The sequence below is a fragment of the Serinus canaria genome, chromosome 1 (genome assembly GCF_022539315.1).
Source record: "Serinus canaria isolate serCan28SL12 chromosome 1, serCan2020, whole genome shotgun sequence".
Classification (NCBI taxonomy): Eukaryota; Metazoa; Chordata; class Aves; order Passeriformes; family Fringillidae; genus Serinus; species Serinus canaria.
This window is the reverse complement of record NC_066313.1, coordinates 20,011,603-20,155,781: the sequence shown is the minus strand read 5'-3', so window position 1 is coordinate 20,155,781 and position 144,179 is coordinate 20,011,603. Positions and strand designations below refer to the sequence as shown.

The 144,179-nt window shown below is 40.0% G+C and overlaps 4 protein-coding genes across 17 annotated transcripts; 2 read left to right on the top strand and 2 right to left on the bottom strand.

Annotated features, from left to right (window-relative positions):
* Positions 1-24,675: 24,675 nt before the first annotated feature.
* On the bottom strand, positions 24,676-53,479 carry USP16 (ubiquitin specific peptidase 16). Of its 10 annotated transcripts, none has more exons than XM_050981618.1 (19): positions 53,396-53,479; positions 51,151-51,249; positions 49,391-49,572; positions 48,656-48,759; positions 46,256-46,359; positions 44,370-44,548; positions 43,286-43,378; positions 42,315-42,445; positions 41,863-41,950; positions 41,243-41,321; positions 40,290-40,381; positions 39,507-39,563; positions 38,496-38,663; positions 37,273-37,942; positions 36,945-37,039; positions 35,682-35,768; positions 35,272-35,425; positions 34,618-34,641; positions 24,676-25,621 (listed from the first exon to the last, which is right to left on the bottom strand). In XM_050981618.1, exons 2-19 carry the CDS (start codon positions 51,209-51,211, stop codon positions 25,617-25,619), a joined length of 2,373 nt encoding a protein of 790 aa, XP_050837575.1. In that variant the 5' UTR covers positions 51,212-51,249; positions 53,396-53,479; the 3' UTR covers positions 24,676-25,616. The 10 variants fall into 10 exon arrangements, with proteins under 10 accessions (XP_050837575.1, XP_018775783.1, XP_009093733.1 ...); XM_018920238.3 differs by lacking the exons at positions 24,676-25,621; positions 53,396-53,479 and adding exons at positions 52,568-52,705; positions 52,975-53,090 and having other exon boundaries at positions 34,317-34,641; XM_009095485.4 differs by lacking the exon at positions 24,676-25,621 and having other exon boundaries at positions 34,317-34,641; positions 53,324-53,479.
* RWDD2B (RWD domain containing 2B) lies at positions 53,113-57,884 on the top strand. Of its 4 annotated transcripts, none has more exons than XM_030234008.1 (6): positions 53,113-53,376; positions 53,558-53,653; positions 54,165-54,380; positions 54,469-54,536; positions 55,687-56,052; positions 56,758-57,884. In XM_030234008.1, the coding sequence occupies exons 1-6, from the start codon at positions 53,128-53,130 to the stop codon at positions 57,002-57,004; spliced, it is 1,242 nt and encodes a 413-aa protein (XP_030089868.1). In that variant the 5' UTR covers positions 53,113-53,127; the 3' UTR covers positions 57,005-57,884. The 4 variants fall into 4 exon arrangements, with proteins under 4 accessions (XP_030089868.1, XP_030089870.1, XP_009093732.2 ...); XM_009095484.3 differs by having other exon boundaries at positions 53,156-53,281; XM_030234010.2 differs by lacking the exon at positions 54,165-54,380.
* A 294-nt stretch (positions 57,885-58,178) lies between these two features.
* LTN1 (listerin E3 ubiquitin protein ligase 1) lies at positions 58,179-89,994 on the top strand. Of its 2 annotated transcripts, none has more exons than XM_050973532.1 (30): positions 58,179-58,282; positions 59,919-60,122; positions 60,414-60,512; positions 61,492-61,551; positions 62,699-62,751; positions 63,704-63,884; positions 64,642-64,815; positions 65,882-66,072; positions 67,246-67,387; positions 68,120-68,905; positions 69,393-69,434; positions 70,624-70,816; positions 73,225-73,464; positions 74,457-74,610; positions 74,863-75,013; positions 75,691-75,892; positions 76,804-76,963; positions 77,132-77,236; positions 77,499-77,641; positions 79,443-79,578; positions 80,673-80,817; positions 81,890-82,103; positions 82,375-82,612; positions 83,422-83,496; positions 84,324-84,510; positions 84,977-85,148; positions 86,423-86,643; positions 87,142-87,336; positions 87,982-88,149; positions 88,933-89,994. In XM_050973532.1, the coding sequence occupies exons 1-30, from the start codon at positions 58,241-58,243 to the stop codon at positions 88,993-88,995; spliced, it is 5,136 nt and encodes a 1,711-aa protein (XP_050829489.1). In that variant the 5' UTR covers positions 58,179-58,240; the 3' UTR covers positions 88,996-89,994. The 2 variants fall into 2 exon arrangements, with proteins under 2 accessions (XP_050829489.1, XP_009093731.2); XM_009095483.4 differs by having other exon boundaries at positions 61,492-61,722.
* A 38,236-nt stretch (positions 89,995-128,230) lies between these two features.
* Positions 128,231-137,678, bottom strand: CD200 (CD200 molecule). The gene is given in 8 exon segments (XM_050975838.1): positions 128,231-128,959; positions 132,404-132,519; positions 134,337-134,603; positions 135,242-135,568; positions 136,342-136,423; positions 136,648-136,680; positions 136,683-136,774; positions 137,360-137,678. Coding segments are annotated over 6 exon segments (852 nt in total). The 5' UTR covers positions 136,713-136,774; positions 137,360-137,678; the 3' UTR covers positions 128,231-128,959; positions 132,404-132,406.
* Positions 137,679-144,179: the final 6,501 nt, after the last annotated feature.

The window sequence follows — 144,179 nt, the reverse complement described above, 5'->3', positions numbered from 1 at the left end:
GGGGGGAGGAGCTAAGCATCCCCACCTGCATATCATCTGGGTTTTGGGGCACAACAAGCAGTATTTCCACTGCTTTCCCAGAGGAATGGCCACCCTTACGCTCTGGTTTTCCAGAGGACAAGAGCTACCAGATGATTTCCACAGAATCACCTTTTCAACAGGACTAAACTGCTACCACCACCCTAACTGGCAGGACGTCAGCTTGTATTTTGACTCTGTCAGTGGTTTTTCTTTTGTATTCTTGCATGTATTTGGTTTTTCCCCCTTTTCCTAATTAATTGTATTTCTGACTTGGAGTCTTGCTGCCATGCCGGATTTCTTCAGCCCGACTAGCTCCCGACACCGACAGCGAGAGTGGGCCGCCCCAAGAAAGCTGTCGAATCCGGGCTGCAGCTGTAGGGCACAGCTGCTCTACGGCACAGGTGGACTGCCTTGGGGATAGAACTGCATTGAGGGCAGGGACAAAGAACAGGGAGAGGTCTTCTGTATGTCTTTCAGTTTACTTCCTGGAGGGTCAAGAACACTGAAAGACACTGACTCAAAGGCATACATCAACTGCTAAATGGGGGGAGGTCCCAGGGGAGGACACAATCTTTAAGGAACTGGGAGAAAGTGGGGGTGGAACACAAGGCGGGGAATACAATGTTTAAACCAGTAGGGGGACTACAGGGGAGGAGAATAACTTGAACAAACCAATGGGGTTTAGAAGGGCACAAAATTGATAGGGAAGTTTCTAGAGAAAGGGGCAGGCTTGGGGAGGGGTTGATGTTCAATGGGAGAAGGAACAGGGAACAAAAGGGCAGGTCTTTGGGGAGATGGACAGCTAGGGCAAAAACCAACACTACAGGGGGGAAAGGAACAATCCATTAATAATAACATATGCTAGAACAGCACAAAATAGGAAGGATTATAAAACGGACTACTAGAACTGCATTACAATAATAAACACCCACTGCAACAGAGTGTCTCACTGGTTTTGCTTTCAAACCAGGAGAGGTGCCAACCCAAAAATTTCCCAACTTCAAAGTCAACTGGCTGCAGTTTTGATTTCCTTCTTAAATATATCACCGAGGCGCTACCAGCTTCTGTAATTGGCTTAGCAGCATGTCTGTTCTTAGTGCCAAGCAGGGATTCACTTTGCCAGGCATGGAGGAAGTTTCTAGGAGCTTTCCACAAAAAATCACTTCTGTGGCTGGCTTCTTCCCTCCCCACCAAAAACCAAGCCATGCCAAACCAACACCTTAACTAATCCGTAGTACTCAGTACGCATCCAATAATTCCTTTTAAACGATACTTTACGTTTTTTACCAAACACACTGAAAAGAAGTGGATCCATAATATTGATAAAAATTGTTCCAGTTCAATAGAAATATTGGGTCATGCAACTCTAGATTACATAGCTATTTTTTTGTACAATACACAGAAGAGTTTTTCACCTCCATGTAAGAGCCTAAATGAGGGATGCGGGACTCCAGGCGGCTCTCCAAAATGCAGTTTATTCCATCCAAGACGTTGCAGCAGCCCAGGGTGGTGGGTGACAGAGCCTGTGCCTACAGCTGTCAGCTCTAGCTGCAGGCAGGCCTGGAGAGCCTTTGGTTTTGGTTACAATGCATTATATACTTTGCTGAGCATCTTCATACAGTAGAACCAATCTATCCCTTAACTCTTATCTATAGCCTATCATAACTACTCTAATTACCATAGTCATGTTACTATTCTCCACTCACTAAAAGTCAGTACATTACAGTGGAAGCTGAAAGTTGTTTTTCAGTTTTCTTGGCAGTGGAAAATTCGGAGACCTTTTTTCTGCTTGCCACATTTGCTGACTTGTTTGCCTGTGCTATCTTCCTGCTTGGTAAAAACATCTTCTTTTTTGGGGTGGGTTTATCCTTTGCTCTAAGTCATAAAAGCCCCTTCTAACTAACATACCCTTTGCCTCCTTGGTTATCCAGTAAGACTGGCTCAGCAATTCTTTCCTTCTAGATGAAAACTTGCTTCCAACTCTATTCTTTCTTCAGACTCCACATTCAAAAATCTTTCTGCCAAGCATACATATCTGTGAGACTTTCTTGTCAAACTTTCATCTTTCCCAACACCTCTAAAGAAAGGTTTCCTGATGGTTTGGATCAGAAGATCCAGTATTGCCATCCTGAGATTTTTCTTTCAAAGCCCATAAGCTGTGCTCAAGGTTTTGGCTATGTTCTTTGTTGTGCCTTGCATATATTTTGGCTAGAAAGCCAGTGGAGATGATGTCCTTGCTGCAGAAGCCATGGGAAATAAGGCGGAGTGTCTGGCTGATGTACCGGGGCTGTAGACTATCCACCACTCCCCCAGGGAGGCGAGGATCCCTAAAGGAAGAGAATATTGGCTATACTCTGGGAGTTTGACAGAGAGAAAAATCCTCATAGCTCAAATGATTTGTCTCCTGGAGTTCTGAGGAATATGTTGGGAAGAAGAAGGCTGCTGTCTTTTCCAACAATCTTCCGTGCATTCGAGAGGATCATTGAACTTCTTGTTGGAGAATGGAAGAAATATTAGTAGCAATTAGTTCTTTGTCTGTGCATCATTGATTGAATTTGGGTAGGTTATATTTAATTTCTTTATTTATTTGAATAATTCATTACAAGGTCTTCCAAATTCCCAAATTCTGCTTCACTTCTTTCTTTTGTAGGCCAGTCTGGTTCATCTTCTCTCTGCTGTATTATTGCAGACCATATCTGAATGGATTTTTTTTCATTTTGAACATTAGGTTTAAACTGTATGAACAGAACACTTTATTTATCATTATTTTACCAGTTTGCAAGGAAATCCAGAATTTTGAAGAGAAGTGACGCGACTCCACTTGAGGTTTTCAATGGAAGAGAAGAATGACGATGTCCTACATTCACAGCACTGCTTACAGTAATATTGCAGCTAGTTTCCAGCAACTTAGGTCAGGTTCTGGAAGCAAGCAGCCATGATCGTATAGAAGTCTAAAAAGTTTCCGTTTGGCCGCTTTTCCTGAAAAATAGCTAATATGTCTCAACGTTGTGCTGAATCTTGTTGTACAGACACTTCTTTTGAGGTCTGAACTCCTTGCTGGACTTCTGTATCTAAGAATCAGATACAGCAAACCTATGTTTCCTTATATGCTGTAAGAATTTGGTTCTAATCTAGAAGAGCAAGAAAAGGTTGCCATATTAATAGAAGCTAAAGAATCTGCTAAGAAAGCAGGTAATGGACTGCTTTTTTTATACAGATTGGAGCAGAGATTTAGTTGTTTGATGGGGTTCTTTTTTGCTTCTCAATAGAATTTTAGAAGTGGTGGGGTAAGAAAGTGTGGATTTTATTGGTTTGCCTTGAAAGAAGAATTACAGGGGAAACTGTTGAAAAGAATTGATGCAGAGCCCTATGCATTAATGCACTCTTTTGTACAGAGTTTCTGAAGTGAAAACCAAGAGGAGAGAGTGCCGACAAGATGATTTAATAGAAGGAATTCAAAATAGCATTCTTTTCTCTTTGAATTACAGCTCTAAACCTCAGGGGATTAATAGGAAGTACATAACAATCTCAAAGATTTAAAAATGGATGATGAAGTTTTATGTCCAGTAAATTGTAAGGCTTCACATTTTAATCTCGTTTGCATTTTGGCGAAAGCCTGGAATCTTTCACAATTTGCCAGATAACAAGGGATTTAGAACAGGAAGTATGTAAGTAGAAGTTGTGGACCCTTCATCTCCCTTCTCAGAACAAGGACTACATTTATTATGTTCCTGTTTTTATTCCATCAGGGCATTTGATCATGGAAATGTCTAGTTGTCACCGACATGTTTTATGAAAAATCCTTTCCTTAGGATTTTTCCCCTCCTGAGAAGATGAGAGGCCTCAGGAACAAACTGTAAACAATTCTTATCTGCTGCTGTGGAATGCAAAAGGGGGAATCTGTGATTGATCTCATCTGGCTGTTTCCTATTAAGGGCCAATCACAGATCACTTCCCAGACTGTCTCGGTCAGAGACAAGACTTTGTTATTCATTCCTTTTCTATTCTTAGCTTAGCCTTCTGATGAAATCCTTTCCTCTATTCTTTTAGTATAGTTTTAATATATTATCTCTCACAAAATAATAAATCAAGCCTTTTGATACATGGAGTCAACTTTCTCATCTCTTCCTTCATCCTGGGACCCTTGTGGACAATACTATATCTAGTCATTCTTTTCTTGTATTCAACCCCTCAAAGAGCATGAATCAAGACTATTTATAAGTTCTTGATCTACAACAGTGACAAGCACTATACTGGTAAGAGTCAGTGGACATTAGCAGATCGCCTATGACAGCCCCCCTATGGCGAGCTGTTCTGGCAGGACTGATGTTTGAGGGGCAGGAATTCTGTGAAACTGAACATTCTGTGAATGGGAAAAATGGAAACATATTCTGAATGTTCAACCCAACACATGAACAAGTAATAGGGCAGGTAATCTTCTATGGAAATTTCTTCAGCCCCAGAGCTGAGGATGATGATTACTCTTCCTACCTCCTTTGGCCAGCTGCCAGCGCAGCCATGTTACTCGGCTTATGGACAAAAAACCAGAAGAAGTGATTTTTGAACAAACCACCTCTCAGGACCTTAGAGTGTTTTTTGCTGCAAAATGTTTCAAAGCAGATGGGGAAACAATTCCATTTTAGAGAGTGCGTTGAGAAGACCAGGTTGGAAGTTAAAAACCATGGGTTCTAATTCTAGAAATGTTACTCATTTTGCTTATTATCTATTTGGTGGGGGTTTGGGATTCTTTTGGTTTGTCTTTTTTTTTTTTTTTTTTTTGTTTGGTTGGGGTTTTTTTTGCCTGCATCCTTGAGATTAAAGCATAAGACAGAAAAGTACTGTAAGGTTAACATGCTTTTGAGATGCCTTGTGCTGAAAAACTTGTAGCTACTGCTAAGGCCCATGGGCCAGTTCCTGCTTCATTTCTGAGAAGCAATACAATTGCCATCTGTATTTTAGTTCTAACCATCTGTTGTTATGGTGCGGATGCAAATTAAGAAGAACAAATTTTGAATCTTGAGGGATGTATTTACCATTTTGTAGCTGCCTTTTCAGTCTCTGAGCCATCAATGAAAAAAAGGAGAAGAATCTACACTGTTTTCAACCTGTGGACCATCCACTACTGTCCACGTGCTCAGATTCAAAGCCAAACAATCCTGTTTGGCCTCATTGGGAGGAATTATTTGGATTCAAAATACTAGACTAGTATTTGATTTCCACCAGCACAGTCCATTGGGCACCAATTTGATATCTATAGAACCTTTCACAGGGCTCCATCTTGGTCACGTGCATCACATTTTAGAAGAGAAGAGGCATTGTTGAATGGCTTCAATGAAAAAAAACTCTTAAATGCACTCTGAATGGAATTGAGATCCAAAGGAGCCAGTATTGACTCCAAGAAAGCCTGAGATATTGTATGTGATGAGATCCCTTCTAAGAGGTTCATTTAAGGTACCAAATTCTACATCTAAATACTGGCAGATTGGTCAGAGGAGAAAAACAATCTTTTTGAATGGTCCTTTTGGAAGACAGGGCTTGCAGCAAATTTTGTACTTGCTGCTAGGTTGCCTACATTCCAGGAAAGAGTATTAAATACTGAAATTTGACATATGGTAGATGAAGTCTTTGTGACTATGAAAGTCCGGTGCATGGCAATCTCAGAAAGGAACCCATCAAAGCCCTCAAATGCCAACACACAAGTTGTGAGTTGGCAGTGCATGCCAGTTTTCAGCAAACCACAGCAAAATGCTGATTGCAAAACGAGGCCATTAAGTCACATCCGGTATGAAGCAGTAGGAAAGAGAAAAGCAGCTGAGAGCATCAACCCCACTAGGTAGTCTCAGTAGTCTTACTGACATTAGCAGAAATGTGAAATGAGTCTATCAAAATTAAACAGGAGGCAAAAGAAAAGGGAGCAATGACTCCTCTGGCATAGTTTTTCCTAACAGATATCTTCCAAATGTAAAGATTGTATCATCCTTTAAACTGAAGGAAGGTATTAAAACGGCAGTAAGGAAGTGGCATCAAATGCTAGAAAGACTCTGGGCAGTGTACTTCTAGACAGAAATGCCACTGATGGAAAACCGACTAAACTGGCACCAATGCAGCAGCATTGTACTAAAGCCCAGAAATGTCCACCGCTTCACTCTCGGCTGTTCCTTTCATATGCACTCAGCAGCTCTGCAACATTCCTACTCATCATCTCCTTGGCAAACTGGGTGTGAGGGTCCGTAGTGACGCAGAGTCCCCAGGCAGGTGCAAAGGAGAGACGCTTTCTTGCAAAAGCCAGGCTTTTGAAGCAGTCAGGCCTTTATCAGTTGCATGGCTTTAAGCCACAACAAACATAATTCAACCAAGCGCCATACACCATGCTGTGAACACGCAATGGTTCTAGAACTTGTTGACCTACTTCTAATTCAGCTGTCTCACTTTCCCATAGTCCTTTTCTACTTAGCCAAAGTAAAGGGCCTTAGCCATGGTTTTACAAGGCCTTCCTTTTGGAAGGTTCTACCTATATGCAACAGCAAACCACTAGTTTCTTCAGCACCAAGAGTTTAGGCAGACTATTTGCATCTGACCTTCCAGTGAAAAATAATGGGGAGAGAAAATCCTGTTGGAGATGTTCAGTCATTCCATTTTCTAGACAGGCCAAATCCAAAGAAAAGCAAGCTATAGGATTGTGAACTTGCTCTTACAGAACATCTGCTGCCATCTGACGATGATTTAGCAGAAAATCAGCAAAAATGAGACTTGAGGGAAACAACATTTGAAGGGAATAATGAGGTGAGAACTAAAGACAACACGTTTCCAGGCTATCGAGATACTTTAAATGACAGCAAAGGATTGGAGAGCAGAGGCTGAACTCATGGGAAAGGATTTAAAGAATCCTAAGAAAAACATGTCCAAAGACTAAAAGAATCCCCCCCCAAAAAAGGGGCAACTGACCTATTTAAGCCTTCAGGAAATCAGTGGCCGCTGATTTAGATAGGCCATTCAAGTTCATTTACTGGTGCACCTTCCACTCCTTTTTCACCTGTCAGCATCCCAGGGTGAATTGTGACCTTGGAATCAAGATTATTTGGGGTTCTGTTCTTAGCTTTAGGAGAGAAGTACAGCAGCTGAAGTACTTATTACTGATGCGATACCCAGGAACACAGAGTTGACACATTTCATTGAAGTCCAATCACAACTAGCAATACTAAGAGGAGAGGATTGGCCTCTTTTCATGACGCTCTTCTTGTTGCACAGCCTGCCCTGATTCTGGTGAAACCTTTTCATTAGCTTCTCTCTGAAAAGGAGAAAAACCATTTAAATGTCCCTCCCTGCTGATGCAGGTTTACCATTGGGTTTGTCGAGCCTAAAAGTGGAATTGGAATGAGCAGGAATAACTGTGTCTTAAGCCTCCGGTCCATTAAGACCATTTCAGGTTGATAAAATCCTACATGCTATTGGCTAAATACTCTGTTTCCCCAAGAGCGGATGCATGCAATTTAATCCAACTTTCTGTAACAAACCCCAGTAATACAAAAGCGCCACAAATAGCAGGAAGAATGATTTGACCATTTAAGGAAACAACCTTCTCACCTCCTTTTGGCGTGAGCATAATCTGCTAGCTGAAGTAACAAACTTGAGGACAGAAATCTCCCTGCTCCTGAGAAATTGCTGACAAGGGAACCACCGAAGCTCTGTGACTTTCCCCTTTCCATTCATTGGTCAAGCCTAGTAGCCTAAAATTTACAGGGTCAATCAAAGACAAATGCTAATCTAGTCAGAGGTCTATGAAAGGACCAAAAATAATTGGAGTTCTTCTTAGACAATGGAAAGGGAAGCAGAGCTACCAATCTCTTTCCTTGCAACATATCCCTAAAACTCATTCCCTTCTATTCATAACTAATGTATAGCCACCAGTACAATCAGGAAAAGACAAAACTGACTGATGTCAGCAAGGGAAGGATTTGAAAGAACTATTCCCATGAATCATCCTATAGACAGTAACTCTAGCATTAAGATCGGAGCCCTTTTAGTAAGTATCATTTATGGGAAATTCAGGTCTCCTGCACAATGGACAAGGAGGATTAAGCAGAAGCCGTTTATGGTTTACACATTCTGACTCTCTGCACACGCTAGTCACACATTTCTTATTGGTGCCTTTGTCTCAGAAGATGTGTTTCCTTACAGTCCAGGTACTTTGCCCTCCCCCCCCCCCCCCCACACCCCCGTTTTGGAGTTCTTGTGGTCTTGGAATTTGGTTTCTCAGCTCCTCCTCTCTTTTTTTGTGCGGCTTATGTCTTGATGTCATGGTTTTAGACTGGGCACAATGCCAGTGCGTCCATGAAAACACATCCACCTGATGTCTACTGTGAGATGTGACCAGAAACAGAGCAAGCAAACACCAACTTAGGAATAAAGGGAAAAAAACTTCATTAACACACACACACACACACACACAAAGAACAGAATGGAAATCTTTCAAACACATTTCTTCTCCCCCTCTCAACCCACAATACAGCATACAGTACAAACTCAAATCTCCCTTCAGTCCCCATCTCCCAGGTTTTAATTCTCAGTCCATTATCCTTCTTCAAACAATCAATACATTCTATTAAAGAGGAAGGAGTCTTCTCCTTGTGCCATTTCTTGACTAACCCCTTTCCATATTCCATGCTCTCACCATGGAAATGGACCAGAAGATTGCTTTTGGGGTTTCTCTTTTTAAGGATACTTTGGTCAGTTCCACAAAATGACAGTCTCTCCATTTTGGGATAACAAAATCCCCCCATTTCCGCCGGGGCTAGGGCTTCACGACAGAAATCCTCTTCATTTCTGATTTCTGCCCACCACTACTCTTCACTGCCTTTCTTGGATCTGAGCCATTGCTTTCCCCCCAGAACCGCAGTCTCTGTGTTACAATAGAAATTTAGTCCATCCACAGCCAAAAAAAAAAACCTGCTCCTCCGTTTATCTCTTCCCAAGTACATTCTTCTCATTATCTCCACTACTCCCTACTCACACAAACCTCTCATTTCACTTGTCCATTTCTTCTTGTTCTTATCTCTTTCCTCCGGGAGGATCAATGTTTGGAAGGTTTCCATCATGAAGAAAAAAGTTAAAATCATCTTTATAGATGCCGGACCCTCTTCTCACTCTTGGCCGACTTCCCAGGAGCTGTACGGCGCATCTTATCTCTTTTCTCTCCTCTCTCTCTAGGAAGCGGAGTGGCGGGGGGGGGGAATTGCTCGGTGCTCCTCACTACTTCCACCCCTCCATCCTTTCACTTCCCCCGCCCCCGGTCTCTCTCTCTCCAAGACCCAAGGCCTCCGGCCTAGCTCACGCCGCCTCGTGGCCTTTTCCCCTCCCCCACCCGGCCTACAGCCGGAGGGGGAGAGAGAACTGACCTGATCCCTTTGCTGACCAAAAAGCCAAGAGAGTCGCTTCCTGCCAGTTCTGCTTTTTATACCCTGTGTTCTCAGAGGCGGAACCATCTCCTCATTGGCCCAAACAGGTGCCAATATTCACACCTGAGCCCCCACTGGGCTAACCACTGTCTCCAAAAAAAACCACTTCCTTTCAAACCAGGACACTTGATGAATTCCAGAGGGCCCTGAGAAAATTCTGAGAAGAACTGTTCCAAGCTGGATGGCTGGTGCACCCTGTAGTCTAAGCAGTTCAGATAGATTGCCACAAATGCCCCTTCTTCTTGCACCAGCCAGACCCTTTCCACCATATTTTCTACCAAGAGGCACATCAGTTTCACCATGCATGGAATAACACAAAGCATTGAAATAATGACAACTGGTAAAAACAAAGCTCCATTTATGAGATCTTTCAACCATCCAGTTCTTTCCCATCCCTCAAACCATTCATGCAAACCCCACTCTTTCCCAGGCAATTTCTTCATGTTATCTCATAGTTGTGTTAGTTTTGTATGAATGGCTGCAGAATGGTCAAAAAGATTCATGCAACACATTCCTTCAAATTCCTTACACTCATGCCCATGTGCTAATAACAATAAATCTATTACAGCTCTTATTTGCAGTGCGCTATGTCTAATAGTATCTACGTCAGTGAGCATCTGATTTAAAATAGAAGATGTTACGTTTAGTTGTTGAACATCCAGCATCTCAAATGATTAAAAGCAGCCAAACCGTGATAAGCAGCGACACCTGGCATAAAGAATTATGCAGTTATTCCTGCTGGAATGAGCAAAACTCTAAACAATGGGGGCAATCGCATCTTAAGCTCATGCTTGTACTTTCGGTATTCCCGGAAGCCACGAAGCACTTTCCTCATGCAAAAACCATTGTGGATGGCACAGAGCGTTCCGGAGCGCAGCTTCTGCGGAAAGACGCCGGGGACCGGCACTTAACTTTGGAGAGCTGCGTATGCCTGTCTTCTGCATCTCTTGTGGCCTACATCTTAGCGAAAAGCTTTTCCACACTTTCTTTCAAGAAGAAACTGTGCCAGCACAGCAAGCGTCCCTTGACATTTTTCATGAAGTTAATCGAGTTCTTCCCAGCTCCAAGGCCAAGAGAAAAAGTAACATTGGCCACTTAGTGCTGCATAAAGTTTAGAAGGATGCAAGAGAAAGTTGTCCAAGAACTCTTTCCCTATGTTATTTTCTATTAGTTTAAACTACTGGAAAGTGCTTAGTTCCTGTCCTCTCTAAGTTTGAGAGGTGCGCACTCAATCCCTGTGCTGTGCTTCTTCGTTCTTTGCATCTCAGCATCTGCCGAGCTCTCTGTCTCCCGGAGGCGAAGAAGCGGCTTTTTTGCGCACAAAGCACTGTGCCCATCGCGGTGCGCTCCGAACCGCGGCTTCTGCCAAAAGACGCCGGGACCGGCACCTTCCTTCGGAGAGCTGCGGATACCTGTCTTCAGCGGCTCTTGCCGCCTACATCCTAGTGAAAAAGCTTTTCCAGGCTTTCTCTCAAGAAGAAACTGTGCCAGCACAGCAAGCATCCCTCGAAGTTTTTCATGAAGTTAGCCAAGTTCTTACCAGCTTGGAGGCAAAAACAAAGAGTAAGATGAGCCACGGAGTGCTGCAAATTTCTTAGAAGGGTGCAAAAGAAAGTTGTCCAAGAACTCTATTTCTACGTTATTTTCTATAGGTTTTAACTGCTGGAAAGTGGTTAGTTCTTGTCCTCTCTCAGTTTGAGAGGTGCACACTGAATCCCGGTGCTGTGTGTCTTCGTTCTTCGCGTCTCAGCATCTGCCGAGCTCTCCGTCTCCTGGAGGCGAAGAAGCGGCTTTTTCGCGCACAGAGCATTGTGCCGGTCGCAGTGTGCTCTGGACTGCAGCTTCTGCCGAAAGACGCCGGGGAACGGCACCTCCCTTTGGAGAGCTGCATTTGCCTGTCTTCTGCGTCTCTTGCCACCTACGTCTTAGCAATAAGCTTTTCCATGCTTTCTCTCAAGAAGGAACTGTGCCAGCACAGCAAGCGTCCCTCGGCGTTTTTCATGAAGTTAGCCGAGTTCTTACCATCTCCGAGGTGTAAAGAAAAGTAATATTGGCCACGAAGGGCTTCATAAAGTTTAGAAGGATGCAAGGGAAACTTTTCCAAGAGCCCTTTCCCTATATATTCTAATGTAAGTTTAAACCCTTGAAAATTGGTTATTTCTTTTTCTCTCTCATTTTGAGAGCTGCACACACAACCCTGGTGCAGTGAGGCTTTCCTCTTGGTGTTTCAGCATCTGCCCAAATATCGGCCTCAGAGGCGAACTAGCAGCTTTTTCGCGCACAGAGCTTTGTGCCTGTCGCAGTGCCCCCAGAAGCGCGGCTGCTGCCGAAAGACACCCGGGACCGCCTCTTGCCGCCTACATCTCAGTGAAAGGATTTTCCAAGATATCTCTCAAGAAGAAACTGTGCCAGCACAGCAAACTGCCACAGATTATGGCCTCATATTTTGCCTTTACACTGGATTCAAGAAGTACTCCTGTTTCTTAGTTAAGCTACTAGTTATTTTCAAATTGCCGCTCTCCATTTCCCCTCCTACCCCGTGCAAATAGACACAGGCACGTTACCTTGTAAGTTATAAATCCAGGCAATGGGAGAATCCAAGAACAATATGTCTTGACTTTGAGAAGCAATGCCTATTGAATAGAAGAAAGATAATCTCTTCTTTGAGAACCAATATCACACATCTGTGTGCAGTGGGTGGAGGTGTATGTGTGTGTGTGAGTGAGAAGTGTACTCACCCACAAACCAGAGGCAATATTTAGTAACCTACAGATTGTAAGGGGGGATGCATATAATTTCCAGCTCTTTATTGATCTTTCTTTTCAAAGGTTCATTTCTTTTTACAGATTTTCTAGTCAGTTGAAAAATTCTTCTGTGTTTGTGTGAGAATAGAAATCTCCATAAAGCTTACGGTGTGAGGAGAATCCTTTGGACTAGATGATGACTACTTAGAAGATGATATTTTCATCTGCATCAATCCATCTCCTTGTTTTGGAAATATGTCTGGTTTTCAAAATAGCAATTTTCAAGATGTATTTTTCAAAGGTGAAAATATTGAGATCATAATTGGTATCACAGAAATAAAAAAAAAAAAATCCCTTAATATCATCCATTGCATCATTTCAATGTTGTCTTTATGAATTTTCAATAGCTAACTCTAAATCTCATCTTAATAGCCTTTTTAAATGCTCTGTCTTCATATAACTTTCTTCTTGTTCCATTTCTAAGCTTCAAAATGATATTCAGGTAAGAGTAAATGACTGAAACTACTTCAAATTTTACAAATATAAATAACAGTGCAGGGAGGGAGGGAGAAAGGGAGGAAGTGAAGGGAGGAAGAAAAGAAAGAGAGAGAAAGAGAGAGAGAATCGCAGAGGAGAAGAAAGAAAGAAAGAAAGCAGAAAGAAAGAAAGAAAGACAGAAAGAAAGCAAAGAAGAAATGAAAGACCCATACCCTGACCGCCCTCAAGCACCTAAATCACGATAACATACCCTCCACGCCCTACAGCCACCCGACACCTAACGCACGACCTACCACATCCCGACATCCCGCCACACCACCCCGCCCTCCCTCCATCCCGTCCGCACGCCCGTCGTCCCTCCCCATGCCCCGCCTACCCACGCCCTCCACTCAAGAAAGACAGAAGAAAGAAAGAAGAAGAAAGAAAAACGAAAGAAAGGAAATTCCCAAATGTCAGAAACTTTAAAAATTATAAAATATTTGTGTGGATGATATTTAAGTGCCGACACTGTTCCTACAAATGATAATGTTAAAAGGAACTTCTACGTGAGATCAAACCAGTTAAATTGGATGGCAGTTTCTCAGAATCAATAGTCTGTTATTTTATCTTCAGCTAGTTACTGCTCCTGCACAGAATGAATATTACCACAGAATAATAGAATGGTTTAAATTGGAAGGGACCTTAAAGTTCACCTAAATTTACCACCTATGTCACTGGCAGGGACACCTTCCACTAGACGGCCTTAAGCTCAAAGACCCATTCAAGCTGGCCTTGAACACTTCCAGGAATGGGTCACCCACAACATGTTCCAGTGTCTCACCACCCTCCTGGCAAGGAATTTTTTCCCAATACCCAAAAGAAACATATACTCTTCAGGTTTTAAAGCCATCAACACTTTTCCTATCGCTCCATGCCCTTGTGTAACGCATCTGCCTCCTTCTGCTAGGCTGCCTTCAGATACTGGAGGACTGCTCTAACATTTGCTCAGAGTCTGCTCTTCTCCAGGCTGAGAAGATGCCTGGAGGACTCTGGCTTGATGACAGACTCCGTGAGCTACACTAGGGGCTCGGACCATTCTTCTTCTTGGAATTGTTGAAGGATGCACAAGCACTGCTGATTGTGCTTAATTGTGGTACAGGTAATAAATAGTTGATTGTTTGAACAAAGACACACTTGAAATGAAAAGAGCCAAATTTTAAAGCAAAATTAATTGGAGGAAGATTCCTAACCTTGTGGCCTGTTACCCCAACCCATCTATTGGTTGTAAATGACCTTCCCTGCTGATGTTATGATGCATGAACAAAAGCCAAGTGATGTCTACTACTTAAGGCAGATGTTCTACCTGCTTACTAGAACATGTTCTTACAGTTTTAAAGTAATCCCCGGAACATTAAGAACCAGAGATTACATCATGAAGTAATGAAGTGCTTTAGTTGAAAGTAAATGCATTTGAAGGACATGGGTTTGGGGGCGAGCACAGCAAGAGCTCAGAAATAGAGTGCCAGCTTAGTTCTCTGCTTACTTAGAGAGAAGTGAAGCAATTCAGGAATGTCTTTCCTTGAAAATAGTTTACAGATCTTTCTGCACAACGGTTAACAAGCAGCATCAGAAATGTGTGCAAATAATAGACTAGTCATGACAAGGTTGTCATCCATGAGTGGTAAGGCAACTCAGACTCATAGCAGTGGTTTTGCTGTTGTGATTCTTAGAATAGACAGAAAAGAATGAGGAAACCTAATTTTTCCATCTAGTTTGTTTCAGTATTAGTTCCAAGACTATTTTCCGGCCTTCAGGAGAGAGCAAAAACTGTCAACAACTGAAATGCTTCAGAAATGGAAATGATCTGAATCACAAATATTTCTTTTCAAATATAATTTAAAACATAAGTAATAACTTTAAAACAGATTGAGCTATTTAAAGATGAATGTTCTACACATAACTAAAACATTCCCATAGATAACTGTTGTGTCCCAAGTCTGTTTAAAAGTCTAGAGTTCCTGGTAAAAAACTTATATGCAGCTGAGATAGCTACATGATATTCTCTTTCCAGCTTCATTATACTCTTCACTCTCACCACTGCTACCAATTGATTTCTGTAAGTTCTTAGAAAACAGTAATTTAACTTTTGTTACTTCTATGAAAAAAAATGACAGTGACAAGAGTTCTTTGCACTCCCTGTCTTCTGAGAAGCCTGACCATCAAGCCTTAGGAACTTTATCATGAGTTTTATTTCATATCAAACTGAATTTTAAGGGAGTGGCAGAGACAATGGGAGCCTCAGGCAAAACAATTTAGGCTTCTAGTTCTTGTATTGTCCTACTTAGCTATGACATGAAGTGGAAAGAGGATAGATTAGAGTTAGCAGCTGTTTAACATTTGCACATCCTCTTCCTCTTCCGCTAGAGAAGAGGTCAAGGATGGTTTTCTGGCCTCCCTCCACGAGCTGCGGCTTCCTTCAAGGCACTTTAACCTGCGGTGGCATGGAGGTCTCCAGCAGCTGCAGTGTAGGTACATGCTCCTCCTTGCTTCTCTAGGGACTGCTGGGAGAAAACCTGCTTCACTAGGATGGCTCCAGGGACTGCAGGGAATTCTTTGCTCTGTCACCTGGAGCACCTCCTCTTCCTCCTTCTTGTCTCACTTTAGTATCACGGAGCTGCTTCCCATACTCTTTTTTTCCCCTCACTTGCCACTGCCTATTCATATGTTTTGTGCTTTTGACAATATATTCTCACAGAGACTGATGGGCTCAGTTGCAAAAACGCGTCTTGCTAGAAAATGACATGCCATACAAAACCATGATTTTATAGAAAAGAATAGTGGAAGTACAAATATCCTGCTAAAGGTCCGGAAAATTGACAGTGCTTCATTGTAGTACATCCCTTCATTTTGCCTTCTTTCTCCTTAAGATCTGGAAAGAACACTGGGCAGGAGACAGTGTTGTTTCAAGGAAAAGACTTTGTTAGGATTCTAGGCTGCATGTTCAACTTTCTGGAGAAAATTGAGGAAAGGCACTTTGTCTTTTGGGGTAAATCTCATTAGGCAGTAGTGACAAATTCCGACCAACAAGAGCAGGTCAAAATCTGGTGAGACCAAGCAATATACCTGGAGTGGCCAGGACGGAACCATAGAGTCATAGAATCAGTTGAATTGGAAGGGGCCCGTCAGGAGCATCATATCCAACTTCTGGCCTGGCATGGCACCTTCCTCGAGAATCACACCAGATGCAATGTCCAAAAGCTTCTTGAACTCAAGATAGGTGGGATGCTGTGACCACTCCCTGGAGAGACTCTTCCAGTGCCTAGTCATCCTCTGGTTAAAAAGCTTTCTCCTGATACCCGACCTAACCCTCCCCTGATTCAACTGCATGCCATTTCCTCCAGCTCTGTCCTTGCAAACCTCATTTGAGAGCTTTCTGATACCTTCATGTCTTTTTTCATTGTGGCACCCAAAACTGCCCCCAAGCACTCAAGGTGAGGCCGCCCCAGAGCAGAGCAGGACAATGCCCTCCCTTGCCCACCTGGTGATACTGTGCCTGATACAGCCCAGGACAAGTTTGGCCCTCCTGGCTGCCAGGGCACTGCTGATGCACATTCAGCTTGCCATTGGCCAAGAGCCTGGCTTCCTTTCTGCAGTGCTTCTCTCCAGCCTCTGGCTCCCTAGTCTATACACACACACACACACAGCACCAGGATTGCCCTGTCCCAGGTGCTGAATCCAGCACTCGCTCTCATACAACTCCATATGGTTGGGGATTGCCTGTGGGAATCCTTGAAAACAGAGGATTTTGGGAAAGCTGCAAAAGGCAGGCCTCAGAGACAGCAGAACTGTGGTTGGAGCTAAGCAGTAGTCATAATATTTGTCAGCAGAAAAATGATAGAAGAAGTAGAGAAGTAAGGACAAATAGAACAATGGCCTGTGTATTAATGCTTGACCAGAACAACTCCCTAAGCTACAGCAAAATATATCCAGCCAGATGTTAGGAAGTTCTAAGCTTAAAAATGGAGCTCTGTGCATTGTATCTTAAGGCTTACAAGCAGGTCTTTTATTCAAAAGAAGCAAGCATTCTTTGAACCAAAGGTATGTGTGCTTCTAGGGATTGGAGAGAACTACTGTCAATATGCTTTTGCTTTGTGGGATTGGTCAAAAAACTTTTCAAGTAAGTTGTAACATGAAGTTCTTAGTCTGCTGCTGGGGACGTGAGCTGCCGGCATCTTCCCGCTGTCATAACCATGTCATGAGACTGATGCTGGAAAATACAACAGCTTGGGACGCCTTCCCCAGCAGTCCCGCCCCTTTCGTGATTTGTGCATCGACTCCTGGCAGGCCATAATTGCCCATCTCTCTTATTTGTCAAGATCTCTCTGCAGGGTCTCAGTGCCCTCAAGGGAGTTAGTTCACAGCTCCTCCCATTGTAGTGTCTCTGGCAAACTTGCTTAATATTCCTTCAAGTGCCGAGTCCAGGTTGTTCAAAAGATGTTGAAGAGAACTGGCCCAAGGATGATACTGTCTTAGCCACTGAAATTAGCGCTTCCTGCTTCTTCTTGCTCCTCAGTGCAGAAATCACAACAAATGTCTTCTTTGTTTCTTTTCTATCCATGCAGATATCTTTGCTTATGCTCATGCTTTTTATCCCAACAGCAGCTGACACGACATTTACCTACACAGCAAGAGCATGCTTTTCTTGGTCTTCCACGACTTAACAATTTTGAAATCTGTCAATCAGTGACCTTTCCAACTGAATTTAGACCTTCAGCAATTCTCATCAAAAGCGTAGAATGTCCTCAGAAGAAGAGAAAACTTTGCTGCATACTCAGTTTATACCAACCGGGTGACATTAGTAGGGCTCACATGATGCTGCAAACAGAAGCCCTCAGTGTGCAGCTCTAGCAGACAGTAATTCCATGCAGTGGGACAATCCAAGTGCTGACTTTGGATCACCAGAACAGTAGAACGAGACAGATTTAATGGAGAGGTGTCTGCAGGAAGTGGCCTGAAGAAGACAGCACAAATCCCAGCTGTGTGTTTGTAGAAATCATTTGAATGCCATTTCCAGAAAAAGATCTTTAAATTTAGCTAGCTATTTCTGCAGATTATTTGTGAACTATATGCTTTACATGGTTTCAACCAAAGCATTTCATTACTTCGTGATGTAATCTATGTTCTTAATGTTCGGGGGATTGCTTTAAAACTGTAAGAACATGTTCTAGTAAGCAGGTAGAACATCTGCCTTAAGTAGTAGACATCACTTGGCTTTTGTTCATGCATCATACCATCGGCAAGGAAGGTCATTTACAATCAATAGATGGGTTGGGGTAACAGGCCAGAGGTTTAGGAATTTTTCTTCACTTAGTTTTGCTTTAAAATTTAGCTCTTATCATTTCAAGTGTGTCTTTATTAAAACAATCAGCTTTTTAGTACCTGTACCACAATGAAGAACAATCAACAGTGGCTGAGCATGCTGCAACAATTCCAAGAAGAAGAATGGTCTGAGCTCCCAGTGTAGCTCAGGGAGTCTGTCATCAAGCCAGAGTCCTGCAGGCATCTTCTCAGCCTGGAGAAGAGCAGACTCTGAGCAAATGTTAGAGCCGTCCTCCAGTACCTGAAGGCAGCCTAGCAGAAGGAGGCAGATGCGTTACACAAGGGCATGGAGCGATAGGAAAAGTGTTGATGGCTTTAAAACCTGAAGAGTATATTTTTCCTTTGGGTATTGGGAAAAAATTCCTTGCCAGGAGGGTGGTGAGACACTGGAACATGTTGTGGGTGACCCATTCCTGGAAGTGTTCAAGGCCAGCTTGAATGGGTCTTTGAGCTTAAGGCCGTCTAGTGGAAGGTGTCCCTGCCAGTGACATGGGAGGTGAATATAGGTGAACTTTAAGGTCCCTTCCAATCCAAACCATTCTATTATTCTGTGGTAATATTCATTCTGTGCAGTAGCAGTAGCTAGCTGAAGATAGAAAACCAGACTATTGATTCTGAGAAACTGTCATCCAGTTCAACTGTTTTGGTCTGACATATAAGTTCCTTTTAGCCTTATTATATGTAGGAAAAGTTTCGGCACTTAAAAGTCATCCACATAAAGATGTGTAAAATAGATGTAGACTTTGGGGTGAGGAGGGGAGGACAGGGAGAGAGGGCATGGCGCTGGGTCGGGAGGGCGGGAGGGGGGAGGGAGGGAGGGAGGGGGGGGAGGGAGGGAGGGCGGGAGGGAGGGAGGGAGGGAGGGAGGGGAGGAGGGAGGGGGGGAGGGAGGGAGGGAGGGATGGAGGATGGAGGGAAGGCAGTGACGGAAGCCGTAAGGAACTTGGAAGGAAGGCAAGGAAGGACAGGAAGGAAGAACGGACTCTCTTAGCTCTTGCGTTACTTTCTTAGTCTTTCATTTTATTGTATGTCTGCGATTCTCTTCTTCTCTTCTCTCTCTCTTCTCTCTCTCTCTTTCTCTTTCTTTTCTTCTTTCCTTCACTTCCTCCCTTTCTCCCTCCCTCCCTGCACTGTTATTTATATTCGTAAAATGTGAAGTAGTTTCAGTCATTTACTCTTACCTGAATATCATTTTGAAGCTTAGAAATTGAACAAGAAGAAAGTTATATGAAGACAGAGCATTTAAAAGGCTGTTAAGATGAGATTTAGAGTTAGCTATTGAAAATTCATAAAGACAACATTGAAATGATGCAATGGATGATATTAAGGGATTTTTTTTTTATTTCTGTGATACCAATTATGATCTCAATATTTTCACCTTTGAAAAATACATCTTGAAAATTGCTACTTTGAAAACCAGACATATTTCCAAAACAAGGAGATGGATTGATGCAGATGAAAATATCATCTTCTAAATAGTCATCATCTAGTCCAAAGGATTCTCCTCACACCATAAGCTTTATGGAGATTTCTATTCTCACACAAACACAGAAGAATTTTTCAACTGACTAGAAAATCTGTAAAAAGAAATGAACCTTTGAAAAGAAAGATCAATAAAGAGCTGGAAAATATATGCATCCACCCTTACAATCTATAAGCTACTAAATATTGCCTCTGGTTTGTGGGTGAGTACACTTCCCATTCACACACACCCATACACCTCTCTCCCTGCACACAGATGTGTGATATTGGTTCTCAAAGAAGGGATTATCTTTTTTCTATTCAATAGGCATTGCTTCTCAAAGTCAAGGCATATTGTTCTTGGATTCTCCTATTGCCTGGATTTATAACTTACAAGGTAACGTGCCTGTGTCTATTTGCACGGGGTAGGAGGGGAAATGGAGAGCGGCAATTTGAAAATAATTAGCAGCTTAACTAAGAAACAGGACTACTTCTTGAATCCAGTGTAAAGGCAAAATATGAGGCCATAATCTGTGGCAGTTTGCTGTGCTGGCACAGTTTCTTCTTGAGAGATATCATGGAAAAGCTTTTCCCTAATATGTAGGAGACAAGAGTAGCAGAAGACTGGCATATGCAGCTCTCCGAAGGTAAGCGCCGGTCCCAGGCGTCTTTCGGCAGAAGCCACGCTCCAGAGAGCACAGTGTCCGGTACAATGCTCTATGAGCGAAAAAGCCGCTTCTTCGTCTCCGAGAGATGGAGAGCACCGCAGATGCTGAGACGTGAAGAAGCACAGCACACAGAAGATTGAGTGCGCAATTTTCAAACTGAGCTAGGAAAGAAACAAACCACTTTCCTACAGTTTAAACTTTCATTAACATTCGAAGGGAAAGAGTTCTTGGACAACTTTCTTTTGCATCCTTCTAAATCTGATGCAGCACTCCATGGCCAATCTTACTTTTCCTTTTGGACTCAGAGCTGGTAAGAACTCGGTGAACTTCTCTGAAAAACATCGAGGGACACTTGCTGTGCTGGCACAGTTTCCCTTTGAGAGGCATACTAAAGAAGCTTTTCGCTAAGATATAAGCGACAAGAGACGCAGAAAAAGGGGATACGCAGCTTTCCGTAAGTAGGTGCCGGTCCCGGGCGTCTTTCGGCAGCAGCCGCGCTCAGGAGAGCGCTGCGACCGGCACAATGGTCTTTGCATGTGGAAGCTGCTTCGTCGTTTCCGGGAATACCAAAAGAACAAGCACAAGCTTTAGATGCGATTGCCACCTTTGTGTAGAATTTTGCTCATTCCAGCAGGAATAACTGCATCATTCCCTACGCCAGGTGTCACTGCTTATCAAGGTCTGGCTGCTTTTAATCATTTGGGATGATGGATGTTCAAACAACTAAACGTGACATCTTCTATTTTAAATCAGGTGCTCACTGACATAGATACTATTAGACATAGAACACTGCAAAAAAGAGCTGTAATAGGTTTATTGTTATTAGCACATGGGCATGAGTATAAGGAATTTGAAGGAATGTGTTGTATGAATCTTTTTGACCATTCTGTAGCCATTCATACAAAACTAACACAACTACAAGATAACATGAAGAAATTGACTGGGAAAGAGTGGGGTTTGCATGAATGGTTTGAGGGATGGGAAAGAACTGGATGGTTTAAAGATCTCGTAAATAGAGCTTTTTTTTTACCAGTTGTCATTATTTCATTGCTTTGTGTTATTCCATGAATGGTGAAACTGATGTGCCTCTTGGTAGAAAATATGGTGGAAAGGGTCTAGCTGGTGCAAGAAGAAGGGGGAATTGTGGCAATGTATCTGAACTGCTTAGACTACAGGGTGCACCAGCCATCCAGCTTGGAACAGGTCTTCTCAGAATTTTCTCAGGGCCTTCTGGAATTCATCAAGACATAAGCCAAGCTAAAACAAGAGAGGACAAGCTGAGAAACCAAATTCCAAGATCACAAGAACTCCAAAACGGGGCGGGGGGCAAAGTACCTGGACTGTAAGGAAACACATCTTCCGAGAGGTGCATGCAGAATGCGTGGACAAGACAAAGGCACCAATAAGAAATGCGTGACTAGCGTGTGCAGAGAGTCGGAATGTGTAAGTGCATCATGTAAACCATAAAGGGCTTCTGCTTAATCCTCTTGGTCCATTGTGCAGGAGTCCTGAATTTCCCATAAGTGATACTTACTAAAAGGGCTCCGATCTTAATGTTAGAGTTACTGTCTATAGGATGATTCATGGGAATAGCTCTTTCAAATCCTTCCCTTGCTGACGTCAGTCGCTTTTGTCTTCTCCTGATTGTACTGGTGGCTCTGCATTAGTTATGAAAAGAAGGCAATGAGTTTTAGGGATATGTTGCAAGGAAATAGATTGGTAGCTCTGCTTCCATTTCCATTGTCTAAGAAGAACTCCGCTAATTTTTGGCCCTTTCATACACCTCTGACTAGATAAGCATTTGTCTTTGATTGAGCCCGTAAATTTTAGGCTTCTCGGCTTGACCAATGAATGGAAAGGGGAAAGTTACAGAGCTTCGGTGTTTCCCTTGTCAGCAATTTCTCAGGAGCAGGGAGAGTTCTGTCCTCAGGTTTGTTACTTCAGCTAGCAGATTATGCTCATGCCAAAAGGAGGTGAGAAAGTTGCTTCTTTAAATGGTCAAATAATTCTTCCTGCTATTTGTGACACTTTTGTATTACTGGGGTTTGTTACAGAAAGTTGGATTAAATTGCATGCATCCGCTCTTGGGGAAACAGAGTCTTTAGTAGGTAGTCTTTTATCAGCCTGAGATTGTCTTAACAGACCGGAGGCTTAAGACACAGTAATTCCTGCTAGTTCCAACTCCACTTTTAAGCTCGACAAACCCAATGGTAAACCTGCACCAGCAGGGAGGGACATGTAATTGGTTTTTCTCCTTTTTAGAGAGAAGATAATGAAAACGTTTCACCAGAATCCGAGCAGGCTGTGTAACAAGAAGATCACATGGAAAGAGGCCAATCCTATCCTCTTAGTACTGCTAGTTGTGATTGGACTTCAATGAAAAGTGTCAACTCTGAGTTCCTGGGTATCGCATCAGTATTAGGTACTTCAGCTGCTGTACTTCTCTCCTAAAGCTAAGAACAGAATCCCAAGTAATCTTGACTCCAAGGTTACAATTCACCCTGGGATGCTGACAGATGAAAAAGGAGTGGAAGGTGCACCAGTAAATGAACTTGAATTGCCTGATTTCCTGAAGGCTTGAACAAGTTAGTTACCCCTATTTTTCTTGGGATTCTTTTAGTCTTTGGTCATGTTTTTCTTGGGATTATTTAAATCCTTCCCCATGAGTTCAGCCTCTGCTCTCCAATTCTTTGCCGTCCTTTAAAGTATCTCGATAGCCTGGAAACGTGTTGTCTTTATTTCTCACCTCTTCATTATACCCTTCAAAAGGTTGTTTGCCTCAAGTCTCATTTTTGCTGATTTTCTGCTAGTTAATTGTCAGATGGCAAAAGGTGTTTTGTAAGAGCAAGTACACAGTCCTATAGCTTGCTTTTCTTTGGATTTGGCCTGCCTAGAAAATGGAAGGACTGAACATCTCCAACAGAATTTTCTCTCCCCATTATGTTTCACAGGAAAGGCAGATGCAAATCATCTGCCTAAACTCTTGGCGCTGAAGAAACTAGTGGTTTGCTGTTGCATATAGGTAGAACCTTCCAAAAGGAAGGCCTTGTAAAACCATGGCTGAGGCCCGTTACTTTGGCTAAGTAGAAAAGAGAGGCAGTTGAATCAGAGGTAGATGAACAAGTTCTAGAACCATCGCATGTTCACAGCGTGGTGTATGGCGCTTGGTTGAATTATGTTTGTTGTGGCTTAAAGCTATGCAGCCGATAAAGACCTGACTGTTTCAAGAGCCTGACTTTTGTAAGACAGCAGCTCTCCTTTGCACCTGCCTGGGGACTCTGCGTCACTAAGGACCCTCACGCCCAGTTTGCCAAGGAGATGATGAGTAGGAATGTTTCAGAGCTGCTGTGTGCATATTATAGGAACGGCAGAGTGAAGCGGTGGACATTTCTGGGCTTTAGTACAATGCTGCTGCATTGGTGCCAGTTTAGTTGGTTTTCCATCAGTGGCATTTCTGTCTAGAAGTACACTGCCCAGAGTCTTTCTAGCATTTGATGCCACTTCCTTACTGCCATTTTAATACCTTCCTTCAGTTTAAAGGATGATACAATCTTTACATTTGGAAGATTCCTCTTAGGACACACTATGCCAGGGGAGCATTGCTCCCTTTTCTTTTGCCTCCTTTGTAATTTTGATAGACTCATTTCACATTTCTGCTAATGTCAGTAAGACTACTGAGACTACTTAGCAGGGTTGACGCTCTCAGCTTCTTTCCTCATTCGTACTGCTTCATACTTAATGTGACTTAATGGCCTCGTTTTGCAATCAGCATTTTGCTGTGGTTTGCTAAAAACGGCTATACACTGCCAACTCACAACTTGTGTGTTGGCATTTGAGGGGCTTTGATGGGTTCCTTTCTGAGATTGCCATGCACCGGACTTTCACAGTCACAAAGATCATCAGTCGAATTTCAGTATTTAATACTCTTTTCTGGAATGTAGGCAATCTAGCAGCAAGTACTAAATTTGCTGCAAGCCCTGTCTTCCCAAAGGACCGTTTAAAAAGATTGTTTTTCTCCTCTGACCAATCTGCCAGTATTTAGATGTAGAATTTGGTACCTTAAATGAACCTCTTAGAAGGGATCTTGTCACAGGAGAAGACAAGAAATTGTCTTCTTGAAATATTCTCTCCTTTGGATCCTAATTTCATTCAGAGTGTATTTAAGATTGTTTTTCACTGAAGCCATTCAACGCCTCTTCTCTTATGAAATGTGATGTGTGCGACAAAGATGGATCCCCATGAAAGGTTATACACATATCAAAGTTAATCATAAGAATGGTGACTCCCTCCTGCAGTTCCATTTGTAACTGAGTTGATATTCCAAAGCTAAATGTTCCAGGCCTGTGAACACAAAGGGAAGTCTTTGTCTTATGCAAGAATCACCCCTAGGAGGATTTGTGTTAATTTTGATTTCTACGGTTGTCACTATATGACACGAAAGAACATAAGTGCACACTGCTGTTCTCAATGTGAAGAGAAAAGGGAAGTTTATTTTCTGACTCCAACATTAATATAGATTTTCAGAAGTGACAGTGGATTGGAGGTTGACAGTGCCGCCTCTCCAATGACACTGGACAAACCAACAGTCCATCAAATTTCTCCTCCTCCATAAAAGAATGCAAAACAATGAGTTATTTACAGAAGGTGTTTGAGAAAGTTCCCTACAAGAATGTCAACATCAGAAGGCTTAGAAAATCTTAAAAAAATCAGGGCGACATATGGTGTTGCAGAAATAGCCCTGTTGCAGGAAAAAAGAAGATTGTACTCTCTTCTTGTGTACTCTTTTCTTGCACTCTTATTCCCCCCTCTCTGCTTTCCATGCCCTAGTTGATCTACCGGCCTGACTCATTTGGCACCATCTCATAGTGCAAATTCTGCATAGTTTCATGTACTTACAAATGCCAGTTGTGAAGGAGCACAACCAATCAAAGGGCAAAGAATTGTAGGGCTGGGCAACTTCAGGTGCTGAAACTGTAAGTGGTTAAGTCATGCCATATTAAAGTGACAGAACAAATCAATTGATACAGGACTTTCAGCTGGACACCTCTGAGAATAGCAGCTTGTCCACAATGACACAGCGCTCTTTCTAGCTGTATTCCAGAAAGAGAAAAGGGAGACCTTCAATGGTTAAGATGTTTGGCAGGAGAAAACAGCAAGAAATATACCACAAAATACTTGAGCTGGATAAACTGCATTCTTCTAGTGAGAATTTTGCAGTTGTTCTTTCTTGCCTGTGCCTTTTCTCAGAAAACAGTGGGGGTTTTAATTACTAATTTTCTTTTTTTGTTTGTTTTGTTTTGTTGGCCTCCCTCTTTCCACCTGCAATTAAAAAATTTGCCTTTCTTTTATGACTTCTCTTTCTTTACTTATAGAAGGTCACATGGGGTCATCCAGTCTTGTCATAAACATTCTCATACTGTGGAAAGAAGTAGAAATTACATCAAAAGGGAGAAAACAAACACACAAAAATAGAGGTTTTTTACAGTCTTCAGTGAGTACATTAGGACACAAGATATCTTTGAACTGTGTTATGCTGTACTGATTTAACTTTTAGTCCACTCATTACTATTATTACAAGTGTTGGGCCTTTAAAACATAGCCTTTGAACTAATCCAGCCCAATATTTTGGCTAATTTTGTTTTATTCCTAGTAAGGACTTTGTTTCTTAAGGAATTTTCCAGAGCAAGACCGTCCATGGTAGAGTTATGCTGTAATAATCAAAAGCATCATAATTTCTGGTACAGTTTGTGCTGGTAATACGTTTAGAAATAAAAGATTTTAATCTTGTTTTACTTTCAAATGTAACCATTATTTGAAATAGTTAAGAGCTGGGGGTTTCTCCCTGCAAAATACTTCTCTCTGAAATGTTACTCGGGGATTACACATAAAAGCCCACCCTGTAAAATATGTTGCAGATACTCTGCAGTAAGTGCAGCTTAGCAACTAGTGATGATAACGTGTGTTAAATGACATTCCTTCTGCAGTGATGGTAACTCTGAGACTGTCCACACAGAAACACTCAACAAAGGTTACAATGGCTTAGCTCCTGTCCTAAAGTTAACGTGCATTTTAAAACTTCCCAAGAAGGTGAATTCAAGCTTCTTCATTGCTCTGTGGAGAAGTCCAAAGAGAATTTCAGCATGCTTTTTGTCATTTACTGCTGTCATTACTTAGCTCTTGAACATGAGACTCCCTCATGACTGATGAAAGTTGTCTAGTTAAGAGTGGGTCAAAGCCATGGTCCTGCTCTAGAAAGAGATGAGAAGGTTTCTGCAGTCTTCATCATCTCTACTGCTTGTGATTTCTCTACAAAACCAGTGGGAAGTTTTCTGAAGGCAGTCCAGAAGCTGGCAATACGGACAGCTTCTAACTGAACACTTGCTGCAGTGCTACCATGGTGATAGCAGAAATGACTTCCAATATTTAAAAGGACAAACAAAGCAGTTGGAAGGAAAAGAACATTAACCATTATTCCATTCTTCCAATATATCCTTCTTTAAATTATCATTTTCATGAAGTTTCACAGATGCATTGGTATCCCTGAAAAGGAATCTGAGATAGAGTAAGCTTTTTCATGGAGTAGGTGTGACAAACACAGGCCAAGTTGCCTCTTTTTGCATCAAATACAAGTCATGCTTGAGCTACCCTTTGCTTAAGGTACTTAGCTCACACTAAGAATTTTACTAATGATTGAGCAAATTTTACTGTCATGATTGAGTATATTTAACTGTCACGACTGAGCAAATTTTAATGTCAGAATTCTACTGTCATGATTGTCATTGAAACTTTTCAAGGAAAGCTCTGAATAGCAATGTTTATGAAAAAATAGTATTTTATCTCCTGTATTTAGTGACACAGGTAAGCCTTTTTCTGTCACCAGTGTTGCTTAACCTTTCATGTCATATCCCTCTTCATATCCATATTGTGCTTAAGGGTTATTAATCTACTTTAGAATTGGCACATGGAATAAGACTACTTTTTCTTTTTGAAAGCCAATGTCATTTGACCTACTTACAGCAAATAATTAATGAATTGTAAGTGTCCAACTAGCATCTTTTATGCATATTCTAACCTTCTAAACAAGTAACAAAAGCACTCTCCAATACTTTATTTTTTTAAGCACACAAAATGCTTCCCTCCTTTGTGGTTGCCAACTCAGACGTGTCTGCAGTATTTTAATGTGCGCCATATTTAGCCAAGTAATTCAAAACAAATAAAAGGTAGTCCCTTCAATTTGGAAATATTTTAAAATTGGTTTTGAATATACAAAGCACACCCTTACCTTACGCATTGCAGGCAGATTTAATTGTCATGAAAACAAACCAAATGTTTGTTTGGATAGCACAGTTTTCCACAATTGTTCTTGGCACAGTTTTCTATTTACGTGCCTGTTAGAACACTCAAAGGTACTTCTAAGGTACTATAGTAAGCAGAATAGGAGAAGAAGTTGTGCCTTATTTCTGGCTTCCTTTGGTTTTCTTTTTGGTTTTCTTCCTCTTGCTCTTTTTCACGTCACCTTTCTAGATAGACAGTGATTTAGATTTGCAGTTTACTAAGCTATGTTTTTTTCTCTGGAATTCTTGCAATTCTTCCTTTTGAAAGGAACCCAACCTGTAGATATGCATCTTTTTATTATTTGCTAGCTATATATAAAATCTTCCTGCTGCTCTAAAATGCTTTAATTTGATATGCATTTTTATAATTTTTGTTTATTACCATTCAAATTAAGAGAACTATTCCTATATTCACTGCTTGTGTACTGGATTCAGTTCAATGTGTGCTAACGGTGCAAAAAAGGCCAGCTGGAAGAAAGGATCTGCAAACAAATTGACCAAGACACGTGCTACAAGGGTCTTGGAAAGGTTTGAAGCTTCTCCATTTTTCTGGCAATCTGTCTTCACAGCAAGACTTGATGAGGTATTTTGCTAGTATTTCTTTGACAGAAAGAGACAGCAGAGCAAGCAAAATGGAGCAGCAAAAGAAGATAGCAGCAAAAGGTACATTATGCCCTCTGTTATTTATCATTGTCTAAACAATTTTTTTCTTGCCATGTTACATAAAATACGTTATTAGAGCTAAAGACTAGAAAAATGCAACTTTGTTCTGGATTCATTAAAACCAAAGCTATCTGTGGACAGAACTGCCCAGCTGGGAACTCCTAGCTGGTTTCAGTGAGCTGTCTGAAGAACTGCATTTTCAGTGGGCTTTACCTGCGAATCTGTAAGCTGGGGAGTTTCTGTGGGGCCTTGAGCCCTGAGAGTGCCATGGGCACAGAGACCCATCGTGTAGCTCTCTGACCGCAGCACACTGAGGAATGATGGACTACCCCCAGAGCTCATGTGATAGAAAGGTTTTCTGCCCCTGTGAAGAAGGACACTTTCATTTTCCTGCACAGAACCATTCTGTATGTTACAATGGTACCTTGAATTAATCAAGTGCTATCTGCACAATGGCCAGTGAGTTTGGATACTTATGCTTTTCGTGTTTGATCTGTTTCCTGTTTCAGTAAATAGCAACGACAAGAAGATGAAGCTGCTACCGAATTTCAAATGTTTGCGTTATAAAATGGTGATTGTTGCAAATATTCGTAATGGTAATTTCAGGTACTGTAACACCAGCTCTGCTCAGGGCAATTCTGAAATTGACTTGAGCTGTTTTCCATGTTTCTCTAGCGGGTGAACTGAGACACTTCTAGCTTTCAAGGCAAGCTGTTTGACAGTATTCTCAAAAAGGCTCAGGCTGCTGGATGAAAAGGTGAATAAACTGGGGTGAATGGGGGGAAATTTCACTTCTGGTTTATGTCATAGATTCAGCCAGATGATCAACAATCATTAGTTTAATGAGGTACCAGCGTAGTCTTTCACTCTCGCAGATCCCCAAAAGCTTAAAACATCCAGCAGCTTGTTCCTTGCAACAAGTGCCACAGCCAAAAGCCAGGCCTGGCCGTCACCTTCTCCTTGCAGCCTACAAACTGCAAAACGCACCGGTGATTCTCACTTTCCTTCTCAGCTACATGGAAAAGCACATCCTCTCAGTGTTGCCGAGTCCTTAGTGAAACCGAATAGTGGTTCATCTTCAAACAGCTCAGTGTACCAAGACAGAAAGCTTCCACTGACATGTCCCCTTGCCTTTTCCTTGCAGCCTTTTATTTACAGAGCATGCACTTTGCTTCTCAGCTGAGTTCACTGTCCTATTTTGGAGTCCTACGCATCCATCTTCTCGCACAAACTGCTTCTGTTGAAACGTGCTGATGTGATGTGCATTCCTGCCCAGCTATTTGCACCATCACATTCTGCGTCCTGCTTGCAGTCTGAATCGAAACGGAGAAGTTTCTGGCTATGGCTCACGCACACAGATGTGCCCGGATGAAAAGGTTGATTGGACCTTGCCACTTAGGTTTGAAAACATCTGTTCACTCCACAATCAAGAGACACCTTTCTTTGCTTTACATCCTGCAAACTTCACACACAGAGACACAAACACAAGAGAGCTATGCACTTTCTTTCTTTCTCAGCTGCACTCACCTATTCCCTACCTTGACCTCTCCTCCACTTTTCTCTTGGCTTTGCTGTGCGTGGACACTTCCTCTCAAGACATCCATTGTGTAGCCTACCGCTCCCCTATGTTGCCTTGCCTCTCCTACCCAACTGGCATTTCCTTGTCATTCCTGACCATTCCTTTGCCTTCCTGACCCATGCACGTCCTACCTTGCTCCTCATATCAACCTGATGCCTTGCTCACCTATCCTCTTTTTCCTTTCCATCTGTCCAGCTCCAATCTTTCATTTTCTTTTCCTACTAGGACTCTTATTGCCTTGCCTCCCTCTCTTTTGTGTTGCCCGGCAAAGAAACCACTTGTCTTGCCTTGACCTTGACCCCCCTCCTTTCCTGACATGACCTTGCTCACCTGTCCCCCACCTGGAATTCAACACCTCTCTTTTTGTGGAATTTCTTCAACTTGCATTGCCCTGCCTGCTTTGCCTAGGACTCTCCAGGCTTTCACTGGCTTTTTTTTCTCAAGGCCCCAGTGTTTCAGGAGCATGTGAGAGGAACCCTGGAGGAAGTCATGTGCAAGCACACTGATCTGTCCTGGCAGCTTTCTTCTGACATCTATCCTTCCATGTCTTGAATTTTGGACACAAAATTCTTCTTTCACCCTTGGGCTTCAGGACCAGAATAACAGTTTTTTTGTGTACAAAGGAAAGCAGGCAACGCAAGTGTCTTAGGTGCAGATTAGAGATGGCCCATGCAAGACCAAGGCTGGACAGAGCGGTCTGTTCTGGCTGCTTTTGTGTACCAGCAACCTTTGAATGTACCCTCCACTTGCCTTGCTTTGGCAACCCAACAGTTTCCTTGCCTTGCCCTGCTGATCCTTCATTGCTTTGCATTCCCTTGCATGCCCATGCCCCACATTTGACCTGTCTACCATTTTCCTACAAGGCTTTGTCTTGCCTAGTCCTTCCTGTTATCATTACTTCCTATGCCCAGCCTTGCCTTTAATTTCCGAGACTTCTCTCACCTACCACTCCATTTGCTTTCCTCTAATGGCTTCAGCCTTGCCAACCTCTCCCTTGACTTGCCTACAATTGCCTACACTTGCTTTGCATTGCCTTACCTGCATGGAAGGCAAGGCAAAGAGCAGTAGGCAAGGCAAAGCAAAGCCAGAAAGTTATTTGTAGGGCAAGGCAAGGCAGACATAGGCGAGCAAGTAAAGCAAGGGTAGGCTAGGAAAACTAGGTATGGTACTGGAGGCAAGGCAGAGCCAAGCGACTTGGAGTGCCTTTCTTTAGGAAGTAAAAAATATGGTGACAATGTTGGTAGGGCAGCTGATAAGGTATCATGGGGAGCTAGGGTCCAGCAAGACATTTCTGTCCTGGCCTCTTATGTTTAAGAGCCACTGTTGGACAGAGTCAGTACCGGACGCGGTATGCAACATTTGCTTGGTAAGTTCCTGAAGGAGAACAGCAATGCTTTCTCATGGGAAGGAAAGAACTTAGCCCGAGTGTTGGAGGTGCAGGTAAGAAGCTGTGTCATGTAGCTTAAGGACGGCAGCAACTTTCTATCCTGGCATATTTGCTTTGGAAGCACTGACTCCATTTGTACAATCATGGAGTCGGTATCTGTGGGAATCCACAAAATCAGACGGTTTTGGGGAAGCTGCAAAAGGCAGGCCTCAGAGACAGCAGAACTGTGATTAGAGCTAAGCAGTAGCCATGAGATAGGTCAGCAGAAAAATTATTTAAAAAGTAGAAAAGCAAGGACGAATAGAGCAATGGTCTGTGTATTAACGCTTGTTTAGGATAACTTCCTAAGCTGCAGAAAAGTTTGTCTAGCAAGACATTACGAAGTTTGAAGCTTAATAATGGAGCTCTGTGCATTGTGTTTTAAGCCTTACAAGCAAGCATTGTATTGGAAATAATCAAGCATTGTTTTAACCAAACATACATGTGCTTATAGTGGTTTGATGGAACCACTGTCAATATGCTTTTGCTTTGTGTGATTGGTCAAAAAAGTTATAAAGTAAGTTGTAACATTAAGTTCTTGGTCTGCTGCTTGGGATGTGAGCTGCTGGCATCTTCCCATTGTCATAACCATGTAATGAGACTGATGCTGAAAAATAAAACAGCTCAAGGCATGTTCCACAGCAGTCCCGTCCTGTTTGTGATTTGTACATAGTGCCCGGCTGGCGATAGGTATCCATCTTTGAAAGGCAGTCTCTCTCCTGAAAGAATACATTTGGCATGTGTTTTCCACTTCCCTGAGGCAGCCTTCTTGAAATTCTGCCAGCACACTTCTTTTGGACAAGGTAAACAGCTGCACTGGGTCTTGGTGTGCAGTGTACCTAGTGCCCCGTGCAGGTAATGCCCAATAGCAATGTTCTGACACCTTTGTACAGGATCAGGCCCTGGATGTTTTGGATTTTGGAGGAGGGGATGCCATTTCTTTTAAGATGGGCTTCTAGTTCCTCTCTTAGGCAAAGTTTGGATGGGCACTTTGGGTGGTCTCAGTGAATTGAAAGGCTTTTCCAAATAGGCAGTTGTCTGGGTTAGAGTTGTTGAACTGTCAGTGGGAATGCAGAGGCCAAGTCTCTGCAGGACAAGTTTTTGTCCCTTGTAGCTTTAGTGTGTGAGCGGTCCCCAGTGCCATCCCATTTGGATCCTGACTCTGACACTGAAGGCTTATGATGGTACCTAGAGCTGAGAAGGAAAGTGGCGATAGCAGGGTGTGTGTTTGCAGATTGATGGGTGCAACTGAAATCGTAGGCAGCAAAGAGCTTTCTCCACTGACAGTTTCGCGAGCTCTGTTTTTGGCAGATGTTTTCAAGTTTGTTACCAGACTCAACGAGAGTGAAAAAGTCTGTTAGGGCAGGAGTTGGTGTTGGCCTTTGAATGTGGTGCAAAGAAGAGTATCCACTTGGAACGTAGGAGGCCATGAGTTGGGCACTGAAGTGGGAATGCCCTGGGAAGAAACTCTCTTCCAGTTCAGGGTGAGAAAAGGAAACATTTTCTCAAGATTCTCTGTTCCTTTATATAAATCTATCCTTGGCATGCAAATAGAACTCCCACCCCTGTTCTAGAAGACTCTGTACCTTCCGTTCACCCATTGGCCTCTGTTCAGAACCACTCCCCACTGGCTGTGGTTGTGTCACCCCATCCCAGCTCCTCCCTTCTCCCTTAACCCTGTTGGTTTATTTGTGTCCCAACCCCTCCCACTTTTCCCCGGTTATATACCTTGTCCCCTCCCCTGCTCAGAGCTCTCAGTGCCTTGTGCCTGAGTGCCTTGTGGTCTGGCTTCTTGATCTGGCTTCTGGAGACCCTTCAGCTGTGGTTGTGAGCCTTCCAGCCCACCTCACCCGGACCCTACCTTCCCGAGACCCTCCACTGTTCCTGTAGTAAAACCCAGTTGGATTCCTTGAGTCAAGCGCCCTCCTTTGTAGGAAAGACATTCTGTGCTGTTCTTGTGAGCTAGCAAAGGCTTCCTGAAGATAAGGGGAAGCCCCATATCTCTCCTGAGGAAGATACCAAGGTTGTCACCATGGAGACATGATGAAGGAGAGAAAGTTAAGAGACACGGAGACATGATGAAAGAGAGAAAGTTAAGAGACACGGACTCTGGCTGGCTCACAGAGTGACATGGCTCCCTGATCACCTACTGGGAACTTTGATTCTTTCTTATAACCAATGGGCAGAGAACGTATATGTTGGATGAATGTAAAAATCTTGAAAAATTATAAAAGCAACATGTTGCTGAAATAAATCTCTCTTGCACCTTTCTGATAGAGTTGTGGTACTTTGTGCTGTGTCGTGCTCTATAACGACACTCCTTCATTTTCTGGTCGAGGGCGCATTTATTTCATCTGGGCCTGAGTGTAAGGTGGGCTGGGGGAGCTGGTTGTCTGGACTGGGAGGGGATTGCTCTTGGGAAGGCGGTCACCCTGACAGCACCTACCCAGGGGTTTCTGCATTGGAAGGGGAAGATTGGCTATATCTTTTTGTCTTGACACAGTTGATTGGAGAGCAGGGATGTTTCTGACTTGGCTGTGCCCTGGGGGGTGGTTTCAAGCTGGGCTTGGTGCGTGTCCTTGTTTTGTGAGTCGACAACGCCAAGTTATGGTTATTTTCATGAGGGCTGACAGTGCCCAGGAAAAAGACAAGTGCTTTTCTAGCCCAGCCCCGTTCCTGTGGGAGCAGTGTCGGGGCAAGAGCTCCGCTGTGGATTCTGGCTCTTGGGCACTGACAGAATGTGATCCTGCATGCAGCAGAGAAGGAAGAGGAATCATTTCATTGTTGGCTGTACAGCCTATAAAAGGCAAAATAAAAGGCAATTGCAGCACAGCCTCTTCCTTTTAAAATGTTTTCTGTGCCATCAGCTGCTCAACATGTAACTCGCACCCACTGAACTACATCCAGCTCCCTGGAGATATGCACTTTTCCTCAAGATCTATGTACCTTCTTGCACTCTAAGTCTGGAAGATCCTAAACCACTTCAAAATGTCCAGCAGCTGTTCTCAAAGAAAAAGTCCTACAACAAAAAGGCAGTGCTGGACATATTAGTCTCTTTGTAGTCTGTAAACTAAATGAAACCAAATTACTCAACAAAAACCCAAACCTGTAATTTTGAAAAAACTTCTATTGCAAAGTAGTGGAAATGCTGGAAAAAGTATAAGTTAACTGCTTGTCAGTGTGCCTAAAATGCATAAAGTGAATTCCTGCTATACAGTAGCTCCAACATGTTAACAACATGATTTGCAAATCTGCTTCTCAGACCTCCAAAAAAGGTGCCTGCACACACAAGGAGGTTCTTCTGATGAGCTACAGCAGCCTCTCATAGAATAGAAGATAGGCTTGGGAGCTCAGCACTTTGGACACAGAGACAGGTTGTACGTGGGTATCGCTGATGTGGAACCACTGACCTTTGACTGGCTCAGTTTCTGAAGCTGTGAAAGGAAAAATTTAGGAGTAAAGGTTATTACAAAGAATTGAAGCAATTAGTTCTATTACTATTCTTCAGTAAGAATCATAGAGTACAATCATAGAATCATTGAGTTGGAAAAGACCTCCAAGATGGAATCCGACCTGTGACTGATCATTGCCTTGTCAATTGGATCAGAGCACTGAGTGCTACATCTGGTTGTTCCCTGAACCGCTCCAGGGGTGGGGATGTTGCCACATCCTTGGGCAGCCCCTTCCAATGCTTAACCACCATTTTATCTTCTTTTCTTCCTAATGTCCAACCTGAACCTCCCCTGGCGCAGCTTGAGGCCATTTCCTCTCATCCTGTCACTGGTTGCCTGGGAGCAGAGCTGGACGTCCACCTTGCTACACACTCCTTTCAGGCAGTTCTGGAGAGTGATAAGATCTCCCCTGAGCCTCCTTTTCTCCAGGCTAAGCCCTCCCAGCTCCCTCAGCCACTCCTTATATAAATTTCACTAGCTTCATTGCTTTTCTCAGAGAACTTATCAGCCATGGCAGGAGGTTGGAACTAAATGATCTTTAAGGTGCCTTCCAACCCAAACCATTTTGTAATTCTGTAAGAAATAATTTGTAAAATATTTCTAATGATTTACCTTGAGATTGTCCTCGAAGGACAAGATCAGAGAGGTGGTTATTCATAGCTCTCATTTTAACATAAGCAGTGTAGTGCCCAGACCTCATTGTTCCGCTGTGTTCAACAACTCCATAGAGAGAGTACAAGACCTTTGTATTCCCATCAGCCACATTCTAGAAAACCACAAGTTTAGCTATGTCAGCCAAGTGCTGGGTTTTGAAGAATGTAAATTCTTTTATTTTTTTACTGATGAAATGGAAACTGATCATTAGAGATTCATGCAAGCAATACAGTTATGAGTAGTGAAGTACAAGTTATCACACAAAGTAAGAGGCTTGACAAGCATTGTACAAAGATTTTGCTATGCAGCTTTGTTGTGAAAGCACAATAGAACATGGGAAAGGAGAATCTGATTGTTTTCCCACTTACTTTACATTTAGCTGTACAGAAAGGAGCCAAGTCTATCACTTCTGGGAACTTGATATGCCTGTTAACCTTCTGCAGATTAAATCCAGCCTTAAACAACCAAAGTAGAGGGAAAACCCCTTAATGTTAAAATGGAGCATATTAAAACCATACTTAGTTACTAAATGTTTCAGGTTAAGGTTTCAACAGTACAAATTAGTTTTACATTACACAAAACTGAGAAAAAGCAATTTTTTTTTCTTTGATATCCAGTATTCCAGCATTATTTCCTTGCCCCCACATGCTGCACTGGAGCACAAGTTAAGATGGCTCTTCAGCTCACTCATACATTAATGTAATAGTAGCAGAAGTGGAAAAAGAATCAGCTCTAAGGAACTTCAGTAACTATGAGGACAACTCTGGCTTCTCAGATACTATAACATGCCTGAGAATCTGATCTCAGAACACCCGAACTGACGCAAACTGCTCCCACCTTAAACAATCGTCCAGTATCAAACTGGAAAAACCAAAGGAGATGATAAATGCTTTTTCTTCATATTACAGTCTCTTGGATCAGGCTACACATTTCCATTTTCTATATGAAATTGGTTTTCATCTAATTGAAGTTGCCTTCCTTATTTTTCAAGTATATTGACCAAAAACAACAAACAGGTTCAAATTTAAAAGTACTGTCTCCCTTTCCTTTCCTCCTCCTCTCTTGAAAAGCTAAAGCCCTGAGTCAAAATTTTTTCTGCAACTTGGGAATAAGCAGGTAACTGACTTCAGTGTCTGTAAATAAAACTTAAGTTACTGTGCTTTCCTTTCATCCTTCCTTCTGCTCCACAAGGCTCAGAATCCTCTCTTTTCCACTTCTGCCAACTTTTACTTATTTGTTACTAGTAAGGGATCCTATTTACCTATACCTACTGAAATATATGAGCCCATGAGCAGATGTAATAGTAGGAAACCATTAATGCTAAGATTCTGCTTAATACAGTAAGCACTAAGAATAATGAGGGAATATGTTGTGAATACACTCACAAAACAGTATTCTCCAGTTAATTAAGGGAATATTCTTTCAGGGAAACACACCTTAGTGCCTCAAAGACCACAAAACACAATGCCACATACTAATGCCTTCCGAACTTTGGGAAAAAACCCAAACTAGTTTTACACAAAATAAAAGTAATGTTAGTGTGTTTTCAAGTTAAGCTAACACTACATGCATATGTACATGTATATACATATTTACTTGAGGCTATATATATGTATCAGGCTACTACTTACCTGCTGAAACCTCTTTAAGTGAAGGGTTAAAATTGGAGGAGCTAGAGAGATGAGCATCTGCTTTTTGGCATTAGTATAAACGTACTTCTTTTCATCTGCAGAAAACAAAAATCACCAAAGATTAAAGCAAGTGTTTTATATCAAAACAAATATTACAGCAGGAATTTATTTTTACTATTTAAACTGTTACAATGTCATCTATTACAAGACCTGAGAAGCTGAGCATTCCCCTTTAATACAATGAATGAAAGTAGACAAAGGGATAATCCCCCCAAACTTTACCCACTCAAGAAGCAGACAGGGATATATTTAAAGAAGTCTGTCATACTTATGTGTTTCTTTGGTCCACAATGCCTTTGTGTACACACATCACACAGTAGTTTATTGGCCTCGGTAAGTGTTTCATTACGGGTAAATTGATACAAACAATGATGGACTGAATCTTCCTCAGGGTTTAGCTCTTCCCTGTTTGCCAGAGTACAAAATGCCATTTCGGGGTCATCTGTAGATACTTCACACATCTTGTTAGGAACAGGTTGAAGGCCATCCAAGGTATTTGAGTCACTTGTGTCACTGACACCCAGGTGGAGTTTTGAAAGGTCCGTAGCAAGCTCTTCCTCATCTTCATTGTCATCATCTTCCTCTTTCAAAGACCGGTTGTCAAGGCCATTGACAAACTTCATAGGAGAATCTAAGCCCTCTATAGAGAGATCCATGAGTGACTCATTTTCTTCCCACTCTTGTTCTGGCTTTCCTCCATTTTCAAGCTTGCTCTGAATTTCTGTACTATTTCCCTGTATACTCAAGTCTTTCTGAGTCAAGCAGTGATCTTTGAAATCATGTGATGATTCCTCTCCTTGCTTCTTATCAAGAGTTTCAGAGGTCATTTCAGTATCTGATTCTTGGTTGTACTTGACATCTATCTCTAGCTGTTCAGTTGCGCAGATATCTGTCAAGTGAAGCACCTTCCCCTGAAGTTTTTCCTGCCGGCGTTGGCTCTGCTCATTTGAATACATAATAAACAGCAGTACAAAAAACAAAGTAAGTATAAATTATATTTAGCATTTCTTACCACTTCTTGATAATCTTTGTTGCATGCCATAGATGCACAAGGCAGGAGGGGGAAGAATAATCTATGATTTAATGATCAGAGGTAATCAGTTCCACTAATACTGAATTTATCCTCACTTAGCCATAGTTCCCACTGCTCCCTGTTATATAGTATCATCAAAAGACAGCTAATGATGTCCTTGCCATCTTCCTGATCTTTCTTGTGTCTGTATTCTAAAGTTTTGTGAATATTCTTGCAGTCAATGACTGGAAAACAGTATGATACAAATTAACGCTTCTTCAGACAGGCAACAAATTCTGGTGGATATTATTCCTACCCAGCAACGCTCAACAGAACATCTTAACCCCAAAGACATGTTGTGTATTTTGAAAATAGGAGAAGTTCTAAGCTATCTCTTCCTTCATGTAAACTAAGGAAACAAAAAAGAATTTCTTGAACAAAAACAGCAAGTGCAAAGCGAAATACCTATCCAAACCAACCTTGGCTTTTTTTTTTGCCTGCTTCTTCATTTTTTTCTGAAGGTGCTTACTTGTACCATGGGGCTCATATTTCTGCTTAAGGTAATGGTCATTGATTTTATCCTCTTCATCTTCAGATTCCGTTTCTTTGTTTTTTTTAATGTTTTCTCTCTTTGAAATTTTCCCTTTCTACAAAACCCAAAAAGCCACAGAACAACCACAGAAACAGAGATGTCATCTGAGTTTTCAAATTAAGGTAACATTTTAATGATGTAAGGTACAATTAACTCACACCCTGATGTTAATGGAAGGAGCGTCTCACTTCAGAGAGTCCATATGAAACAGAATGAAACAGTATGAAAAGTAAGGCTATTGAGGGCCAAAATCTAAACCTGTAAAGGGGCAACATCACCTTGGCCTCTAAGAGATCTCATTAAATGCACTGAAGAGTAATGTTTTACACAAGCAGAGACATTTTCTGTTGAACTGCTTGCCACAGAATTTCTTTGCTTCTGCTAAAAGGAAACTTGTTTGTGGCAGAAGTCATGACCCCTTTGTCTCTGGGGGTTCCATTCCAATGTTTATGAGTAAACAGTGCTACAGAAAAATTGGAAATATTACATATAGAGATTATCAATACAAAACATAAAGTAAATCAAGTACTTTGAGTATCTGAAGATTAATCAAATAAGTAACCACATACTATCCTATCAACATTTCTTAACTTTATTCCATAACCTGAATATTAGGAGAGGTGTTCTTGGACTTGGTGCAGGAAAAAGGACGAAAATGTGAAAACAAATCCTCAGAGAACTCAAACAATCTGTGTGATTTTTCCAGAGACCATTATGAGCCACAACTTACAGGAATTACTCTCATTAAAAATCTTATTCTCTATGTTTCTGTGCAATTTTGACTTGCAAAAGAGATTTCTAGAAAGAAGCTTAAATACTGTTCCTAATGACTGCATAATAAGTGTTTTCATATGAATTTAAAAAAAAAGCAGAAAAGTACCTATATACTATTTCTTACCTGAACATCTAGTACGGGAAGAGACAAATCAAGGAAAGACTCATGGACCAAGGACACCTTTAAATGAATAATCAAGAATCCAATTTAATTTTGTTTGGAAACAGCTGGCTTTCTGTCATCAGGTGTATTTGCATGTGTGCATTCAAGGCCCGCTTTTACTTGTGCACTCAACTGTAAAACACAGTTCATTTACCTCCACAAATAGCTTCTAATGACCAAAAATCCAGTCACATTACCACAGATATGAGCAGGAAATACTTTTATGAATTTCAGTTATCTAGTGAGACTGCACCTTAGGTCCTAAGAGACTTATAGCTCCAATCCATCATGATATTCAACTAGCCCATTTGCTAATACATTCAATTACTTTATTCTCAGGATATATTATCCCAGTAGCATCTTCTTAACTGTCCTCCTGGCACTGCCACAGAATTTTCATTGTGGTAAAGGGGAACCCGTAATCCCCTGAATGAAAAAGGAATGGGCCCCATAACAATTAATTTGCTCTATGAGCTGTACCACTGGAAGGTGCTCACTGGGAATCTAGGAGAGAATTCTAGCAGAGGCAGCTTGCTGTTGCTGACCTCTTTTTCTGGAAGGCTTTTGAAAGGCACTGAAAGATTAACTTTAAAACACAACAGAAGAAAGATTCCAGCCAAATCATTCTCCTTTTTGAAAAGCATGCAGCTAGTCAAGTCTTATTTCTACAGACAGTCACTTTGGGGTTCTCCTGCAGATTACAGGACATGACACTAGGTTATTCAGAGCAGGCAGTTTACTTACAGTTCTGCATTCCTCACACATAATTGTGCTGGTTAATTCTCCACCAAAGATTCGATCTACAAAACTTTGTATTCCCTTTTTCTTTTCATATTCTGAGAATTCAAAAAGTATATAGTAAAGTTAAGACTATTACACACAATATACTGGCAACCAATCTCATTACGACATACCAAATAAAAAAGGAGAATATATCATGCAAGATGTATGATGGAACATGTTGGTCTGTTCTGGTTTCCTCAGGATAGGAAGTGCAGCAAGATTCTTAAATTAAGAATCTTTTGTGGATCAAAAGAATGGGGATGAAAATACATTCCGAGAACACAGCTTGGTTAAACCATACCTCTACCACTTTCTCTGCTCAAATGCATTTCCCTATTTTCTCAGGAGTACTGCATCTCAGTAAGAATTCCTGTTTTCTCTCAAAACTGAAACAACTATCTGAACTTAAAAAATGAGCACCAACTTTTGTCAGACAAAAAACCCCATTTTCCCCAAGTTGTAATTTCAGAGTAACATCGTCTGAATTTAAATTGTCAGAGAATCTCCTAAGTCATGTTGAAAAGTTTAAAAATTCTTCTGTTCACTGTTTGGAGTTTTTCTATACTACTGTTAGGTAACAATGGATTCTAAGCAGCTGCATAAATTATATTCACATACTAGTATTTTAATTTCTTACTTGTTTGAATTATTAATCATTGCCCAAACATATTTTAATGTATGATGTCTACAGAATCAACTCTCTCTTATCTGTTAAGAAGGAAATGCCAACAAAGTTCAGCAAGACATTTAAATATAGATTAAAATTATTGAGCCTTTTATTCTAGATACTCGCATACTCAAGAGGTCATAAAATTGTACAAATAAACATGTATGTTCTAGTTGATACTATTATTGTTACTTTATATACTTCAACAAAGGAGATTTTACAAGTTACTGATGCTGTGATAATTTACCTTTAATTTTCTTTTTAAGTTCTTCTTCATTTTGTTTGTTAGAGTCACTCAGCGCCTTTAGCATTCCCAGGCTTATTTGCTGAAATTTTCAAAACAAATATACCATGTAAAATTTCCTAAAATAATTCAGTTAGCTACTTCATTTTATGATATGTTTCAGATGGAGGAAAAAGTATGATCTTCACCAACTAAGAGAATCAATACAAATAAAACAAATACCTGTAGAACCACACAATAGTTCCTGTAGATACCAAAAAAAAAAAAAAGAATCAACAGAGAAGTTGCAACCATAATGTTCTAATTAGTATGTACGAAAATCAGTCTAAGGATTAAATACTTGCCCAAATTAAAACTGGCAAAAAACCCAGAAATTTCTACAAGTGTATTTCAGAAATTAAAATATAAGGATATTCTTTAGGGTGCCTACACATACTCCAAACCCAATTTTTCTGTGGATTCTCTTTGCTAATATGGTTCAAGTGAGTGCTATGGACAGCGCAACCACACTACAGAAGCTGACATATCTCAGGAAGTATGTTCTTTCTCCCTTCAGCAGAAGAAAGAGTCTGAGTCCAAAGAACAAAGAGAAAGATATGCACAACTATGACTCCAGCACTCACCTGGATTTCTTCTGCTCTCATTCCATCAAGTAAGTAACGAAGCAGTTCATGACTGTCTTGCTGCTGATAACCTTTGAATCGTATTGCTCTGTTAGATGAAATTTTAAAGTATAATTGAACTCAGAGATAAGGCAAAAATTATTCACAGCAAACATACATGGACAAAGTCTTCAGAATGTAAGTATATAATACCAACAAGAGTCTATATATACTATTTTCTAAAAATATGATGCCAGCTACTCAGTATGTCACTGAGTAGCTTTCATTTTACTGCTATTCATTTTTAATTTGCTCTTCTTTCAAAAATTAGGATTTCTTTCAATAATTAAAAATTATTCTACAAATTTTATATGCTGTGTTCTGAGATAGAGTTAAAAAGGAGGAAAAACTGACCATCTTTAACATCAAACTTTTTCATACCCACTATGACGTGCAATTGTACAGATACTTACTTTTTACAAACCTGAGCAAAAAGTTCCTTAGGAGTCACTACCCCTTTTTTTGTCTCTTGCATTTCTGTCACAAACTGATGCATGGCTAGTGTTAAAGGACCCGGTTGATCTAGTTTTATTAGCTGAGGTTCCTGTTTGAAAGAAAAGCAACAGAGCTGTTTTGCCTTAATTCAGTGGCAGATTCTTTTGCAGTAACTTTTGCAGTTCCTGAAAAGTTATTGTCAAAGAGAATACTCAAAATTCCAAAATGGCAATAAGTTAACCTGACAAAAACGATCTGTGGCTTATCATGAAACGATAGCACAACTCACTTATTTATTGCTTAGTTCAAAGTCTCGATTTCTTACCTTTACTAGGCAAAAAACCCCAATATCTTAAAAAAGGTTGTGCATTTTCTGTCATCCAAATCTCTAATTGTAACAACACGTGTGCTATTTAAGTTAGTGCTACAGACATCCTCTAATTTTGTATTTTGCAATTAGACAAGTGGCACTATAGCAAGAGTTACACTTTTTCATCCTTTAAATAACATCATCATAATGCAAACACTCCTTCTACGACAAAGTATTGAATCACTGCTCTTACACTCTGAACAAAATACCTCCACTGACTTCAGAAGCAGCTTCATAGAAAGCAGTGGTGAAGCTCCTGCTGATTTTACACCCTAATCTTGTTAGTATTTAGCTGGAACGTGTAGGAGAAGGGACTGTAAGCAACCCTTCCCCTGATGAATCAGGGCTGTGCTAATTATCAAAGAGTGGAAACAGGCTTGGCCATCCAACGAGGATGGGTGTTATAAAAGAGTGGGTTAGCTTGCCAAGGGCAGTCTGCTGGGGATGAAATTGGAGTCTGCTGGTTGTGAGTAGGAAGCTGGCAGTAGGAACAGCTTTAAAATTGACAGATAAGTATTGCTGGTTTCCTTAACAGACTAGAAGGTGAGGACAAACACTAGAGAAGTCAAAGCATATTACCATGCATAGCTCAGGTGACTCAATTTTAATTGTTGTGGCAGGTATTTTAGCTTCTTTAAGCAGCTCCCTCAGAACTGGAGTTTGTGATAAATTCTATAGAACACAAAAGACAGAAAGAGATTAGAAAATGGGGACAACAGGAAGGGCAGTTGAACTCCACTAGTCATGGAACTTTTTTGTAGCAACCAGTTTAACTTTATTTTTCCAAACACAGAACTAAAGTGGTTAATTACCACTCTAGAATCCCCATCTGTGTTTAAGATTTAAAGGTACATTCTGTATAGCTAACATGACCTCCAATGCCCTCTATAAGTATTACTTCATATTGCAGAAACCCTAAATGTATTTTTCTTGTACAGACTGATCTTTTGACAAGTGTATTTACTAGTGTCTATTTCTAAAAATTCAAAGGATAAAATGCAATGTATGTATTTGCTTGGTTTAAAAAGTGTTTAAAAGTAAATCAAAAGCAGTTTACTAAAATCTGCAAGTACAGTGGGAATTTTGTTTGAGTAAAGCTTCAGTATCAAAAGCCAAAGAGGACAAGATAATGTAGGTTTCAATACACATGAAAGAACAAGTTTATTCTACACTTCTGAGCTGAACAATTCACACAAGATGGCAATGCCTGCAACTTGCTGGTTTTTTCACCCAATATTTACTTTTGATTTCCTTTTGCAAAGAGACACATTTTTACTACAATAAAAACTCATGGTTTTTGAGTACTAATCTCTTATAGTCAAAGAAGTCACAAGGGTGAAATATTTCATATTTTTAAAAAATAACTAGAAGTTAGCAAACTTATTTTATTTCAGTGAAAAATGCTATCTCTCAAGGACAACGCAGTTTATTGTATTTACCCTTAGAGCAAGTCTGAACCTGCAGCTCCATTTCTTTGTATTTCTCTGGGCCAACAAACTATTTTTAGAAAGAAGCCATCATTCCTGGCAGATAAAAAAAAAACACATGCTAATTGTGTCACTGTAAAATGCTGGAGGGAGGGTTGTTGTGGACTGTTTTATATTTTGTTTGTGTCTTTTTTTCCTATTCAAAGTTTTTCTAAAAACAACAGCTAGTCCTGTACCTGCATCACTGCATTAAAGAAACATGTATTCCCCAAGTTACTAAGTCCTTTCACAGTGACTTCTCCATTAGCAGTTGAATAAGAATTTTCTTCTTTAAGTGAAACTTCTTTTTCTTGTTCATTTTTGCAGTCTTTTTCTACTTTTCTATTTTCAACTTCTTTGTTCTCTTGTTTTTCAACTGAAATAATAAAAACATATCACATGTTAACATAGTTAGAGGGTATAGCCTAGGAAAGATTATTACGGCAGGCAGCAATCTATGTTTAGAGCTTATATACACGTTAACTAATTCTTTAACTTTTAAATATAAAACTACTGGTTTAGGTTCTTGAATTGTCTAGGTAATTGAAGTTAAAAAACAAACAAAACAACAAACTGCAAACCCCCTGAAGTGCCATTTCGAATCAGCAAGCAAACTGAACATCTCTTGGCCCACAAGCCATTTATGCCAACATACTCTGAAATTCTTCAGAATTCAGAATGTTCCTGTCAAAATCACCTATGTGAGGACTTTCTACAACATCCAACTGGTTTCCCCTGTTAAAGCATTCTCATATTAATTTCATGTACCTAAACAGAACTGAACAGTACTGAAAGGTTTATAGTCTTCAAGACGAGTTAAAAATATTTTCCCCCAAACTATTTTTGTGTATTGCCAAAAATTTTAACAGTCTGTTTAATAAAGCTGTAAGGGAGTTCCAGGCAGGTTTAAAAATAACATCCACACTGGTTCTACCAGTTTGGCAGTCAGGTATTGATTACGTTTCTGGTAAATAGGGCTGAGAGGTAATACTATCTGTAAAATCAAGTAACGCAAGTTCAAAAAAAGCAAGTAAAACAGACAATACAATCTTAGGACAAGAAACAGATAGATGAACAACAACACACAGAACACTCGAAACAGGTTAACAACTGCACTCAAGTATTCACTGGTTTTCTAGTTCAAACCCAAGAAGAAAATTTTGTCAACTGATATGAAGTTCAACTCTGTGTCTGGGAAAGACTAACCTCTCAAAAAACTCTGTTCCCTATGGGAAAACCTCAGCTGCTTTCTGAAAAAATTGAATTCAGAGACAGACAAGTGGCATTGCTGGATGTTTGTGATTTCCCACAAGGCCTGTGATTTCACCCAAGTATTAGAATCTCTTAGAGTCACTAGTTATAGCACTTATTTTCATCCAATTTTTCTAGTGGAAATGAGTTGTACAAAACTAGTTTTGCCATTATGGAAACTAGGGAGGGTTTTGCTAGGTTTGTTTTCTTTTAAACAATCATATTTTACAGATAGGCTGAACACAATATTTTATTAGAGTTCTAAAAGCACTGCAGCTGCCTAAAAAACAAACAGTGATAAAACCTCTGTATACTACTCCTTCAATTAGGATATATGCTGCAACAGCTAGAGACTTAGTTATTCCTAATACATTTAAAAATACCCTCAAAAAGACTTTAGAAAAATCAAATCAAATTATCCTTAAGCAAGGACAATTTTTCTTTAGATCTCAAGACAGACTGAGCAGCACTGATGAATAAACACAGCACCCTAAGTACTGAAAGTCAAATGCCTACTTGCAGAAAAACTGAATGTCTCATTCAAAAAAAGTCACAGTAAAACTGTCTTTTATTCTGCCTATTCTTGTATGTTTTGTCTGTAAAAGTTTAGGGGATGCTGAGCAAAATCCTGATCTAATTAGGCCTATGGGCTATTAGAATGTTACTTATGCTATCATAATTGTGACAAAGAATATTAAAAAAGGGGAGAAATTAGTTTTTCCCTTTACCATAAGGAGCGAAATCTAATTTAGTGTAAATTCTGGATTTATAATACTGTCTCCAACACTTAGGAGACCTTCTGATTTACTCTGCCTATACTATAATTACTTACCTGCATGTGATGAGTCAATACCAACTTGTTTTCTAACAAAATCCACAGTCTGGCCCAAAAGGGTTGAAGTTTTATATGGAACTTCATTATCACATAGGTAGCACCTGTCTCCGCCGCCCCCAAAAGAAAACAATTAATCCTTTTTTTTTTTTTTTTTAATTTAAAAATCCTAAGCTATTTACTTTTTTGATGCAATTCATTACACAAAGTTATAAAATTACAATGTTTAATGTAAGATTTATAAGTTTTAGAGAAGAATTCAATCTACTTGTCAGAAAAATAAAACACTTAAAAATTAACTTTAATAAATTATTTTGGTGACTGGCAGATGCAATTTACAAATATAAATAAGACTTTTAAAAGATGTGCTTAGAAACCCTGCAGCAAGAAAAAGAAAAGCTTGGAAAACTTTGCCAAAATTGAAAAACTAAGATATCAAGACTTAAAGGAAATGACTTATGAATATTATGGCATGGAAAAATATTTTGAACATTCTAGCCAAGCAAATGCTTAATTTAAGTCAGGTAAGAAATAACTCAAGTATCCACCCTTAAACCTGCAGACTTGTATTTGTGCTTCTGCTGATACAAACCCCATTTGTCTCTTTATGAGCAAAGAAGCTCATGTTATGCCAGTAATGTGCTTTAGAGAAAATTGTAGGAGAAGCTGCAGTCATAAAGGCTCGAGAAGGATAAAACCGTGACAGGACACAAACATCTGAAAGAGTTTTACACGTACCAATTTTGTAGTTCCACCCAATCAACTCTTTGAAGAGGTACTGATACTTCTGCATTTTGGAAAACACCAATTACAGTTCTTGGGCAGACTTCAGATTAACATAAGTCAGACTCAATTTTCTGATATTAAAAGCAGAAGCAGTCTGCAGCAAAGTGTTTCCCCAAATCTCCAGCCTCCCCGGCATTAGCTATAGTCATCACATTTTCTCATATTTCATTAAAAAAATTGACTCAGCTTTTGGATCCCTGATTGCTTGTCTACTGTCTATCTGGTTAATAATAAAAATAGACATTCTCACTCCTGAAATAAGAAAGGATAGCTACTTCCATGGTGTGTTTTAACACCATAACCTTCTACCTGTAAAAAAAAAATGTAGACAATCTTAAAAGAATCAAGGTATAGGAAAAGGTTTTGTTAGTGATGGCTGTTTGACCAGCACTTAAAATAAGTACAAAAGCAGTTGTAAACTCAAAAGAGCAGAATTTAGTGAATACCTAGAACTCTCTTCTCCACATGTCTTTAAACTCTCTACAGTTATTATTTATATCCAATTTGAAACGTGCGCAACCACTGACAGGTTTGGTCACACATTCATATCATTAGTAAAAGAACTTTAATTAGAACTAGAATTTTGATTAAAATTTTGATCAGAATTTCTGTACTAGGCCCACTGTGAAATACAGTTCTTGATAGTGGGTTTGATCTATAACTAATTTATAGCCAATATATCAATCTTTGAATAATTTCTTGGGCAAGTTTGTACAACCAAGAAATTCTAGAAGGAAGCCAAAACATCTTACTTCCACAACTTCCTCTTATTTGCAAGTATTTTGATTAAAAAACAGGGAAAATATGGCACTTCAAACCCACAATTTTACCACTAATTTAAATTCACAAAGACAAGCTCACTAGTTCATTAGTTATAATGTTACTGACAATGTCCATTTTCATTCTAGAATTCATTAAAAGTAGTGATCATTACGTGTAAGTACTAAGTATGATCAAGTTAATAGATAATTTTATATAAAATGAACACAATGACAGATACTAAGTTGCAAAACCACATTACTAAACAAAACAAAAACTCCTTATGTTAAGTACAATATTTCTATACAGCACAGTTTAGAAAATTAGGGTTCCCCTCATATATACAAGTGTATACTTACTTTTGAGAGAAGAAAAAACTACCAGGGATGTGGATTTTTTATTGCTTCATCCAGTAGCATCTAGTAATTCTAGCTATGCTTCCTATCTATATGTAGTATTAAAAAAATCATATTTACAGAGGAGATAAAAGTAATGTTGTCACTAAGTGCACATCAGAAAGAACCTTCTTCCTAGGTCAAAACTTAAGATTTAGAGCTACTGATCAACATTTGTGTCCATGTGTCAGTATTCTGACCAAGTAAAACCAGTAAAATATTATGTCAAACACATTTACTAGTTGGTCAAGTTCAACCTTAATTATGAAAATTTCCAAATCATAAAATTTACATGAAAATAACACTTATTCTGCAAATCTCAGCAAAGACTGCTGGAAATTACATGAAAACACTTTAATATATGCCTAGAGAGAAATCTCAGAATTCACAAAGAAAGGACAAATTATATTCCAGCCTTTGTTGCCCTCCAGCTCTGTTTTGTGCTGCCTGACAAACTCACCACACAATCCAGTTGACCAAACTGAGAACCAAACAGTGGGGATCTGATCTTGGTGTTTCATAATGCTTTAAAGCATGCTGGTCTGGAGAATATCTGCCACAGCCCTATAATATTGATAACCACAAGTGTCACAAAATCCATTTGACTGCCAATGAAATATATGTAAAGTCAGAGTAAAGACAAAGTATTACAATCAAAACTGTTCAATTACGTTCAACTAATTAGGATCAACAAATGGATATCTATTTCAAAATATTTATTTCTGCAGATGGATAAACTACTGGGTGCAGAATAAAACTGCTATAGGACTGAACATTTAATTAACAAATTCCAGTCTAAACACCTGAAAGAACAAAACAGAACCAAAACCTCTTCAGCATGCAGAGTTCTAAGTTTCATGAACTAACATGAGCATTAAGATCTTGTAAAAACCTCACAGATTAAGAGTATTTTTATTTTCTTTGCAAAATAATTCAAACTTTCTAGGAAAACCAGTCCTCAAGATGGTGTTTTAGCCTTAAGCCTACTAAATGTCTTGAGCCATCTTCCAAGTACTTCATTTGACATTCAGAGCAGACATTTTTAAATCACACTCTACAGTATATAAAGTCATCTAGGTAGCACCATCTTTACAATAAAAAAAGAGAATATAAGAGTTTAATTAGAAACTCTCTTGTTCTACTGCATTATGAGACACTGAAAGGTATTAAGACAAATTAACAACAAAAGAGATACCGTATGGCCACATTTTAGGCATAACCATATCAAAGTGCCTTCATCAGTCTCCTCCTCCTTAGCCTTCTCTTGTGTCTTACTGTCTGCCTTGCAGTCCTGACAAACATGCCATTCCACATTCTGCAGTGCCTTTCTCACATGCCCTTGGTCCAGTCCTTTACGAATATGCTTGCACACAGGTTCTACAAATTAAAAAGCACAAGAAGGATGTAGGTAGCATAACAAATGCAAGCTTTGATTACACTGGTGGTAATCCAGAAGCTAGAATAGTCCTTCTAGAGCTAATGAAACACGGACAATTTATCAGAGTATCAGAAGGAAACCTTTTGTTACCACCATTGACAATATCGGTATACTGTTGCTGCATCCTAAACTTTGAGCTGTTATTATTGGTCAGATAGTGTGACAGCTCTGAAACTATCTTTGTTGAGGCAAGATTACAGCCTCAAGATTGCAAACTTCTATTGGCATAAGTGGAAACTGGTGCAAATTTTTCTACCTCCAGTTCTGTTTCTGTCCAAGATTACAGGATTTTGTCTAAGTGCAAATGCTAGCCAACAAGAGACAAACACAGATATTCAGCATTCTTTTAGCTTTTCTGAAAAACGTAAGTTTCATCTACAAAATTGTCATTTAAAAAACAAACAAAAAATTTTGTATATCGGCAACTACTGTTACAGTGAAATTATTCACCATGATTAGTCTTAGTTTTGTTTGTAGCTTTACAGGTCTTTGTTGTCATAAGGTAACCTATTCATAGGCAAAAAATTGAGATGCTAGCAGCAGCTAGAACATAACTGGTCTCTTTGCAGGAGAAAAAGAGGAACAGTTACAGTAGACATTGACCCTGACTCCAGGAAACAAGCCCCCCAATATTCCCAAGAACCAAAGCAGACAAAAGTAGATAAAAAAGGTATCCATTAGAGACAGAAGCTAACACAAGAAGACCACAACAATCAGGAAAGCAAAGCACAGTCGACTTAAACAGGCCATCCCACCAAGCCTCCTCAAACTTTAAGTGCTCTCTCCCCCAACTAAATTAATCTGGTTCAAACCACTTCCCCAAAAAAGATGAGAAAGACACAATCTGTGACCTGACAGATAAGGTAGTAGAAGAGAATGCTACATAACATAAGTAAAAAAAAAAAATAACTACAACAACCAAGGTAAGCAAGACCAAAAAAATTCACAGGTGAGATCCAGTGGAGCTAGGAGAATAAAATTAAGTATGTGTGATTACGAACTATTTGGAACAGAAAAACAGAAAAAAGAGGTTTTAACCAAAATACACTATGAGAGCTGAAGTGTCCAGAGTCAGTACCAAATTAGCTGCTAGAATAAAGGCAAACTGCTTCACAAAAAGTATTTTAGTCACAGCTTTTACTGCTAAAGCAAGAATCTTCTAAAACAAACTTTTCACTAGGAAAATGCAACTTAAGCTTGGCAGCTGACTCTACAAACCCTTTATATCCTGAGTAATTTTATACAATTTGTATCAGTAAAGTATTGTGTGAGTTTCCTAAAAAAACAGAAACTAATCTCAGTTTTCAAGACAGGATTATAATTTTCTAACATGCTTAGAAAAGTCACAACAACAATATTTCTTGCTAGACTTGAGTTTCAATTAAGAATCCAGATTTTGTATATGTGACTTCAAACCCAGTGACTAGTGGGAAGGCCTTCTAATGTCAATCAGCTTTCAAGCCTTCTTTGAGGTTAAAATAAACATTAGGTCCACAAACTTCTCCAAGGAAACATACTCAGTACATCCAGAGACTCATCAGACTGTGCAGTTTTCCCTTTGATGCGTTTCTTGCCCATATTTGTTGTCTGTAAATGTTCCTAAAAGGAAGAGTGACCTAACAAAAAAAAAAAACAAAAAAAACGCAGTAAGATTAGAAAGTAGTTTTAGTTGTCCTTGTTCATTGCTACAGAAGTTATTCCTATGGCCAAGCTGTCCCTTGAGGTGAATTAACTTGTTTTGACATTTTCAAAACAAAAAAATATTAATTATAGTTTAACATGAAACAATTGTAACTGTTGTATAGACAAGAGCAAAAAGCGTTGCACAAAATAACAAGACTGGAAGCTTCATTATCGAAAATCCTAAAACTCTTAAGGATTTAAAATAACACCACAGGAATTTTATGAAAAAGAATTGGTTTTGTCCTAATTCAATCTTGAAGAATTTGCAACCTTTTTATTTTGTTTACTGCAAATTTCCTCTTTGATGAAATCTGACACAAGTAAAATACTTTTGACATATTTGAAGATACACAGACTATGGGAATTCTGATTTTTCAATTTCTTCACTGGGGAAGATTTATCATCACCTTCCCCACATATCAAGCAAATAATTTAGACAGGTCTGTTATCCACTACACCTGTGGACCCTACTCCACAAGAGTGATCTACCACTTCAGAGTCCTAACCTAAGTGTTTGGCTTCAGATAGGTGGCTACTGCACATGTGATATAACATTTTTAGTTTCTAGTCTGTGTGGCAGCCTGCATTGCTGCTAGTAATGTCCTGGGTAAAGAAGCAAAGAGTGCCTTTGCATAATATCCACAGATATTTTATTCAGCCACCCAGTAAGATGTTCAGGTCCCAGGCACACACACGTGGAGGGTCCAAGCTTATCAGTCTCTGAGGGGCCAGGGGGTGAGCCTGGTCTCGGGGCAGTAGAAAGATAAGGGCAAATCAGGGAATAGGGAGGGAGTGGCTCAGGGACATAGGAATAGGGAACGAGCCAATGGGGTCTTAACAGCCTTTTGAGGTAAGTTTCTTGTGTTTCCCTAAACCAGGGAATGCACCCCAGAGTTTCAACAGGTCTGTATCCCCCGTACCTTACCTGACAAAAGATCATCCAAAAATCTCAGGTAAACTTAAAACTCACGTTGTACAATGAAAACAAGGAAGCTAAACGGGTTCAAAATCAAGTCTCTGCAATCTTTGCAGGCTAGCTTAACCCTGCTGTCCACCCTTCATGTAAAAACAACCAGCACTAAGTCTGTATCAGTCCACCTTTCCAAATAAATTTCTTTGCTGGTACGTGGCAACACACCAGCCCCAGAGCACAACTGTCTGTTTGGAGCTGTCACAGCCAAAATTATTAAGTCAGACCAAGAGAATCAAAGAGAAAAATTAAACTGGGGAGAGCTTAGGCATGATACTTACGGAGGACGTTTTGTATGTTTTTACAAACACGAACATGTTTGCTGAGCATACTCTTAGGGCAGATGGCCCAATTACGGCTGCTCGGTAGCCACTTTATCGAGAGCAGAATGACACACTTTTGCAACTTTCTGCAAAAAGCTGTAACACATTTATACAATTATTTATTGTATAAATAATTTTAATTAATAAAATCCTTTCCAAATTGTCCTTGCTCCTGCCGGGAATGCAGGACAGCATCAACACGTGGGGCTGTTAATTAACCCAAGCTGTGCCTGGGCAGACTTGTCCGACAGGCTTTGCAGCACGGCAAAGCCCTCACGAGGAATGCACAGCCTAAACGCCTGAATTCTACCTTATTCTTACTTTTAAAATAAGATAGAACGGTCTGTAAACGACTACAAGCGCACCTCCGTTTGTCTGATACCCTGCAAAAAAGTCCTGAGAGCTTCGTTCGGGGAACCCCTGGGCTGCGGGGTCAACAGGCCGAACCCTATCGCCAGCCGGCACTTCCCGTCCGACGGACAGCAGGGGAGGCGTGAGCCCCAGCCCAGCCCGCCCCCATGAACATGACCCGGGGCCACCTGCTTCCGATTGGCTCGCGCCATGACCGACAGCTGCCGCAGCCAATCAGGAACCCCGCGAGTCCAGGCCGAAGGGACGGCTGCAGCGCGCCAGCGGAGCGAGTCCCGGTCTGGGAGGAGAGTGGCCGCGGCGGTAGGAGCGCGGCGGTAGCCCCAGGGGGTTCCTGTCCCTCACCTGCCAGGGTGGCGGGACGAACAGCTTGGTGGAGCATGACTTCAGCAGACGGGGTAGACGGCAACCTCTTACCTCAATCACCGGTGGAGGAGCGGCGATCACCGCCTGCCGTGCATGATTCTGGCGCGCTGCATTGTGGGGCCGTGACTGGGGGGTGGGGGGGGGGTGGGGGGGTGCGGGACGCGTAGGCGCATGCGCGGGCGCTACGCTGCCTCACTCCCCTCTGTTCTCTAGGCGTCGCGGAGCGGAGCGGTGTGTTCGAGGGGCACAGCAGGGTCCCCAAGCGCTCAGGACGCCCTGTGTGGAAGGCGTTGGTTTGATGACACACCAGTGAGTCCTGTCCCACCTCATGGCAGTGGAAACTCCTGTCAGTGTGTGTTACCCAGACTACCCGGCAGACACGAGCCGGTTATGATGGACTTGTTCATAACTATTAATATCCGTTAAGTCTAGAGCTTCCTCGGGAGGGGAACTGGAGGGGCAGGCACTCTCTGGCGACCAGTGACAAGACCCGAGGGCAGGACATGAAGCTGTGTCAGGAGAGGTGTAGGGTTGGGTACTTAAAAAAAGGCTCTTTCCCCCAGAGGGTAGTTGGGAACTGGAACAGCCTCCCCAGGAAAGTGGTCACTGCACTGGCCTGCCAGAGCTCAAGAAGTGTTTGGACAATGCTTTTCAGGCTCAGGATGTGACTTATGATTGTCCTGTGCAGGGTCAGAAGTCAGACTCGATGATCCTTGTGAGTTCCTTCTAACTCAGTGTATTCTGTGATTCTGTATCATGATTTTCATAGGAGTAGTTAATGGACTTTGTCCCGTAATCAAGCAGTGTCTTTCTTGCTTAGGGAGCAACAAAAATGGCCAACCAAGAAGCAGAGATACAAATTTCAGAGTTAGATTTACTGTCTAGCATGTTTCCTTATGAAGAAGAGTTTGCTGTCACAGACCAACTGGCTCTTGCTGAACTGAAACACCATGTTGAAAATGAGTCTGCAGAGGTGCCATCTTCAAAAGTTCAGTTTATACTGAACATAAAGACTGAGGTGCCTAATGCCTCTACGGTATTGTAAACACCTTTTTAAAAAGTTATTGTATTACTGTGGGATTTTATGGCTTATGTGAAGTAAACATTTCCCCATTTATTTTTAGGTGGAATTCTCTATGGCCTGTGCTTTACCATTTAAATATCCAGCTGTTCTCCCAGAAATTACTGTGAGGTACAACTGCTAATAAAAACATTTATAAGTTAGAGTGTGTTGCACAAATACGGTTATGATCAGAGAAAGCAGTCCTTTTTTTTTTTTTGATGGTTTACTGCTGAATTAAGCCAGATTGACAACAGTGCTGAAGAAAAAACAAATATACGAGCTTATGATTTCTCTGTTGTGCTCAACAAATAAGTGAGGGAAGGGGAAAAAGTGTAAAGGAGCCATCACCTGTACAGAAGGGTTACATGTAGATACTGTTCATAGGTCTGATGCTCAAGAAGAAAGATGTGTCTATTTTGATAAAGCTTAAGATTTACTAAAGGGGTGAAAAGATAATCAAAGGTATTACTCTTCCCTTTTCACAATGCTGTTTCTTCCAGCCTTCTGATCTTTTTATTTCTGTTTAAAGAAGTAGACTTGTGTATTACAGGAAATTAGTTCAGCCATCATACTTACTTTTCAAGTACCTTTTTCTTGATTTTATTTTACAGATTGGTAGTGCTGTTTGTGAATTCAAGAGCTAGCACACAAATAATAATTAGGATCTTTTCATAGCTAATATGAGTTAAATATCAATAGCAAGTGTGTATTATCTAGCTATGCCTGATTTTCTTGGCAACTTGAAGCAAAACTTTTCAAAAGTTATGAAGCTGGGGAAAGGTCTGGAACACAAGTTCTAATGAGAAGCAGCTGAGGGAGCTGGGATGGTTTAGCCTGGAGAAAAGGAGACTCAGGAGGGACCTCATCACTCTCTAGAGTTACCTGAAAGGACACTGTAGGCAGGTGGAGATTGGCCTCTTCTCCCAGGGAACCAGTGACAGGTCAAGAGGAAATGGCCTCAAGCTGTGCCAGGGGAGGTTCAGGTTGGATATTAGGAAGAATTTCTTCATTGAAAAGTTGGTCAGTTATTGGAAGGAGCTGCCCAGGGAGGTGCTGGAGTTGCTTCCCTGGAGGTGGTCAATGCATGATTTGATGTGGCAACCAGTGCACTGGTTTGGTTGACAAGTGATCATCAGTCAAAAGTTTGGGCTTGATCTGGGATGTCTTTTCCAAACCTAAGGATTCCATTATGCTGTGTTTTTAAAAACATGCTAAATTGTAAATTTATTTATTATTTACAATTGTAATTGTATATATCTATATTTATTTTTTTTTTTAGGTCATCGTCAGTAAGCCGCTCTCAACAGATTCTCCTGAACTCTGATCTAAAAACATACTTGATGCAAAACTTCAGTGGCGAGCCCTGCATACTGAGTGCGAGAGAATGGGTTAAAGACCACGCAGCTGCTTACATTGATAAAGATCTTTCATCCTTCTCAATGGCAGCCTCAGATGCCACAAAGTCAGAAGTCACCACATTCACTCGATTGTGGATCTACAGTCATCACATTTACAACAAGCAAAAAAGAAAGAGTATTATTGACTGGGCCAGGGAGCTCTCTCTATCAGGGTTTTGCATGCCAGGGAAACCAGGTGTTGTTTGTGTAGAAGGTTTACAAAGTAGTTGTGAAGAGTTCTGGTCAAGGTTAGTTCTTCTTTATATTTAAATGCCATTAGTAGTTAGAATATTGCATTTTGTCATGTTGTACATGTGGCCAGAAGGTGGAAATTTAACCACCTGCCAAGCTGTGAAGATCTGAAAAGTATTTGTGTTTATAATAACGGATGTACAACTCTGAATATCCGCTGTACTGTTGGTTGCAACAGTCAAAGAAACTGGTACTGCAAGATGCACATTTATTTCTGTTTTATTTTCCTCTGTGTTTCACTTTTATAGAGATGGACTGCAGTACCCCAGTTGTGTTATATATGTGTGCTTTTATATACTTCACATTTGTGTTTAATTTTGCTCCCATCATTTATCTTTCTGGGTGGTGCAGACTAAATAAGCATTGTATTTTGATTGCATCAGCTAAGAGTGTGTGAGAATTCTTAGCACAGGGAAGACAGAAGTGAGCCCTGAAATGGAAACCACATCCTCATTAATTATTTTGTGAGGAATAGCATTAAAGGTTTCCAGTCCTGAGGAGATAAAAAAACCCCAAGCTTGTGCTTATAAGAGTGTTTGCATGTGAGTAGTATTTCTGTGACCAGCTCATGAGCCATTATCTCTGTCAATATATATACACAAATAGAATTTCTTGACTTTTGTAATAGTAGTTATTCCATAGTATTTCCCAAAACAGCCTTTATTTTATAGGCAGATTAATATTTCCTTAATTGCTTTCAGGATAAGAAGATTAACATGGAAAAGAATCCTTATTCGGCACAGAGAAGATGTTTCTTTGGAAGGTGGAGGACATGCTGAGATCCAGAAGCAACGAAAGTTCCCCACTTTGGAAGAAAAATGTTTTGATGCACATGGTGCCCAGGGAAATCATATGGACTTGGGGCAACTATATAAGTTTTTAGAAGAAAAAGGATGTGCTGACATGTTTCAAATGTACTTTGGGGTTGAAGGGCATTCAAGGGGTTGAAGATCAGCAGAGGCCCCAGCAGCTACATTTTTAATTTAACAGATTCCTTAGCTTTTTTGCAACAATTGATCAGAGAGGGAATTAATAATTCATGATTCATGTGATGAATCCAGTTTTCAATATAAACAAATTGCCAGCGAAATCCTGAATAATGAAAATGAATGCTTTGTGCACTTTCTGGTGTTAAAGAGATTTAGGGTACATACCTACTTAAAATGAAAGAAAATGTGTTTGATAACCTACTGGACAGTTACAGAATTGGAGATGGATGAACAGATGGAATATGGTGAATGAATATACAAATAAGAAAAGACAAAATTGAAGTGTATGTATCTCAGGAGTGAGAATATGATCTTTACGTTAATTGTTACTGTTTACATACACTTCATGAAAACTTGTTTTCTAAACAATCTTCTGCTTTCAACCTGAAAGTTTAGTAAGCCATAAGATAATTATTTTATTTTTAAAAAGAACAAAGGAAGGGAGCAAGTTTGCAAGAGTCTTACTTATGCTACCAAGATGAGCTAGGATTTCTACTCTAAGGCATAAGAATTTTCTGTAGGTAACTGTGTGTGTGTGTACAGGTAAGATAAGATACCATGGTGTCTCCACTACATCTGTTCTTTTTGTTTGTGTAAAAGCAGCAGGGTACCAAGGATCGGGTTCCGTTACAGCATGCTCAAAAACTCTGAAACGATCCTCAGCCTGAGTTCCCAAGTTTTCAGTCCTGTAATATGAAGTGCATTACGTTGCATGTATTTTTGAGTGGGATTTCAACAAAGTTGTATCAATGAATGCTAATTTTGTAGATACTGTATCTAAATCTCATGGTAGAAAAAACAGACATTGGTCTTTTGATTAAATATTTTTATAAAATATTGATTAAACGTTTCTGTACACATCCAGTAAAATCGCTAACATTCAGCTCTCTTGTATGGACTTGGAACACCTCTTGTAGGAATACTTTACGGCGATGCCATTCGACAAGGGTAGGTGAAACTTTCCCAAATCCAAAGTACTTGTAAGTTTACAAGAACCCTGCGACTCCGTAAAGGCCCCACAGGACGCTAGAAGGTTAAGATCGATGGATTTCATTTTTATTTCTTTAAAGGGTATTGTTGATTTTAAGGCCGCTCCATGCAGGTTTCCTCCCGTGCCGCGCGGCCCCGCCCCGGAAGTGTCGGGGCGCCCGCGGCGGCTCCGGCCGGGCCCGGTCCCAGTGCCGCTGCTGCCGCCATGGGGGGCAAGAACAAGCAGCGAACCAAGGGCAACCTGCGGGTGAGGGCGGCCCGCGGGTCCGAGCAGGGTGGCGGGGCCGGGCCCAAGGCTCGGGGACTCGCGGTTCCGGCGTTCCGGGTGCCCTGGGCGGGGGGCCGCGGGCCGCCGAAGTCCGCTCCCTCGGTGGGGCAGCGCGATCTTCGGGGCCGGTTGTGTAGCTGGGGGCGGGCCCGGGGCCGCCTCTTGGCCTGGGTCGTGCTTTAGGGGAGTGTGACTGCTGATGCTGTTTTATTTGTACGGAGAGAGAGCGCAAAATCACCGCGGGTTTAGATTCAGTAGGGTGCCGGTGGTACATTCGGTGTGGTTTTCTATGCAGAGTTTTAGAATGCACTTGCCAAAAGGCCAAAGATGACGTGACATCTGCCCTAACACTTAGAATTGTGGGAGAAGTCTGGTGTTCAGGTTCCCTAATTTTCCTCCCTGGATTTAGGGAAGACTAGGGATGCAAAGCAGCATATCCTTAACAGCTCACATGCAGAAAAGATTAATTAAACCCACACGCTCACAAAGCTGCTGCTGCCATTAGGAAATAAAAGGTATTTGCATTATAAGGTGTCCCAGAGGACATTTAAGCTTCAGTCAGTTTTGGGGCAGTCTTTCAAAAAGAGAGTGGTTAAAACAAACCAGAGCCAGTAATACAATGGGCAAATGGGGTAAACTAGAAGTGGTGCTGAGCTCTAAATTACACACTGTCTGATGGTATTTGTTATATTTGTTACAAATGCATACTTTTGCTACATTTTTCTAAATAATTTTTGGCTACTTGGTTGCTGGGAGAATCCTTTATTTTGTCTGTGTGTTTTTATTTGTTCAGAGAAAAAAGGAGCATTCCTTGGGAGCTGTATTGGCCCATGATAAAAATTAGGAAAGCCAGAAATAGTGAAGGAGGATAAATAGTTTTTTAATAAATTGTTTATAGATTCTTAATAAATTGTTTGCTTGCAGAATAATTTTTCTGTTAGGCTTTTTTGTATAGCAAAAAAGCAATATAAAGCAATAAAGTTTTCCATAAATGTTCATGCACTATGGGAAAAGAGAATTCTGATTCACAGAATCATTGAATAGACTCACAGAGTGATTTAGGTTGGAGGGGACTTTAAAGCTCATCCAGTCCCACCTCCTGCCAAGAGAAGGGACACCTTCCACTAGACCAGGTTATTCCGAGCCCTGTCCAGCCTGGCCTTGAACACTTCCAGGGATGGGGGAGCCCCTGCTTTTCTGAGCAACCTGTGCTAGGGCTTCACCACCCTTACAGGCAAGAATTTCATATGTAATCTAAACCTATTTAGTTTCAGTCTGAAGTCGTTCCTCCTCATTGTATCACTACAGTTGCAAAGAAGTCTTCTCTCCAGCTTCCTTGTAGGCTCCCTGCTGATACTGGAAGGATATTCTGAGGGCTCCCTGGAGCCTTTTCTTTTCCAGGCTGAACACCCCCAACTTTTTCAGCCTGATCCTAAAGAGAAGAATAATTTTCTACGTTTCTATGTTTAAAGCACAGATGGACTCTTCTTTGAGAGACTTTATGTTAATTAGAAGGTTAATTATAAAATAAAATTAGGATCATATTTTCAAATGAGTAATGTGTGCAAAATAAAATTAAATGGATAATTGACTCCTGTCCCTTTTCTTTTGTCAGCCTTCTAGCAGTGGCCGAGCTGCAGAGCTTCTTGCCAAAGAACGTGGGACAGTGCCTGGGTTTATCGGCTTTGGAACATCTCAGAGCGATCTAGGATATGTTCCTGCAATTCAAGGAGCAGAGAAAATAGACAGCCTTGTGGATGCTGACTTCCGAATGGTATTGCGAAAACTTTCCAAAAGGGATGTGACAACCAAGTTAAAAGTAGGTGTATTCCTTGGCCCCCATATATATTTTTTTTAATCGGAGAATAATACAGTTTTCTTAAGGAAGGAAGAGGACCTAATTTCACTTTGGTGGATTTGCTAGAACTGCAATACAGATTATATCTTGGATAACCTATAGCAAGGTCCATCAAGCAGTTCTATGGATTTTCATTTGCAAGAGATTATTTGATTTTTGGAAAAGGGAGTTGCAGTTTCGGATACAAACTGGTAAATTACGGAATAAATCTACCTGACTTTTTAAGTCATGGTCTTGATATTTTGATTTTAGGCCATGCAAGAGTTTGGGACGATGTGCAAGGAGAAAGAAGCGGAAGTTGTTAAAGGTGTTCTTCCTTACTGGCCAAGAATTTATTGTAAAATTTCACTGGTAAGTACTGAAGTATTTAAATTAGAAACTTACCTGTCTACTTCCTGTGACTACCTCTAAGGTGGTCTTTGTTGACCTATCTACCTTTGTTGGAATTACTGACTTGTTCTGGGAGAAACCTCAAGTTGAAGGAAAATACTGTTCTTTTTGTGGATGTATTTCAGTATTGGCAGTGGGTGGAATCCTGAACTGTTGATGTCTGGGATGTACTTCCTTGATAGGTCTGTTAGACCTTTATGTTTAAAAGATGGTATTGTATTTCTTAGGAAAAGTTCTTTTATGTGGATTCCAAAAAGGCTTGACAGTCTGTTCAGTTAACGTAATTATAAACTTTCTTGATCTAGGGCTAATATCTGACCAGACTTAGCATTAAAAAAACCTCCAAACCCAAATATGAAACAAACATGTGTAGCCAGATTAGCAATAAGTTTCTTGATCTATTTATTGTATTTCCAAGCTGTCTAGAATGGCTACTGTTGAAAACATGGTATGGAACAAAATGAATCACTATTCTTACGCATTAGAGTAATTCCTACGGTTTCTTTCTGGAGTCAAGTATGTAAAAAATCATGATGTTGTAAATTCATATGCAAATAAAGAATAGCAATGCATAGCTTATGGTAGTTCTAACTTAGAAGATGTCTTCAAGGCTTCCTGTTTCTCCTGCCTCTTGTCTGTCTGTAAAACATTTGAATAAATTGAAAACAAAAACTGTTGTTTGGGATATCAGGGAAAGGTTACAATCTTGAGTGTACAACAGTTTAGGATTATGATGCTACTAAATTAGGACTCTCCCCATACCTTGGGATACCAAAACTTTTTTGTCATCAGTGTGTATTTTCAAATCTATGTTTCAAATCCAATTAATTGCAAACATGGCTTTTTAATTGCCACTTTTGCTTTGAAGTACCTGAAATCAAAAGTACATTTCTTAAACCAATAAACCTTTCTCTTTTTTTCTTTTTTCTTTGTTTAACAGGATCATGATCGCCGTGTTCGAGAAGCAACTCAGCAATCTTTCGAGCAACTGATTCTTAAAGTAAAAAAACACTTAGCTCCTTACTTAAAAAGTATCATGGGTTACTGGCTGATTGCTCAGTGTGACACTTACTCCCCTGCTGCTTCTGCTGCAAAAGTAGCTTTTGAAAAAGCTTTTCCTTCGAGCAAACAACCTGAAGCCTTAGTATTCTGTAAGGATGAAATTCTTAATGTGAGTTTACTTTTGTATTTCTTTAAGGCTTTCTATATGTCAGCTTCTGTTACAAGTTTAAAAGTCATCCTTCCCCCATCTGTGTTTCATGGTTAAGTTTCTTTCTTGCCTGAAACTTTGTCCCTGTGAAGAGAATGGTTTGGATTGAAAGGGACATTTAAAAGGTCTTCATGTTCCACCCCCTGCCATGGGCTGGGACACCTCCCACTAGACCTGGTTTTTCCAAGCCCTGTCCAACCTGGCCTTGAACACTTCCAGGGATGGGACAGCCCCAGCTTCTGTGGGCAGCTTGTGCCAGTGCCTCACCACCCTCACAGGGAAGAATTTCTTCTGTAAGGAAATATAAAAAAGAAAAATAATAAGGAATGCAGAGAAAAAAATACATATTCTTTTGGATTTGAGATGAGAATGACTGGAACTAAAGGAATGAATTGTGAATTTCCTTGTGTGCATTCCTATGTAGTGGTGTTCAGTCAACACATAATGTTGCTGACGGATGGAATAATGATGCTGGAGTAGTTTAGCCATAGTGAAAAAGAATGCAGAATGCTGAGCAGTGTTTCAGCATCTACAAGTTTAATTCTGGCCATTATGCTCTTCTGTCAGTCAGATATGATACTCAATGGACTGAATTAAAAAAAAAGTTCAAAGATTGCATTGCCAGTCCATCATGTGCAAACCTAACTGGTTTGTTTTGCCTCAGTTTGGCTTCTTCTTAGCAGGAGCACATTGGCATAGGGCTGCAATTTACTAAGTGTTAGGAAGACTCAATTCAGACAGTACCACTGCTACTATGTTCACCATGAGTCAAATTCTCTTCTAGTATGTTTACTTGCATGTCTAAAAATATTAGAAAGACAACTCAGAGGTTGTGAAATTTTATTGTAGGGCTGTCTCTGAATAATGTGTGGAGTATATTGTTCACATATAAGTATTATATTTCTTTGTTCTTATATGCATGCTTTTTCCCCCATAGGTACTTCAGGATCACCTTCTGAAGGAAACAGCTGATACACTCAGTGACCCTCAGTATGTTTGCCTGCTTAAATGTATATTTAATTCTTTAAATCTTGGTCTTTATTGGGTTCTCTGTCCCTGAAAGTAGTGAATTTAGTTTTGTTTCAGGAGACAGAATAATTATTTGAATCCAGATCCCAGCAACTTTGTTTGGGTCTTAAGAGTTGCATACAAGTAGAGATATTATAAAAGAAAGGCCAAATATATATAAATGTATTTTAAAAATATTGATTCTATAAAATATTAATATTATATTATTTATTATATAACTCATATTTATTATATAAAATCAGGCCTTGCTCTGCTAAATTACCAGCTAGCCTGTTACTTCTTCTAAGTGCAGCTAGCTAACATCCCATGTGAAAAATCATAAAAAATGAAGGCAGTTAACACAACAGACTATTCTGATAAGAGAATCATTTGCACCTACAATAAACAAAAAATCTGTCTCATAGGGATCAGTGAACAATATATGTAAACTAACCAAAAATTGAGAGATTTGACAGATGGATGCCCTAGCCATTTGCTGACGATTAAACTGAGCGTCAGTGTATTGTTATCCAATTTGGTCTAACACAGTACCTTCTGATATTTCCTATCAATATGAGCTTTGTGAATTAAGAATCAGCTTTTCCTGCTTGATAAAACTGAGTCCCAGCTGCTTATTACTACAACACTTAAGTATAAATGGTTTTGAAGTGTTATCAGTTATCTAATTTTGTTTCAGCTCTTTTAAGAATATAACTTTTGAGTAGCTGGAAGATGAGATGACTTGTAACTTTTTTTCAACACTTTATAGTGTAATTTAGAACCTATGGAAAGTTTATGTATTTACATTGCTGGCACCTAAAATTAAAAAATGAATAAAAAAAAAATGAAGGCAGTTTAGTTTAGACAAACTTGGGATGCCTGCTGGTTTATTTGCAGTCCACTTTTAACTTCTTTGTTTGTTTTGCTTTCTGAGAGCTGTACCAGAAGAAGAAAGGGAAGCCAAATTTTTTCGGACTCTCACCTGTTCCTTGTTAGCTTTGAAAAAGTTGCTCAGCATGTTGCCAAAGAAAGAGATGCATTCATTGGAGGAAAAGTTAATGTCACTTCTGTCCCAAAACAAATTTTGGAAATATAGCAAAAACAATGTATCACAAGTGAGTTTTTAATTTCTTCTTTATGTTGCTTGGTTTTTGTTAAAGGTAATACCCTTAACCTAAGGAAGTATTAATTACTTGTATTCTACAAGGATGCACTTGGTACTTTGCTTAGATTTGAAACAGCCTTCAGGTTTCTAGGTAGATTCCAGAAGGGCTAAAGAAACTGTTCATTTAACATAATTATAAATCTTTTTGATCTGGGACTAATATCTGACTGGACTTAATGTTAAAAAAACCGTCAAACTCAATATAGACAATATTGCTTGAAAATTTATCCAGTAGGCTAAATTTTTATTTCCATATCATCATGATCTACTTTTTGACAATCTGACGCCATTAAAATTCATGTAGAAGATGAAAACTCTGTCAACTTACAGCATGTGTTCTTAGTGCTTTGGAGTTTTCACTTTTTAAACAATTTTACTGGTCTTTATTCTGTACATAGAGTAATGAATTAATGCAATAGTATTTTGTTTAAAAGCTTCAAGTTGCTTTTGGGAAAAAATGCCTTTTGAGAAGTTTATAAAAATACAACTTTTGACAGGCATTTCATGACTAAACAAATTGGATTAAAATATTTGATAAGACTGTTTAATAACTGCTTTGTTTTTCTTGGTTTTTAATAGTATTTTAACTATTGTTAATGTGATAAAATATGGGCATGGTGTGTTGTAAAGTTTTGTAGACTTTAAAAGGAATCCTATTAACTACATGTAGTGACAAATTCTGATTTTCCTTCTGTGGCCTCGGTCAGGTTCGCTCAGCTTTCTTTGAGCTGATTTCTGCTCTTTGCCAGCACTTGCCTGAGGTGGTGAAAGTGGAAGCATCAAGAGTTTGTCCTGCTGTTCTTCTTAGCATTGATGACAGTGATGCAGTGGTGTGTCCTGCTCTTTGGGAAGCAGTGCTTTATACTATCACCACTATTGAGGTAATGTGAGATATTTTCATCAAATTTAACTTTTCACCAAGTGTTGTTCTCTGTGTAGAATTAGGAAGACAGGCTTGACTGGGTTTTCTTTAAGGTTAATAACAGAAACTCCATAAGGGTACATCCTCCTCCTTTCAGTGTAACTTTCAAATATATCATGTCCAGAATATCTGAAAATTAGAGTTGTTTTATGAATTAATTTAATTAACCTGAAACCCATTCATTAAATGTAGTTACTAGTTAGTAATGCTTAATTAAAATAATGCTTAAAACCTTTTTCTTTGTTAAAGACAGTTACAAAAAAGACTTGCTGTGCATTTTTGGTTAGTTTGTTTCCCCTTCAAATGTAAGGGTTCTGTAGTTTTTTGTTTGGTTTTTTGGGGTTTTTTTGCCCCTTAATTTTAAGTGAAACACTGGCTTTGAATTATTAGCAGAATGAGTTGTTGCCATAGGCAGGAATGCTTTGAGGTTTTAAGGCTGCAGCTCCCTTTTGCAACTGCTGGAATGAACTGGAACAAGTTTTCTTGAAGAAAAACCCCTAAATGGTCTTTATTCAGCTTGTTATAGGTACCTTGAACTATAATGGATATGATAATAAATAAAATAGATCAGATGACAAAAAAATTAGGGAGGGGGAAGTGCCAAAGCAGTTTCTAACCATCAGAAAATTTTTGAAGAGAGTTTTGAAGTTAGTAATACTTCCAAACTCAGTCATTGGCTTGCCTTGATAATGGGAACTTAAATACAGTATTAATTACAATAGTGATTCCTATGAAGCATCATGAAAGCATGATTAAAGAGAAACCTTTAATTGCAGTTGGCTAATAAGAAAGGTCAATTGATTTTAAACAGCACAGAAATAGTTTTATCACATTAACTTCACAAGCCAAAATAGGGAGACAGTGATTTTAAAGATACTGGCAAGTGAGTAACTTAACAGAATTTAAATTTCACAATGACTTGTTTCAGCTATAATACAGGGATGTAGGGTAAATGGCTACCATGGGGGTTCTTCTGAGGCAACATATTGTTGTTTAATTTATAGTAAGTGAATTTCTTTCTGTAGGACTGTTGGAGTCATGTAAATGCCAGAAAAGGAGTTCTGCCAAAGCTCTGGACAGTGCTTCGAGAAGGTGGGCGAGGACTAGCTACTGTTATCTATCCAAACCTCCTGCCCTTCATTAGCAAGGTGCCTCCTGACATTGTGGAACCGAAGCTGGAATACTTCAGAGTTTTTTTCAGCTCTATAATTCAGGGGTATGGACCACAAATTTATTTATTTGGAATCAGTATCTATTACATTTGGAAATAAAGAAACTAATCTTTAAGCATTTGAAGACGAGTGAGATTATATTTTTAAAATTATTTTCAAAATCCAAAACTGGAGTCAGTCCTTTGTGACTGTTCCTGTCATCTTAAACCTTCGGCTTTCTTTTTGATTTTACTATATTTTCCTTATATGAGGCATCGTTATCTTTCCTTGTCAAAGCTCTGTGTTTGTTCTATGACAAATTTGAATATGGAACATTATTATAATTAAGGGTGACTCTTAAGAATCAGGCTCTTCTCACCAGTGTATAACTCTTACATAGGGGATTAGCCTTGTGATAGTGACATTTCCTTTATGCACGAACTGTAATTCTTGTGATACTTGTTTTTAAAGGATGAAACTGCTTATACTTTGTGCCTTTAAAATACCTCAAAACCACCTTTCTATCAAATGTAATTTAAATGTGCACCTATGCATTGCGTACTCAAAAGCATATAGAAATTATTTTATGAAATGTTGAAATTTATTTTAAAAATAAATGAAAAAAAATCAGTTCTCTGCTGATGTTGGTGTGGAAATTAGCAAAGCTCTTGGAGAAGAGAGTTATGTAGGGGTTTGTTTGAAAAGTGTATAGAATTTTATTACACGTAGTAATGATTGTAATATATCTGTGATCATTAATGTGATCTAATATTCATTAAAAAGCAAAGAAATTGCAGATTTTCCAACTCAAAACTGGGGAGACTGTCTTTAGGTGGCTTTCTTTATTTTCCTCTTTTTTTTTTCCTCTGTAATGACAAAAAATGACACTCTCTGAACTTCTGTGGTATGTGGAAAATTGCAAAAGAGTTTTGACAGCCATCTGAAACAGGAGACAGTGTGCTTGGCTGTATATGGTTTCTCTGTTTACATAGATCTGTTTTTTCTGAATGTTAAGACTGAATGAAGAATTTATTTTTATATAGATTCTGTTAAATGCTTGGGTTTATCAACTTTCTAAGTTGACTTTATTTTGATCTGACTCCTGTAAATTACTCTATGATCCTGTATTCTCATACTGGTGTCTGGATCCGTACAAGGTAACCAAGGGTACATTGATAACATTCATACTGTGTTTCTTGGAAACTGGGTTACTTGGTTTCTTCTTTGTCCTCTCACAGGTTGTCAAATGAGAGGACAGTAGCCAGTCCTTCGGAAAGTTCAGCAATTATAACTGCATTTATGGAGTGTCTGTGCTTTGCTGTACTACAGAAAGGAGAAGAAGACCAAAGCCAAATTCATCAAATGCTTATATGTGACCAGGTATTAATCAGAAATACTGAATAATGTTGTGTATACATTTAATAAGTCAAAATTAAAGAGAAAAGTGAATTTTAGGTGAGTATTTACTTCTCTGTTGAGAATTTCCCTAGATTTTTTGTAAAAAACCACACAGAAATGTCAAGACTGGAAAAGACCTTCGAGATCATCCAGTCTCACTGTCAGCCCAGCACCACCAAAATCACCCCCAGACCATGTCCCCAAGAGCCTCATCCAGGTGTCTCTTAAGCACTTCCAGAGCTGGTAACTCCACCAACTCCCTGGGCAACTTATTCCAATGCCTGACCACATTTCCAGTGATTTTTTTTTTCCAATACCTGGTCTGAATTTCCCCTGCTGCAATGTAAGGCCGTTCCTTCTCATCCTTTCACTTCAGACACGGCAGGAAAGACCCACCCCCCCGCCTCCTTTTAGGGAGTCACAGAGAGCAATGTGTAACAAAAGTAAAGGTACTGAATTTAGGGGTTTTTTCTTCCTATGAAATCATCCTTTTTACTGTGTAATTAAAAAAAAAAAAAAAGTTATATTTAAAAGGAAAAAATGCCTCCCATCCTGTATGTTTTTATAAAATGTTCAAACATAAATAATTCTGATATTTGCAGAGTTGCTTCTAGAATGTTTTTCAGAATTATATAATTTCTTGGCATTATAAAGAATAAAATGGATTTATAAATTGGATCACTGTTCTTTAATACATATTTTTTGTCTTTTTAGTTAATTCCTTTTGTCAGTGCTGTACTTAAGGAGCCCAAGTTACAAAGTGGACCATTATTTTATGAAACAGCAGAAATGCTGAGTTCCTGGGAAGCTAAAGCAGAACTCTCCAATGATGATGGCACAGATAAAGTTTTCCAGAAACTGTTGTCAGATTTTTGGAGCCATCTTTTAAAAATGTGTAGATTTCATGTTGATAGGTTGGATGCTGACGAGAAATTACTGTTTGCCATATCTGGTATGCTAGAAATTCTTCGTAATCTGAAGAGTACTATGAAACCAAACAATGGAAAATCTCTGAAAATCAGATTTACAGATGAGGATGAATTTGAAAGGAACCCTGAGAGTCAAAAGCTCATGGAAGTGAGAAGTGGTGACTCTGAAATTCAGGCTGACTTGCAGCAAATGTCACATCTAAGGAAAGAACCTCTAGAGAATTTAGTCTGCAACCTGGCTGAGCGGAGCATTGTGTATGTCAATGAACAGAAGTCAGAACAGCATTTGAAATTTCTCTCTGCCCTGCTCAACACTTTTTCCTCAAACAGAGTTTTCCAAGTACTTTTAGAGCAGGGAAATAATGTAAGTCCTGCTCAAGCTGAATCCCAAAATAAGGTGAAAGCTCATAACCGAAGTCCATCTGTACAATTTCTGTATCTGAATTTAATAACCTGGCTGAAAGAAGACTGGAGAAAAGACACCCATTTCCTGGTTGATATTTTATACAGTGTACTTCATTGTTGCAACAATAATGATGAAAGGAAAGTCATTCTTGATGATTTAGTAAAGGTATGACATGTACTTGATGTTGTTAATTTTTATCAGAGTCATTACTGTTACTGTGGGCTGTGGTTTACTAATAATCTTTTTTTGGCACTGTTGCATGGATGATAATTCTACGTGAATTTGGGTTAAGTTCAGCATAAGGAAGGTAGTTTTTGGAAAGCTGGACATGATAGTGTTGGGGTGAAAGGTTCTGTCCCTTTCTATATGGTCTAAATAATTTTTAAAAAGTATCATCAGAATTTGTCTGCTCTTGCTTCTTTATGCAGTGTACTTTAATAGTAGTCATTGGTAGCCTTTTGTATAAATACAGTCCCTTACTGAATTTTGTGGGAGAGAAAGATTTGGAAGACAAAAATGATACAATCAGTAACTTTGGTACTGAATTTTATCAGCTTCTGCTTATGCCTACAGAACAGATAAAATGGCATTATTGCTTCCTGTTCAGGAAAGATTTTTATTAAATATTGGGGAATTTTGTTTTTCTTTTCAGATGGATCTTAAGTGGGTTATTTTTCTCCAGATAATTCAAAAGGTAAATATTAAGATTTTTTGTTGTTGTTCTTTTTATGCGTAATTTTTAATCATTCTGTGATGTTAACTTTGAGACTTACATATGTTTGTAGTGGTAATTTCCATAGTTTGAAAATCTTACAGTTTTAGAGTAGTGTTTGATTTAAATGCACTCAAATCTGGGGACAGTCTTAAAAATGAAATGATGATGCCAAAACAAAGGAGTCTTTGTACCGTCTGTTTTTTGTCAATTTGCTTTTTTTGAGCCAGAGGAATTCCTGATTTGTGGATTATCTATTCTAAACTAGAGAGAATGGAGCTAGGGATTAGACCAATAACTTAAATTATTATCTATATCATCATCCCTACAAGGTGGTTATAACGAAAAGGTAGTATTCCATTTTTTCTCACTGAATGTTGACAAACTGACATTTAAGTAATTGCATGGGATGAAATAGGAATTGTATGATGAATTTTTGGACAAGAACTCATAACACGTGACTTAAAGTCCGGTACATAGACCACAGGATCTTCCCCTCACACATGCTGTGTATTTTAGGAATACTGAGGTTTTGTGATTTTTTAACTTACAGTGGCTCCTCAGCAAAATTAAGTTTTTATGACCTTCTCTTTCTTCTTAAAGAAATTCAGGCGCTGTAAACAGTTTGTGTTTTAAATAGATTTTATTTAAGCTAACTCAGTCATCCTGAAGTTATTTTTCTAATTCTAGTGTAGGAATTTCCTGGGCTCTATGGTTGGAAAAGAAACATGAAGGAATCATTTTCAGAAGGTGACTTGTTTCACTCTGCAATAGAGATCTAACCCAGCCATAAGTTGCTGTCTCTGACAAAAAGAAAAATGGGGGGTGTTGTTGCAGATGATACAATCTGAAGGCTTTTTGTGGCAGATGATACAATTCTCACTCTGTGTGAGCAAGTTTGACATACTAATCTTATGCTTAGCAATAAAAGTTAGTAGTTAATAACAGGTTATGCAGAGAACCTGTGGCTGCCCCATCCCTAGAAGTATTCAAGACCAGATTGGATGGGGTTTGGAGCAGCCTGGTTTGCTGGGAGGTATCCCTGCCCATGGCAGGGGGTTGGTACTTAAATTGGAACTTGGAAGATGATCTTTAGGGTCCCTTCCAATCCAAACCATTCTATTATTCTATACCCTCAAAAGATTCCTGGAATGTTTTTCTTGTGATCCAGGCATGCTCAGGCACAGCGAAACTTTCCTTAGTCTCTGACTGGCTGAAAGGAGACACACTTGGAGAAAGACTGGTAATGCTGACTGATGATCTGTGTCACCTGGGCTTAAAACCTAGAGCAGCTTCATCAGGATCAGCCTCTTCAGAAAGGTGGACCCTTCTGAGCTTGGTGTTGTCGCAGCATGTTAAAAGTGGTGAGCATATATAATCCTTGGAGTTCATGAGGTGTAAATGCTGCACTTACCCTTTGCATAAGGTTGAAAGAATTTGGGATCTTCCAGAATACTTCATGTAGAACATTTAGGCTTTCTCCCGGTAGTTTATTGTTGATTGGTTGGTTTTTTGGGGGGTTTTTGTTTCCTAGTTTTGGGCTTTTTTAATACTTAAGCCAGTTTACTACATCCTATTTAATTTTGTAAACACTAACTTGCAGCAGCAGCTGCCATTTTTTTGGTCCACATTGCTAAACAAGGGCAATGTTTAAAGAGAAGATTCAGATTTGCAAGTTTTGAAAACTTGAGGAAAATTTAAATAAGCTGGATCTATCAGCTGGTGTGCTGTAAAATAATATGAATTTTTTAAACCATACCATGTGAAATTTACCTTAACTGGAATACCAAATCAGTTGTTATGAACCTAGCTGTGTTTTAGTAATGCTTTGTTACAGGATCTTTGAATTGTTTAAAGCCATTTCCATTTATTTTTATGTATTTTAAAAACTCGGTATGTGCTCTTATGCTGTATATGTATTCTGATTTTTTTATTAACAGCTATTATTAATAGCATCCTATTTAATTTGCTAATATCATCTTGTTTAATTTGTTTGCAATTTTAGTATCTTATATAGACTTCCAGGGAAGTTAGTTTTTCTTCATGTTTTCCATGTAAACTCAGCATTTGCTTTGATCCCTGTGGTGACATATTTCAATGTCAGTGGATGCTGTGCACATTCATGGTGCTGCCAGGTTTCAAAGATACACACTGTGATGCGTGTTCTTAGACAAGCCATCCTGAAGGTGTCCTAAGATTGTTTTTTCTGTTACTGGAACTTCTGATGTAAAGGACCATCAGGAAAACCTGTTTCCTCTCTCCACAGAGAGTTCAACAAATGTGCTTGTGAGTGTGTGATGTTCTAGGGCTGATTGTCCAGTGACTTTGCTTTTTGACTCTAGAGCCAGAGGCACTCTTGAGCTCATTTTCTTCTGGGTGGTGGGTGACCTATTTTTAAATCATATTGATTGAAGCCTAAGAGATTTTGAGGAGCTATGGTGGTTCTTGACTTAGTCATTAAAAACAAAGTAGTGTACGTGGACTTTTAAAAGGATTTTTTTAAATGAGATCTCTTATCTAAGTTTCTTAAGCAAATTGTCATGGGAGAGAATAGGAGAGCCTTTCATGGATCAGTAGCCTAGAATGAAAGGAATTAAAGGGGAAAAAGGATAAATGGTGAAAGGAAGATAACTGTTGCTGAAACTTCACAGACCCATAGCAGTGTGTTGTGATACTGGAAGCTTAACTGATAAAAAGATTATAAAAGTAATCCAAGCTAATAAATACTACAAGTATACATGGGAAGAGCACAACTGTAACTGTATCAATTCAGTTATAGACTCTGACCTGTTAAAACTCCAAAAGAGATCTTTAGTCATCATGGTGTTTCCCTGTAAGTGACAGGTTGTAAAAAAGTAGTAAAAGAGGAACACAGTTTAATAGGAGCTGCTGTGAAAAGAACAGAGGGCAAATGAAAATTATTAGAGCATGTAGTCAGTATGCTGAATATGTAGTTAATATCTGGAATACTGTATGTAGTTTTGGTCACTGCAATATTCTTGTTCAAGTTTGGTCACTTGCAATATTCTATATGCTTTTGAAAAACATGTAATAGAATATGCCCAAAGGAATCTGTCAGGGATGGTTAGACAAGCAGTGGCTTTCTGCTTGTAGAGGCAGGGAAACAGACTAGAATTTGTCAGCTTCTAGTGGAAGCGATTAGGGATGGGGTTGCGCTTAAAAGACGTAAAATCGCAATTTGTAAAGAAAATGCAAATAGTGAGAAATGTATAATTGTTTCTTTCATTGGAAGAACTTGAATTTCTAACACATGCTTAGATAGCAGTCTTGAGGGCTGAGAAAAGTATACTTCTTCATACAGTTTATAAATAATAATGGAACTCACTGCCAGAGGATACTGTGGAGTTTGAGGGTAAATGGGATTGGCTTGGTTGTATCACATGAAAAAGGATCTAAGCATGTTTGTGGCTATATACAATAGTACAGTGAAATCTTGGGCTCACAGTTGGTTGCCAGAAGCTAGGAGGGCATAAAAGGGGGAAAGATCACTTTGCACTTGCTCTGTCTTTAATACCTTTTTCATAGCTGCTTCAGCTGGTTTAGAGGAAAGATACTTAGTAGTGTAAAATGTTGGCTGGTATCTATGTAATAGAAGAATTTAGGTATCCATTAGACTGAAACTATTTTGGACTTTATTTTGCATTCAAAATTAGTAAATAAAAATCAAATTGGTCTATATTAATATGACACCTTTGCATGGTCGTGTTTATCAAGCAATCAAAACATATTGTCTTTTTCCTCTGCCCAATAGAATCATTGATTGGTGAAACCTTTGTTGAAAGGATTATTGATAAACTTCAAGCAGCTCTATCTAAAGCGAAGAATCTTTCTGAAGCTGGAGATACTGAACCATCAGTATCTTTCATCTGCGATGTGGCCTCAAGCTTTTTCAGCTCAATGAAAGGCTGTCTGCTGATGCCGTCCTCAGAAGACTTGCTCCTTACCATTTTCCAGCTGTGTGCTCAGAGGCAGGATGCAACACACTTGACAGGTAATCTGGAAAAAGAACTTCAGCTGAGCTTTTTCATAGGTGATGATTACATGTAAATTATTCTTTTTCGTGAAACAGAATCAAGTATGTGATAGAATACTGGGTTCACATACATTGAGCAATTGCAGCTGTAACTGACATGAAAATCTGTGCTTTAATTTACAGTGCCCATAGTTACTACTAAGCATCAAGTCCTGAACATGTTTATAAGGATTTTTAAGCTTTTTTAATGTTAGTATCAGCTAACTTGGAGGCTATGATATTGCACACTTTTTGGACTGTTACAGAAGTTGTTTAAAGTCTATGAAATATAACAAATGAAGTTTTTTGTTCATTTTGCAATCTGGGGAGTCTATGAAAAAATGTGTACAATCGCTTCTTTACAGGTAAAATGTATTTATTCTGAAACCATTTGTATTTGCCAAGTTGCCCAGACAAATTGTGATCCATTCCTCTCTCTACCAGTGTCTCATGTTCATGTTCATCTGAGATGCTGATTTATGTTCTCTGAATGCAGAATTTGAGGGTGTTGAATTGATACATGCATTTACTGAAATTAATAGAAGTAAATACAATGTTTCAGTGTTGTCATAGAAGTGAAGTGGGACAGTACTAGCTTGGAAAACACTGCTGCTTTATAAATGTCTGTTGATGTTGTGAATATTCAGTATTTTGGTAGAAAGAGCTGTGGTTTTGAAGACCGTATGGACATATGGTAGCAGGCAACAAGAACATCACTAATTCTCAAATGAATTAAATCTTACCTGTGAGCACAGTTAATTTAAAATTGCTCTTCAACAAGAAAGCTATGTATGTGCCTTTGATAGTTTTTGCATGTAACCACAGAAAAGTGAATTGTTTTCCTACTGTAGGACTTTTAGACATGTGATTGTTGCTATATGCTGTAGGTTGTAATTAGAGTTTACCTGTTTGTGATAGTTTTGCTTGTCTACTTGTTGTTTTGTTTTCTTTTTTCCTTTTCCCTACAATAGATGTACTTGTATGCAAGTTAAATCACACTTGGATGTCTGGTGTAAATTCACTTGTGCATCAACTTCAGGGCACTCAGAAACAGAGCACCTTTTTGCTTAAAGCTGCACTGTGGGTCAAGAACCAAGTTCAGTCTTCCTCTTTGGATGTTAAAAGGTAATTAGGATTTACATCTGTATCATAATGTGTCATTCTCCAAAACAAACCAGGATCAGTAATATAATAGCCTTTATTTAATTGGCATCTGTATTACTGAGAGACTTTTCAGCCTATTGGAAGCAGTGGATAGGGCAGAACTTTTACCACCCCTGGTACAGCGTGTATAGAGCATTGAATCAATTGAAAATGTGCAGGTGGCTCTTAATGAATAGTGCCAAACTTGTTTGCAGCATTTTCTCCTCTTCTCAGGCTTCAAGTTTTGATCTCTGCTGTCAGTGATTTGTTGTTGAAGCTCATAGAAGCTGATGGACAGTCTGGATGTCTTGTGAGAGCTTATGTTGAGCATGTGACACCTAACAAAATTGAGTGGGGAAAATTGCACGAATCTCTGTGCTCTGAGGTATGGAAATAATAATGGATTGCACAGGGTGCTCTATCTTCCCTCAAGCCTCTGTCCCCTAGGGTGGTAAGCTTTGTTTCTTATGACATGGCACCGGACTTATGAGTACCATATGTTTGTGCAGAGGTTCTTGTCAGCCTTTGTCTATAAAGAGGATAAAATTTGTGTTTATGGACCCATCCAGTACTACTGGAAATGCATGAAATTACTCTTTTCTGAGCAGAACACCAGCCATTTGCTTTACAGTTCAGGAATTTTATCTGACAGAGTATACATTGTGAAGATGTTTTTATCTCTAAGTTAATTCTTTAAAGATTAATTTTGTGAAAAACACCAATATCTGCAGAAAAATATGGTTTGCTATCTACAACAAAATGCTGACATACATAGAGTAGAGAGTGGGGAAGGACACAAATTTCCCATGCAGCCACCAGTGACCCTATAATTTCTTGTAAAATACATAGAGTTATAAAGAAATATATTTGTTTCTGAGCAGCAGTACAGTTCCAAATTACTGCTGTGCAATTAGGTTTTTAATACACTGGAGTGGGTCATCCTCACCATTGTGCTTTTGATATGAATGTGTATGTTTCATGTTTGTTTCTTAATAATTCTGAATTTTCAAAGTTAAACAGATAAAAGTTTTTTTTCATACTCTTTTTATGCACATATTACAGTGGATGCACAAGCCTCTTTTAGAAGGAAGGCTTAGTATGAATTGTGAACCTCTGGGATCAAGTATCAAGCTGTGTGGCACAACTAAACTTCCAGGCCATCTGTGTACTTCAGCCTTATTAAGTAAAATGGTACTACTTCAACTGAAAAATCATGTAGTCCATGGAAATAATGATGTTGAAAGAAAGAAAATTGATAATATAAGTAAGTTACAATGGTAAAACTTAAAGGAATTTTATTTTGTAGTAGTTGTAACCTGAATTGAAAATTAGAAATGCATAGTTAAAGTTGGGCATACAGGTATGAGAAATTATCCCTTTACCTTTCGTTGCCTTTTTTTCTTCTTTTTTTTTTTTTTTTTCTTTTTTTTTAATGGTCAGGTCTTCTTTAAAAGTAGTTTTTATATTCCTGGACCTCTTTTGGTTATATACATCCTGTCTCAATAGAACTTTGAACTGGAGAAGTAGGAATTTTCAAAACTTCAGATATGTCCATTGCCAAAACACACCGTGCATTGGCATGAGTGGGCAACAAGAACTGTATCCCCCCCTTGAGGGTTTAAACATAATGTAAAGATAGTTTGAGACAACAACTTTTCTTAATTCCATGAGGTGGAATCTAGTTTTCTTTTACTTTTAAGAATGCTCAAATTAAATGCAGCATTATCAAATTAACAATCTATCTCTAGAATTCTCACCATGATGAGAAGTGTAATTGTGTAGTGTGGGTCTTTGTAAGCTGATGAAGGAACCACATGCTAGCTCTTATGAAATTTACTTGGTTTTCTTCTGGAATTAGATATTGACTGCCTTGTCTACAAGAAATATATGTTAAAGGAAAGTGGGAGAACAGAGAGGAGTCATGTAATGCTTAATTTGCTTTAAAATTTCTTGACTGTCTAGAACAGATTACTGTAGCTTTTTTCTCTTGTATGTTATGATACAATGGCAAATATCCAATTCATGCTCTGAACCACCTGAGATTGCATGCAAAAATAGTATCTTTAATGCATTAAAAACATATTTAAAAAAAAAAAAACAACAAAAACTTGACCTGAAACTTCTTGCTTATGCAAGTCAGTAGTCATTTATAAACAACACCTGTTATTTAATTAGTTGCAGAACTATTATATTCACTACAATGGATTGAAGAATTGGAGAATCCTCCTTATCTGCTTCTGGAATATCTTCATATGTTAGAAGAGATGCACATCACATATGAGGAGTTCAGTACTCTGAGTAGTACAGCTAACCTGCAGCAAACTATATTTGACAGGTATGTGAGAACAAGTGAAACAACTCTTAGCTCTGTTTTCACAGTTTGTATTGTATAGAGTGCCGCTATATTTCCATATGTATGTTGATTCAGAATGCATCCAAATGCTTTTGTGGTGAGCCCTGAGCACCTATATATATTAACCAGGGTATTTCTTCTTCTTTGAAGATCAGAGGAACATGGAAGACTCTGGTCCTTAACCATGGCCAAAGTGATCTGTGCTGAGAGTGCTGTATCCTGGGAGAGGAAAGAACTTTTCAAGACAACAGAAGGGTATCTCAATACTGCTGCCTATAAACTTGCAGTTTGTTGTGAATGTTGATAGTGTGAAATGATTCTGATTCTGACCATTGACAGCTGAAGGCTGAATATGAAGATAATAGTGTATGGCATGTGAAAGTCAGACTTGGTTTAGCATGTGGGATTAGTTATGTCAAACGATATTGCCTCATTATGAACTAACTGATACTTTGTTTCCTAGTTCAGTTTTTGCATTCCTCTCATTCTTGGTGTTTTGCTCATTCCTCTTATTCAGGTTCCTTCCATTAACAGAGGGCAGATTGCATACACTTCAGTGTTTATCATCTTTCTTAACTGAGGAAGAAAAGAGGGAACTTGTCTTCCGTTGTGTGGCCAGACTTATGACATGTACACAGACAGAGCTTTCCAGCACTGACGGTATGTTCCTACCTCAGTCTAGTTCATTAGAATTTAAGAACATTATTTTGTAATAAAGTTTGCTTTTGCTTTTAGATAAAACATATTTACTATAATATTGTTTTGCCTATAAAGAAATGCTTTCTCAGTTTGCCTATTTCTTCTAGACTGTTTGGCATAATAATTTTCTGCCTCATTCAAAAAGTACAAGCCTTACTGACAGATACAAAATTAGAACGAAAAGACTTAGGCTGTTAATATTAAAAGCATCCTGATGTTGATGTACTTCAGTGAACCATTTAGACTTTACACAGCATGCAAAAATACTACTATTGTCAACTGGTCATGATTGTCTTTAGTTTGCCAAGAACTCTTTCACTGTTTACACACATATAATTTTTGAGTAGCTCCTCCAGCTGAAAACTGCACTATGTTAAATGTCTGCAGCTGTGGAAAATTACCTAAGACGTGGTTGAGATGCATTATGATATTGCTTTGAATATAGCCACCTAATTTGGGTCTATAGCCACTCTATTTGGGTGTAAGTTTTCACAAACTTGCTGCTTTTCAAGAAAATTATTTGGAAATGCTCACATAGAGTCCTTCTATCTGTATGAATTAGATGTCATTTTAGAGGAAAGTCCTTTCTGTTTTTGTCCCTTACTGTTTTTGTGTGTACTTGGGTGTACTCTTATTGATCAGTCTATATGGAGACGGAAATGTATGGTTTTTATTTAGTAACAGAACTGTGCTTACCTAAATTGAAAAAACCTATATTTGGTTACTTTAAACTGTGTACATCTGTCCCCCGGCAGTGCTCTTAGGATTTCAGATGAGTTCTTCAAATGGATATTCTTCAGGTGTGAAAATGATCAGTGTTAGTGCCATGCAGAAATTGAGAGAAATCTTAAATATTTCTACCATGGTAGTTTTCTACACTTTCAACTTAGTGAAGGCTTTCTGGCTTTCTAAGTGAACCAGCAAGGCAAAGAAATGTGAAACTTTGAACAGAAGAAAATGGAAGAATCCTCACTCCTCCTCTGTTGTGGAGGCCTTTTATTTGTAATTGGTGCTTCCCTTCTACTACTTCTTAATTTTCTAGGGATTCCTGACCAGAACGTATATGTCCAAATACATATTAAGTAGGTTGTAGGCTTACCATTCCAATGGTGTCTTTTCAGAAGCTGAAAAAAATGCTGCTGAACTTGTTTAAGCAAAGCAGGGGTTTCTTGGGTTGGTTTTGCTATTCATATGTGATACTTAACCTTATTTTTTTGTCATTGTGCTTGTTAGAAATGTTCATTTTCTCCAAGAAATCTAAATAAATACAGTTCTTCTTAAAAATGGAAAACAGTACTAAAGCAACTCTAAAAGTAAAAATGTTAATTTTTACTTTTAGAGTTGTATTTCACTCTAAAAGTAAAAATTAACATTCTGACTAGAACTCCAATTAACATTCCAATAATATTAGAATTCACAACTTTCAGTTGCATTGTCTTAATTATCTGCCCAAATTATTGCTTAGCTTACTGTATTTTTAGTAGCACAAAGAAATTTCAATCTTAGCAGGTACCTTTCCTTTTTTTAGATTTTATAAAATATCACCATATCTTATAGGAACTGTTTATTTTAAAAAGTTTGGATTAGATATTGTATTTTGATTTAACAATGACATTTGTGGATTAAGTGTTCAAAGAAGAAAGCTTAGGTATTATGCAAACTGTCTTACAATATTAAAATTAAGTTCTATTGACACACATTCTAATGTTTGTTTTGTCTTAATAATTAAGACTATTGAGTTTACATTTTTATTATGTCATAGGAGCATTTGGGTGTCTTTCCATTTTGAACTCCTGCTTGAAGGATAGAAGTATTGATTGTGATGATCTACTACCTGCAGTACTGAAAATCATAATATCTTGGAAAAATGATAATGAGGGCAGCTTTCTCTTTAGCTGGTAGGTGCAACTTTGAGATAATTTGACTTTTTTTCTTATTTCTAAGACAAGAGTTAAAAAATACAGACTAATTAAAATTAATTAATTCAACTAAAATCAATCTGTACAATTGCCATCTACTGCTTTAATATTACATATTTAAGCTTTTGTAGAAACCTTGGCTTAGTATATCTGTCATTAGGTAATCACTAACTCATACCGCAGAAAAGTACCTGGAAGGCTGGGAAACTGAGGAGCTTTGTAAATGCTTTTGAAAGATGTCAGCTGTTTTCAAATGCATTCAGCGCTGACCAGCTTTTGTAGGTGTTGCTGGATGTTTGGTTCCAAGTTCTGATTGCTTAGTTTGGTAGCAGGAAAAAAACTTGCATACCAGACTTAGCTGTCTTTTAAAGTTCTGGACCCAAAAATGTAACTTGAAAAACTTCCAGCAAGGAGTGAAAAAATATACTGAGATTAACTTTTTTGACTATAGTGAGAAAAATCCAGGCAACAAAGTTTCAAAATAATCATAAAACCATTGACTGATCTGGGTTGGAAGGACCTTAAAGTTCATCCAGTTTCAACCCCTGCCATGGGCAGAGGGACACCTTCCATAAGACCAAGTTGCTCCAAGATCCATCCAACTTGGGCTTGAATGCTTCCAGGAATGGGGCAACCACAGCTCCTCTGGCAACCTGTGCCAGGGTCTCCCTCACAGGGAAGAATTTCTTCTTACTAATCTAAACCTATAATATATAATATGTAGTATTTGGACACTTGAGGGCTAATAATTTTTCCAAAATCGGTAACTTAAAATGATTATTTTTCTTGTATTGATTTAATTAAAATTGCTGAAATTCATAGTTTATGTAAGTATATTGATTGAGCAAATGTTTAAATTGTAGAAATGTATGAATCTGTAATTTAGGAATCTTCTTTAGACTTGGCAGCTAATGTAGCACTCTACCTTTGAAAGACAGAATATCAAAAGCACACAGGACACAGCATGTTGGTGCCAGACAGATTTGTCCAGTGAGGAGGAGTGAAAGCGAGAATATAAATACTCAAGTCTACAACATGAATCTATATAAGCTTTGGTTGTATTCTTATTATAGCAGTCTGAAAGAAGCAAGTGCTCAATTGCTTGGTTTCAACATTGAGATGATGCGTTACCTTCCCTTGTTGCTGAAATATTCTCCAGCTCCTTTGGCTGATAATGAGTGGGACTTCTTGATGTGCTCCATGCTGGCTTGGTTAGAGGTAATATAGAAGCATCTTGACTTTTAATGTACTTACCTTTTTGATTATTCCCTGAATATGGCAGTGACACTGTAATCTCAGCCAAATACTTGACACAATGATAAGAAGATAACACAAAATCTTGTTTATGTTGGACTTTGTCCAAAGATTTAAAAGCACAAGCAGTTATACTGTCCTGTTTCTTTTTATGTATGAAGATAAAATCAGCTCACTCTTCAAGTAATATTATATTTAATAATGGCATTGGTAATTGGAGAATAATTTTGAAATATATCTGCTGTAGGTCTGTATCTTGAAAAATAATACTTCTTTAAAACACAGTTTAACATGATACATCGAAATTAGCTGAATGAAAAGCAGTGTCTGCATTTCAATATCTAACTGATCACATGAAATATCAAAGTTATATTCTAATGCTGTTAGGAAAGAGGACAGTAATGTTAGTAGTCAGACTCCTTACTGATTAATCAAATAAATATAGAATCTGTCATTCTCTGTCACCTGTGCATTCAGAAGGGCAGTCTGGAAATTTCATGTGACCTTTCTTGGTCTCAGGATTAATCTTACCTAATGGTACGTGCCTCAAAACTATGTATTTTGTTTAAAAACAAACAACAAACTTATAAGAAAATCTTGTTGTGTAGACTAAGTAGGGAATATTTTTAATTGATAATGATACTCCTTTCTGACAGAACTAGTAATAACAAAGATAAAAAGAAAGCAGCTGTGTTGGGGGAGAGGAAATATTCGCCTGATGACCACTTCAGTAATTTCCAGTTTTTAGTAGTATGTTGTCCATTGAATTTTCTTTTTGTCATTATAAGGAAGGTTACAAACTGGAAACAATCCATGTTTCTAAATGCTGGTGAGACTTGGAAAATCATTTAAAGTAGTCCTATTGAAGTACAAATTCTACTTTTAAACCAACCTCCCCAACCCACAGAATTTTTGAATGGTTCTTGCAATTTAATTGTCTTTGAAATTACACTTTCTGGTGTAGACAGGAAATGTGAAACATATTTAAAGCAAATTTATGGTTAAGGAATCTTCCTCTGTGTTTATTTCCTCCTAGACAACAAGCGAAAGCCATTTGCTTTACCATATCCCACTTGTGCAGATTTTTGCTTGTGTCAGTTGTGACTTGGCATCTGCCCTTAGTGCTTACTTTGAGGCTGCAGCTCCTGACAGTACTACAAATCTTCCTAAGAACTTGGTCAGTGAATGGAAGGAATTCTTTTCTGAGGGAATTCACAATTTGCTGTTACCCTTGTTGGTGAAAATCACAGGCAAGTATATGACAAGGGGATAACAGCCAGGCTGTTCTGAAATAGAACTGAACAGGCCACATTTTTGAATTTACAGGAATATAATGTAAATAGAGTTTATAACTCAGTTTTTTTAACACTTACATGTTAATAAGTAAAGTGATTGCATACAACATAGAGATTGTTAAGATTAGATAGAACCTGCCAAGTGCAATCTTGAGTTGTTTCCAGCAGAACTTGTTTATGGTATCATCCATACATTCTGCATCACAGCTTGTCTTCTTTCAAATAGGAGAAACCAAAAATGCATCAGAAGACTCTTTTCAAAACTCTGTGTTATCATCTTTGGGTGAAACTCTAACTTACATCTCAAAGGACCAGTTCTTAAACCATAAGCTGCCCCCGAAGTTTGTTGCAGGCCAGAAGACAAATCTTCCAGATAAACTCCAGACTCTACTGAACACACTCTGTCCATTGTTGCTTTTCCGGGCTCGACCTGTACAGGTTTCTGTCTACCATATGCTGCATAAGTAAGAAGCAACAAATTTTTCACTCTCATTGCCTCTCAACCCTCCTGCCCCCTTTTTTTAAAAAATGTGCTCTAGAATATTCACTTGTAGCAAAATCATGTTCCATTATGGGAGAAAATCCTTAACTGGGAAATTAATGTTCTTTTTTTAGAGGATACTATATAAAACTATGAATGCTAAAGTTAATTGTATTAGGAGACTTAAGAAAGGTATTTATTTCTAGCCCTTATTTTAGCACTCATAGAATCCTAAAATGTAAACTGAAATATTCCGGGTTTTATCTGGGCCTGACACTACCATTAAATAGTAGGATGTTTTTATTTTCATTAATTTAGGAAAGAAAGTGAATACAGATAGGTAGTATTGCTGTGTACTTCTTGGATATTTCTAATACCCAGAGAGGCAATACAGAATTTATAAAATATGTGCATTTGGCTCCCCAAAATGCAGATTGCAAGGCAGACGGCTTAAGCCAGCTACCATTATCTTTCACTTATACTGAGGCATAAAGTTGCAATAGCTTTCTTCTGATAGAGAATTTTATTTTAGCATGGCTCAGGAAACATAAGAGGTCTGGAAAGAGAAGTGAGCAAGGATACATGCTTGTTGGCTGTCGCTCTTGAAGCATCTTTGCAATGGTGACATGTTTCTGAAAGATTCTGTGTTGTTGTTAAAGAATAACTGCTGTTATTTTATTGCCTGTCAGAATATTGATGTTGATAAGCAAAGAACTATGCATCACATATATTAAAATAGTTTATTAAAATTATTTTTAAATTAAACCTGATTTCCTTTCCATATTTCTATAGATTAATGCCTGAATTGCCTAAATTTGATGATGAAGATCTCAAGTCCTATGGTGATGAAGAGGAGGAATTGGCATTGTGTGTATTTTTTCCCTCACTTTTTATAAGACTGTCTTCCATATTTTTAAAATGTGTTAAAAGATTGAAATTTGCAGCAGAGTAGCTGTCAGCTGGGAGATGTTAAAAAATTGCATAGCTATGACAATAAGGTTATAAGTATTTAGAATATTAAATATTTTGGTTTTTTGCACTAAAACTGGAGACAGTATTTGCAGTTGTTTTTAGGTGCAGTTCCTGGACTAAATGGCGTATATATGCTTTATATTAGGAAATCTTGGCAAATTTTTACTTGTATTCAGGATGTGTTTGCACACGTAATTTCAGTTACTTGAAACAGAACAAAATTAACCTATGTGTTTTATACAGCTTGAATCCAGTGAATTCTCTGGTTTGAAGCGGGAATGCGGTAACTGGTTAAAACTCCTTTTTAACCTCAGCCCAATGATTAATCCCTTTCCTAACTGCAGAGATGCAAAAGGCTTCTCAACCCAGAGCCAACAGTGATTAGGAGAGTTGCTCCTTTGTTGGTGTGACTCCAAAGAAAGCAAGCAAAGCAGCTATCCATGATGTAGGTTAAATCAGATCAGCCATAGACCACTCCCAGATGAAGTGATCAGCATTCAGTTTAAATTTGTCTTCTAAGAAGGTAAAAACACCAACTATCCCTTTCAGGGTAAAAGAAGAAATTTTTAAAAGAGTAAATTTTCCTGTAAATAAAAGGCTTATTTTATGTTCTGCGTGCATGGCTTTACTTTCATGACTTTCTAGGAAGGCTGTGAACTTAAATTCAGTTCATGCTGTGCTCAAGATTTGAGTTTACTATTCCAGATAATATTTTTCCACAGATCACCTCCAGCAGCTCTTATGTCTATCCTGGCCACTCAAGAACTCTTGCTAGAAAACGTACTGGAATGCATTCCGGTTGGAGAATTTGCAATTATTCAACCCCTGAGTGATGAGTTCTGCCTTGTTCTAGGATATCTTCTCACTTGGAAGTTAACATTAGCTTTCTTTAAAGCAGCTTCTTCTCAGGTATATTTTCAGAGTCTTCTCTTTTTAACTGAATTTCTTAACTTACTTATTTAGTTTCAGTCTCAAAGTTTCATCCAGCCATTTTCTTTTAATTATGTAACTTCTTATCCCTTGTTTCTGTGAAATTGGTAAAAATTCTGAAAGCACCAATATACTTAGATTTCTGCACCGCTGTAGTTGTCTGCATTGCTCTAGTTTTACCACCGCTGAGGATGGTAAAACTAGAGCAATGAAGAACTAGATTCCTGAAAAGATGACCCTTTCTTGCATTTTCAAACAAGCTCGGTACATATTATAATCTTCTAATCATTCAAAATGGTGCAGAGAACTAAACTTGTCTTCTAAATACTACTTCTGAATCACAGTGTTGCTCTTCCTCCCTGCAAGGACATATTTGTATTATTTACAGAGTAAGCTGTATTTACCATGTTTTGGTTTTTTTTGTGAATTTTTTTAATGCTACCAGCTACGGGTTCTCTACTCACAATACCTTAGAAGAACTAAAAGCTTGAATAAACTGCTTTATCACTTGTTCAGGCTTATGCCTGAAAACCCTGTCTTTTCTGGGCCAACTTCAGAAGTTCCAAATAAGGACACAAAAACCTTCTTTACTGAAGAGCTTCATTTAGATGTCAAAGGTTAGTAAAAACTGTATTTGTGCATTTGAGAGAGTTGTTATATTTGAATAAGCTTTTTTCCTTAAAAATACTTACTTAGAAAATCTTACCTATAAAACAAATATGCAGAGAGACAAATGCATACATATGTTTAATAATCTTTTGTTAACACTCCCCATTTAAAACTCAACCAAAGTTGACATGTTTATCAGAGAAACGAAGAAAAACAAAAGTCAGGAATAGTACATTGCTACTACTGAATCATGAACATAACAATTCCAAAACACTAGAAATGTGTGATCTATTCTGGAACCATAGCTTCTAGAGATATTTTTTAATATTAAATAAAATTTCTATCTTTTCTTGTATTTTAATATATAAATTTAATTTATTATACTTTCATATATATATATTTTTAATGTTTGAGATGTTAAATTGTGTGTTGTTTTTGTCATGCTGTTCAAAAGACCCAGTTAATCAGTGATAAGACATGCTGCTTTTTTTAGCTCAGAAACATGAAAAAGGGAATTCGATTTTTAAGTCCCTTCATTTAATTTTTTTATGTACCTACACAGATATAAGCAAGGAAGTGGAGTTTCCATTTCTTAATTTTTCTCTTGGACATCGCTGTATTATGCAGAACAATTTATCTGGATGACAATAAGAAAGAATTACTAACATGACATCCCAAGGGAAAGTCTTCCCTTAACTCATCATAGAATCATTAAGACCTCTGGCATCATCCAAGTTCACCCTTTGAACACCATCATGTCCCCTAAACCATATCACAAAGTACCCTGTCTGCATGTTTTTTGAACACCTCCAGGGATGGTGACTCCACCATTTCCTTGGGCAGCCTGTTCAATGCTTATCCATTCCTTCAGCAAAGAATTATTTCCTAAAATCAAACCTGAACCTCTGTTGGTGGAACTTGACATGCTTGCAAAGCTCAGCTGTCCTCCAGACACCTTACTAAGCTGTTCACTCCTAAGTGAGTGTTTTGTGATTTCTCTAATATAAAAGTATTTTTGATTTCTGGTGTCCACTTGGAGTTCAGTCTCTAAATTAGGAGGTGAATTCTGAGGTGTGGAGTATCAGGCTAAGGAACAAAAAAACACCCTAGTGAAGAAGGGCTGAGTCAAACAAGTTCTTAGAATAGTAATAATAGGAACATGTACATGAAATTCCAAGTACCACAATTACATAGGAATCAGAAATTTGTATGTGGTGTGGAGGCACCAACATCCATAACTAATGTATTAAGCGGATTTCAACACCTTTTCTTTCCCTCTCAGGGACAGGGGAGCTGTCATCCCAGATCCCCCATTTGGCCTGCTCTGTGTACCATATAACACTGAAAGATCTGCCAGCCATGGTGAGGCTGTGGTGGAATAGCTGTGAGAAGCGTGTCTTCAATGTTGTGGATAAATTCACAAGCAAATATGTCAGCAGTGTGCTCTCCTCCCAGGAAATATCTTCTGTTCAGACTAGCACACAGTTATTTAATGGCATGACAGTAAGACTTTTTGTCCTTTGTTTTTATTTACTTGAGTTTTTTGGAAACATTTCAGGAAATTTTACTTTTCAAAACCAGACTGTGGTTCTGTTTTATATTATTGCAATTTTTTTGTTCTAAATGACTGATTAAACATTATTTTGTTTGGTATCAATAAATTAAATTGATGTTTATTAGTATTCTGCTTGGTAGAAACATGAAAGAATGGATTTTAGGATGTTGAAGAATTTGAGGAAGTAAGTGGAAGGTACTGCTGTCAATATACTTTTTGTTTATTAAAAGATGTAATCAATCAGTAGATTGAAAACTGGCTGGTAATTTGTTTTTAGCTTACTGACATATGAGTGGATTTTTGTTTTCTTTGAAAAAAGTGTTTACCTTATCAAGGAAAATAATTTAATATATATAGGAATGTGTTTATAGTATATATATATATATATACATACAAAGACTAGAGATGCTGAATGGCAGGTTTTAATACATGTATTTTTTTCAAAGGTAAAAGCTCGATCTGCAGCACGAGAAGTCATTGCAACCTATTCTGTTGATGATATCTTTATTGAACTAATAATACAGCTTCCATCAAATTATCCACTGGGATCCATAACAGTTGAGAGTGGAAAGAGGGTTGGTGTGGCCGTACAGCAGTGGCGCAACTGGATGCTACAGTTAAGCACATATCTTACACATCAGGTGAATTTCAATAAAGTTCTCAGTTTTGAAAACTTAGTAAGTCCTTATAGCAGAAAAACATTCCTAGTAATGCAGTATTGTATAGATCTGTGTAATAGATCTCATTAGACTGCAAACCTTTGTAGAATTGGGTCACTAACCATCTGCTTTTCTCCAGATATATAAACAGAAGTAAAATGATCAGCCTACTAGGTCCTGTTAAATCCAGAGCCTAAGTTGAAAATTTAGATCTCTTAAGATGTGGCCCAGTGTTTGTCCTGTGTGTCAGTACCACCTCAACTATAATTTGAAAAAAACCACAAACAAACGACAACGACAAAAATCAAAACTAAAAACACCATCCATGGAATTCTCTAAAAGACTGATGGTTGCTGAAATTGGATCATTCATCTGTGGTTAGACCAAAACAAAGCAGTGATTGAAAATTTCAAAATCTGTTTTTAAGTGCCCCTGAATACACTCTTCTTGCACTATTGAATACTCACTTTTCTGTAGATCAGAGTCTTATAAATTATGCACTACATGTATTGCATGTAATTTCAGATTAAAAATCCTTCAGGCTTTGTTTCCTTCGTGTTTTTATGACTACAACAGGAATAGTTCAAAGGAATTCTACAGTATTAACAGCTCTTTTCCCTCTGTTAGAATGGAAGTATTATGGAAGGCTTATCTTTGTGGAAAAATAATGTGGATAAACGTTTTGAAGGCGTTGAAGATTGCATGATCTGTTTTTCAGTCATTCATGGTTCAAACTATTCTCTTCCCAAAAAAGCTTGCAGAACATGCAAGAAAAAGTTTCATTCAGCTTGCTTGGTAAGTACCTGGAGTAAATCTTTTTAAATAGGCAAAATACCCTAGAGTCATAGAGCAGTTTGGGTCAGAAGGGATCTTAAAGCTCATTTTTTCCATCCTCCTGCCATGGCAGGGACGCCTTCTGCTAGACCAGGTTGTCCAAGCCCCATCCAGCCTGGCAATCAATATAGTTTCAACCAGAAACTTCTACTGTATTACCAGCAATTTTCCACTTTGTCATTGGAGTATCTGGGATTACCAGCACTCATAAGTAATTTCTGTGAATTCTGTACTAAGATGTAAGAGCAGGTAATGAAAGAACAGCTGCTACACAGTGTATGTCTAATAGGTGTATATACAAATACATACGTACAGAGACACACACATACGTGTGTGAGTGAAAAGGGGTTTTTTACTGTTTCTTGTTGGTGTTTTTAAAAGTACAGGTAATGTTTTGATAGTTACATTCACAGAATCACAGAATTAACTAGGTTAGAAAAGGCATTTGAGATAGAGTCCAACCTATGACCTTACACCACCTTGTCAGCTGGACTATGACACTGAGTGCCACATCCAGTCTTTTCTTAAACATCTCCAGGGAGTGACTCCACCACCTCCCTGGGCAGCCCAATCCAAAGCCCAATCACTACTTCTGTGAAGAACTTGTTCCTTTTGTCCAATCTAAACCTGCCCTGGTGCAGCTTAACATGGATCCCTGGCAATAATGGTTATTGTTGATGAGTACTAGTGTTTCTGTACTCAGCTTGCCTTCGTATATTAAACAGATGTATTTCTCTTTTTCAGTACAAATGGTTCTCATCCAGCAACAAATCCACATGCCCACTCTGTCGAGAGACATTCTTGTGAAACAAAATGTTCTTTCTGTGAGCTAAATAAGAAATAAAGAGCAGGCAATAAACTGTATGTTGAAAGAAGTTAACTATTTGGAAATAATGTCAGTTACTTTCATTTCTTCACTGGTATAATATGACACACTTACCTCTGGACTGGCTTTTTGTAAATTTGAAGATTCTTCTTTGATATAAAGAAATGTATAACAATAATTTATTTTAATTGGTATATTTTTAAGATTGAAAATTTCAGATATAATGTGGAGTTATGTCTGAAAAGTGGTATTTAAGCCACAGCATAGTTAATTAAAAACTCTTATTTTAGGCATATTCTAAAATGGTGTCATGTAATTAACCCAGGTGATACCTCTTAATATTTAACAGCTGAATATAACATAGGTGGTATAAAGATTTGATTTTTGATTATAATGCATTCATAATAGTCCCTTTTTGGGGGGAAAAAAGAATGCTGTTGCTGTTAGACATTAAGGCATGAAATTATGGTGATAATCTGTTAAAGCATAAAATTTAAACATAGCCTCTTCTAATAAAGTGAACTTTCACCTTTCAAAGTTTCTTTTTGCCAAAACTCCCCAACCATCCAGTAGCCTAAAAACATGATAACCCTGAAGCCCAACTAAGTAGAGAGACCACAATCATTCCTGCATGAAAATGATACCATCTGTTTATTGCTGATTGGCTTTTAAAGAGAAGGTAGATGCACTGATCAGTTCTTGTTTGTCTTCATGAGCTGGCAAATTAGCTATGACCGAATGTCTACTGTACTTCCACTGTCCTAGAATAATAAGGACTCTTAAGTGAGTATCCAGATGTATCAAAATTTAATAGCCTTCAACTATACATTTTTAATGCCTTTTTTTTTTTTTAACAGTAGCATACTCTTTTAAAATTTTAGCGTACTAGTATATTCCAACTTGGATGGTATTTGTGGTGGGTTTCTTTGAAAAGTCAATAAAAGTGGGGAATAAATAAATAAATTTTATTAATCTCTGTAGTCTCTGGTTTGCTATCTCTTCCTGTGTATGATAAACTTCTAGAAATTAATTGTATAGATTTTCAGATGCCAAGTTTGTAGCATGGTCAGTTGGTTGTACCTCAACAGCTCTTATTTTAGATTTTTAGCTGTTGATAACTGAAGTCTATATTTTGAACAGGTAATGCTGGGCTGCCAGAGGAGAAATTCCTTGACCTTTTGTTTTGAGTAGGTGAAGATGGAAAGGATTTAAAGCTGGTATACAGAGTAGGGAACAAGCTGTATTGTTTCATAGTTACTGATACTAAAACTCCATCATTGCCTCTTCATCACTTTCATTATTCTAAATTACTTCTTTGCAAGGTCAGTGACTGATCTGAAGGCAGATACCCTAATACCTTTTCATGGATGAGCACTCTTCATCTAGATTACTCCATAGTAGTATCCTCCTTGTAAAATGGGATAAAAGGGAGTACAACCATAACCACACTACTGACTAGAGATTTCAGGGCAGTAATAGCCTGCCTTGAATCATGGAAATGTTAAGGTTGGAAAAGACATTTAAGATCCTCAAGTCCAATCATAAACCTAGCACCACCTCCGTGTTCACTATTAAGCAGTGTCCTCAGGTGCTGTATCCACATGGGTTTTGAACACTTCCAGGTATAGTGACTCGGCCACTTCCCTGAGAAGCCTGTTCCAAAGCTTGACAACCCTTTTTTCCTAATATCTAATCTAAACCTCCCCCAGTGCCATTGAAAACCTGAGGCTGTTTTATTTTGTCCTGTCCCTTGTTCCCTGTGAGCAGAACCTTATCCCCACCTGGCTCCGCTCTCCTGTCAAGGACTTTTGGGGAGTGAGAAAGTCCCCCCTGAGCCTTCTTTTCTCCAGGCTGTGTACCCCTACCTCCCTCAGCTGCTCCTGGTGTTCCAGACCCTTCCCCAGCTCTCTTCCCTTGTCTGGATGCACTCCAGCATTTCAATGTCCTTATAGCGAGAAGCCCAAAACTGACCCCAGGATTGGATGTGCTTCATGTGAGAGATAACTGCTCCTTGGAAAACTTGAAAAGGTTTATTAAACCTTAACAAAAATACAACAAAGACTACATAAGGAAAAAGCTGCAGTGCTGAGATCTGCCCCTCATGCATACCAAGTGGCCAGTTCATCTTCAAGATGGATGCTTGGTCTTTGATACCCCTGTGGGTTGCATCAGCCAGCTCTGGCCCCTCCTAAAGTCTGTCAGTCAGCTCTTCTTTGCCATTTATTGGTGGAGACTGCTTTCTTGTAATTTGATTCGAGGTCAGGTGTGGCCATGCCTCACCCCCTAAGCAACAAGGTTTTTCCTTCCCAGCTGCCCCAGGTAAGGGGCACTTGTGCGCCCCTTTTTCTTACCTGTCCTAGACAACCCCAGCTGTCTGATGGTTACAATACAGGGGGAAAAGGGAACTGTGGGTACAACAGAGGACATCTAAACTACAATAACATAACTATACATCTCTAAAGCTTTTATTAATATTCACACAATAGTTATCTTTTAATTGCGAGAGCAAATCATCTCATTATCCATCTATAACACTTCAGCAGTGCCCAGCACAGAGGGACAGTCACTGTGCTGGTCCTGATGGACACACCATTGCTGATACAGGCCAAGTACCTTTGACCTTCTTGCTTACCTGAGCACACTTGGCTCATGTGCAGCTGCTCTTGACCAGCACCCCCAGGGCCCTTCTTGACTGGCAGCTCTCCAGCCACTCTGCCCCAGCCTGGAGCTCTGCTCAGGGTTGTAGTGACCCAAGCACATCACCCAGCACAGGAAAGACCCTTGCTTCACCTTTTGTTCAGAAGGACACCATTTCTTTCTGTCAGAAACAAACTTTCTGATTGTGCCTTAGACCTGTAAAAGTGCCTGTTAACTACATCAAAAGGAGCACCACTGATTCAGAGCATTTAAACCCCGCATAGCTAAGAGAGGAGAAACTACAGACTGGAAGTTTTAATGGTTGTCTGAAAGCTGAAGTACAGGATTTCTACTTCAGTGCTAGTTCTACATGGTACATCTTGTGTATATATATTTATACAAGTCTCTAATAAAATTCAGTTCCTGCCACTACTCAGGTCACTAATCTTACCAGACCACAGTAAGACTAGTCAGTGGCTGAAATTTAGAATTCAACACAGCAAATCTAAGTGTAGGCTTGGCAATTTCTCTGAGAAATGGGAAAATAGATTTCTAGTCACAGCACTACTTACTTGTTACAGAAAGTGAAATAAATAGTTCAGGCTCTGTAGTGGTGCATCCCCCTTCCCCCTCAGGCTGCACTATAATCTCAGAAGTGCTCAACAGGCTCTCTTTACTTTCATTTCTGTATCAATAGAATTGAGCGAATATTTCTTTGTGAAAAGAATAGTTTTTAAAACATGAAAATGAAAAATATATATCTGAGGGCTGTGGCATTCACATGGCCTCTGAACAGAGAGAAGCTGTGAGACAAGCAGAGAAGAAGGAAAACAATTCTTATCTCGCTTGCTGTGCCTGTGTTGTGCTAAAGTAGAATGCAATGTGGAGATTGTTTACCCAAAGTGAGGATGTTTTGTTCCCTTCGCCTATCAGGGCCAAGAAGTGTGTGTGTGTGGGACTGTCATGGGACAGTCATGAGAGAATGGGAGATGAGTGCTGTTCTGTGCAGTTGTGAGCAAGACTGAGTGCTTGGCAGATTTAGTTCAGATTAAATGTACGTAGTACAGTATAATAAAGTAATTAATTCACCTTCTGATGATGGAGTCAGATGCATCATTCTCTCTCCCCTTCATTGGAGTCGTCGTTGATTTACAATACAGGGCTAAGCATTATTTATTATTGCATGCAACATTTCTACTTGCTTATAGATATCCAAGTGCTGTTATACTTGTATATATCACAGGATCCAAGAATGGAAGCCCTAAAGAGAGAAAGCTCTGGAAGACTTCTGTTTATAACATATATATATATAAGAGCATCATGACACAGAATTAGTCAAGACAGCATTATAAAACAATTATATTTCCTTTTCTTTCTTTTAATTTTATTTCATTCCTTGATTTCTCCTTTCATGAAATGTAACTTCTTCATTTTCAATTAATATAATTTCATTAAGTTTCAGTTCATTTCACAGCACTTCATTCCATTTAATTTCATTGTGTTCCACTTAATTTTCCTTCAATCACTTCATTATATTTCTTCTTCTTTCTTTTCACTTCACTTTATTTCTCTGTTCCAGATTGTACATCATAAACTAAACAACAAGAAGAGCCATTTAATGAAGAGCCTAAATGTATTAGAACAAAAAGCATGAACTTTCTCTAATGGCTTCACATGACCTGGGTACAGGCCTTGCAGGAAAGAGGGAAAGGCCATCTTTACAGAGAATACATACACATGAAACAATATTGTTCTTGAAGATACTTTGCAGTACTCTGCCCATGCCGTAATACATGTAGGGAAGAGTCCAAAGACATTCAGGAGGCTGAGAATGGTTTCTGGTTACTTGTTTGAGTTTCCAACAGTGGGTGCGTTTGTCTGGGCCTGTAGAGCCTTTACTCTGTCAGGCAGCTGAAAAGCACTGCCAGGTCTGTTCAGAGCAGCCCTAGAACCACAATTGACACCTAGGGCCTAAAATGAGACTGAACACATGGGGAAGAAGTGTCTTACCATCAAGAGGTGTGAAGGTTAGTGAAATCTAAACATAGTTTGTTTCAGCTGTACAGCAAGGCTGAGCCTTGACTTAATTAGATCCCCCAAGAGCCGAATTTGTTTTGCAAGATGGTATTTTTGTAGATAAACAGGAAGTACCTCAGCATGTTACCAGCATGTGAACCTAGAGAAGCAAAGCACAGGAGCCTATGGTAGTTTCATTTTGGTAAGCAAACAGAGACTGCCTTTTGAAACAGGGAAATAAAAGGTGGTGACTGAAAGCATGTGGCTCAATTTTCACAACTTTTTGGAAGAAATTAAAGTGTTATTGCCACCATTGTAAGGCCTGAAGCATCTCACTTGATGAGAGTTTTAAAAGGACTCACAATTGTTCATGTACTCTGAGTTGGATACACAGGAGAACTACTGACAAGATATTCTCAAGAGGTCAAAACAAAACAAAATATTTTACTGGCAACTTTAGAAAAATCAATGAACTTTGCAAAAGATTTAGTGCATCAACGTGAAACACTTCTCAAAGCATTAGCTTGTCCCACTCAACTTAGCAAACTTTGAATGCATTTGATTTCAAGTTACTCAAAATTCCAAGTAGAGGGAATTAGAACAAGGAAAGAGAAAGACAGAAAAGATACAGAGAAGCACACATATAGCTACCAGTTCCTGGGTTTCAATGATGCTAGAAACTCCAAAGAGACGTAGGGTCCAGACACTGTGATTACCTCATGTTCAGCCTTCAGTACACCTTGGCCCTCCTGGGCCCTTCCTCCAGGAAGGACTTATGGTCATTTAGCCACTCAGGAACTGGGTTAGGGGCTCCAGAGGCAGGTGGAGAGTATGACCTGTGATTGGCACCACTGTGACTGGCACCACTGTGGAATGGGACACAGGCTCTAGTGGTGGGAGGTGTGGGACAGGTCACTGCCTAAGCAGGGCAGGGCCTGAGCTGCCCTTTCCCCCACACAAGCATCTCAAAATGTCTCAAGACATTAATCTATGCAGTCTTTCACAACCATCCACTGGCTTTAGAACAGGCCAGTGAATGGAAGGACTGTGTCACTTTGGGTACTACATATTTATCCCCACCATCTCATGTGCCTCTTGATAACAGTGTCTCATCTGACATCACACCCAACAACAGTTGTGTTAAGGCTCAGTGGATGTTCTCCAGATTTTATATATTCACATTGCAGCATCCTACTAAGGAGCAGAACACCAGTGGGAGGAGAGAAGCCTCCTGATTCACCTTGTCCACTCAATACATGACTGAAAAGAGCCACTACTAAGTTAAATCAAACAGTGAAACCACACAATCACAACAGTGCACAAAAGGAAACAAATAGGCTCAGGACCCCTTCTGTGGGAGATGTACAGCACTTGCACAGCCTCCCTAAGACACGGTCCAAGGGCCTCCAATTCATAAGACATTATTTCCTATGGCTTGTCTTTCTTTTACTGTTTTTGCATCAGATATTCTGTGCAGGTATAGTCACAGAGGAAGCCCAAAGAACAGAAACAAAGCTGTACAGCTCTCAAACCCACTAACCAACACAGAAGGAAAATAGTGAAATCTGTGGAACTAAAGGTGTGTTTATGCCAGCAAAGCACATTACTGCTCTTCAATCTCTTGCAAGGGAGAGACTGGTCACTCCCACCAAAGCAACCCACACAGTATACAAACCTCTTAAAAGATTAGATTAAATGAATGCGTCCCTAGACAGTAATAGATTTCTGGGGTAAGTTCTGAGACGCTACAATAATTTTCTCTTATGCAATCTTCTCCGAAACAACATCTCTCTCAGTACAAGAGATAGGATTTTTGAAATTTGGTGTGTAATAAGAAACTTGCCTACATTCTAGTGTTTCTGGGTTACAGGAAGCATTGTAAAGCTATTTAAGTTGTTAATATACAGAAGTCTACTAGTTAATTTTACTTCAGGAATTTAGAAATTTTACAAATTCTACAAAGGCTGAGAACTTTTGGAAAATGCCATTTCAAGTGCATTTAATAATGTAAAAGAAATTTGAGTAGCTTGCAACTTCCTTTGTCCATACCTTATTCATTGGCAATCTCAGTTTTCTGGAGAAGAGATAGCCTTGTAGACCCTCCATTTTCTCAAGAAAGTCACATTTAAAAAGCTGACTTCACGATGGGAAAGCAAGGCACAAAACCTCAAATTAATATAATTTGTGGTTAACATATGACTACCAGCTCCGCAGCTGAGGACCTCCCATGTGCACATGATGGCAAATTACCTTGGTCAAAGGCTGAAGACCCCTGTGACTTAACAGCTTCCTCTTCTCTTCAGTCTGAGAACAAACTTTACTAAAACAGTGGTCCTGCATTACATGCAAGAGATGGGAGGTTATAAGCATGCTTTGATTTTGGACACTGACTTTTCATGATGAAATGGTTGAGCACAAATGGTTTCCAACACCCATGCAAGGCTCTGCTCCTCCAGTGTGGTTTCTTTTCTTATTTAGAGGGGCTACAGAGTTCTAAGCTTAAAAAAGAGAAATGAAATGCAAACCAGAGATAAATCAGAAGAGCTAAAGTATTCTGGCTGACCTCAAATTACAGAAATGTTGTGAGGAAGAAAACTTAGTGCTTTTTTGCAACTGTCTTCCAAGGGCATAGCCCTTACTGAAGTTCAGATTTCCACTGATGAGTGCAAGCTGACCAGTACTCAGACAGATATGTAAATTGGGCCAGGTGGATGTGCAGGCCTTCCTTTCCTCATCTTCTGAAGGTTTGCAGCACCTGCCTGTTGCAAAAAGGATATCTGGTATCAGAATTAGCACTGCAGCATGTGTTATCAGCAGAGCAAGCCCTGGTTGTTGTTTTTTTTCCCTAGCAAAAACTAAAGAAACCTAAGTAGCCTTTGCAACACATTTCTCAGAATGTTTTGCAGAAAAAGTACGCATTTCACAACTACAAAATGTGAATGCTAACTGCTTGGAAATCAGACAATTCCTGGCTAACAGTTCCTACAATGAAAGGGTACTGCCTTCCCAAAAGCCATATGCACACATTTTTGACTAAATATGCATTTGCTCTTGGTAAAGACCAGGTCAGCTAGGGTTATGTTTAACATCACAGGATATATCACTTGGATGGAACACTCTGGTGACCCCTTTGTCCAGCTGGCACTTGTAGGGTCAGCTTTGAAGGTACACTGGGTTGCTTAGGGCTGGAAACTTTTTATCATTCCAGCCTTCCTGTCTGCACAATGAATGGAGTGACATTATGACTGCAGAGTAAAAGGCAAGAGAATGAATACTGTGAAGGACAAAATGGTCCAGGACAAGATCATTCAGGACAAGACTGAAGCCACCTTCAGCTTTCACTAAGTTATTTCTAAAGATCTTTAGTGATGGCTTTGGTCATTCAAAGTTGTGCGTGCCAGAATCTTATAATCACTACCAACGGAGACTTCTCTTATATGTTTATCCTGAGAATTTTTTAACAAACTTAAAGCCATTACTTCTTACTCTGTTTGAGGCAGACAGAGAATATTTATTTTTCTCTTCTTTGCAGGTTTGCATTTATATTTGAAGACCTCACATCTCATCGTGGCCTCATGACCTCAGGTCTTTCAGTCCTTCCTCCAAGCAGCAGTCTTATTTGCTGTTCTCTCTGCTCTTCAATGTCAAATTGGTTGACATCTTTTCCTGGAGCACAGTGCCTGAAAAATTAGACCCACTACCTTCTAAGATCCTATTTCTCTGAATCAGCAAATATAATTCTCAAATAATTCCTTTGTTTCTTTATAGGGAAGAAGAAAATCTAGTGGTCCTGTGCTAGGCAAAAGATTGTGCAGTCATAATTCTGGAAATACCATGATTGTTTCAGAAAATGTACAGGTGCTATGTAGGTGCTAGATGTTTACCCTAATATGATAAAAGCCATTTTAAGGCCATAATGTTAAGGGAAATATGGATTGGGAAAATACTTTCTACAACTAAAAATTATTTTTCAAATTGTATTAATTTATTTTACCAGGAGTTGTGACAATCCTGGGCCTGCCAACACCTACTTCAAAGACTGTGGAAAGAAGAGCTAGAAACATAACCCCTTCCCTTCCCTTCCCTTCCCTTCCCTTCCCTTCCCTTCCCTTCCCTTCCCTTCCCTTCCCTGCCCTTCCCTTCCCTGTCCCTTCCCTTCCCTGCCTTCCCTTCCTTCCCTCCCTTCCCTTCCCTTCCCTTCCCTTCCCTTCCCTTCCTTCCCTTCCCTTCCCTTCCCTTCCCTTCCCTTCCCTTCCCTTCCCTTCCCTTCCCTTCCCTTCATGACATAATATACTTATACCTTAAATCCAGAGAAATGCATACTGATTAGGACAAATATATAACTGAGCTCTCTCAGTGGTCACTTGGCTCACAAATATATCTGCTACAAGCTCTGTGGTTTGGGACCACAGGAATTCTTTGCAAACCCCATCCCAACAAAGGTGATTGAGTCACATGCTTTGACATAGATCCTGAAGACAGACCTCAGAGAAACTTAGCTTAGAATTTTGGAAACTTAACTAAAATCTGTAAAAGCTATCTGCAAACATGTTCCTAGATATACAGGGTAAAGAAGTATATGAGAGGCTCATGAATGCTGGAGAGTCTACACTGCCTGACTGGGCACTACAGCAGCCATGGCCACCTCAGCCACTTGGAGGTAAGAGGGAGATGGCTCTTGTCCCCTTGGTCCAAAAGAACCACTGTCAGTAGACAGAGCATTTCTTTGCAAAAAATGGGTGAGGAGCATAGCACCTAACCCACCAAGACTGCCTGCTACTGGGCTCATAGCCAGTAAGTCTTCATTCTGTCCATAATAATGAACATCCTCTCCGTGTCCCCAAGAGCATGTTAATCATTTGTGGCTAAACAGGTTGATAGCAGAACCCACTTTAGGGCTGATCCTTTGTCCCCATCCCCAGAGAGGTGCCCCCAGTGTCCTGGCTGCTGGACTCTGCTGCTCTGAACCAATCCTGGGCCTACTGCACTCTGACACAGGCAGAGAAATCATCTGTAATCCCACTCCACTGCTGTTAGATACATTCACTTTTCTCTGTGTGTGGGATGGGAAAGGATCTAAATAAAAAAGACAAAGTAATGTCCTGTTTTTACTTTATCTGATTACTGTGGAAGTTAAGGTGGAAAGTACCAGACTTTCAAAGCATACTTTCATTTTCTACTTGCAGGGAATTTCTGGATAAATTTGTCAAAGCATCTTACTTCCTCTAGGAAATGTTTTAACTTAAAAAAATCCTGATAACCTGAATCTGCTTGCAGAAAAGAAAAAAAAAACAACCTCTGGAATTTACACTTGAAATATTTTCAATGTACCAAAAGTGTTCAGATAAAACAACATGTGCAGGTCCCAGAGATGGGGGATTTAGTGAACTGTCAGACCAATACACTAACCTGCATTTGCTCTTGTAATAGATGTTAACATTTGAGTTCACCTTCCTAATCTAACAGTTATTCCCAAATAGTTAAGCAATGGCAAAAATCTCACTAAAAGGGTGGATGCTACAGGAGAGATGTATGCCAGAATTTTATCTCTCTATTTCTATGGGGAAATGGCTGGTAGCACACCTGTAGTCAGGCTGACCGCATCAAGAAGGTGTGGAGGATGTTATTCCACCCAGCCCATGAGGACCAAGGACCAGAAAAACCCCTGCTGTGTTTCCACTGTGCACCACTTCAGTGCTGGCCAAAGCCCAACTTAGTTATTCAGGAAACACCAAAGGTAAACTTTAAAGCCCTCTCCATTCTAGAAAAGGTCACAATGAGTGACCAAAGCCTCTGCAACCTGGCCTTCATCAGAAGAGAAGAAAGAAAAACAGGCAGAGGAGAGTGGGCGGGGAGGATGGAGGTGACTTGGGTATGCAGGGGCAGAACCTGCCTCTTAGTGTTCTTTTCCCTGGGCATCCATCCCTCCCTTCTGATGTGGGCTTTAAAGACGCGAGCTGTGAGGCCTAGGACTGGTTCTTTGGCAGGCCACTAGATGACAAGAAACGGCAAGGATTGAGCACCAACTGTGCATTTCTTCCCTGCAAAAGGGACCCCTCATGATTTCCTCAGGCCCTGGCTGGAGTCAAGCCTGTAGAACGCTCCTTCTAGCTTCACCTGAGTGCATCAGAGCACAGGCATAAACCCTTGACACTCAACGGCCCTCGAATTAATTTTCTCTTTTCATTTTTAGGTGATATTTTGGGTCTTTTTTGGTATTGCTTAGTTGTCTTGCTGTGCTAGAAGAAGTCATGGCACTGGTTTTGAGATGCCACTGAACTGTTGCATCATGATGATTCGTGAACAAAGCCTGTTCATTTTAGGGAAGAGCAGGTGTTTCTCTGTAAGACAGATTGACATGCCACCAGCTGAAAGTGATTTTCATTGATTAAAAACAAGCCAAAGTCCTCACAGAAGTGTATATTATATCCTTAATTGCTCAAACTTTTGCTCTTTTTGCTGCAGTGTTATGTGTTCAGAGAGAAAATTCCACAAAACTGTTGACATTTCAGGGGTAAACATCTTTACTCTGAGCAGTTTACAGCACTACTGGATGAGGTATAATTTTTATTTGCATTCTTATCCAGAACAACTCTCCTTTGTTAAACTAAAGAACACTAAAATAATTTTACTGTAATTATCCATTTTTGAGTCTTTTCTCTAAGCTTAGGCTTTTTCATTACTCTGTGTCTGTCAGAAGCCTTATAATCCAAACAGCTATATTCCAAACAGAACAATATTCTTATTAACAATGTCTCTGTTACCTCCTGTCTTTATGGACCCAGAACAATTCCCTACAAGGATGAAAGTTGTCCCCTGCCCCATCCCTCCCTCAAGTCCTGGATATGCCTGGCTACATAAAGCCAAGTCAGGGAGCTGAACATCTTTTGTTTTGGTGACTCTCCAATTGCCACATGTCCCAACCCCTCCTTGCAACCTGCAAATACAATGTTTTATCTGCAAGGCTTGCTTCTTCTTGGCTGTCCCAAACAAACAGTTAAACTAATTGACTTCTTTAGACTTTTTCAAAATAATATGTTTATTTTAAATTTGATTTCTCTGCATTTTCTACTCCCAGCCAGATTTGTTTCTGACAGATACAGTATTTCAAAACATGTTTTTCTTTTCCCAGAGTTCCTTCTTCCTTCAGGAGGCAACTAATCCTATGTAAAAGAAAGTATTGTTTCCATATGGTATGTAACCAAGCCTCCTAAACCTGACCTTGTCATCTTCTCCCTGGAGCCCAGCTCTGGTGTGGGATTCATTTCACCCATTGCAGACAACTACAATGGCATATTGTATCTGAGCCAGTTACCAAAAGGCTCCATTGAGACTCATGGGAGAAAGATGAATCATATCTCAGAATCTGTGCACATCATAGTTACATGGGCATTGGATAAACCACCACATCATCATCATTGGCTGATTCACTCCTTGATTGGGAAGGAAGCCTTCCCATCCACAGAGTAGACCCAGTGACCTTGCTATGAGCTTCGCCAAGAACGCAAATTCCTTTCATCTGCTGTCATACATTTATTTTCTGTCTTCTGCAAGCCTCCTTTCCAACTGCTGTAAAAAACATCCACAAGGATCAATTAAGGCAGGTCTAACACTGTGGTCTACTCACCTGATCTATCTTCTGGGTCTGACTTCCTTTGGGTCTAGATCCAGGACTGAAGATCCTCAACCCATGTGAGTGTCCTGCTACAGTTATGGACAAAAACTGAGCAGGAAGCAAAGCAAACATGAACCATAGCAGAAAGTATCTGTCAGCCCTTCAAACACAGAGGCTTGGATGCAATTGAAGTTACAGGGTTGATCTCAGGAGCTCAAAGCAGTGAGCAGGTAACACAAGGAAGGTCTCACTGCAAGAGCTGGCACCCACCACTTTGCAGTGCAGGTGAACAGAGCTGCTGCCTTCCTCCCTAACATCAAGGTGGCAGCAAAAGGAAGTCCAACATTTGTGTGCACAAAAAATTTCAGGCCAGATCATAAGTGTCCTCTAATCCCTGTGGCATCTGAAGCAAATACCAGATTTCTAGGTAAACATGGAAAAGTAGGGTGCTGCGTTCTCCTTCAGGGTAGGTCATTACAGGATCCAACATTAGTTTCCATATCAACTGAAATGAGTATAAAGGTTAGTGGTGGCAAGAGGTTGAGTCCCAGTTTTTTGCTGCCCAGAAAAAATTGATTCTGTTTGTCCTGACCATTTTCTGGCATAAGCACCTTCTGAGGTTCTTGGTAAATGAACCAGAAGGAAGAAAATTAATAATAATAGAAAAGATTACTTTCATAGTTTCATATTTGTCTAAACTGAGAGCATTTGAGGGTAGCAGATATACCATGCAAGCTGTTGCACCTAGAATTAACCTCTTTCCATCATGGAACTTCCTTAAAATATGGCGGGGGGGGAAAGAATGTTAAATTCCATGGCATGATTTACTGCGAGACCAAGTCTGTTAAAATCACTGAAAGACAACCATTAGAAACCCTCTCCATCACTGTAGAGAGCAAAGGAAAACTCAAGACTAAATCCTGAACTGCTACTTCTCCTCTTCTTCCTTAGCTAAAGACAGGGCTGCTGGAATAACTATCAAAGAGAGATGTCTGTGAAGTCAGGAGAATACCAGGTCAGCCATTTAGGATAATCTCTTTTTCATGAATTGCAGAAATGAAGGAGGGTAGACAAGGAAGGGAGGAAATTTTACACAAGTTCTACCCAGGAGATCAGTGTAAGCATGGAAAGAGCAGCTGTGTTAGTTTAACACAACCTGGTTTTTAGTGGGGGTGGAGAAAAAGCCACAGATATTGCTTCTGAGAGAGAAGCTCCTCAAAACTTGTGCTATGTCCAGCAGAGCAAATCCCTGAAGGCTCTGACGATGGACATAATGGCCAGGCCAATCAGAGAAGTTAGCAATGCTTCTGTGAGCACATATTTAAGAAAGAAAAAACATGTGCAAGCCCTTTCTTCCTCCGAGGGGTAGGGAGGAGGCCTCTGGGAGGTCTTCTGGCGTGGCCAGGTGGAGCCCATCCTGGCTCATCCCAGCGCAGAGAGCAGCCGTGTGGCCAGGGCGGCACAGCTGGGGCAGCTCAGCCAGGATTGTGCGGCCTCTGCCATCTTGGCAGGACTTGCAATGAACTTTAATTATTTAACTGCTTTTAACCAGAAAGGCAAGGGCAGCCTTTGTGGCCTATGTGGGGCCAGCAGAGACCACGTGATCAGCAGTGAAGGGCATGGTGAGCAATTCCCCAGTGTAGAGCCCAGACAGGACCAACAATTCAGCACTGCAAAACTCTATAAAAACTTTTCAATTTATAGAACTTGAGAACAAACGAACCTATGGACACCAATTCTCTCCCAAGTCAGAGAAAAGAAAAAGGTGAAGACGTGAGGAGAACAACATGGCAGTGCTAAGGGCAGTGAAAAGGAGGGAGCAGGAGGAGGAGGTGCTCCGAGCATCAGAGCTGAGATTCTTCTGCAAGCTGTGGTGAGAACTAAAGTACAACAAAGTCTTTCACTGCAATTCATTAAGTGCATGGGGAGATATAGAGGTCTACCTGCAGCCTGTGACCACAACATAGCAGAAGAGACTCCCCTCCCTAAGTGAATAGAAGAAAGATTTTTAGAAGTGACTGTTGCAGCCAGAATAGGTGCTAGTAAAGTCCAGGGTAAGGAAGCAAAAAGAGCCTTTGCATAATATCCACAGATGTTTAATTCAGCCACGTGGTGAGATGTTCAGGGTCCCAGGCACACTCATAGGGAGACTCCAGGTTTTTTCCTGCCGAGGGACCTGGAGGTCAACCTGATCTTGGGGCAGTACAAAGATAAGGGTCAATCAAGGAATAGCAAGGGAGTGGCTCAAGGCCATAGGAACAGGGGAAGGAACCAATGGCATCTAACTTTTTGAGAGAAGCTTCTTGTGTCTCCCTAACTTAGGGGATACCACCATGGTCTCCACAGTGACAAACTGACGAAAAACCCCATGTTTTGTCTCCCTGCATGGAAGGAAGGAAGGAAGGAAGGAAGGAAGGAAGGAAGGAAGGAAGGAAGGAAGGAAGGAAGGAAGGAAGGAAGGAAGGAAGGAAGGAAGGAAGGAAGGAAGGAAGGAAGGAAGGAAGGAAGGAAGGAAGGAAGGAAGGGAAAGGAAGGAAGGAAAAGGAAGGAAGGAAAAGGAAGGAAGGAAAGGAAGGAAGGAAAGGAAGGAAGGAAGGAAGGAAGGAAGGAAAAGGAAGGAAGGAAGGAAGGAAGGAAGGAAAGGAAGGAGGAAAAGGAAGGAAGGAAAGGAAGGAAGGAAGGAAGGAAGGAAGGAAGGAAGGAAGGAAGGAAGGAAGGAAGGAAGGAAGGAAGGAAGGAAGGAAGGAAGGAAAAGGAAGGAAGGAAAAGGAAGGAAGGAAAGGAAGGAAGGAAAAGGAAGGAAGGAAAAGGAAGGAAGGAAAAGGAAGGAAGGAGGACGAAGGAAAGGAAGGAAGGAAGGAAGGAAAGGAAGGAAGGAAAAGGAAGGAGGAAAGGAAGAAGGAAAAGGAAGGAAGGAAAAGGAAGGAAGGAAAAGGAAGGAAGGAAAAGGAAGGAAGGAAAAGGAAGGAAGGAAAAGCTGGAGGGCAGGAGGGAAAGGTGTTCTAAAGGTTTATGTTAGTTCTCATTATCCTCTTTTAATTCTATTAATAAATTTTTATTTCTGCTTTTTAAGCTTTACGCCTGTTTTGCCCTTAGAGTGTTTTCTCCTAATCCTAATCTCACCCCATGAGTCTTTCAGATTTTTCTTTCCTCCTCTTCTGATAACCTGTAGTAGAGGAGAATGAGTGAATGATTTCTTATGGGTGCCCACATTCCAGCCAGTATCAAACCCCCACTAGCAGCCAACCTTGTATTTGGCAGTGTGCACCTGGGATCTGAGCTGAGGAAGATTGCAGTGTGGCAATTTCCTCACTGCATTTACTATTCTAATCCTTATAAAATGCCCCACCCAAAGGATTGTCCCGGCAAGTACAGGTTTCCAGAGCCAGAAAAAACAGTTATTACAGTTAAATATCACTTATGTCCCAAAGAACAGAAAACAAACATGACCTATTACAGGCCTCCAGAGAACTGCAATTTGCCCACATCTGGGGGAGGGAGACTATTCAAAATCAATTCTGATTTTCTTAAAGAAGATCTATAAAATTATTCTCCCTAGAATTCTCACATTTCTTTTTCTAAATATTTTTTCTTTTTGCCAGCTGCTCCTTTTCCATAAAACCTTTGCTTACTAGTTGTACAGGGTTAGATTTTCTTTAAGTTTTAATAATTTTTGTTTTGGCAATATGAACACTCTCTAGTAGATTAGTAATTTTCTTAAATGCAGATAGACTTGTTTTAAAAATTGTCTATGATCATATGTACTCCCAGCATCACTTGGATGCCTTTACTACACCAACCATTCCATTATAGTTACCATGGAGAAAACTGTACACACTGAGAGGCTATCTTGACCTTTGAGAATTTTTCTTTCTTACAGAGTTTCATTCATTGGTGAGGGAAGCTGGGACATCCACATTCCCAAAGAAAAAGGGTGGAAGACAGTCAGAAACATTCATTTAGAGATGACCTTTGCAATCAGCCAAGCTAAAAATACTCATCCCCCATCCACACATTGCATTTGGGCCCCCTTAGCTTATCCCTGCTGGTTGTTAGGAAGAAAAGGCAGCAGTGGGGCTACCTCAGGAAGTGTCCCTGAGGTTAACAACAGGTAAAGCTCACAGGAAGATTTGGGAGCTCTCATTAGGTTATCTGATCTGGCACACAGCTCTGGTGCAAGTTTAGATTTATTCTAAACCCACTCAGGGTTCACAAAACCCACAGAAACAAGTGAAGCTATTTACAGTGGCAGAACACAATGGGCACTCTAAGAGCAGATGGGAGCAATTGGTGCCTGGCAAGTCTTCCAACAAAAAACAGATCTAAATGAAGTTCTGGTTTTCTTAAAAATGATGACTGTGTTGTGGCCCTCTCCAGAGTGGAAAGTCTATGATAAGGAGAAATAAACAATCCTAGTTCCTTCTGAGACTGTCCAGAGCTTGCAAGATTCTTTGGAATAATGAGCAGGCACAGATGCCAAACAGAAGGCTTAACGTCTTTCCTTAAAAAAAAAAATTCTCCTACCATGTCATCTTGTTTTCCCTGAATTTATTGCAAATGTTGTTTTGTTCCTGGTAGAAGGTTATGTTTGTAGTGGATGAAGGACTGTTATCAGGGTTCGACACACAGAGAGCAAAAACCTTTTCATAGACACATAGGTGTCTGTGTCACTTAATAATTTATTTGCTATGTCTAGGCCACAGGCTCAGTCTCTGTCAACAGCCACAGAAAGAAAAGGGAAGTGCGGAAGGGCAAGTGGCCCCAGCAAGGCAGGAAGGGGTCAACATGGGCATAGTCAGGCCACAGTCACATGCCAACCTCTGGAATTCTGTTTGACTGCCAATGTGCCAAACTGGATTCAACCACTTTAGGAGGGGGAAAAAAGGTTTGAAGTATATCAGGTGTATGAAAACAGCTATTTTATCTAAAGAAACACAAAAGGTGTTTGACAGCTCAGTGGCTCAGGTCAGTGGTACATACCTGTAATGTTTAATGCAACATCTTAAATGATTTCTTTACTTTTTTCCATAGGAAAGCTTTACAAAGTTTACTTCTAAGTTCCTGTAGCATGTTGATGGAAATGTTAAAAAAAAATCCAATGAAAAATACCTTTTCTTTTCATAAAAGTTGTTTTGATTTTAAAAGAATAAAACATATTTCTGCAAGACTGTAAAATGTTATTTCCTCTATGTCTGAAGAAGTGGTTTATTCTCTTATTTGAAAATGCAGGTTTAATTCATGTGTTGCTTGCTTTGACAGGTGCTAGAAATCAACCTATTACCACATCAGCTGTTGCTTCAGAAGTGGTTGCCTTGGTTAAGAAATGACAGGATGAGTTAAATAGTCCTTTTTTGATAGGCATAGAAATCTGCTATCTTTATGCTGCCATCACTGTAAAATTATTGTCTATCTCTATGATGATTTATATTCCCTAAAGAAAGAGAAGACAAAGGACCTGTTTGCAGGTTACTCATTTCCTGACCCTCTGCCAAGGTCCAAACGCCCACCACGCCCAGGCTCCCATGTAACTCCAGAGGACTCTGCATTTCCATGCCCTCCTCTTCTTCAGGAGAGATGAGAGGACACAGGAAGAGATGGGCCTCTGAAACACCGACACAGAACACTTAGAGCAGTGAAAGTCACTGAAAACCACATTTTGAACATCAAAATACATGAGTGCTGTCCTGCCACTAGAATGCTCATTCAGTCCACCCGAGGAGGGAAAGTTCAAACTACAAGCATAAACTTTTCATTTTACAATTTCATACCTTCCATTAACACAAGGGGATAATGCTGGTTTCCCTGTTATTCATCTCGTTACCTGGGCAACACATTTATTTTAGGATCTCCTTTCCTCCTTTAAATTCAAGGGCAGATGGTGCTTCCTTTTGTTGTGTCTTTTCCATTCTTCATGCTTCAAACACTCAATGCAGAAGAGGAATTCCTACACTCTTTTCCTGTATTTTGCTTGCTGCCTATTCCTCAGCAGAATCCTTGTTGCCAACTCCCATTAGGCTTGCCAATAAAGTAACCAAAATCATAGTTTAAGAAATCACTTAGAAAAAACATTGCCTTTCCTGATGCCCTCCATGAACTACTTTGTAACAGCACCCTGAGGGCAGCAGTCTTCCTCTTCACCTATAACCCAAACTATATTTTGGGCCTCACAGAATATTTTGTGGTATCACTGGACAAATTCCGGTCCAAGCTAATCCAGGAAACTAAGTAAGTTGCAGCCAAAAGTAAACATGCTGGCTTGCTACCTAACACCCAGGCTTGGATATTTTGAGCACAATTTTCAGGAAGTCCCCACTTCCCAGGCAATTTTGCTACTTATGCATTTTTGGGAATACAGGGGAGTTTTGCCTTTAAAACACTGACTGCTTTAGATAGGGTGAAGATGAGGGGGTCTCTTTGCTGATTTCGCTCAGCTTCAGACTAGGTCAGCCAAGAACTGCTACCTATATAATTAATTATTTCTGGCCTTAAATTGATGCCAGCTGGCAAATTAGGACCTGGGGAGAACTAGCAGGGGTTTTGCTAAATATGTTAAAGTAAATAGAAATGAAGAATTTATCCTGGACTCTACTAATTCAGCAAAGAAAAGAATATAAAGTCTTGCAGGACATTTCACAAAGTTTTGATACATAAATTTTGTTTAGTTTTTGTGAGGCTTTTCTATTTTCACAAAGAGCATCGCATCTCAGTTCCACATACTTTGTTGGTTATATTTACTGGCACTGACATCTGTGAGACTGGATGGCCTTTTACCATGTCAGAATGGCAGGTTACGCATGGGGCAGCCCAAATATGCATTCCCATAAAAAGAAGGATATTTTTTGTGGCTCTTCATGATGGAACATATCACCAATCTCATTGAACATCACACAGTATTTTAATATATTTCTAGCTAATAGGCAAGAAAATTCTCCTGGGTAACTGAGTAGAAGCAGGGGCAAAGAAATCATAGAACACCTTGGGTTGGAAGAGACCCTATAGATAATATTGTTCCAACCCCTCTGCCATGGGCACAGACACCTTCTACCACACCAGGCTGGTATCCAACCTGGCCCTAAACATTTCCAGGGATGGGACATCCACAACCTGTTCCAGAACCTTACTGCCCTCACAGTAAATAATTTATTCCTAATATCTAATCTAAACCTAACCTCTTACAGTTTGGAGCCTATATCCCTTGTGTTGTCTGTACCTGCCATTGTAAAAGGGTCCTCTCCATCTTTCTTGCAGTCTCATATTAAAGTTCTGAGGTATTCAGGTACAATAAGCTTTTCCCGGAGCCATCTTTTCTCAAGGCTGAACAACCCCAATTCTCTCAGCCCTTCCTCATAGGAGAGGTGCTTCATCCCTTTAATCGTATTGGTGTCCCTTCTCTGAACTCACTCCAACAGGCACACATTTTCCCTGTGCTGGGGCCCCAGAGCTGGATTCAGGGTTCCAGGTGAGGTCTCAGCAGAGGGGGGCAAAGGGGCACAATCCCCTCCTTTGTCCTAATGGCCATGCTGCTTTGGATGCAGCTTAGGGCATGTTTGGCTTTCTGGGCAGCCAGATGAACATTGCCAGCTCATATCCAGACTCTCATCCACCAGGCATCCCCAAGTCCTTCTCGGCAGGGTGTTCCAGATTGCAAGGCAAGATATATTCTATTACCATCTGTATGGCAGTTGTCTTTTGTCAAGTGGGCAATTGTCCTTATCTCTTTCTCTGAGTGATCACAATCGCTCCTCCCTTGGAGGGGACATCTGCTGATAACAGGCTATTGAATGTCACTGCATGACTGATAAGAACTACAACATCCCCTTGTGAGATGCTCCGCCCAGAGGGAGGAGCCAAGCATTCCTACTCAGATATAATCCAGAGGTTCTGAAGCACCAGTGTGGCTTCTCCGCTGGATTCCCCAGAGGAACAGAAGCTGCCTCTTCTTCCACTGGATCTTCAGAGGAAGAATACACCCTTTCCTACAGGACCCCCTGCTCCAACAGAACCACACCTGACACTCCAGGAGGACTGCAGCCACATTTCCAACTGGACTGCTACCAACACCCTGACCAACAGGGTCTCAGGTTGAGTTCTGACTCTTGTCAGTGTTGTTCTAGTGTATTGCATTGTTTCATTTTATCTTTAATTTTTTTTTCTTCCCTATTAAAGAACTGTTATTTCCTGCTCCCATATTTTTTGCCTGAGAGCCCCTTAATTTAAAATCCATAGCAATTTGGAGGGGTGGGTTTATATTCTCCATTTCAGTGGAGGCTCCTGCCTTCCTTAGCAGGCACCTGTCTTTTGAAACCAAGACACAGGGTTGCTCTCTATCTGTTTATCCCCTGCTTTGATACCAGGGGTTGCCCCAACACAGGTGCAGCACCTTGCAATTGGTCTTGTTAAACCTTATGAGGTTCTCATGGGCCACTTCTCAAGCATGTCCAGGCCCCTCTGGATGGCAAAGCCACATAGTTCTATCTTATATATTTTCATTTAAGTAAGAAGGAGCTATTGCTCCATCTCAGCTAGCACATATGCATTTTTTTCCATGCAAGATTCTTAAAATTTTCCAGAGTTTGCCAAAAGAGTGTGCAATGGCTCTATAAGTGTTATGTGTTGCTTGGGACCTCCAACTAGATGAATGTTCAATTTTACATTCAAGACTATATACACACATATATACACACTATAAATAGATATATTATACATAAATGCGTGTGTGTATGTATAAATATATACTGTATATGTAAGCCAAGATTATATACAAACCCCATAATTTAAAATGAATTCACTTATCTTCATGGTATGTTAGAACATCAGCCTCCAGGTAAAAGAACTGCTATAACAACGTTTGCTGCAAGCTGTTCCATGTTATGCATTATTTATTTGCTTATGAGAGATCAAATCTTCAGTTGGAGTTCCTGTAGGATTGCAGCTAACAGCCAAAGTCTTCTAAAATTATTTATACTGGGCAAATTAATGAACACAGTCATGTATAATCAGTTTAGCACCTTTGAAGCCTGGTGTAAACCACACCACACACCTATTCTGCAATACCACAGTGTAATACCTGTCAGTGTCTGTCACCCATCTTTGTATGTGCTGAACAATACATCCAGGTAATGTAAAACCACAAAATGGACCATATGCAACTGTTTCACATGCCCATAATTTATGAGTACAATTAATAGCAGAAAAATGTGCTCCACATCAAAGGGCTCAGAATTATCACTGAATAAGGAAAAGAGACTGTGCCCTGCAACCACAGGCTCTATGTGAAATAGGCTATCAATAAGGCTGAAGCTTGAATACTCACCAAAAGCCTTTATCCCTTGAGCTAAGATGTTAATTTGCGATACATGTGCCCATGCTCTTACAGGAGCTACGGATGCATCCACAGGTTGGCCTAGAGAGTAAGATAACGTATTTAAGCAAGAGAAACAACACCCTCTGCCTCTTCCTCTCTGCTGTAGCTGATAAGGAAGGGACAGTAACAAATCTGGAGTCAGTCTGGGGACCCTGGCATTCTATTGCTAACCTGCTGCAAGCCAAAGATACCAGGGTTTACATTTGCACTGGCAGATCTCTCTCCAATTAAAATTCTGTTTTGCCAGCCCTCTAGCAGAGTGTGTAGAAGCCACAAGGTACTCCAAACACAGACCAGTCCCTCTTTTTACTAAATACTATTCCTGGAAAGAGATGGCTGCTGGTTTGACAGCTATGTAAATAGAAATAAGTTTACATTTTGTTTAAATAAATACTTGATGACAGTGTACAGTAACAGCAAGATGGTTACCAGTTGTAGAGTCAGGTACACGCTTATAGCTAATTTTGGCAAAACACTGATATTCATGGGTTTGTCTCCTCCTTGGGACCTACTTAAGTGCAGACTTCTCTGGAGTTTCCTGTGAGCTATCAATTTGACAATCTTTCCTGGAATATTTGTTTAAAAACAGCAGCCCCATATTTATGGAGGCTGTCATTTTTCCTTTACTTTTGTTGGAGGAGAACTGAATGTAACTGCCCAAATTTGATGCTGACGTCCTTTGGGAATATGGATGTAGAAAAACTTCTTGGACAGAAAATGGTAGGACAGTATAGTTCAGCTGGAAGGGATCTACACCGGCCATTAGTCCAACTGCCTGACCAATTCAGGGCTCATTGAAAATAGGAGCATGGTGTTAAGGACATTTCCCCAAATGCCTCAAACACTGCCAGGTTTGGGGCATCAACCACTAATCTAGGGAACCTGTTGCAGAGTTTGACCTCTTCCTCAATAAAGAAATACTTCCTAAATGTCCAGGCTACATCTCCCCTGGAGTAGCTTTCAACTACTGTCCTGTGACTGGATATAAAGGAGGAGATCAGCACCCCTCTCTTCCCTCCATCTTCTCAGGGAGGTGTAGAGAGCAATGAGGTCCCCCCTAGGCCTCCCTCCTTCCCTCCAAGCTAGACAAAAACAAAAGTCTTAACTGGTCCTCATAGGATGTACCTTCTAGCCCCTCCACAAGTTTTGTTGCCTCCTCTGGATGCATTCAAGTGGCCAAACACCCTTCTTAAACTGTGGGGCCCAGAACTGCACACAGAACTCCAATATAATGGTACAATGCTGGTTCATATTGAGCTGGCTGCAAGCCAGCACCCCCAGATCTCTTTCTGCAGTGCTGCCCTCAAGCCACCCCTCTCCCCACTTACACTTGCACCTGGTGTTACTCCATTCCAGGTGCAGAATGTGGCATTTGGAATTGTTAAATTTTCTCCCATTAATCATTGCTCAATGCTACAATCTATCTAGATCCTCTGCAATGCCTCTTCTCCCTTGAGAGAGTCAATGCCATTTTCCAGTTTTGTATCACCAGCAGAGCTGCTATTGGTTCATTCATCTCCTGCATCCAGACCATTGATAAGTACAAGAAAGAATCCAGATCACTGATAAATACAATAAAGAGAACTGGGCCTAGAACTGAGCCTTGAGGAACATTGCTGTGACTAGTCACCAGCCAGATGCAGTGCCATTCACTACAGCCCTTGAACCCAGATGAGCCAGATCTTTGCCCAACACATTACATACCTGCCCATCCCACAGCTGGACAGCTTGTTCAACAGGATGCCATGAGGGACAGTATCAAAAGCCTTACTAAAATCTATAAAAAGTACCTCCATCGCTTTTGCTTTATCTACTAGGTGGGTAACGTCACAGAAAGATACCAAATTAGTTCAACAGGACTTTGTGGGAACCCAGGAAATTCCTCTGGCTGCCCTGGAGGACTCGAGCCCCTGCCCAGGGGCCTCAGAGATCTTGGCACAGAGCCCAAGACCCCTGTGTCTTTGATTTAGCCCTTGGAAAAAACCATTACCGACCTTATATTAAGAATTACAAGACATGTAAGTTTAAGTAGAATGACAGTGAATTTACCAAGGGGTAAAAAATAGATTTTTTGGGGTTTTTAGAATGGGAGTTCAGGGGGTAAGATGGAGAAATCGGGGCGTGTCTAGCCTTTCACCTTCTTCTTGGCCTCCATCTTCTGCTGTGATGTTGGCACTTTTAGTTTGGTTTAGAGCAGAAGCTCACTGTCTAACATAGATGATTGGTATTGGAAAGTAATTGTAAATATTTTACACCTAGGTTTTAGTATAAAAAGATAACACTGTCCCGGGGGCAGGCAGAATGCCTCTGACTGTCTTGCTGAGCAGACCTCGGCAGGTCAGGAGAAAGAATTTTATAGATAAGATACAATAAACAACCTTGAGACCGAGAAATGAAGAGCTCTGACTACTTCTTTGAGCACTGGGCTGGGAAAAGAGACTTTCTAATTTATCTCAGGGTCACTCTGACCAGCTAGAGACCCCGAGAGGACTTTCCATTTGTGAACACATGTTGACTGTGCCTGATGATTGCATTGTTCTTTAAATTACTTTCAATAGTATGCAGTATAGTCTTCTCCATATTTTTTCCAGGTACTAACAGGTCTGTACTTTCCTAAGTCTTCCCTCAGATCCTTCTTTTAAGTTGGAATAACACTGTCTAGGTGCCAGTCAGAAGGGACCTCCCCAGACTCCTAAGATCTCTGGCAGATCATTGAGAGGGGTTCTGTCATAACATACTCAGTTCATTCAGAACGCTGGGATGACTTCCTTCGAGCCCCACAGGCTTAAGAACATTGAACTTATGCAACTGATTCCTTGCAATTACAGTGTCCACAAATGAAAAGTCACTGTTCCTACAGCCATAGTCCTCTGACTCAGGGGACCAGGCAACCCAAGGTGTATCATTAGGGTCTGAGGCAAAAAAACCCCCAAACATTGAATGCCTTCCCTTTTTCTTCATCCCTATTTATCAGGTGATCATCTTCGATGGGTAGTGGTTCAATGTTTTCCTGAGACTTCCTTGTTCTACTAACACTCTTTAAAAAAGCCTATTTTGTCATCTGACCTAACACTGACCAGTTTCAACTCCAGTTCAGCTTTGGCCTTACATGTCTTCTCCCTGCATGTGCAAACTAGAGCTCTGTAATCTTCCTGTGAAGCCTGACCTTGCTTCCAGAGATTGTGACATTTCTTTTTCCTCCTGAGCTCCATGTTCAGCTTAGCTGGTCTCCTTCCCTACTTTCTGACTTACAACACAGGGGATTTGTGTGCTCCTGTACCTCTAAAAGGCAGTTGCTGAAAACTGACCAGCACTTGTGGACCCCCAAGCCCACAAAAGCAGATTCCCAGAGGACTCTGCTAAATAGCTCCCTGAATAGCTTAAAGTTTGCTCACCTGAAGTCAGGGTAGAAACTCTGATGTCCTTTTTTCTCATTACAGTGACAATTTTAAACACTTTCTGGGACAATTTTAAACCATTCTGTGATCATTGTGGCCAGGACAGTAATCTACTGCCACATGCTCCTTGAGTCCTTCTTTAGTCACAAGTAAGTCCAGGAGAGCATCTTTCCTAGCTGACTCACTGAGTACTTATGTGAAGAAGTTATCTTCAACGAACTACTGGAATTTCCCAGACTTGCTTGTCACATGAGTATGGTATTCCCAGCTGATGTCTGGGAAGTTGAAATCTCCTATAAGGACAAAGGCTGTGAACCCAGATATTTCTCTTGCCTATAGAATAACTCATCAGTCCCATCGTTCTGCCTGGGCTACCCATAGTGGACACCCACTACAACATTTACTTTGTTTTCCAACCCCACTATTCCTCACCCAGAAGCTCCCAAACATGTAATTTCTAACTGTAAGGAGTGTACAGCTACACCTCTCCCTCACACACAGTGCAATTCCTCCACTTCACCTGTCCTGCCTGTCCCTCCTGAGCAGCCTGTGGGACTCATCCCACCACATCTAAAAAACATCAATGCCATCATAGTATTGGGAACAGACTGGTGCTTCAAGTTCATCCTGTTTGTTTCTTATACTGTGTGCATTGGTGTACAAGCATTTCAGATGAATAATTTAAGTGTTTTGGTGAACAGGAGCACAAAACCTAAGGACTGGTGTTTAAATCACTTCCTACAGGATGGCAGGGCAGGATTCAAACCTCACAATGTGACCCTAAATCATATAAGTGTTTTATGTATATGTATAAAACAACCCCTATTTTGTATCAGTGAGTAAAGGTGAGCAGTATGCTTAGTTCAGTGCTACCTCTAATCAAAAACTCAGGAGGAGGGTACCACTGACTGAGGTGGAAGATCATTTTGCCTTTACTGGCAACTGAGGGTTGCCATGACACAGTTACCACAACCCCCTAACTCTCCCTTCTAGCATCTCTTCCTCGCTCACGAGACCTAACAAGGTGCCATCCGGCTTACCCTGCAAAAGGTTTTCCAAAAGTCTGAGAACAGCTCAGTGCTGTGTAGGAGCTTCATATGAGGGAAGGGACTCGAGCAAGTCAGATTCATTATCCCTGGAAACTGGGATTTTCCACTGGTTTCTAACATATAGTCACTGTTCAGAGGCATTCCAGGGCATACGTAAAATGAGATAACAGTGTACACATGGCATTGATGATGCTCCAGGACTTCAGCACAGCTGCACTTATGTAAGTGAAAGCAGAATGTGATACTATACTACATGTCTGAAAACACTTCTCCTATCTTTCTAAAAATTGTTTTATGATTAATTATTTCCCAGAATGAACCTCATGAGTACTGGCACAAAACATTTCCTTCTTAATCTTCACAGCTTTTCAATTGTTCTCCCTTAAAAAGAAAATGACAAAACATCTACATGTTAGCAAAAAAAAAAAAAAAAAAAAAAAAAAACCAACAAAAAATCCCAAAGCCAAACCAAAACCAAACTGAAAAAAAAAAATAAGGAAAGTTACAGTTAATGACATTTAATCAGAGCTTCTCAGTTCTGGAAGTGAAACGCTTTAATGCCATGTTGTTTTCTCGGATGTGGACAGAGTTATTCAGATAAAAGTCACTTGTGAAATACTAGGGTGTACAGTATGCACTAGTTTCCTTTATAATTATCTTTTCATCATGTTTACAGTAACAGGTTCTGGAAAATATGGGGCTCCCTCCCACTTTTTGACCTTTTATTGTTAAAATAAATATTAAAACATTTGATATTTTAAATATTTAATATTGTACAAATATTGTAATTTTTTTATAAATCCTTATGTAAAGGGCTGATGGCACTGGACTGACCACAACGCTCACAGCGCATTTGTCCATGGCTGAAAATAAACGGCATTAAGTCTTCCTTTGACCCGTGTCTCCACACCCTTCTTCAGCTCAAAGCAAATATTTCCCTTACAACCACACCAGCCTGAAACCCACCAATAAAGATCTGCAGGCATCCGAGCAGCACCTCCAAAATGTTTGCAATCCACTGGGAGCCAAAATATGCATAGCTGGCTTATTCTCACTGCACTATGTGTGGCCCTAGGGGACAACAAAAACAATAGCAAGTGAAGAGTCAAAAGGGCCAACAAATTATGAGGTAAAATTAAAAAAAAGAGAGAGAGAATGTGGGTAGTGAAAAAAGTTAAGGCACAAGAACAGAGAATATACAGGATGGGGACAGAGAAAACCTGTCTGTGAATCTGAACCACGAAAGTCACCATGAAAGTTCCTTTCCTACCCACACCAATAACATCTAGCTCTCACTCCCCCTTCCCTCCAAATCACTTCTTGCAACCTGAAACTCACAGATGCACATTCTCTTCCCCCTGGCAATTTTCAGATACCTTTCATGGATTCAATAGTGAAGGCTACAAAATAAGAAAATAGCTCAGTAAGCAACCCACACCCACATGTACATCTGTTATCTGCCCTTCCTCAGTACTCTGCTTGTAGGAAATTAGCCACCAGAAACCTCTAGGAAAAACAAAGGATGAGTGTTAACTATTTCAAAAGTTTTGCTGCAAGGCTGAAATGTTTCACCCCTTCCTGTCTCTCTCTGGACTGGGTCACAGTATCAACAGCATTGCTCACAGGCAACAAGGCAAACTTGTGGTTGTGCCCCTTCCTGTACAACTGCTTGGGAAGGGAAAAAGAAATGCTGTGAAGAAAGCAATCTAAACTTTCTCAGGATGTGGAAAACCCAAGGTGCTGCAGGAAGCTAACTCTCCAGAGATTATGAATGAGAAAGAAAACACACACTCAAAATTAGGATTTAGTGAAAAATTTTAAGTACTACCCCCAAGGGACAAAACAATTTTTTGTCCAAGTAAGGGCAGAAAAAGGTCATTCTTAGTACATTTCTACACTACACTGCTTCATCATATGGAGAACAAAGAACATGAAAAACAAAATCTAAATCTCCACATTAATACCAAAGATTTTTTTCCAGCCTGAACTCACTGGATCTACGCAACTGGATTTACACAACTGGGTTATGTCACATCTCTTTCTTTTAGTATTGCGTTTTCTATTTTCGTATATTTTTCTCCCAGAAGACTCGGTGGTCTGAGTATTTCTCTAATGTCTACTAGGAAGGATTAAAATCTCTGATAGATAGCAAAATCAGATATTTTCCTTCTGGAAGACAAGATATCATGGACAACCTGGATTCAATGCACCAAGAGAGCACTGTTAGAAGCAAGGACCTGCCTACAAGGACACAACAAGCTGGGAACAGGATACACACAGGCCTTTTATTTCTGTCACCTCAGTTTTCTCCTTCTGGAATGTGAAGACTCCTAGCTTAAATACTAACTAAACCCTACTTTTTTTTGAATTTACAAGTCATTCTGTTCATCAGTGGAAGCTCTTGTCTAGGGAATAGGGTTACCTGAAGTCAAAGCTGGAGTCATCTCAGGATTTTATCACAGAAGTTGGCAAGTGGCACAGTAAAGTACTAGTTGCATGTATGTATGTATGTATGTATGTATGTATGTATGTATGTATGTATGTATGTATGTATGTATGCTCATCTTAAAATAGAAGGCAATATATGACTACATGTACCCCAAGAAGGAATCTGGGATACTCTATAAGTTTTTTTGCAAGAGTAAACCCCAAACATCTATATTTTCTCATATTTCTATTTGATTCTATTAGCTAGAACTGATGACATATCTAGAACTAAAGTCATATTAACAGAAATTATCTGGTACACATGAGAATTTGTGTGGGTCTGGTTTGGGGTGTTTTAGCACAGAAGCCATTATCAAAACAACCTGGAAACAGGTGAGTTCACACATGCAGCAAAAATCAGAAGTCCTGTATCAGGTTTTTATAGGCATAGATTTTCCAGAGGGACTCCCCTCCTTTACTTCAAATTTCAGCTGATCTCTGACTTGCACTCCCATCAAAATGTTCTCCATGACAGAAAGAAGAGGCCTCCTTCAATTACTCCTCACAAAAGTAAACTCTCTCTCCCCATAATCCTCTGTAATTCCTGTAATCATGTCTGCTACCTGCTGTAGTTCCTCTCCTGCTCTATAACCCAGTGCTGATAGCAACCCAACTCACACAGGGCAGGCTCAGAGTCTCTCCTCTAAGCAGGAGGCTTGGCTTCACCATCATGTGTCTGTCAGTGCTCTGAAGACAAGGACATGAATCATGTGGAAATTGCTCTTGGCTCTTCCTTTAAGACAATTCCTTTTCAAGTCAGGTAAGAGGCAATTCCATTTTCACATAGTTATTGGTTTGAGAATGCCACTGGGAAAATATATTAATATTTTTATGAAATTTTATTTTTATTTTATATTTTAACAAACCTAATTAATATTTATTACTCTTTCATATATTTATAAATTATTTTTTTATTCCATATTTTGATGAATCTCCTTTCCCAGTGGCTTTGTCAAATCTCTACCTAAAGTCTCTAAAGTGGCATTCTAAAACCTTTACCTAGTGCCTCAGAAAAGCTTACTTGATTTGTTGTACATCCTAATCATTGCTCTTTATTTTCCCTTGACTGAATTCTCTTATCTTCAACCAGGGCAGCAATTTAAAATCTGAAGATGTAGAATTTTGCATTATTTAGGGTTGTTCACAAGCTGTCTAACCCTTAGCATAGAACAGTTCATAGCAATTTGTAAAGTTTAAATCAAACATTTAGGAACACTTTAACTGAAAGACTTATCACACCTTGAAATACTTCTCTTGTAAGATATTTGTTTATTCCACAGAAGGAACTTTCCAAAATTTCAGTGGGAAATTGCTTATACTTTCCCTATCTCTAGAAGCAAAAGTTCTGGCAGTGAAGATGGTGAAGTAATACTTTATTGTCTTGAATCAACATTATTTACACTGTAATTATAAATATTGAATAAACTCTTAATTTCAGAAATAGAATGCACCATGTATATTTATGTCAGCAGACAGAAATGCTTTCTAGGCAGCTAAATCATTCCAAATCTGAACTAAAACAGTTTTGGGACAGAGTTATAAAAACAGACCCACTTCTCCAAATGCTCAGAGGAATTTACTCTGAGAAACAGCTCCAAGCCAACTATTTTCTCAAAAGGATAGAAATGCTTTAAGTTCTAAAACTCTCCCAAATATTTCATCAGAAAAGGCTAAAAAATGTCTATCAGTATAACCAGTTAGAAATACAAAATTCTAACTATATGAAAGCTGTGCCTGCCCAAACCCACTCCATAATGGCATGGATTATGCACACACCATCCAAACAGCCACTCTACACAGCGCAACAAACAAAGCAAGGATATTAAACTGAGCCTTCTTGTGCAACCCCAAGAGTGAAGTTAAACCACGGAGCAGAGGATTTACAGCTAATGTGAAATAATTTGTCGTATTATCCACATAATACAAATTAGGCCCATAGAAAGTAAGTTTATGCCTATTTTTTAGCACTTAACCCCTCAAATTTTCAGACTTTAAAAAGGTCGTAATGAACAGAAGAGCAATTGTGCAGTTTCCAGGAATGTCTTCCCTCTTACATTAAAGCACCAACCTTTCAACCAATACAGAAAAGTTTGAGAAGGGAAGATCTTGAAGCAGAAACCTAATTTTAAACACAAGGGGAAACCTCATTTTAAACACAGGGAACAACTCCTGAGAATTGTTTCCAGGAAACCAGAAATCTCTTCCAGTTGATTCAGTCAGCTGCTTACATAAATCATTTGTGATTTCCAAATCTGATCTTTCTCAATGGCTCTGCCTTCCCTAGTTGTAGCATAAAAATTTTTCAGGCTGCCCATACAGGGCATTACTAGGGTTCATTTTTACCCCTAGGTTCTTTCTGTTGGCTAGATTAACATGGAAAGCTGTGTAGAAGGGAGAGGGAAAATATCTGGTTTGCCAGCAGAGACATAGTTCCAAATTCCTATTGGGAATGAGATTATTCCCATAGATGGAAGTGTTACTTACATGACAAAAAATAAAGGCATAATAAGGCCTTTATATGGACTGATAGGTGCAACATTTATCCCACAGCAGAGTTTAATCTTTCCAAAATTTAATATCAGATTAACATTTCTCACAGAAATTTGGTCTGCACAGCACAAATACAAATGTGTCAGAAGACTCAGAGTCCGGATCTCACATGATCCTGAACAGTCCCAAAAAGCACTTCACAGGAATCCAACTATCAGACTGTGGCAAAAACCTAAGCCTTGATAGTTAGACAAGGCCATGCTGAGTAACCTCTATAGCTTGATGCTGCATGTCTGTCACAGGGCTTCACGCCACTTCTGCTCCCTTACTGATTTGTAGGGGACAGGACCACACTGAAAGGATTTCCTGTCAATGCTTCTCATTCTTTGTAGACCACCAAATAGCTCCTATGTAAACCTTATGAACTTGTGTCTTTTCCTTGACACTGGGATTTCTGCTTTTCCAGGGAAAACTCAACTTTTGGCTAAGAATCAGCCAACCTACTCAAGAAACTAAATTTCTCCAATTCCAATTTGTCAGTTGCTCATGTGGCCAGACTGCCACTGTACAAACACTGTAGTTCTGACAGGCAGCCAAACCAAAGCATGGCTGGGGAGTGCAAGTAGAGCAACACATCCTTTCTCCAGTGAAGTGAATGGGAAAAGGATCTCACCTCATGATTACTACCAAAAGTTGCAATAAGATTTATCTCCTCTGGTGCTGAAATCAGTCTAGAAGGTAGGACTCTCAGCTGCAAATTAGGATGAGATGGGAGTGCTGAGGGCAGTGGGAGAGGGGAATTCTTCACAACAGAAGAACTCTGGCCAACAGCATTCTTACCTTATTGATGATAAATAACATTGTGACAAACTCTCTGAAAATTCTAAAATTAAAATATCAATCCCAAGAAGTACTATATACCTAAGTGTAAAAATATTCCAGAATAATTCATCTGAGATCTTACTATCAATTCAGGTCAAACAGAACACATTTACCTTTGTTTGACTCAACTCCAATCCTGTTCTTCCACACAGACAACAGCACAAGTAGCTACTTGACTCCAGGTGCATCACCTGGAGACAGAGCAGGACACACCAGCTCTCTCTCATCTCACCAGTGCAACTACTCTATGCTGGGACACTCAGAGCTGTCAGGGAAACAAGCCAGCTTTCTCTCACCCCAAGTCTTCTAATCTCTCTAATTCTCAACATTATGCCTTCCATGAAAGCATTCTGTCCAAGAAAGTATTCTCTTGTGTTTCCATCAAAGCCTAATGAGTTTTCTGAGTTGCTGCTATCATCACAGATTTCTCACTCCTAGGGTAATTAGTCCAGAAAGGAAATAAAACTTCCCAAGTGAATTTCAAAGTTATCACAGAATCACAGAATATTCTCAACTGTGGGAAGGCACCCCACAAGGATCATCAAATCCAACTCTTAAATGAACGGCCCATATTGGTATCTAGCCCTCCACCTTGCTTTCACTAGCACTATGCTCTAACTAACTAAGCCATATTATCCCCAGTTGTGACATGATAAAGGACACCAGAGAATGCCTATATTTATCATCCCTAGATAGGATCAGGCAGCTGAAATAACTGGTTGCTTAACAAAAAACAAATTTAATGCATGCAACAGTAGTGAGAGTATGCTTTCCTTTTACTCCGTGCTAAGACATCGACCATATTAATCAGGCCCCCAGTTACACATTTTCTTTTTCTGTACACTTTGATGAACAATCATGCAGCCCAGCAAGGGAGGCAAACACATGTCAGTGGGCTCCACATGAGCTCCAGGCAGTGCGTGCCCAGGATCCGGGCTCTCTGGAGCTCCTGCAGACAGACAGGAGTAGGGACATTCTCCCTAGGTCTGTCTACTGCTGTCCATGTTGTCTTTCATTCAGGGACTGCCTCCTGGTTTGGAAACAAGAACAAGCTTTCACAGGAGCTATTTTCCCTTCATGATTTCTGTGAACCAGGAAGATGAAAACACCTTCCAATGATGGAGTGGCTGTTGTGAACACTCAAGTACCAGAGAGGGAAAGGGAAAAATCAGATGGAGAGTGTGTCCACATGAGCAAAAAAAATAGCACGCTTCAGGCCAAGTCCTTTGCCAAGAACAAGAATGATCAGGAAGGAACTTGTCCAGGACCAAGAGGAACAACAAATCAGGGAAGCCTGAATAGCGAAGGGCAAAATCAGGAGGAAGGAAACTGAAATCAAGATCACTGTAGGAGTGGATAAAATATAATATAAGTAATTCTGTTAGTGTGTGTTTCGTTATCAAATTACATTAACAAACCCTTACAAAAAGAGGAAATCTGTCTGATCCATACTTCATAAGCAAGGACCAACCTGATTAACCTCTGTTTTAAGTGAGAAGAGGGAAACTTTCTTTTGTCAACTGCTACACTCAGATACATTGTTTTCCAGAAGTAATGTATCAGACTGAAATTAGTAAGGAAATATGTCTCCTCCTTTTCCTGTAAGGAAACCCCAGATTAGTAAGGCTGGGCCTGCAATCATGTTCTTTATTTCCCAGTTCTGCCTGTCCAGGTGGCCACACTTCCTTCTCTCACAGGCAGAGTGACTCAAAGCACCAAATTCACTTTATTACCATCTCCCAGGATGCTCACTGAATATGGTCATCAAAAAACAATCTAAGCACTTTCAACTTGAAGCTGCAATACTTTTAAGCCTTTCTGGGTGAAAAAATAGTGGTCATCAACATGCAAGTTCTTGTTCAGTGTAGATTCTGCCACCAACTTCAATCCATCTTAAGGGAAAAAAATCCAGACAAACCCCCACCATACATCCTCTTAGCTTCTCGCTTAGCTTCCTTCCCTGATGTCTTGTTATGCAACAGACTTTGAGAGCAGCTGCTGCCATGTTTTCAAAGCAAACAGCATTTTAGTTAGCAGAGTAGCAGCTGGGAGACACAGAAGTGAAGCAGGCAGCCACATGGTGTGACATGGTATGGTGAAGTCACCCAGAAGCATCCCAAGTCTACTTCTCAGACTTAGAAACAATGTGCACAGGCAAAATTCATGGGTTGGTGGAGGATAAGGAAAGGATAGAGGAAAAAACACAAGTATGCATTCACTACTTCAGAGGCAGCTGAAGCAGCTGCCTGACCTTGGGTTGGGTGGTCAGGGTGGCAAGGCAACAGGAAAACATTCAAAACATCCAAGGCAAAAAGGATGTGTGATCAGAAATGATTTTTTTTTCAAATTCTATCTTTTAAAGGAACCAAGATCTGCGTATTGGTGGTTTGAAGACCGTCTCTGCATCCCTGTGGTTATGTTACCTCTCACAGACACTTTACCTTCCTGTCCCTTATATCAGCACAATTCAGAGTAATGACATCCTTGAGCATGTCAGGGATAGAAAAACAGAGAGGAGACATCTGTAGGAATTAAACAATGCACTGTGACTTGAAAACCAAAGCAAACATTTTGACAGGCTAAGGACCAGGCTGTCAGCCAAAAAAGCAACCTTTTATAGATTTTACAGTGACCTTGAGGTTTCCCTGAGGAAACATGCTGTTCTGCACATGTTTACATTTTGTGAAGTTAAGGGCAGCCAATCTACTCTAAGGCCACTTAACGGTGCTACCATACCTCAGATCCAGCCTGAACCACCTCAGCCCACACTGTTTGCTTCCTGCCCTGCTCTGTCAGCACAACCCACCCTGCAAATGGTGGCTTAAGGAGCACTTGAGCCAGCTGTGCCAGGCAAACAGCCCTTCTGCTCTTTGTCATGATTTGTCCTTACAAACTGGTTTTGTGATGGTGCGTGGGTTGATCTCAGGGTGCAAAAAACACTGACAAGGCACAGGGGGTTGCAGTGATAATCACAACAAATGCACCTTTATTGAATAACCACAGCAAAATGCGCTAGGGAGGAACTGGGAGAAAAGGGAAAAAATAAGGAAAAGAGGGAGGAAGAGAAAGAAAGGTATATAGCTACCAAACGTAGAATGGCGAAGTCCTTTGATGTCCAGCCGATGGAGTTCACCAGGTAATGTCTGGGGAGATCTCAAGGGGTGCAGTTCATCTGGACTCTAATTATACTCTTTTTTGATGGGGGAAGGGGATGAATACTGAAACCAAATCAAAAGGTAGTCTATTGTATCTCTGGGGGAAAGAATGGTGTTTAGAGAAGGGTACACACAGTCCATGTTCTCAGCAGTGGGTGAGAACCATTGCCTTCTTGGTCCACTGCTCGCACCTGCAACATCCATCTTGCTTCGGTTAGCTTGCCTCCCCCCACACGCCTCCCCCGGGTTGAGGGTTTCAGTCCCAGTCCTTGGAAAGAGGGGCTGGGGGGAGCTTTTCACATAGGAGTTTCATGTCTTGGTTTTTTGATGGAGAGGCTTCTTACATCTCAATCTGTCTGTCACGGTGGTTGCAAACGAGTGAGAGGGGTCTTCTGTGGGGGACCACCCAGAACTCAAGAGAGGTTAAGCCAGGCCGAGAGGTGGGACAACTTCCAAGGCTATTGTTGCAAAAAGGGCAAGGTGCCTCCTTCTTTCATCGGGTTCAGTGTAGCATACAGCAAATACACCTGTGAACAATAGCTTAGCAATGCGCTCAGGTCTCAGGGCCCTTGGCATGTAACTTTCTCCAACAGGGCCAGAAACTTCAGGTGAGGGTCTTTTCTTCAGTGGTCCCCAATGACGATTGTGAGGCAGATGAGAGGAACTTTGGACAGAGTCTCACACTCTTATGCATGGCAAACGTTGCTCTTCTTTCTGAGGAAACCACAGCTTGCCCTGCACTGTGCTCAGGGCAGCAGCACTGCTGACTCACTACTTTCTGATCTGAGAGTGTCAGATTCTTAGAATTATAGAAAAGTTTGGATTGGAAGGAAGCTTTGAAGGCCATCCAGTCCAACCCCCCCTGCAAGGAGCAGGGACATCTTCCACTAGACCAGATTGCTCAGAATCCATCCAGCCTGACCTTGAGTATTTCCAGGGATAAGGCATCCACCATCTCTCTTGGCAACCTGCTCCGATGTTTTATCACTCTCATTGTAAAGTACTTCTTTATACATAATCTAAATTGACTCTCTTTTAGTTTAAAATTGTTATGCCTTGTTCTATAGCAACAAATTCCCAGGAGAAGGAACTACAATCTCCCATTGCTCAGGGTGAGTGAGGTACTACAGCAACAAGATTTGCACCTTTGGCTAGCATCCAAGAGGAAGCTCTTCAGAAGCCATCACCAGTAACCATTTGTATCCTTGAGAAAATAATAATTTTCTGTTGCAATCTCTGGAAAACCTCTGGAAATCACTGTCTATTGTATTTTACAACAAATATAGCTCCGACAAGCACCTCTAGAACACAATCCCATGACATTCAGCTCCTCTAGGGATATAGTAGCATTGACACATCCTTTTAACTATATTCAAGTTTCTCATTACCACATCTTTTAAGAAGAAAAGTGCAAGTTGATATCATGGCAAACAAAAATTATTGTGGCTTCACAATTGATCTCAAAAGGCCACATGTATTAAAGAATACACTGGGTCACTACTGCTTTTCCCAAAGTAATTAGTCATACACTTAGAGCTCATGAATAATATTTCTCTCATTGATTTATAAAATCTCACAAGCACTGTGCCACAAATGAAGAAATGATATGGCCTTATGTTCAATTTGCTTTATTTGGCTTTTCATCCAAGTAAATATAGAAAACAAGACAGAAAATGTATCAGTAGAGCATGTAACTTTAGATAAAAAATAATTAAGGAACCCACATGACACAGACAATAATTGTAAAAATATAGAATACACTGTTTTAATTTACCTAAGTTATTTTTAAATCTGAACTAAACTGCAGCTGCTGTGGTCAAAAATACTTCTGAAAATGTATCCCAAAAGTTTTGTTCAAAACCTTCTTTTAAAAAGAAAGATTACCCCAAACACCCTAAAACCCCCATGAACTCCTATTTTCTGTTCAGAAAGGAAGCAAAGTATAAATCAAAGCTACTAAAAAGCTCAGCTTGCAATGATGCATTTCTGGTATCCCAAAAAAGTAGGAAAAAAAAAAAAGGACCAGTTGGTGTTTTGGTTGGATCAGATTTTTTTTTTAATTAGAAAAAGTGAAAGGTACAAATAAATAATTCATATTGTGCCGACAATATGAATTGTAAAGCAGATGTCACCCCTCACATCCTCAGTAACACAAGCAGACAGACACACTAAAGTGTTTTCCAGACTCTGGACAGGCCACGGCTCTAGAACCAGCAAAATACTTGTTCTGAACACTGAGTCCTAATTTTTAAATCTCCATTATTGATTTTTCAGCTTGGCAGTTGGTACCCTTATAAACATATGACATAAAAGTTAGTACCCTTAGTAAACATATGACATAAAAGGCACAATCCAAAATGCTACGCACTCTGCTATGAAGGAGTATTTCAGATGCACAAACAAATGCTCATCAAAGCCAAAACAGAATACTGTTAGTGATCTTGACACAATGATAAACATTCGGATAGAAGGGAGACTGAGAAACACCTTTAACTCTAGCACTCAGCTGAACAAAAAATCACCAGAGGATCCCTGGCAGTCCTCTCATCTGTCTGTCCAGTCAGTAAAAATGGGCCACTAAGAAGGTACATCCAGAGGTAGGCTTGCATTTAGCAATCTTTGCCCTGTGGGGCAGGCACAGAGCCCTGCAAAGGCGCTCAGGTGCTCAGGCAGCAACTAAGCACCACTCAGCTGCTTGCACAGTCCCCCAGGAAGGAAGGGGAGAGTCAGAAAGGTAGCCTCATGAAGTGGCTGCCAGAACCTGGACTAGCTCTTAGAACTCCAGCGCCACACCAGGAGTGGGGAACTGCCTCAATATGGGGATTTACCAGAGGCAGAACCTTTAAAGCCACTTGCTCTAAGGTCCCAGACACAAGCCACAACAGTGACTATGCAGAGGAGAAAGGAGGGGGCTCTCTGTCTTGAGGTTCCACAAGGAATGGTTTATTCCAGGTGAAGAGAGCAGGACAGAAAGCCTCAGGCTCTATTGTACAAGTGGTTTTGTCCAGACACAAGTCAGGGTACAAACAGCTAACCAATAGGGAACCCTCAGGGGAAGAAGGAGAGGATTACATCAAGTGTCTGGGACCAGTTGGGGTAGGAGGGTGAGGATGTATCACACAGGCCAATGGGGCTTCCAGGAGTAGGGGAATTCCAGTGGGGTGTTGCAGACAGGGATGGGCCTAAGGTTTAAATGGCAGAGAAGGTTTGGGAATCAAGGGCTAGGTTGCCTTGACAGACAGGGAAAGAGCTGGACCAAAGGGCAGGGAAGGGCCTGAAGGACAGCTTTGAGGGAGGGTAAAACCCAGAGGTAAACCAGCTCGGGGAGAACATGGGGGTACAACAAAACAAACCACTTAGCGAGGAATCAGTAAAATAAATTCAAACCACAACAGCCTCATACTAACGTCTATCAAGAAAATTAACTCTGTCCTAAGCAAAACAAGCACAGAGGCAGAGGGCACCTGGAGCCTTCAACCTCTCACAAAGATGAGGAGCTGCAGGGCAATGCCCAGGAGTGCACCGCACTCCTGAGCAACCTGCTGCTGCCCAGCCAGAGGGGGTCAAGCATCTGGAACTTTAAGCCTGGAAATGGCTAGATCAGCAGGCTTGGGCTGGCAGTGATGAGCAACTTGGAACAGGGGGAGAGAAACTCCAATCCAGCCTGGGACAGGAGCAGAATTAGGTACCAGCTCCTAAGAATAGTGCAATGTCTTTATCTGCTCCCAAAAGCATGACAAATCAGTAAGCTCCGTCTCTGTAAGACTGCCAGCTGACATTGCAGCCACACTGGTGACACAGGACATGGAGCTCAGCATGTGACATCCCACCTGATGAAGTTCAGCCATGGAATAATGGCTTTTGGCCAGCTAAGCAATTTATCTGTGTTTAAAAAGACACAATAAAAATGGATGAAGACAGGGAAGACTACCCTGAACAGTGCACAAGATGAGCACAAAAACTATCGACAAAATCCATGCCTTTTGACAGCACAGAAAGGAGTAGGATAGGGACAATGCTTCCACTACTGGACTTTTTAACCGTCTCCTCCTCACTTATATATTTAACCCCACCACACACATCCCCAAAAAACCTAGAAAACACAGAAGAAAACACTCTAGGATTAGAAAAAAAAGTCAAACAAAGTAAATTACTTATATATTGTACAAATTACTTACAATTCTTCTTTCCAAACTGCAGCTGCAACTGCCTTTATTTAGTCACCTGCTTGGAGACCTATTGCTCTTCCCCAATAATTCTGCCAAATACTGTGTGGTTTGAGTCCTGTGATTTTGAATCCAGAAGGTCTTTCCAAACAGAGAAAAAGGAGCTGGAACGACTGGATAAGAGAAAAAAAACCCAGATGATAGGAAGAGGGTGATGAACTCGAGAGTTGCTGCAAGTGAAATTGAAGACAGATGTTGGCAAAAATTAAATCCATCTCTACTGCAAGAGCAAGGTACTGGAAGAGAATCCTAGAGAGTCTGCAGAGTTTCTATCCACGGACATTTTCAAAACTCAGCTGGAAGAAGACATATACATTTTGCCCAGCAGCAGTACCAAGAGTGGCATGGACAAAGAAGGCTTTGCCTGACAAAATCTGCTCTCTGCAGAGCAGCCAATCAAGTAGTCCCTCCAGTCCTACATTTTAAGATAAAGGGTCTAGACCAGATAGCAAACATTGTGTTAGTTGTTTCAGTGACCATCTTAGCTTTCAGATAGTGCAGAGTACATGATGTCTTCTCCTTTTTTTTGCTGCTTCTTTCCAGCCAGTCAAGTCACTATGTGTAATGTTGACTTCAGGCTGCTAGCTTCTAATGATCTGGTAGATGGATGGAAATCCTCAAGGATCCTAGGAAACACAAAAACAACCCCAGGAAAGGATGAGTTCTGGCTATTGTGTTGCTGTCTCAGGTTTTGCTTAGCAGTGTAGTTGCTGTTGGGACAGGAGGAAGAGAAATGCACAGTGGGGAAAGTGGGGAGCAACAGTTACAAACCCACCATTTGGTGAACAACTTCCCTGCTTTTTTAATTCTGGAAATCACACGCTCTGCAGAATTCAGAATATGACATAAAGAATATACAAAATCCTGAAAGAATTTGTAAACTGTGAAAAGTAAACCAATTTTCCTCACTAGTAATAATACACCAGTTATTAATAAACTGACATCTATTGAGTATATAAGTAATTTGATATTTCAGAATATCTTTTATATGTTTGAGATTCAGTCTACAACTCTATCTTTACATGGCTTTGAAAACAATAATAAAATATATGGCATCTTTTCATGTAGAGGAGTATGAAAGAGGTTCCATATCTAATAACCCTGCATTCAGACAAAGGATTTTGTGAAGTACTTTGGAATCTTATGGTGTTACAAACAGCACTTCCAAAAGTATGCCTACACGTAGGCGCAGCTCCTCATTCCACCCAGTCTGAGGACAACAGAGGGCAAAACCAGAAAAGGGGTTTCTGCAAAATATTATTTGGGTGAACTAACTAGAATCAATGCTTTAAAAAGCAGAAACATATTTTACAGATGATCAAAGAAAAAACAAGTCACCACAAAACCAGACTAGGATCCAAAGCTAAGAAGTTTAGGTGATTTCCTCATCATAGTACTTGTAGAGTGGTAACTCACTGTAAGTACAGTGTTAAAAATTACTGTAACTCCACAGATATTCTTAGTATTCTAAGGATGCCCAGGAAAGTAGAAGTGGAATCCTAGACAAGATAAATTGTTAGTAACCATTAGCCACCAGCAGAAAAGAGCATCTTGGGAGAGGGGAAAAAAAAAATCAGATGGTGACAGAGTGATCAAACTGCACCACCACTGAAGTTTTACAGCAAACTAATTAATGATGCCTTCAGGGAAACAGGTGTAAATTAAGAAGACAGACCACACATTTCACTTAGATGGTCACATAGGAAGGAATATGATCAGTTGGTAAAAATTACTCTGGATAAAGTAATGCTGCCTTTATTCAAAAATGATCAGTGCAATACATTTTTGAAACTCAAGGCCAAAGAGCAACTGAAAAGATACAGACTATGGCTAATAAAAACTGGACTACATTAAAAGAACAGAGACTTAATGACTTAAAACCTCACTGCAGAAATCACATCCTGGCATCACAGTTAAACAAAACCCATGAAAAACGGGAAGGAATACAAACAACTGATGTCATTCAAATCCTGCTTTTCTTGATTAACTTTAATCCAGCAGTCACTACTAAACAGTGCTCATCTAATTTATGTCCTCTGCTCCAGTGAACAGGGATTTACATTAAGTCTTGACCTTGTGACATGTTGGCATGCATGTGGTGCCAGGAATCTTGACGTCTTCCCAGGCAGCAGGACATGAGACTCCATTTCTCTTGGAGACACAGAGGGACTTAAAGCTTTGAGCCTTTAGCTAAGGAAAAAGAGGCACGGTGCTTTCAGTTGAAACTAATGCTTTTCTGTGTCTTATGCTTTCCTTACAAGGCAGGGGAAGGGGATCTGTTCAGTTTCCCAAATAAGGGATACTGTAGGCTCTGTTGCTGTGCATCACGGCAGTGTCTCCATAGCAGTAAATCATGTCTTACATGACCCATATCAGGGTACAAGGATACACAAAATGGCTTGGGCTCCAAGTCCAATACCTAGCATGTGGTGTAGGGTGTAAGAAACCTGCTGCCTGCTGCAGGAGATGGCCCTGTTACAAATTATCGCTGAACCTACTTGATGGCATTGCCCAGGGAACTACTAATATCCATGGGCCAGAATCATGCTAGGACATGTTAACATCCTCAGCCTACTCCAAACATGAACAACCTGGTCTTATCAAGCAGCGTTTCACTGAGTGGCAGCGGTCCAGCTTCAGGCCGCAGCGCAGATGCAGCATTCCAGTGTGTTTCTCATCTGCCTTGCAAGAAGCCAAGGGGCTTCAAAACACTGCAAAGCAGCACCTGTGCTTTTTGGCACTCCCTTTTCCTGGTCAGTCTCAGATCTGCTCCAGGGAGTGATCCCAAAGCTCTATCAGATCACCTCCATCTCAAGGTCTCTCCTTCATGGTATTCTTAGTGCAAGCTCATTTGCGTTTGCAATGATTGTTCTAGAATAAAGATACATTTTTATTGTAAGCATTTCACGTTTTTCTTCTGATCCTTTAAAAAGCAGTATTTAGACAAACTCCTTGCACTTTAAATTTCAGGTTGGTCTGAAAATTCAACCAGAAATTTTATCTTCTGAGTTGTTTATAGGGTCAATGAAAGCCTCACATACATTTTATAATTAAGACATTCTATCTGGGGTGCAGTAAGTGTTCATTTCTCTTCTCAGTGGAGACTTTTGTGTCTCTGGTACTAGCAGATTCATTAGGTCAAACCCTCTTAATAGTAGATGCTGTAGGTCTAAATTCACAATAGATGGGTGTGATACTCCTTGAAACATTTCTTTACATCGTATTGTTACCCTGAAGCAGGTATATAGCCAGGAACTGAGTAAATACGTGCTGGTGTTTCCAAATATATTAGTGGAATTTAAAGCCAGACATGGAATTTGGATTTAGTTAAACAACAGTGAAACCACCAACGACCATCAAATTTCTGTGATTTATGAAGCTTATGGTATCCCCACCATCACCCCCTGCCCCTCAGTCTTTTCCTATTCATTATGTTACTGCTAATTAAGACTAGAGAATTGAATTTATCCATGCCCAGGTTATTACACACTCAGAGACATTACACTAACTGCAACTTCTCCCTAACTCATCATTAGGAAGCACACTCATGTCAAATTTGAGCACACTTCTTAATCATATTACTGTTTGTCTTAAAAAATACAAAGATGGTGCTGTGACCAATAGTAGAAAATGATTCCCCTGAAGGGACATCACTCTGCATGAGTGAGTTCCTCACCAATGTTTACTTTATCTGCCACAAATTATCTGAGCATACTACACTTTGTAGGCTTCCAGGAAAATGTGAAAGATGAGTGAATTACTTCTGCTGAGACTGCTACTTCCAAGCAAAGAAAGTGCAACATGCACATGCTCTGCTTGGATCCTTCCCTCACAATTCTCAGTCTTGAATTGTCCCTTGGCAGTGGGAAAACTGTTAAATTTACATGCAACTGAGGCAACCTCAAAATCTGTAAACACATGACCATTATTATTTATTATTACTAAGTTGTCCAGTATGACACTCTCATACCCCCAGATGGTATCCCAACAAAGTCTTGATCTTCTCTGCAGATGATCAGACCTTATTATGGGCTCTAGGAAAACCATGTTTCCACACATTGGTGACTCACACTTCAACTCCTCCTGCATAGGATCTTCCTCCAGAACAGCATAATCAGAATCAGAGCTGTGATGACTACTAAAAGCACCACAATAATCACCAGCCAAAGCAATGATGATCCCTCTTCTGTGAAAACAAAACAAAAAAACATCCACAGCAAATTAATCTCATTGTGAAAAAAAGCAAAACAAGTCACAAGGATGTCTGATAAATGACAGTGGTTCCTCTGATATGGTTAAAGGTACTGCTAGGATAAATGAAAGGAGCAATTGCTCAAAAGAGAAAATAAACCTGTGTATCTTCAAAAACAAAGCTACTTGTCCACAGAAAATGTGAAGAAAAGATGTGCTCATGGCAAAGAACACTGCCATTTCAATACCTGATACAGTGGTTGGTGTACACAAACAAGCAGAACTTCATACAAGTCTTAACACTTTCAGAAGAGTTTTTTTGTTCACCCAGCATTTTATTATTTTTACTTTTAAACACTTTTTACTTTTAAACACTTTTTTTTTTACTTTTAAACACTGTTGAAAAGGCAACATTAATTTCAAGAAAATAAGACAAGCTATGTTTTGCTGCCTGCAAATAGCTCTACCCAACAGCTCAGCGTAAATGTTCCTCCCTGGTTAGACATTACCACTTCATTTGACTGCTATTAATCAAAAGGCTCATTTCACTGTTCACTGACATTAGTTGGAAAACTGCATGACTTGAAATTTATTTGACTCGAGTCAAAATGATGTCTTTTAACAAATATATGTTGAACTATTTATTTGAACTTCTTGTCCTTTAAAATATAAGATTGTTAAAACAACAAGCTGTTAGCTGATTTTTTATCCACTTAGCAAGAAATAACAACAGTCTTAGTTTTCTGCTTTTTGAGATATGCATGTGCTTTTTGAAAGACCAAAACAAAAGAATACTGGAGACAGGACAAAAAGATTAGTACGCTTTTTCAGAATTGTAATGTAATTCAGAATTAAGAACTAAATTGCTTTTGAATGTTTAGAGAGCAGATATTAAAAGTCAGATCCTGCTCTTTACTACTATTCCTGTAGCAATCACTTCTTGAGCATGTAATTTCAGAATCAACCCACAGCTACAAGCTGCTTTTCCTGTCTTGCTAATTTACAAGTGGCCTTCAATTTAAGGCTCTGGATATAGAGACAAGTGAATTTTTAACCACTCAAGTCAATGCTCCTGTATGAAGTAAAAATTGTTCTTCAGCTTTTAATGTTTCTATTTCTTATCTGCAGAAACAGGGTGAAAGTCTTTCCAGCAGAACAGAATGGTGGAAGAAGAAATAAATTAACACTAATAGATATTCAAATCTTACATTAATATATCTAAGATTTCTGTATAAACCAAACATAAGTATCTTCAACTGACCCCCTCCCTATATGCCTGAAAGTACTGTTCCTCTCTGACCATTACTGTACTGGACATGTGCCTTGGCAAAAAATCAGAGAAACTAAAACATCATGTACAGATTATATACAACAAAACATGCAGTAAGTTGAACTGGAACATTTGATTCAGAGACAGTTTGTTATGAATTTCAAAACATCTGACTTCATCAAGCAACCCACAGACTTTCTACTCATCATTCTACTTATGGATATCAGCTGACATATTTATGTTTATTTTTAAGCTGTTAAAAAATTATGAAGGCTTACATGGAAACCTAAGTTCAACTTGTTGCAAAGTCCATGGTGCCTCTAAACCCCATATCTCCCTAGCTGATTAGTCTGGCTTTTCTTCTCTCTTGCATAGGACTCCAATAAGTTACTACCTCAAAAACAACAGTGGACACAAATAGGATTTCCTGACATATAAACATCTCATTCCCTCCTCTTCCCAGAAGATCCCTATCCAAATATGCTACTGCAAAACATGGAAGCCAAGAGAATGCTAACAAGTTGCCTGTACTTCTCACCTACCTCCTTTTATTTTCACAGGCATTTCAAATGTTTCATTTGTGTTGCTTACTCTGCAGATCAAATCCTGTGCACCGGTGCTCTGAATATTGTAGATTTCCAGTTTACTGGTGACGGACACAATCCCATTTTTGTGCTTGACCTTCTTCTGTGTAGGAGTAGAATTGAACAGGTTGTTCCAGGTGATGGTGGGCTCTGGGAGGCCATTAGCATAACAGATGACTATCAGATGATCTTCAGAAATGTTGTGATGGACAGATGCATTGAGACCTTCCAACACACAAATGAGACAAGCCATTACCACAGTGAGCACCTGGTCAGAAGCAGTAGTAGCAGCCTAACCATTACAAATTAGAGCAGGCTTACTGGATTCACACTGAGCCCAATGGCAAGGAATGCAAGAGTTCCTTGGGTCAGGTCCCCTCCGTGACTCAATACTCCTTCCCCCATACTGAAGTAAAATACCCCAAAGATTTCACTCAATCTGAAATCCAAGTATTAAAATAATCTGTTAAGTAAAATAATTTATGGGTCCTATCTGCTAATTCCCTATCAGAGAAGCAGATAGGGAGAGCAGCTCACAGCACTGGGGTTGTACCTTGTACCAAAAGGAAACTCCAATGGGCTGTTTTGCCCAAGTTCCAGATGGGACTGATCAAGGACTTAGAAAGATTCTACTCCTTGATTTTCAGCTGCTACTCAAGGAGTTACAAACAAGAGGCAAAACGACCACAATAATCTTGAATACGACCCATAGAGTTTTGCTCACGGCAGTAGTGCTCTGTTTCTACATCATGTTCCACCTGGGGATGCTCCCATCACTGCAATTCTTGAATCTGCTCAAGGAAATACTGTGGGTGAGAAAACCTCTTATTTCACTAGAGACATATCTGTGCAGAGAATCTCACCAAAAACACTCAGGCAGGTATTTCCTGAGAGAGGACCAGAAGGGAAGACGTTGAAGAGACATTTGTAACATCCTGAATCATCCATCCTAGTGTCCCAAAAAGTTATGCTTGTCTTGTTGAGTTCCAAACTTGTGAAATTCATTCTGTCTTCATAGGGCTTCTGAATCCTTAATCCATTTGTTTCGCTGTATGTAGCTATATTATCGTGTAGTTCTTCTGAGTCCTTTTGCCATGTCACTTGCAGAACATCCATGGGTTTTGTCAGGGCACAGCTCAGAGTCACACTGTCACCCATCCTTACTTTTGTGTGTTCAGCCTGCGGAACCACTGCAATGACAGTAGACAGTTAATGAAATGGGCAGATATCACTCATATTCAGAAGCCTAATATTGATTCTAAAGGCTGAATTACCCAGAGACACAACTCCTTCAGTTACATATTGTTTCTGTGGCTTTCCCCTACAAAAAAGTCCATCTCCTGCATACTCCTAGGAATCAATGATGTTCTGTTGATTTACATTGGCTGAGACTTTAGTTTTCTTCTAAGCTACTTAAAAGACAAAAAGACTGACCTATCTCTGTACCTGTATCTGCAGACTTCCCTCTTAAGTTTTACTAAATCAGCTCATGACTTCCTATTCTCAGCAAATACTCAATTTTTGTTTCCTAAGAGCTAGAGGAAGATTGAATGCATAAGAGAAGTATGCAACAAGCCATTATCAGAGAAGTAAACTGCAAAATGCCTTTAAAAGGCTTTTTGAACTGTAGTTTCAGAGTTCATGGTGCATTTGAGATGGAGGGAAGGAAGACCTTTTGGGATGCCCCACTCTTGGAAGCTGTCAACTCAGGTTAACAATAGTGTCCAGTGTCACTGTAGATATGGGATGCTTCTTGTCCTTCCCATCTCTAAAGGCTGCTCCAGGAAGATTTGTGTCACAACCACCAGCTCCATGTCCCTGTCTCAGCTATGTAAGAATGTAAGTCAAGCAGCACCAGCAATCTGTATTTCACCTGTTTTTGTCTCTTACTCTGCTGAAGCCTCAGAAACCTGAAACCAGCTCCCCAAACAATTTCAAGCAGATTTCAGGAAATTCAACTTACCATTTGCCTTTCCAAGCCCAGAATATGCCAAACACAAAACCAGAGCTCGTAAAGTCATTTTGGAAGAGGAAATCTGCTTCACCTAAAGAAAAACAGAGCTGTGACAGATCATCTTCTGGTGATATTGTACATTCAGGGTGCAAGAATTAACAGTAGATTTTTCATGTGAAAAAGAATGCAATTCTGGGGTCAGACAGCAAGACTTGACAAGTTTTATTGCCCTGTTTCCTACAACTGTATTGTAGATCTGCCTGGAATTGAAGTTGGTTTTCTATTCAAGAGGAAACATTATTTTGCAAACAATACCTCTGTAACACACTCTACACGCTCCTGAGTTTTTTTGCCAATGCCTGCAAAACTAGCTGAAGCATCTTGGGACCATCTTCTGTCAAGAATCTAGGCAAAGCCCAACCTTTTAAAGATTTTCACAACACTGAAAAAATAAAAGAGACAGTCAATTGAAAAGCATTTTCTATATTATACAGGTTAAAAAAGCAGGGCTGTTAAATAAATCAAGAAATAAGACGAAGAAAAAAGTATTTAAAAACAAATTGCTGACAAACTTGCGTACATACTGCATACACCCACAACCAGTAGCCTGCATTTAAATTTTAAACACAGTCCTAAAACAACTCCTCATATAACTCTCCAGTTACTAAGAACAAATAGAGACCAAGATATTATGTGTAGAATCAAGAAACAAGAACATATCAGCAATGAGCCCAATGAAAAAAGTTTGTGTAGTCAGATATTTGACCACGGCTATAAGATATTCAGATATTCCCACAAGCACGCAGAAATCAAGGGCCAGCATAGCAAGCAGAAACTATCGAGTCTCAGAGTTGTTTATAAAGCAGGGGAAGATGTACCGCGCCTCCAGGCAAGCACAGTTTTCAATAACAATCCTTTGCTTCACTGCTTTAGTACCCATTAAAGCCCTTAATGCACCATTGCACACAGTCGGGGTGGCCACAAGAATTCACACAATGAGGAACGAGGCTATACCGTGTAGCTGTACCTTGCACAGAAAGAAAGAAGTCCCTTTAGGTCACAACTTCAGTCACGGGTGCTGCAGGGAGAGAGGAAACAAAAACCCAAACGAACAGAAAATGAAGAAGATAAAAAAAAGAGAGCGCGTTAAAGACTGGGGCAAGTAAAGCGCAAATCCTTTACTGCGTCCCCCAAAACCGCACCTCGGAGGGCTCCTGAGCCTCGGGCTGTGCCTCTCCCTGGACAAACCGTCCCCCCACCACTTTCTGGGAATCCCCCTTAACTTCAAAGAAACTTTCCCCCTACTGGCGCCAGACAGGTTTCCGAAGGCAGTTGCCGACTGAGCCCGGCAGCTGGAGGCCCTCCCGGGTAGGAAGGGAGAACGGAAGAAGACGCGCGTCGCGGGCGGTGCCTCCAGCCTTCCGTCCCCACGGCGGGCTCGCGCTCCCGGCGGCGCTGTCAGGCTGATGCGTGCCTGGTACCCACTGCCCATCTCCGCCTGAAACCCTCCTCAGACGTGGAATGCGTCCGGAGAATGCGGCGACAGGGATGGTTGCTCACAGCCAAGTACGTGGAAACACGGAGAAAGCTGAAATAAATCCCGGGGAGGCGGAATCCCCACGCCGCGTCGCGGCCCTTGTTCCAGAGCTGAGTTGGTGTCCTATCCGGCGCTAACCTTTCCCTCAAGGTATTCGTAACAGCCCAGTTATTTTAGGCTATATCTCCTAAAAAATTGGGAGTGGTCTTTTGCTTTCGCTGCTACCTTCCTGTTGGGTGGGGAGGAAGAGGGGCAGCAGGAGTGATAATGGACAATCTCTGTACTATTTTTGTGTTGTTAGATTAGGATCTTCCGCTGATAAAACTACAACAGGGATAACTTATCAGGCCTTGTTGCAGGCTTGGCAGAAACAACCCATTTCTCAATCTGATTAATTAGAAACAGCATTCTTAGTCATCAATACAGGACATTCTGTGCCTGCTCTTTCTTCAGATGTTTTCATACACATGCACACGTTCATACACTGTTCACACCACTTGCAATATTTATCTTGCCAGACTCTATCTTAAGCCATCATTGCTCACAGGAAAAATCAAACACCACAGTTTCAACCCCTTGCCAAAATTAATGGACGAAGATGCCTACATAAACCTAGAAACTCATTTAAGACACAGATCTGTGAGAATATTTGGAGCAATGCTACTAAACTGTCTTAAGGAAGAAGGTGATGTTTGAAGCTTTCCTGGGTCTCACCAGGCTCACCATGTGTAAACCTCACCTGTCCTGCTGCTCTCAGTACCTTGGTGCACAAAGGAGTGCCTTTTGACCTGTAGAAATAGAAAGCTTCTGCTGTCCCCAACAGATTTGTGGCTGGGGTCTGGAGATCAGGGCAGTGTCTCTTCCAGATGGGTAGAGCTGTACTTGGAGACACCTTCCCCACCACTGTGCTGGATTTAGTGCAGCCTTTTCCCTCTGCCAACTAACTAACCAAAGTCCCTTGGCTTTTCAACTTTACCACTACCTTTATTTCTACCTTTCTTTCTGTCTTCTAGGATAAATCACTATGTCTTAAATCACTTTAAATTTCACCCCACCAGCCTTGCCCTTTTTGTTCCTCTAAAACAGGCCAGCAACTAAACCAGTTGTTTGAGACTGATGTATCTACACACTTCACACCCTTTTTGTTTTAATGAGAAAAATGCGTTAGCACGTTTCCTGTGCTCATGTGCCTTCACTATAGCTGAGGGGATTTTAGAGGGAAGTCCAGATAACTGCCCATTGCACAGCTTAGAATAAATTTATCCAGAAGTGCCTGGTGCCATCAAAGCAACAAAAGGAGGGAAATCCCAGTGATACCTTCCTGCTCTTATTTCATTAAAATAAAGGGGACTTTGGGGGGATTTGAGTGATATAGTAACTCACATCTACTGTGGTGGAAAATACTGTATTTAGGCAAATGTTTTTATTTGTTCAGTGGTCTGGAGAAACCTAGAGAAGAAAGAAGAAAATGATGAAAGGGTCTGGAAAACAAGGGGGCTGCTCCTTTGGAAGAGAGGGAATAAATTAGAGCTGAGCAAGGAAAGGATGATCCTGAAATCATAGGCAAAGACCAGAGATAACCTCAGGGCAGACAGAAGGAAATGAAAAATACTCCAGACAAACCAGCAATAGTGGAAGATTCAAATTATATTTATATTTAAAGAAGAACAAGGCACAAAAATCCCCTTCTGCCTTATTCTGTGTTCTAATGTCAGCTGTTTCTTTTTACAGGAACCTGGTTCAGCTCAGCAATCTTTACCAACTTTACAAGGTTCTTTGTACATTATGTTTTCTAGAGCTGGTGGTAGCCACGGTGACATGGACTCTCCGGTATTATAAATCCTTTGAAGTTAGTGAGAAAGAGAGTAAGTAGAGAGATCTTGTAAAAAAATTCAGAGAGGTCTTTGTTCATCTTTTTTTATTTATTTAGCTGTAATACACCCTGTGTGCTGGTGGAAGAGGCAATTTAAAATTCCTTCTGTCATGAATGAGATTTATTCTTCATTCTTTCCTCTGCCTTCTGGGTGGACACATTCCACTATTAATATATTTCTTTATTCTTTCCTTGACTTCTGGATTACTGACCTCTTATAAGCAGAGCCATTTGAACCACTAGCCAGCAAAACCTGTACAGGCTTAAGGCAAATATATGATACAGCTGATCCAAGCTGTCATTATTTAACAGCAAAAATTAAAAAAAAAACGGGTGAATGGAGTTAGTGGCATAGATTACAGTAAAAGCAAACACAGTAGGTTTTGAAGGATATGCTATCTTCTGGAGGTTTATATCAGAACATCTTTTCTGCTGATTGAACCCCCTTCTGGCTCTGCTCACATCAATTAGCATATTTCCCTTAATCGTGATGCTTAGGCAGTGCATCTTCAAGTTGCAAATGCTCATATGGGTCTAATAGAAGGTCTAACCTGGTTCAGAGGATCTGCCACCAGCTGTCATTTTGCTGGTGATTCGACCACATGATCACAATCATACCACATCCCTCTCTCTCAAGCTTACTTCTATAAAACAAGTAAAGTTTAAATTGTTTAAAGTTTGAGATCCTGCCAATTTCTCCAGTGCAAACTGCACATGATTTCTCAGTAGGGAGAGTTAGCCATGTGGGTGGGGATAAAAGCACAAAAAATTTCTGGAATCCATTTCAGTGTCAATTTATCCGTGTGTAAAGGGAGGCTGGATTGAGGAAGAGGAGCACAAAGGGGAGACAAAGGCATGGAATAGGTGTGGAATTGGAAGAAGAAGAAAGTGACCGTAGTCGTGAAAGTCTAAGTCCATAACAGGGCAGACAAGCATGGTAGGGGGGCACACAGGAATTACAGTCCCTGCTGCAGCAGGTGGTAGGAGCTGAGGAATGCATAATTATTAAGGTGTTGTATGTAGATTTGTTTTACGCACACACACACACACACACATACACACACACACACACACACAATGTTACCTGTTATTAAGGGGTCCTTAAGTGATTTTAGCTTTAGAGAAAAATCAAGAAAAAAGGCTAGCAATGCTGTTGGGCTTGTAGCATTGGAAAACGCTGTTTCCAATACAATGTGCTTTTTATACAGCTGCTGCTGTATAAAGTATGTTGTGGAAGAGAGGGGCCATGAGGACTCATGGAGGCCACAAGGGGACAAGATGGGCTGAGAGAATAGATAAGGTTGGAGGCTGGGGACTTTCCTCCAGCTGCAGGCAGAAGAGGCATAAATGATCAAGTTGATGGAGGGGTAGAAGAAAGGATTTTGGGTTTGGAAACTCATGAAGGGTTTAGTCCCGTAGCACAAATTTGTAGGGAAGACCCAGAGAAAGTTGTGAAGCTCTGTGATTATTGGATATGTTATTCCTAGGGGTCTGAGTAAGTTGTTAGAAGCAGCATGGAACATGTACAATAATTAGGAGCGAAAGCTGTGTTAGCAGAACAAAGCCCAGCTGGGGGGGGGGGGTGGGGGAGATGGTAGCATCATGGGAGAGAGGCAGAGAAGGAATTACAGGCACAGTAGTACAGAGGTCTGTGTGCTATTTGGTTAAGAGAAGGGCCATGGGAAATGGGAATATCTATGGGGAAAGGGACAAACACGACCTGGTGGACCCTGGACTTCACCCAAATCTCCTCATCAGGCTGGAAGGCTCCCACTGGTAGAAGATGTGTGATGGAGACTGGAGGTGTCATCCCCAGCTAAACCAGTGGGGAGTACATTAACACTGGGAATGACAAATGGGATTTCTTAGTAGACACTGGAGTGGTGTATTCAGTCTTAAATAAGCCTAAAGGAAAATTTAGTCAGAAACAATTCGTGTTGGTGTGACAGAGCAAAAGGAAAATTGGTCTTTCTTTCAGCATTAAAATTTGGAATTGATTAATTTGTGTTAGCCTTTCAATTTTCTTATATATCTGAATGTCCCATACCAATACTAGGAAGAGACCTGTTGACTAAATTAAATGTACAAATTATGTCTGAAAAAGAAAAAAATTCAAGTTTCTGGCTGCAGACTTCTCTGTTACCATGAGCTGGTTGGGTTTGTCCTGAAGCTGAGGGATTGGTGCAGCACTGCAGAGGCCTGTGCCAGCTCAGGTACTGTGGAAAGGCGTCACCTTGTAACTAGCAGGGTACTTGCAGTTTAGGAGATTTGCTATTCCACATGGGCAAAGGAGTCAACACCAGGAAAAAAAGGAGGCTATCTGTCAAAATGCTGAGCCCCTTTCTAAAAAAGAGCTGAGCCTAAATGCAGCAAAGCCTTTCAGGAATTGTAGCATGCTCTATTGACTGCTCCTGCACTGGAACTACTGGACTTGGTAAACCTTTTGAACTATTTATGCATGAAAAATTCCATTTGGCTTTGGAGCTATTGACACAAGAACTGGCATCTTAGAAGAGCAAGGGATGGTCAGCCTGCCCCAGGACAGTAGTGGCAGCAGCCCTCCAAATCCAGGAAGGAGAAAAAAATTAACCATGGGGCAGCAACTGACTGTTTTTGTGCCCTATACAGTTGTAGTGGTGTTGGAACAAAAAGAAGGACCCTGGTCATCACCAAGCAGAATGTTAACATACCAGACAGTACTGCTGGAATAAGATGATGTGGAGTTAAAAGTAACTAACCTGGAGTTAAAAGTCACTAACTAGAATCCAGCAGTGTTCTTAACAGCTGACCCATTATGAAAGGAACTGGCCCATGATTGTTTGCAGGCCTTTGAACAGGTATACTGTTGTTGAGATGACATACAGAACTTGGAAGACATGGATTGGGAACTCTTTGTGGACGGGTGCAGCTTTGTGAAAAATGGAATCTGAAAAGCCAAGTTACTCAGTGGTAGCTCAGCATGAGGTAATAGAAGCCAAAGCTAAAATCCCCAACACATTGGCTCAGAAAGCAGAACTGATTTCATTGACAAGACCATTGGAGATCCCACAGAATAAGATTGTAAATATATGGACAGACTTAAAATTTGCTTTTGGAGTGGTCCATGCCCCTGGAGCTATTTGGAAAGAGAGGGCTGTTAACCCGTAAACTTCCCAGTATCCCCTGTGAAACATGGACAAATAATACAGAGATTGTTAAAGGGGGTGCAGCTACCTTGAAAAGTTGCATTAATGCTTTGTAAAGCTCATCAATCTGGAAGACCCCAGTAAATATTGGAAATTGCCTGGCTGACAAAGGAGCCAAGGAAGCTGCTGGTGTGGATGTTCTTTTGGTCTTACCTGAGAAATAACAGCATTTGGACAAGCAGGCTTCTGATAATCAGGCTAAGAATGAGAAATTGGCAGAATTGTTAGATGCTGACAAGAGTCCTGAAGGATGGTGGATTACGTGCAGCAAACAAATCATTTTTCCCCAACACCTTATGAAGAAAATCTCAGGAGAAGGACATATGGTAACTCCCTGAGGAATAGAGTTCATGGTAGAAGCAATGAAGCTTCAGATTTTGAACATAAGAATAACTGGTTCCATAAAAAGCATTGTTAAAAAGTGCCAAACACTTAAACAACAATGTACATCAAATTAGATAGCCTACTGTCATGGTTTGATGCTGGTGCAATGCTAGTGCCCCCATGAAAATATATTTTCCTTAGTGTCTGCTGTGATATGTGACCAGGAATAGAGCAAAGCAGGCTCCAACCTGGGAATAAAGGAAAAAAACTTTTTTAACCTACAACTATATGTAAAAAGAAACACACACAGAACTCAGAATGAAAACTTTACAAAACATTCTTCCTCCCCCCACCAAATTTCCAGTACATCACAGTATGACAAAACCTTGGATTCTCAATTCAGTCACCACCCCTTAGATAATCAGCTCTCAGTCTGTCACTACCCTTCAGATAATCAATTCTCAGTTCATCAAGAAGAGAGGAGTCCCTCTTGTACTATAGGCTTCCCCTGGAAACACAGTTGAAACCTTGTGTGTTTCTTATGTCACATGTGGCACCACCCCGAGAACATTTGCCATCGTGACATCTTCCATGTACAGTGCTCTCACCACTGCACATGGACTGGAGCTGCTTCTAGGGTTCTCTTTTTAAGGATGCTTTGCCCAGTTCTAAAATAAAGCACTGTTTCTCACTTTTGGGACACCTGTCCTTCCCAAATTCACTCCCTGGGGCCAAGGAGTCTTGAGAACAGAGATCTTCCTCTTCACTGAAGATCGAGGGCACTGCCACCTTCCTCACCATTGTCTCTGTTCACACCACTCCTTCACATAACAACACCGCACTCTCTTGGCTCCAAGCCGTTGCCTCCCCCTAAATGCAGTCTCTGTGTCACAGAAAAAATAGTTCTGTCTATAGCTATACAAGAAAA

What these genes read in the sequence shown, in the direction of transcription:
- USP16 (XM_009095485.4), bottom strand. Translation starts at nt 51,211, where the DNA reads ATGGGCAAGAAACGCATCAAAGGGAAAACTGCACAGTCTGATGAGTCT. An exon ending in TCTTTAATGCAGTGATGCAG is followed by an intron (nt 43,379 to 44,369) that starts GTACAGGACTAG and finishes TGTGTTCTATAG; the next exon opens with AATTTATCACAAACTCCAGT. An exon ending in TGAGAGCAGAAGAAATCCAG is followed by an intron (nt 41,322 to 41,862) that starts GTGAGTGCTGGA and finishes TGAAAATTTCAG; the next exon opens with CAAATAAGCCTGGGAATGCT.
- RWDD2B (XM_030234008.1), top strand. Translation starts at nt 53,128, where the DNA reads ATGAACATGACCCGGGGCCACCTGCTTCCGATTGGCTCGCGCCATGAC. An exon ending in CTCCCAGAAATTACTGTGAG is followed by an intron (nt 54,537 to 55,686) that starts GTACAACTGCTA and finishes TTTTTTTTTTAG; the next exon opens with GTCATCGTCAGTAAGCCGCT. An exon ending in TGTGAAGAGTTCTGGTCAAG is followed by an intron (nt 56,053 to 56,757) that starts GTTAGTTCTTCT and finishes AATTGCTTTCAG; the next exon opens with GATAAGAAGATTAACATGGA.
- LTN1 (XM_009095483.4), top strand. Translation starts at nt 58,241, where the DNA reads ATGGGGGGCAAGAACAAGCAGCGAACCAAGGGCAACCTGCGG. An exon ending in TTCAGCTCTATAATTCAGGG is followed by an intron (nt 66,073 to 67,245) that starts GTATGGACCACA and finishes GTCCTCTCACAG; the next exon opens with GTTGTCAAATGAGAGGACAG. An exon ending in AGTTATTTAATGGCATGACA is followed by an intron (nt 86,644 to 87,141) that starts GTAAGACTTTTT and finishes TTTTTTTCAAAG; the next exon opens with GTAAAAGCTCGATCTGCAGC.